Raw genomic sequence first — 144,179 nt, forward strand, 5'->3', positions numbered from 1 at the left:
TTATTTCATGTAGCATAATATCCTCCAGGTCCATCCATCTTGTCACAAATGTCAAGATTTCATTCTTTTTTATGGTTGAGTAATATTCTATTGTATTCCAGTGTAACGCATCTTCTTTATCCATTCATCTATTGATGGGCACTGTGGTTGATTTCATATCTTGGCTGTTATAAAGAATGTTGCAGTGAACATAGGGGTACATATATCTTTTGGAATTAGTGCTTTTGTTTTATTTGGATAAATATCCAGGAGTAGATATGTTGGATCATATGGTAGTTCTATTTTTAGTTTATTTTAATTAAATTTTTTTTGGCTGTGCCACTTGCTTGTGGAGTCTTAGTTCACCCACCAGGGATCGAACCCATGCCCCTTGCAGTGGAAGCATGGAGTCCTAACCACTGGAATGCCAGGGAATTCCCGCTTTTTAATTTTTTGAGATATCTCCATACTGTTTTCCATCGAGGCTGTATCAATTTACATTCCCACCAACAGTGCACAAGATATCCCTTTTCTCCACATTCTCTCCAACTCCGGCTATTTGTTGTCTTTTGGATAATGGCCATTCTTACAGGTGTGAGGTGATAGCTCATTGTGGTTTTGGTTTGCATTGCCCTGATGATTAGTGATTTTGAGCATCTTTGTGTGTGTGTGTTAGCCATCTCTGTGTCTTCCTTGGAAAAATATCGTTCAGATCCTCTGCACATTCTTTTTTTAATAAATTTATTTATTTATTTATTTTTGGCTATGTTGGGTCTTCGTTGCTGCACATGGGATTTCTCTAGTTGTGGCGAGTGGGGGCTACTCTTCGTTGTGGTGTGCGGGCTTCTCCTTGCGGTGGCTTCTTTTGTTGAGGAGCACGGGCTCTAGGCACATGGGCTTCAGTAGTTGTGGCACACGGGCTCAGTAGTTGTGGCTCACCAGCTCCAGAGCGCAGGCTCAGTAGTTGTGGCACATGGGCTTAGTTGCCCCGTGGCATGTGGGATCTTCCTGGACCAGGGCTTGAACCTGTGTCCCTTGCATTGGCAGGCGGATTCTTAACCACTGCGCCACCAGGGAAGTCCCTCTGCCCATTTTTTAATCAGGTTGTTTGTTTTTTTGATATTGCATTGTATGTGTTTGTATATTTTGAATACTATCAGATTTTCATTTGCGAATATATCAGATATATCATTTACAAATATCTTCTTCCATTCAGTAGGCTGTCTTTTTGTTTTGTTCATGGTTTCCTGTGCTGTGCAAAAACTTTTAATTCAAATAGGTCCCATTTGTTTATTTTTGCTTTTGTTTCATTTACCTTAGGAGACAGATCCAAAAAAATATTGCTACAATTTATGTCAAAGAGTGTTCTTCCTATGTTTTCTTCTAGGATTTTTATGGTTTCTGGTCTTACATTTAGGTCTTTAATCCATTTTGAGTTTATTTTTGTATATAGTGTTAGAAAATGTTCTAATTTCATTCTTTTACATGTAGCTGTCCAGTTTTCCCGGCACCACTTATTGAAGAGACTGTCTTTTCTCCATTGTATATTCTTGCCTCCTTTGTTGTAGATTAATTGACCATAAGTGTGGATTTATTTCTGGGCTCTCTATTCTACTCCATTGATTTATCTGTTTTCATCCCAGTACCATGCTGTTTTGATTACTGTAGCTTTGTAGTACAGTCTGAAGTCAGGGAGCATGACCCCTCCAGCTCTGTTCTTCTTCCTCAAGATTGCTTTGGCTATTACAGGTCTTTTTTGTTTCCACACAAATTTTAGAATTATTTGTTCTAGTTCTGTGAAAAATGCCATTAATATTTTGATAGGGATCGCATTTAATCTGTAAATTGCCTTGGGTAGTATAGTAATTTTAACAATATTAACTCTTCCAATCCATGGACACAGTAGAACTTTCCATTTGTTTGTGATGTCTTTCATTTGTTTCATCAATGTCTTATGGTTTTCTGAGTACAGGTCTTTTACCTCCTTAGTTCGATTTATTCTTAGGTATTTTATTCTTTTTGATGTGATGGTAAATGGGATTATTTTCTTAATTTCTCTTTCTGATAGTTCATTGTTAGTGTAGAAATGCAACAGATTTCTGTATATTAATTTTGTATCCTGCAGCTTTACCAAATTCATTGATGAGCTTGAGTAGTTTTTTGGTGGTGTCATTAGGATTTTCTATAGAATCATATCATCTGCAGGCAGTGACAGTTTTACTTCTTCCTTTTCATTTTGGATTCCTTTTATTTCTTTTTCTTCTCTGATTGCTGTGGCTAGGACTTCCAATACTAAGCTGAATAAAAGTGATGAGAGGGGGCATCCTTGTCCTGTTCCTGATCTTGGAGGAAAAGCTTTCAGCTTTTCACCATTAAGTATGTTGTTAGCTGTGGGCTTATCATATATGGCCTTTATTATGATGAGGTGAGTTCCCAACTCTTTGTTAAGAGTTTTTTTTATCATAAATGGATGTTGAATTTTGTCATAAGCTTTTTCTGCTCTGTGGAGATGATCATATGGTTTTTATTCTTCAGTTTGTTAATTTGATGTATCACATTGATTGATTTGCAGGTATTGAACCATCCTTATATCCCTGGGATAAATCCCATTTGATCATGGTGTATAATCCTTTTATTTTTATTTTATTTTATTTTGGCCGTGCTGCGTGGCTTGCAGGATCTTAGTTCCCTGACCAAGGATTGAACCTGGGCCACGACAGTGAAAATGCCAAGTCCTAAACACTGCACCGACAGGGAATTCCTATAATCCTTTTAATGTATTGTTTTTGTTGAAGATTTTTGCATCTAGGTTCATCAGTCATGTTGGCCTGTAATTTTCTTTTTTTGTGGTATCTTTGTCTGGTTTTGGTATCAGGGTGCTACTGGCCTCATAGCATGAGTTCAGAAGTATTGCTTCCTCTGCAATTTTTTGGAATAGTTTGAAAAGGGTAGGTGTTAACTCTTCTCTAAATGTTTGGTAGAATTCACCTGTGAGGGCATCTGGTCCTCGACTTTTGTTTGTTCGGAGTTTTTAAATTACTGATTCAATTGCATTGCTGGTAATTGGTCTTTTTATGCTTTCTATTTCTGCCTGGTTTGTTCTTGGGAGACTGTACATTTCTAGGAATTTGTCCATTTTTTCTAGGTTATCCATTTTATTGGCATATAATTGTTCATCATAATCTCTTATGATCCTTTCTATTTCTGTGATGTTGGTTGTAACTTCTCATTTTTCATTTGATTTTATTGAAATCCTTTTTTTTTTTGTGAGGATTCTGTCTAAAGGTTTATCAATTTTTTTTTATCTTTTAAAAGAACCAGTTCTTAGTTTCATTGACCTTTTCTAATTTTTTTTAAGTCTCTATTTCATTTATTTCTGCTCTGACCATTTTTTTAAAAAATATTTATTTATTTATTTATTTGGCTGCACTGGGTCTTAGGTGCAGCATGCGGGATCTTTAATGGTGGCATGCGGGATCTTAAATTGCGGCATGTGAGATCTTTTATTTTATTTTTTATTGGCATATGGTTGCTTTACAATGTTGTATTAGCCTCCAATGCACAACAAAATGAATCAGCCATACACATACAGATATCCCCTCCCTTTTGGACTTCCCTCCCATTTAGGTTACCATAGTGCATTAGGTAGAGTTCCCTGTGCTATGCAGTGTGTTCCCATCACTTGTCTATTTTATACATAGTATCAATAATGTATATGTGTCAATCCCTGTCTCCCAATTCCTCCCACCCCACCCCTTTCCCCCTTGGTATCCATACATTTGCTCTCTACAGTTGTGTCTCTATTTCTGCTTTACAAATAATATCATCTATACCATTTTTCTAGATTCCACATATATGTGTTATTATATGATATTTGCTTTTCTCTTTCTGACTTACTTCACTCTGTATGACAGTCTCTAGGTCCATCCACATCTCAACAAATGACCCAATTTCGTTCCTTTTTATGGCTGAGTAATATTCCATTGCATATATGTACCACATCTTCTTTACCCATTCCTAAATGTCAACGGACATTTAGGTTGCTTCCATGTCCTGGCTATTGTAAATAGTGCTGCTATTGGGGTGCATGTGTTCTTTTGGATTATGCTTTTCTCTGTGTATATGATCAGTAGTGGGGTTGTTGGGTCATATGGTAGTTCTATTTTTAGTGTTTTTAGGAACCTCCATACTGTTTTCCTTAGTGGCTGAATCAACTTACATTCCCACCAGCAGTGTATGAGGGTTCCCTTTTCTCCACACCCTCTCCAGCATTTATATTTTTTAATGATAGCCATTCTGACTGGTGTGAGGTGATACCTCATTGTAGTTTTGATTTTTGTTTCTCTAATAATTAGTGATGGTGAACATCTTTTCATGTGTTTGTTGGCCATCTGTATGTCTTCTTTGGAGAAATGTCTATTTAGGTCTTCCACCCATTTTTTGATTGGGTTGTTTGTTTTCTTGATATTGAGCTGTATGAGCTGCTTGTATATTTTGGAGATTAATCCTTTGTCAGTTGCTTCATTTGAAAATATTTTATCCCATTCTGAGGGTTGTCTTTTTGTCTTGTTTATGGTTTCCTTTGCTGTGCAAAAGCTTTTAAGTTTCAGTAGGTCCCATTTGTTTATTTATTTATTTATTTATTTTTATCTCATCAGAAAAATCTTTATTGAGAAGGTACCAAGCTTACAGTTTTTCCAATATTCTAATTTTTGCTTGAAACTCTAATTTTATCACTGATAACAAATACTGTCTGTGGTTTTCCCTGAAGTGACAGTCTCACTTTGTTTATTTTCAAGACAATATCTGCCAAAAGCCTGATTTTGAATAACCATGGTTTGTAAGTCAGTTCTTCTTTCAAGTAAAAATATTCCATGAATAAAGTAGTTAATTCAGTTTGCACATCGTACAGTTGCTTAATTGCTGTTCCTCAAGACAGTCTTCAAACTTGGGTATCCAAGAAACGTTTTTAATTGTACTTATTATTTTATGACACAGAATTTTTTTTTAAATTTACTTAAGGATAGAAACGTAAAACTTTATTACTTTTATTGCTTCATCAAAAACATAGTGATACAAACTAGTACAGTTGGGTATTATCGCCTTGATTTGTGATAAGGCAGCAGCAGTTTTACTCACCATTTTTTTAATCTTTTTTATTTTTTAACATCTTTATTGGAGTATAATTGCTTTACAATGCTGTGTTAGTTTCTGTTGTATAACAAAGTGAATCAGCTATATGTATACATATATCCCCATATCCCTTCCCTCTTGCGTCTCCCTCCCATCCTCCCTATCCCATCCCTCTAGCTGGTCACAGAGCACTGAGCTGATCTCCCCATGCGATGCAGCTGCTTCCCACTAGCTATCTATATTACATTTGGTACTGTATATATGTCAGTGCTACTCTCTTACTTTGTCCCAGCTTAAAAAATATGGAACGATTCATGAATTTGCATGTCATCCTTGTGCAGGGGCCATGCTAATCTTCTCTGTATCATTCCAATTTTAGTGTATGTGCTGCTGTAGTGAGCACCCATTTGTTTATTTTTATTTCCATTACTCTAGGAGGTGAGTCAAAAAAGATCTTGCTGTGATTTATGTCAAAGAGTGTTCTTCCTATGTTTTCCTCTAAGAGTTTTATAGTGTCTGGCCTTTCTTACATTTTGGTTTTTAATCCATTTTGAGTTTACTTTTGTATATGGTGTTAGGGAGTGTTCCAATTTCATTCTTTTACATGTAGCTGTTCAGTTTTCCCAGCACCACTTATTGAAGAGCCTGTCTTTTCTGCATTGTGTATTTTTGCCTCCTTTGTCATAGATTAGGTGACCATAGGTGCGTGAGTTTATCTCTGGGCTTTCTATCCTGTTCCATTGATCTATATTTCTGTTTTTGTGCCAGTACCATACTTCCTTGATTACTGTAGCTTTTTAGTATAGTCTGAGGTCTGTGAGCCTGATTCCTCCAGCTCCGTTTTTCTTTCTCAGGACTGCTTTGGCTATTCGGGGTTTTTTGTGTTTCCATACAAATTGTAAAAATTTTTTTCTAGTTCTATGAAAAATGCCATTGGTAATTTGATAGGGATTGCATTAAATCTGTAGATTGCTTTGTGTAGTATAGTCATTTTCACAATATTGATTCATCTTTGATTTCTTTCATCAGTGTTTTATAGTTTTCTGAGCACAGGTCTTTTGCCTCCTTTGGTAGGTTTATTGCTAGGTATTTTATTCTTTTAATTCTTTTAATTGTGGCATGTGGGACCTTTTAGTTGTGACATGTGGGATCTAGTTGCCTGACCAGGGATCGAACCTGGGCACCCTGCATTGGGAGCATGGAGTCTTAACCACAGGACCACCATGAAGTCCCTCTGCTCTGATCTTTATGATTTCTTTCCTTCTACTAACTTTGGGTTTTGTTTGTTCTTCTTTTTCTAATTCCTTTAGATGTAAGGTTAGGTTGTTTCTTTGGGATTTTTTTCTTGTTTCCTGAGGTAGGCTTATATCACTTTAAACTTTCCTCTTAGGACCGCTTTTGCTGCGTCCCATAGTTTTTGGATAATTGTGTATTTGTTTCCTTTTGTCTCCAGGTATTTTTAAGTTTTCTTCCTCGATTTCTTCAGTGATCCGTTGGTTGTTTAGTAGCTTCTTGCTTACCCTCCATGAGTTTGTGTTTTTTTCAGTTTTTTCCTAGTAGTTGATTTATAGTCTCATAATCTGTGGTCGGAAAAGGTGCTTGATATGATTTCAATTTCCTTAAATTTACCGAGACTTGTTTTATAGCCTAGTATGTGATCTATCCTGCAGAATGTTCCATGTGCTCTCGAAAAGAATGTGAATTCTGCTGTTTGTGGATGGAATGTTCTGTATGTCAATTAAGTCCATTTGGTTTAATGTGTCATTTAAGGCCTGTATTTCCTTATTGATTTTCTATCTGGAGGATATGTCCATTGATGTAAGTGGGGTATTAAAGTCCTGTACTATAATTGTGTTATTGTCAATTTTTCCTTTTATGTCTGTTAATATTTGCTTTATGAATTAAAGTGTTCCTATATTGGGTCCATATGTATTTACAATTGTTTTATCTTCTTCTTGGATTGATTCCTTGATCATTATATAATATCCTTCTTTGTCTTTTGTAACATTTGTTTTTAATTATTTATTTATTTATTTATTTATTTATGGCTGTGTTGGGTCTTCGTTTCTGTGTGAGGGCTTTCTCTAGTTGCGGCAAGCGGGGGCCACTCTTCATCGTGGTGCGCGGGCCTCTCACTGTCGCGGCCTCTCTTGTTGCGGAGCACAAGCTCCAGATGCGCAGGCTCAGTAATTGTGGCTCACGGGCCCAGTTGCTCCGCGGCATGTGGGATCTTCCCAGACCAGGGCTCGAGCCCGTGTCCCCTGCATTGGCAGGCTGATTCTCAACCACTGCGCCACCAGGGAAGCCCAACATTCTTTATTTTAAAGTCTGTTTTGTCTCATATAAGTATTGCTACCCTGGCTTTCTCTTTATTTCCATTTGCATAGACCTTTTTTCCAATCCCCTCACACTCAGTCTGTGTGTGTCTTTAGATCTGAAGTGAGTCTCCTGTGGGCAGCATAAATATGGGTCTTGTTTTTGTATCCATTCAGCCACTCTATGTCTTTTGATTGGAGCATTTAGTCCATTTACATTTAAAGTAATTGTTGATATGTGTGTACTTATTGGCATTTTGTTAATTGTTTTTGTAGTTCTTTTTTGCTCCTTTCTTCTTCTTTTTTTCTCTTCCCTTGTGATTTGATGATTATCTTCAGTGTTATGTTTGGATTCCTCTCTCTTTTTTTGTGTGTGTGTCTATTATAGATTTTTTTATTTTGTGGTTAAATTGTAATTTATATATATGTGATTATTAGTAATCTGTCTATATGTGATTATTTTAAGTTGCTGATATCTTAATTTCTAATTTTAAAAAACTTTTCATTTTTACTCTCCTTTCCTCATGATTACTGTTTCTGACATCATATTTTACTGAATTTCTATATTCTGATTTGACTTTTCCTGCATATTATAAACTAGTAATAGTTAAGGACACTAGTGTGAAAGAATTCTCATAAAACTTTCATGACACAATGATGAGCTCTCCTGATGAAATCTGTAATGGGAACAGCCTTCTATTTTGACTTGGATATATTACTTTATCTTTTCCTTCCAAACTCTCATTATTGACACAGGGCTGGAGGGAGTGGGAAGGAAGAAAATGTCTGAAAATGGAGTATTTACCTGAAAAGCAACATTTCAAACAAGAAGAGATGGAGATAGTTAAATGATAAACTTAAGATCACTGCCCACTCTGTAGCACAAAGGCTGGAGAATAAGTTTTTATAAGATCTAGAAAATAAATGTTTTTGTGTAGCCTGAGTTATTAAACCCTGACACCAGTGCCAACTTCATAATTTGTGGGGCCCAGTGCAAAATGAAAATTCACAGCCATTTGTTCAAAGACTAGGAAAAAAAGGTCAATTAAAGGTATAAAATATAATTTTTAAAAATTTTCTTCTACAATCTATTTTTTTCCCATCTTTTCCTTTCAAGGGTAAAAATTTTAATTTTTGAGGAGCTTCATACTGCTCATTTTCAGAGTCACCTTAGAAAGCAAAATATTGTTCTCCCTTCATCCTAGAACTTAATAAGAAGGGCATACGTTTTTTGAAAAAATATCACAACTCTTGGAAGTTTACCACCAGCATCTAAAATGAACAAAAGAGAGAAAAAACATTTGCTATATATTTCAGATTTCTTTGGTGGGGGAGGTCTTCCCATGTGGTATTAATACTTCTTTCAGTTCCTATTACCAAAATAGTAAAAGCAGGAAAAAATATAAACCTAGTGGTTTTTGCTGAAACTGACGAGGTAGCTCTCTTGTTCTGTGCAGACACTCCCAGTGTCTCAGCTTGATGGAAGAAATTTGCTGACATTTTCCTTTTGTAGTTGTTTGTTTGGTAAAGAATAATAGTAAACATTCTAACATCCACATCTTGGTGATTAGTCTTCCACTTTATTGCTTGGTTGTTTGTTTGGTGTTGGTGAGGTCATCTTCCACAGTCTTTTCCAATTTGTCATGGTGTTTTTATTTGCTTAATGTTATTCAAAAAAAAAAATATATATATATATATAATTTTAAATTATTAGCATGAATTCTACCGTTCATCTTTACATTGTGCAATACCAGTTTTAAATGCAAATATAAACATTTAACTTGTATGCAAAATCATAAAAATTATGCACTTTATATTTTGTAGCTCTTATTTACAAGTGTATTTCATCCTTATCAGAATAGTGGAAACAATGCCCCAAATTAACTCAACTGTTTTATTCCACTTCTTGATTCCCACGTGTTCTACCAACACTCTAATTTTGGCCTAATGATAAGGCAGGACAGGAAGGAAAAGGAATTATGGGTTGCCTTATCTTTTCTTTTCTTTCATAATTTAAACTCTTTATTAAATAATGCAATTTCGCTTTCCCCACATTAACTCTTTTCTTAATTTATTAGTTTCCCCAGTTACTTAGCTTTCAAGTGAACCCTCAAATCCCAGGGAAGAGTTTGTGAGCTGAAGTGTATCTAAATAAATTAGGGCTATAAATGAAAAAATTAGTCACTGAGAATCTCTAAAAATAATAGACTTCCTCCTCTGCCACTCTGAGACTAGACGGAAGCTTAACATATTCACAACTTAACCAGCTTAACAAAGTGACCCTCAAAATTATACAGGAAACCATTTTTTTTTAGTTTTGAAAGAATATAATATTTGATATTTCAGTGAAAGTATGAAAGTATCCATTATGGGGAAAATCAAAATTTTGTTGGACTTTTCACATTTTTTTAATAAAAAAAATTTGTTATTGAAGTATAATTGATTTACAGTATTGTGTTAATGTCAGGTTTACAGCACAGCGATTCAGTTATACATACATATATATGTGTATATATATATATATATACATATATTTTTTCAGAATATTTTCCCTTATAGAGTATTATAAAATATTGAATATAATTCCCTGTGCTATACAGTAGGTCCTTGTTGGTTATCTATTTTATATATAGTAGTATGTATATGTTAATCCCAAACTCCTGATTTATCCCTCTCCTCACACCCCTTTCCCCTTTAGTAACCAAAAGTTTGTTTTCTATGTCTGTGAGTCTCTTTCTGTTTTGGAAATAAGTTCATTTGTATGTTTTTTTTTTTTAGATTCCACACATAAGCAATATCATATAATATTTGTCTTTGTCTGGCTTACTTCACTTAATATGATAATCTCTAGATCCATCCATGTTGCTGCAAATGGCATTATTTCATTCTTTTTTATGGCTGAGTAATATTCCACTGTGTGTGTGTGTGTGTGTGTGTGTGTGTGTGTGTGTGTGTGTGTGTATAAAACATCTTCTTTATCCATTCCTCTGTTGATGGACATTTAGGTTGCTTCCATGTCTTGGCTATTGTAAACAGTGCTGCAGTGAACTCTGGGGTATACATGTACGTTTTCAAATTATGGTTTTCTCCAGATATATGCCCAGGAGTAGGATTGCAGGATCATATGGTAGCTCTATTTTTAGTTTTTTAAGGAACCTCCATACTGTTCTCCATAGTGACTCCTTTTCTTTCTATATCATCATTTTCAGCATAAGTGGTTGCCTAACACTGAGAACTAATGGGAGTAAGGAATGGTGTGGTCGGGTTTCTTGCTCCTTTGCGTTTCTTAGAATGCCATTGCCTTCCTTCTGTGTTGGAAGCCCAGTTCTTGTTCACACAGAAAGTGTGGCCTCTAGGGGCTATCAGTGTCCCTACTTATTACTCAGTTGTAGATGTAACCTGCTTACCTTATAGTAGGTTTGAGTCTCACTGAACTTCCACACATCATGGACCCACTGGGATTTTGTGCTCACGGGGCAACTTGAACACTATATGTGAACAGGGTGACAAGAAATAGCAGACATATTGCATTTATCTCCCCTGCTCACTTGCATACTCCAGTGTTACATCAGACTGCACTTGTAAAACACAAGTTCAAAGGTAAAGTTGTTAAAAATGTTAAGACAGAACATTAAACTAAGTGCAGGGCCTTTTGAGAGCAGGACCCTCTCAGTGTACAACACTGGTCACACACCCATGAAGCTGCCTTGTCTGCTGTGTATGTTTGGACCAAACATCTCAAATTCCTTGCTGGTTGTAGAGAGACTGCTCATTGCCACCTAATAATCCTCTCCTTCCTCCTTGGTAACAAAATGCCAATTTTCTTTGGAGTTGTAAGATGCTCAGCTAAAAACTACATTTTCCAGCATCTTATGCAGCTACTTATAAACAAGTTTTGGTTAATCAGATGTATGCAGAAGTGTTGCATGGGAATTCGGGGATAGCAGTCTCATTCCTCCTTTCCAGCTGCTTAGAATAGAGTTGTGATAGCTAGAACTCCAGCAGTCACCTTGGAACATGAGGCGACCTTGCAGGTGGAAGTTGGGTTCTCAGATAAAATGCGTAGAAGGTGCCTGAGTCCCTGAAAAACCATGGAGGTGCCCCAGGAGCCCTTGGCTGCTTATCTCAGGGCTTTTTATGTGTGAGAGAAATACACTTGTATCTTGTTAAATCACTGTTATTTGGCGTTTTAATTATATACAGGTGAAACTAATCCTAACTTACAAGGAAAGCTTCACTGGTTCACATAGGTTAACCAATTAAGTTAAGCAGTGTTTTGAAGACAAACCTTGGGCAGTCCTCAATTTGTTATTGCGTTAACATGTTTAGAATACCCTGGCTTGAGTGGCAACGATTTCTAGGATTCAGAGGCACTTTTCCTCTTTCTTCCCAGTTTAGGACTATGTTCTGGAGCTCTGAGATTGCAGATAGACTCCAGATAAACGCAGTGTTACAATGTAAGGCATTATGGCAGTGATATACGTGAGAGTAGGGTTTTGTAATTTTTTTTCTAAGTAATTTAAATACCAATACCTTACAATGAGCATGGGAAAGAAAATTATAAACATCCTTGTGGATATTTATAAGATTACCTATAGAAAAGAGATGTCAACCATTATTTATTTGTCAACCATAAAAAATAGATGAACTTGTTGCCTAAGAGTAAAGGATCGGGTTGGCTAATACTGCCACCTAGAGTTAAAATTCAAAACTACCACTTCTTATCTCTAAGGAGCCTGAAAGGTTAGGGTTTGAGCGGGCGGTTTCTTCTCCCACTGACTAGTACTGGCTCTCCTAATTGTCTTGTGCATTTGTGAAGAGTCACTGGATGACATTTTCCAGGGAGCCTTCCGGAGGTAGCTGGGATGGCAGCTAGAGTGTGATCCTAAACCAAGCTAATACATGGGGTGCGGTCCATTTTCCATTTATTTGTCCCGTCTAAGGGCTGTCCTGGCTAAGCAGCATGGAGACGGGCTTTGAACTCAGAAGCATTGGGGGTTAAGCAGAAGTGGGTCTAGGAAGAGGATGGCAGAGAAAAGCAATGGAAATGCAATACCCTTACCTCTTCTCAGATGTCCTTCCAGCTGATCCTCAAGGATTGACCTCAGGCCCATTTCCCCTACTCCTACCTGGTTTATTCTGCTTCCCTCAACCCCATGTGTTCCATGATGACCTTTTGTAAGCTCATCCTCTCTCTCATCCCCCTTCTAACATCCTTCTCACCTCACTTTGAGTCAGTGCTGTTTGGTGGAAAGAGGGTAGAGAAGGAGGCGTGGTTTGAATCTGGTCCCGCATTTATCTTACTCTTTATCTTGAGCAAGTCACCACAATTTCCTGAGACTGCAGTTATTCATATCTGTATGGGGTATAATACATGGGACCTTACAGGGTGGTTGCCAAGTCGAAATGGGGAAATGTATTGTGAGAGAAACTGGCATTTGGTGGGTAGTTAAGAAATTTTATTTTCTTTCCCATTTCTCATTCTCTTGTCCTCCATAAATCACGGTTAGGGAAAATTAGCAAAAAAAAAAAAAAAAGGAAAATAGGCTGTTGGTATGAGATATTAGGTATAAATAATCTTCAAAGTCTGATTTTAAAGATAGAACGACAATCAATGTCTGTTGCTTTTCTGTTTTTTACCTGTGTGTTCTCTGAGAAAGGGAAGCTCATCAGACATGGTTATAAAGTGGAAAGAAAACCCATGGGCTGTTCAGCTCACTGATCTGTAATTCAAGACCAATCACTTTGACTTCTCTGAGCCTAAGTTCTTTATCTGTGAAACAGGGACAATGTTCCCTCTCCTGCCTGCTTACTCGGTGCTTATGAGGACACAGCAAGTAAAACAGCTGGAAGGACTTTACAAAGTCTAAAGTAAATACTATTGTAAATAGTAATTATTATTATCTTTTCCCTCCTTGTTATACCCCTAGTAGACATTCAGTAAATATTAAAAAAAATTAACCATGAATTTTACCTAATTAGTTCACCTAATAGTCATTGAATGCCTGTTAAGTGCCAGGCACTATATTTAGCATGTATTGTGTAATAGACACTTTGCTAGGGTTTGGTGAGCCTGCAGAGATGATTAAGGTCCTTTCTGGAGTTGGTTGGGCAAAGGTGAAATAACATAGCCATACAGAGTGAAATCATGGGAATGTGTGTGTACTGAGGTCATCATGTGTTGTAGGAGCCCAGAAGGGAGTAACTGATATTGTGAAGTCCAAGAAGAACTTCACAGAGATGAAGCATTTAAGACATACTATTTCTGTAAACAAATGGAGAAGAGGAAATTCCTCTTCTCAAAGTGAACAAAGGGATGGGTTTGGAAAAAATCAGGAAGGAAAAGGCAAGTTGTTCGTTGTGACAGTAGACAGAGAGAGAGAACAAGATATGTCTGTAATTGTTGGTGGAATGCAGCTGGAAACATCAAACAAGCAGATCATGGAGGGCCTTAAATTATACGCAAAGGATTTTGTGTTTATTATTTCTGTAGCAATAGGCCAACAACCATTAGAACACAGTTAAGTGACATGATCAGAACTGTGTCTTCTGCAGATAACTCTTAGGAGAAAGTAAAAGATTGATTAGAGATGCCAGATATTAGAGATACAGACATGTGAGATGTTATTGCAAAAGAACTGAACCAGGGTAGGAGTGGTGGAGATATAAAGTGGATAGAAAATATGATGCTGATATGAGCCTACATCCTTCAGCAACTAATTGATTAGGGGAGGATTTTGCAGTGGGGAGAGAATATACGATGAATTGGAATTATCTAGAAGGAAGGGTTGTGAGGATGTACCATTAACCCAAAGGGGGCCCGAGAGGAGAGGTCAGGACTCAAAAGTGTGCAAAAATTATTATAACAGAAACCTCAATTAAATGGACTTGGGAGACCAGAAGGGGGAGCTCTCAGGCCCTGGACAATAGCAGAGCCCAACAGGAAGAAAAAGGACTTCCCTGGCGAGTCCTCAGCCAATGAAAAGCCAGGGACTCTTAGCTTACTACAGTCCTCCCAACTTCCTTTTCCCCTCTATAAAAGGGTTCTCCCTCTCTTGCCATGGGGGGATTTGCACACGGCTCACCATGATTGCAGACCCCAGATTGCAATTCTTCGCCGATCCCAAACAAACCCACCTTTGCTGGAGAAATATATGGCATTCTATTTGTTAGAGGTCAACAGGTATGTTACAGTAGAAATTAAATAGGCTTTCTAGTCAAATTAGTCAATGTTAAAATCCTGCCACTTATATGCACGTGTCGTCAAACAAGTTAGCAAAACTCTCTGAGCCTTGATTCCTTACCTACAAAATGGGAATGACAATACTGCTTAGGTTCCGTGATTGATGTAGAGGATCCTTGTTGCTTACCTCCTTGGCATCCATCCCCCACTTCTTCCAGCAACATGCCCAGCTTTCACTGGGGAATCTGCTTACTCCTCTCTCTCAGAACGCGTGCTCATGAGAGATTCTTGCAGGCAGATCTGATCAGCTCAGGAGAGGACATGTGACCCAAATTGGGCCACTGAGAGCATCATGGCTAAACACCACGGCTTTTGTTTGTGAGCAGATTCTCTGCAGGCTGTGAAGCTGAGAGCTGGATATAAAGTTTAGAGCTGCTGTAACCCTCTTGCCACTTCAGAGGAGATTCTGGAATTGTGCAGTTACACTGCTTGGAGCCTGAAGATGAAGTCCTGATAGCAAGAGGCAGAATGAAGAGATACAGAGAAATGGAGTCGCTCGGACACTGTATAAGCCCTTGTTGACAGCACTTCCCAAAATCAGCCATGACGATGGACTCTTCAGTTATGTGACTGTCAGAAGAGGCTAAGTTATGCTCTCTGTGTGATAACAAACACCCAAAAGCTCAGGGGCTTACAACAACAAAGATTTATTTCTCACTTAGTTACACAGAATGGCTGCAACTCTGCTAGATTTTGATCTGGGACCCAGAATGATTGGAGCAATCTCTGTTTGGAAAATCACCAGTTGTAATAGAGGGAAAAGAGAGTAGTAGGGAAAATAAGTACTAGCTCCTAAACCATCTGCCTGGAGGATGCTTCCTGCTTGCATGTCATTGGCCAGAACAAATTCACATACTCAACCTCGATGCCATAGGGTGGAGAGGGGCAGCAAATATTTCTGAATAATAATAATGCAATCTACCAGTAAATTTCCCTTTTGCTTAAGCGAGCTTAGGTCATATTTTATGTCACTTGCAGCCAAAAGAACCTTAACTGAGAAAAGCTGCTGAAAGAATTAAATTAGAAATTTTATATACAATAGTCAACACATGGTAAACATTCAGTAACTGGGAGCTACTATTTCCAAGCGCATGAACACAGATGAATTGAGGATTACATCTTTCTCAAATGTTCTCAATTTCTTTAATTTATTCACTATCTCACTAACATTTATTGAGTTCTTTTTATGTGACACTCTGTGCTAGGTGGTGGGGACACAAAATGATACAGTACATTTACAGTTTAGTTCTCCAGTAGATTTCATGTTAAAGAAATAATATGAGGGCTCAGTGTCTTATGCCTAAGGAAAGAGATAAACATTTAGGAAATTACTATTCAGAAAAAGGTTACATATGGTACATAATGAAATGGAACCAGAAGTATGACTGATACTCATTTACTCACCACTCATCAACCCATCTGTCCAATACATACTTATTAGCCTCTACCACGAGCTAGACCCTCTTGAGGTAGAAAAGCAAAGGACATTTATTCCTGTCTTTACTTAAAATGTAGTAGTAAGGAGAGGTGAGCTGAGAGTATATAAATGGATGCTATAGTAAGATAAATAAAACAATAATGCTGATGATGGCGAATGCTGTCACAGTCACCAATAACCTCCATTTGGCCAAACCTAAAGATCAACACTCCACCTTGCTCCACAAGCAATTGACAGAGTTAATCATTCCCTTATTCTTCACTTGCTTATGCACACTGCCCTTCCTGGTTTTCCTCCTAAGATCTGTTAAGCTCTGTTACATGCTTAACACACTTACCCCGTGGGTGATCTCATTCAGTCTTCTGGCTTTAAGTATCATCTCTACATTGATGATTCCCAGTTTGATGACCACCTCAACGCCTCTCCCCAACTCCAGAATGATTGAGCTTATTGCCTCCTTGTATAATAAGCGTCTCACAGTTATTACCAGACTGGACTCCTGACCCATCAGCCCCAAACTGGTGGCTCTCTCGGGATTCCCACTCCCGTAAAGGGTACCACCTTTCACCCCAGTTGCTCTGGCCAACCTCGGAGTAACCCTAATCCCTTTCCTTCTTTCCTCCCACTTCCAATTCATCAGCCAATCTGTGGCCTCTGACTTTTAAAACATGCTGAAAGTGATCATTTCTTCTCTCTTCCCCGCTAGGGTATCACCTCAGTCCTGGGCTCTCACAGCAGCTTCCCCTAACTGGCTTTTCTGCTTCTGTTTTTGTTCTGTGATTTTCTACATGGCAGCCGGAATAATTCTTTTAAAACTAACGTCAGATCACGTCACTTCTCTTTTCAAAAGCCTCCAAAGGCTCCACTTCACCCCGCACGCTTAGATATGAGAGTGACTCATTCCCTCCTTTCCCGGGTCCCACTGGCTCTCTGCTCAAATGTCACTTCATCAGAGAGGTCATCCCTGATATCTTATCAAAAAAGGCTAGTTCCTTCTGCCCTCGCCCTCCATTCCTTTACTGTTTTATTTTTCTTCACGTTGCCACTTGACATCATACAAAGTATTTATTTACCTGTTTATAAGTGGGAGGATGTAAAAGCTCCATGAGGATTTTGCCTTTCCAGTGCCAAACGCCGTCTAGAAGAGGGCTGGCACGCAGATGCTTTTATTAAGTACTCTAGGCATTATTCCACCACAGTTTATTATCAGTTGCATTATCCTAACACATTAGATTTGCTGTATTACTGTCCACGTTTCATAGACGTGGTAGCCGAGGCACAGAATCGGTAAGTAACTTGCCCAGCGTCACGGAGCTCTCAAGCGGCTTGGCCAGGATGCACATTCGGGCGCTCTTCCTCCGGAGTCCCTCTGCTTCTCAGCACTTGGCGCCCGGGTTCGACACCCGAAAGCCGTTCGCGGGGAGCGAGCTGGACATCAGGGGGCCGCCAGCGAGGGCGCGGCTCACCCAGCCTCCCGTTTCCTGGGACGTCGGCGAGCACCCCTCCCTAGCCTTTGGGTGCCGGAGCTGGCAGAGCGCGCGGATTCGGGCAGGCGGCTGGGCGCGGGAGCGGCCCGTACTTCTGGCGGGTCGCGGACCGCCGGAGACGGCGGCGGGGGGCCCGCGGCAACGCGCCGCTGCGGGCGGCCGGCGGGGAGCGTGGCTCGCTGCTGCGGCCGCCGAGCGACGGCGCCGCCCGGCCGTGCGGGGCCGACAGCCGGGGCCAGCTGGGCTGGAAGGGCGCGGGGCGCGGGAAGCGGGGCGGGGCGCGGGGCGGGGCGGGGCGGGGCGGGGCGTCGTGGGGCGGCCGGCCCGCCGGAGACCGGGAAACGGAGCCCCGCGCAGCCTGAGCGCAACGCCTCCCGTTTCGTTTTCCGGACGCGCCTCGGCTTTGTTTCGGTTTCCAGTAGTTCCGTCTTCAAAACGAAACTGAAAGTTGCGCTGAACTGCACAGCGTTGCTTTGAACAGAGATGCCTTTTGGGACCAGCCCTTACGTCTGCGAATCTGCCTGGAACAGAGTGACCTTGCAAACGTGGTTTGTGGTTTGGGCACCTGAAACTCCCTCAGAAATACCCTAGGGCGTCTTTTTTCTTCAGATTAGAAACATGTATAATAGCATTTTGCTATTATTATTGTATCAATAGAGACACAGGGAAAGAAATCGCTTATTATTCTAACACCCAAAGACAACTCCTAATATTTTGATGCATTTTTTTTACCTTTTTTTCCTATTATATATTTAATCTTTATAAAATCATGTCATTATACAGTTTTATGTACGCAGAATTTAACTGTAAATTGCGTTTTCGTCAAACATAATATCATGAACATATTGCCCTTTTATTATGTATTTTTTAAAATAAATTTTAAATTGTTGCATAACGTTCCAGGTTCTGACAGTACAATTCAGTTATTCTCCTCTTGTGGAAGTCTGTTTTTTTCTCATCAAGGCCTTTTATAAATAATAGTATGATTGACATTATTGTAAGTAAATATTTGACCAAATTTCTGATTACTTACTTAAATTCCAAAAGATGTGTCTGGAGGAAAAACTTTTCCTCTACCCTCTTAGTTCTTATACTGAGGGCCTGTGAACTAAACTGACAAAGACAGATTAACGAGAAAAAAACCTTACAACTTTATGAATATTTTATGTGCACAGGAGTTCACAGAGAAGAAGTGAAACTCAAGAAGCGGTTTGACCTAGGAGCTTATATGCCATTTAACAAAGAACAGGGGGTTTGGGTTTTGAGGGATGATCAATTGTGGGGAAATGTCTTTGAAATATATTAGGGAGGGCTTCCCTGGTGGCGCAGTGGTTGAGAATCCGCCTGCCAGTGTAGGGGATGCGGGTTCGAGCCCTGGTCCGGGAAGATCCCACATGCTGCGGAGCAGCTAAGCCCGTGAGCCACAACTACTGAGCCTGCACTCTAGAGCCCACGAGCCGCAACTACTGAAGCCTGTGCACCTAGAGCCCGTGCTCCGCAGCAAGAGAAGCCACCGCAATGAGAAGCCCACGCGGCAATGAAGAGTAGCCCCCACTCACTGCAACTAGAGAAAGCCCTTGTGCAGCAATGAAGACCCAACGCAGCCAAAAATAAAACAAATTTAAAAAAAAAAAGATAAAAATAATGAACATCTTAAAAAAAAAAAACTATATGAGGGAAACTAATGGAAGATAAGGGTTACTTTACTAAGGGCTGTTTATGCAGACTCATCTCAGTGCCAGCTCTGGTGATAAGAGTCATTCTTTTCTTCCTGGTATGGAAGGGGGGTGCACCTTCACAGGAGAAATTCATGCCAGCTTCACAAATTTATGCTTTTAAGTTGATAAGGGGAAGGCAGAGAACTCTTCCTGCATCTGTTGATTCTCAATTGCCTTCAGCTCAAAGTCATCCTTATGCCAAAGTGGCATATTTTGGGGTGGCATAGTCTGACCCCCTTCAGGTGGAAATTAGGGGACAGCGTGATACTTAAAGCCAAATTCTTCTCCAGGAAGAAGGTACCAGTTTCCACCTCCATGAGTGTATGAATCTTTGGGCATTTTTTTATTGTTGCATAGTTTGCAAAGTGAATCATTGTAAAGGATAAGATCACAAGATTAAAAAAGAAAAAGAAAACTTAAGTGTTAACAAAAACTTTACCGGTAATGATGTGCTTAACTTCAAACCTCTAATAATTCAGAGACAAACGCTTTGGGAGAACAGTTCGGACTGTCTCGTAGGGAAATGTGCTCAGGTTTTCATTTGTGGGTACATCTGGCCCATTGGGAGGCAAGTTACTGCACTCTTCACTGTTAGTGCCTCTGGCAACTGCCTCTCACACGCAGGCAGGCTCCCTGCCCTTAGCAAAGGATTCACTATTCTCCCTCTTCAGGGCTGGAAAGTCAGAGGAATGGAGGAGGGGTGATCCCATCTTCTCTCCTTTATCTGGCTGGGTTTTGACTCCACCCTCATAGAGCAATGTTAGGGCAAGCAACAGGTCCTCACAGGTTCCCCTCCTCCACATGCCCACCCTTTTAAATAGCAGCCATATTCCCATAAGGACAGTGCCACACATTGAGCCTATTTCCTTCACACCTTTAAGGTGGACTTTAGGCCTTGATTTAAAAGTCATTGGAAGAGATGGGAAATCCCAGTGACCCTTCCTTTTGAAGGAAAGTCCTTTCTTAAACTTGGTATTAAATTAACAATCTGGTGGGAGGTTTGGTTTTGTTTTCGTTCCTAAAGAACGAATTCCGGCATTGGAAACTCTACATGTTGGTCCGGTGAGCTGTGGAAAGCAGCACTCCCTGGCCGGCTGTCACAAAGGAAGGGTCTTCACGTGGGGATCTGGTTCTGAAGGACAGCTGGGAACTGGAGAATTTAAGGAAATAAATTTTGCGCCTAAGTACGTATTTTAATTCATTCATTTATTCATTCAGTATTTTTGAGTTTCATGTGCCAGGTACCATGCAAGATGCCAGGGTCCAAAGATGACAGTAACAAACACGGTCCCTAACCTCACGGGTTACAGTGTAGTGAGGGAAGGAGGCGGGAAAACAAGGTATAACACCAGTTATTATTTAATTAGAGTCTGTGAAAGAGCAGGGCAGCATGAAGTGAGAACCTGTGACCCTGTGATCTTAATCTTAGGTACTGGAAATAACTGTGGGACCCACTTGAACCTCCAGAGTTGGTGTAAAGATTATTTTAAAGCGAAAATATTTGAGCTACAGAAAATTCACAGGGAGACATCTTACCTGACTAAAACAGGGTCTCCTGAAAATACAACTGCCATTAACTCTCCTTTGAGGGAGTTTCCTATGAATTCAGCTGTTGTAAAGACAAACCGCCCAATCAGCATCAAAAAACCCAATTGAACCTTCGATCCTCTCCCACTGAAGCCCTAAAAAAAACCCTTTTGCTAAGTTAATATATGTACACCTCTACTCAGGCTATTGTACAAATTTTCCATTACTGGGAGCTCCTGTCTGTACGTGTAGATAAACTTTGCCTTTTTTTCCTGTTAATCTGTATATACTCAGTTAATTTGCAGGTCCCCAGTCATGGGACACAAGTTGGAAGAGGAAAGGTTTTCCTCCCAACATAACCTTTTGGCTCGTCATAAGCCACTGGATCCTAATATTTTACTTAGTAAAATCAGGGAAAAAAATCACATCCTCACACACAGCTTCCTAGGCCAAAGGATATGACAAGCAGTCTGAACTGTGTGTTCATGAATTACGTGCATTGGAAATTTTCAAAAGCATGTTTTTTAATGCTAGGAGGTTACCTTTTGTCACTTTCTCTGCTCATTAAATTGTGTAAGAGATTGCTGTGGCTTGGGGGGAATGAGCACCGAACTTGGAATGAAAAGCCCGAGGTTTGAGTCTGTTCTACAACTGATAGCAGTTCACCTCTCCGAGTTTTCCTAGGTTGAACCGTATGAAATTGCTCATAGTTATGTTTTTGATCCAGAAAAATGGCAATTTAATAGGAATCAACCTAGTGGTATCTTTATCTCACAGGGTGAGATAGGTGTTGTAGGTGACAGTACTCTATAAATTCTAAAGCCATGGACTATATGTGTGTGAAGAAATTTATTTTTCTTTTAGGCTGATAAGTATAGCATAAAAGTACATTATACAATGTGTTAAAAGCCCAATAATTCAAAAGCCCAATTCACTTTTTTTTAAAATTTTTATTAATTAATTTATTTATTCATTTACTTTTGGCTGCATTGGGTCTTCATTGCTGGGCGCACGCGGGCTTTCTCTAGTTGCAGAGAGCGGGGGCTACTCTTCGTTGGGGTGCGCGGGCTTCTCATTGTGGTCGCTTCTCTTGTTGCAGAGCACGGGCCCTAGACACGCAGGCTTCAGTAGTTGTGGCGCACGGGCTTAGTTGCTCCGCGGCATGTGGGATCTTCCTGGACCAGGGCTCGAACCCGTGTCCCCTGCATTGGCAGGCGGATTCTTAACCACTGCGCCACCAGGGAATCCCCACTTTTATATATTTAATCAAACCTCTACTAAAGCACATCAGCCTGGTTTCATTATGCAAGTACATGAAAAATTAAATTTTAAGCTAAGTGAATATACAACATGTAATCTGATCAAAATGATTGTTTTATACTGTTTGTAGTCAAAATCCATTTAGAAGCCAATAAATAAGTAAATTTAGCTTGGTAATACATTAGATTTTTTTAAAGACTATTTTTTAGAGCAGTTTTATAAATTTATTTATTTATTTATATATTTATGGCGGTGTTGGGTCTTCGTTTCTATGCGAGGGCTTTCTCCAGTTGCGGCAAGCGGAGGCTCTTCTTCATCGCGGTGCGTGGGCCTCTCACTATCGCGGCCTCTCTTGTTGCGGAGCACAGGCTCCAGACGTGCAGGCTCAGTAGTTGTGGCTCACGAGCCCAGTTGCTCCGCGGCATGTGGGATCCTCCCAGACCAGGGCTCGAACCCATGTCCCCTGCATTGGCAGGCGGATTCTCAACCACTGCACCACCAGGGAAGCCCTAGAGCAGTTTTAGGTTTACAACAAAAGATTTATTTTTTACTTCTAAAAACAATACTCATGGATTTATGACTTTCTTATAGACCTTGCGGATGTTCAAGTCAACCACATTTTTGCTGGAACGTATGCCAACTTTGTGACAACTTACCAGGTATCTATTACACTTTCTGTTTCTTTTAAAAACCATTTTTTTCTCTGAGGAAGTGACCAAACCTGACACATACTGATCCAGTAAGACAAGCACAGAGTTTGTTTTTGCTTTGTCAAGACTGAGTCATCTCAGGGGAAAGAGGATGAAACCTAACTGAGCGGGATGGGCAGAGAATAAAGGGGAATAAGTGGGGAACAATGACTGTGACAGTTCTGAGAAGTTTTGTCGTGAAAGGGAGTAGACCACCGTGAGAGGGTTTTGTTGCTGTTCGGAGGGGTGATATTAAGGTATGTTTGTATGATATTTAGGTATGTTTGTATGATATTAAGGTATGCCAGTGAGAATGATCCAGTTCAGGAGGAGAAAGTGATAATGCATGAGAAAGAGGGAATAATTGTAGAGGTAATGTCCCAGAATAGGAGCAAGGAAGCAGGGTCAAGGGTCCAGTGTGGCAAGTATAGGGCTTTGGGCAGAAATTTTTATTCCGTTCTGATGAGGAACAGTGGAGGTGAGGGTAGGTTGCTTGTGGGAAGGTGATTAGTTCTTCCCTGAGTGTTTCAGTTTTCTCAGTGATGCACAAGGCACAGTCCTTATTTGAAACTTAGTGAAGCAGAGGAGGATCGCTACAGGTTTAGGAATAAAAGGAAAGTGTGCAGTAGTGACTCAGAGTGAGACAGTGAACATCGTGGGAGATTACTAGACAGTATAGAGTAACCATTTGAAATCTGTGGTTGTAGGGCATAAGGTGAAATCAGTCAGCACAGTTGTTTGTTTTTCTCCATTGATGTTAAGCTGCTTGGATTCCTTTGGAGTAATTCAGATTGAAGGTTAACTACAGGTGGACTTGTGCTAGGTAAGTACAATAGGAGAGGGACAGAAGACTTGGAGGTATTTGCAAAGGACTGATTACACTGCTGACCATAGAATCTAAGCTGGGTAAGAAAGACATGAAGAGGAGGATGGATAATGAACAAACAATAGGGTTGATGGATTGGAGAGCCCAGTGGCCTCAAAGAATGTTGGAGTGGATTCCACTCTAAAGTGTCTTTGTCTGTTCGGGCTGCTATAACAAAATACCATAGATTGAGTGGTTTATAAACAGAAATTTGTTTCTCACAGTTTTGGAGGCTGTGAAGTCTGGGATTAAGATGACAGCACATTTGGGAATTCCCTGGCGGTCCAGTGTTTAGGACTCAACACTTTCACTGCTGTGGCCCGAGGTTTGATCCCTGGTCTGGTCCGGGAACTAAGATCCTCCGAGCTGCACAGTGCGGCCAAAAAAAAAAAAAAAAAAGAGATGATGGCATATTTGATGTCTGGTGAGGGCCTGCTTCCTGGTTTACAGATGGCTGTCTTCTCACTGTATCCTCATGTGGCAGAAGGAGCAGGGGTGAAAGAGCTCTCTGGGGTCTGTTATAAAGGGCACTAGTCCCATTCCTGAGGGCTCCACCCTCATGACCCAATCACTTTCCAAAGGCCCTACCTCCTAATACCATCACAGTGGGGGTTAGGATTCCAATATATGAATCTGGGGGGAGAACACTCAGTCCATAACGTTCTGCCACTGCCCCCCTCAAATTCATGTCCTTCTTGCATGCAGACTACATTCATTTCATCCCAACAGCCCCCAAGTCTTAACTCATTCCAGCATCAAAGAATGTTAGCCTGGGAGTTCCACTCTGAAGTCAGTGAATTAGAAGGATGGTGTATGATGATCAGAGAGGAGAATGTTTCTGATGGAAATTTAGAAGGTGGAACAATTTTTGTTTGTTGGTTTGTTTGGCTGCGTTGGGTCTTTGTTGCTGCGTGTGGGCTTTCTCTACGGGGTTCTTACTGCGGTGGCTTCTCTTGCTGCGGAGCACGAGCTCTAGACGCACCAGCTCAGTAGTTGTGGTGCACGGGCTCAGTAGTTGTGGCTCACGGGCTCAGTAGTTGTGGCTCGTGGGCTCTAGAGCGCAGGCCCAGCAGTTGTGGCGCACGGGCTTAGTTGCTCCGCGGCATGTGGGATCTTCCCGGACCAGGGCTTGAACCCATGTCCCCTGCATTGGCAGGCAGATTCTTAACCACTGCACCACCAGGGAAGCCCCTGGAACAATTACTGGTGATTATAAAGTACAGAACATCACCTTTATCTAGGGCAATAGTTCTCAACTAGGAGCGGTTTTGCGCCCCTGGAACATCTGGCAGCGTCCGTACTCAGCTGAGGTTGTCCCGAGGGCGGGGCGTGCATGTCGGGGCGGCTGCTGCCGGCATCTCATGGGTAGAGGCCAGGGCCGCTGCTGAACATCCTGCAACGCACAAGGCAGCCGCTCACGACAGAGAATTGTCTGACGCGAAATGCCAGTCGGGTCAGTGTAGAAGCCCCGACCCGGGGCCTGGGCGGCTGCAGGGGAGCAGAGGGAGAGCGGAGACAAGATAAAGAACTGAGAGGTCAAGTGGGGAAATAAACCGCGTCCATTAAGTGTGAAGTTGCCGAGAAGGACAGGAGAATGATGTCAGGCGCGGACGTGCGAGGAAGACAGTCAGCAGCGTGCTGAAGTTTTCAGTGATTGAAGGCTCGTGACTAGGACTTCGGCAGGTGATACAGTCTGATGTTACGTGCGTCAGAGGAGCCGGGATTTTGAAGAAGAAAGTAGAAGCAATGGTCTGCAAATGCCAATAGTGAGCGCCTCATTGTCCTAAGGTCCCTGGGATGGTGGAGGGAAAAAAGCTTCCCCATGGTTGAACTCCAGGGAACACCCAGGACTCAGATCAAGACGGTGAAGGGAGCTTTGGGAGTCACGGTAATACATCTTTTTCAGAAGGTCTTTAGCTAAGCATTAAACAAAAGTGAGGCAGAATTCCCTGATTTACTATAAGTCAGTGGAAGCAGAGGTATCTTACGGAGCAGAGCACTAACGTCCTCGGAAGAACGTATTAAAAGACAGGTGTTTCTCTCCAGGCGGTGATTTCTGACACCTCTGGTTGAGCCATTTGGTTTCAAATATGATATAGAACCATGGTTCTCAGAAATGTGGTCCCCAATCGGCAGCCTCAGCCTCACCTGGGAATGTGCTAGACGCAGATTCTTGAGCTCCACTCCTGACCTGTTGAATCGGAAACTGTGGAGATGGGCCCAGCAGCCTACGCTTTAACAAGATCACTAGGTGATTCTGTTATCAGTTTGAAAACCACTGATATAAAAGCAAAAACCTGTGGATGATTAAAGGGCAGAAAGAGACTAGTATTTACTGAGTACTTACTATAATCCAGAGGCTTTGTATACCTAATATCTTTTATAAAATCTTAACAGGAGCCCAGAGACGTAGGTATCGTTATCTCATTTTTTAATTGTGGTAAAACATATATAACATAAAATTTGCTATTTCAACCATTTTAAAAGGTACAATTCAGTGACATTACTTGCATTCACAGTGTTGTGCAACCACCACCGCTATCTACCTCTAAAACGTTTTTCATTACCCCAGCAGAAACTCTTTTTCTCCCCAAGCAGAAACTTTTAACCATTAAATAATAACCCCCCCTTCCCCACTACCCGTAACCCCAGGTATCCTCTAATACCCTTTCTGTCTATGAATTAGCCTGTTTCATACAAGTGGAATCGTACAATATTTGTCCTTTTGTGTCAGGCTTATTTCACTCAGCATAGTGTTTTCACAGTTCATCCATGTTGCAGCATGTGTCAGAACGGCCTTCCTTTTCATGGCTGAGTAATATTCCATTGTATGGGTGTACCATATTCATCTGTCGGTGCTGTTGCTGGACGTGGGTTGTTCCCATCTTTTTGGCTATTGTGAATGATGCTGCAATGAATATTGACATACAGTATCTGTTTGAGTCCCTGTTTTCAATTCTTTTGTGTTCTCTCATTTTTTAAATAACAGAACTAAGGCTTGGACCAAGCAAAGTGGCCAAGGCTAGGAAATGGAAGAGCCAGGCCAGTCTGATGCCATGGCTCCTCCCACCAAACCCCACTGTCTGTCTGAGAGGATGGGGGCCTACCTCCCACCTGTGTTTTACTCACTACTTAGTGTGTGTGTGTGTGTGTGTGTGTGTGTGTGTATTTTCCTGATCATTCTTTTCTTTCCTCCTAGAAGGATACTAGTTCCACCAGTGTTTCCAGGAAAACCCTGCCAGAAATAAGCCGAATTAACCAGTCGCCGACAGAAAACTGGATGGCAGTGGCAAGAGGAAGTGCAGAGCATGAAGTGGCTGAGAGGTGGCTCTGTCCGACAAAGTAGAAACTGGGAATCTCCTGGTGGTCCAGTGGTTAGGCCTCTGCGCTTTCACTGCTGGAGGCCCAGGTTCGATCCCTGTTTGGGGACCTAAGACCCTGCAAGCCGCGTGGCACGGCCAAGAAAAAAAGGAGAAACCACTTTTATTTGGTTCTGAAGCCTTGGTCATTTTATCGTAGACATAAGAGAGAGGATTTGGCTTTGTCATGAAGGCATTTGCATTTTAACCATGATTCTCTTCTACCATCTCTTAGTTTGAAGAAGTCATTGATGTCTTCATTCATTCATCATTTCTTTAACAGAGGTATATTGAGGATGTACAATATGCCAGGCACTTTGATAGGTGAGGAAGATGCAGGAGTGAATCAAAAATGCTTTCTGTCCCACAAAGCCTTCCCCAGGGCAGACTGTTTTTATAGCTTCATAATTTATTCTCTGGAGCTCCAGAAGCTTCTGTTTTCAGAAGGATGAATTTTATTTAAATCTAGATGAGTTGATCAAATCAACTATGAAGGGTTTTGGTGAGATTAGCAGTCACATGCATAAAGTATACCCAGAATTTGGAAGACTCTTAAGAGAGCAGTTATTTTCGTTAATGATGATTCCACGTCATCAGTTACATACAGTATTCGGTAAGATAAAAGGAACATGCTTATAGTACGTTGTGACTTAACCTTGTCTTATTATGTTTGCAGGGAAATTGGAGTGATATTTTCATCTCCTGCTTGTCTGACTGCAAGTTTTTAAAGAAAAGGTAACATTTACATGAGACTTACCTTTATTTAAAACACTGGGGGATATTTAAAATGAAATGTTTCGACTCAGTCATTTTAATATGTGAATTTTGTTATCTATGAACAAAAAAAATCCAACGTTGAAAACTCCATAGGTTGTTACAGAATTTTCCCACTTTTGTAAAGTAATTTCCTATTGGACCACTGCAAGTTGTAATTTGTAATTTACATTGTTCACTTCCTTTGCCCTGCCCTCCTCTGGTGTCTGATTGGCAGGAATGGTGTTTTTTTCAGAATCTTTGTATCTAGGAGCGATCAGTTCATTCGAACATTGCTTTTGTACTTAGAGGCCAGGGCTCTGCTCTGAAGCTCTTATTTTGAGATCAGTAAGGAAAACAGATTCTATTTATTTTATCTTTAACTAGTCTTACTACCACAGAGGAGAATCTAACTTCTCTCCTGCTTGGTTTGACACTTGGTCTGATTCAGTAGTTTAAACAGTTCCTCTCTTAAATTGCTCAGTGTTTGGTCTTCTGTTTCTTCCCCTCCCTCTGTGCGCTCCAATACTGTACCTGGGAACTACTGAAAGATAAAGTGAGGTATATTAAAAATTGTAAGTTTATTTGAGCGAACATCAGTTTGAATCACGCAGCACCAATTCAGAATTGCTTAAGTGCTCCAGCGAGAGGAGCTCAGGGAGAGACATATAGAGAAGGTACAGAAACAAAGAAAGGAAATTATTCGATTGGCTATAACTTAAAGCCTAGTGGGCTTTTGGTGACTGGTTGCCCTTAGCTTTTGATTCATAACTTTGAGGCATTTACAGGCTTAGATTTTGGTTTGCTTTTACAGGCCACCATGGCACTAGAGCCACTGCAGTGTAATGGCCTCCTTGTTTAATTGCTTTGGCAGTAGCAAGGGAGGGGAGGGGGAATAGCAGCATAAAGGGGCCCTTAGGCTGCCCTCTGTCTTCTCTGGAGGCCGGTGCCCTGCAGGTCTTTCCCCAGCTGGTGTCACTCATCCCGGTCCTCCTTCGCTAGGTCAGGCCCTGTCCCTCCCTCGTTGACTTGGCCTCAGGTTGGCTCACTGGTTCGGAAGATAGCTGTACACATCCGCCGCTAGGCGGTACTCACTATTCGCTTAATCCCTGTTGCAGGTACTTCTAGCCTCTAAGTAACCTGCCCTCCCCTCCCCGCCCCCGCTCATTGTCCCTTTGGTTCTTAACCCCGCTGCGTTCCCAGCCACTCCTCAGGGACACTGGAGGAACTCTTGGGTCCAGCAGCTTCACCTGGGAACCAGAGAAGCCCGGGGAAGATGAGCGTCATGCCTGCCGCCCGCAGCTCACGAGGCAGTTATCCTTCTAGGGTCCCCAAAGGCACCCCTATTCATCCCTGCGTATCCCGGCCAAAGGCAGGAGGTGAGAGGTCAAGACACGGCTTCCCTCTGCCGGCTTCCTCTCCCATTTGCCTTCCTCCTCTTGCCATCCTTCTAGCCTAGGAAGGAGGGGACTCTACCATGCAATGTGTCCTGTTTCTTCCCCACTGCAGCCTCAAGCTAATTCTCATTACCTAGAGGAGGATCTTTTCTACACTAAGAATATTATCTTTCTAAAGTGTCAGTGTATCCACGTCCCCTTCCCAGGAGTGATAAACCTCAAGGTTTGATCTGAAGACGCCAAAGGCTGCAAAGGAGAATTTAGTTTACAGGGAAATTTACAGTACTCTGTTTTGGTACTTGCATAAATGTTTTAGGCCTAGTATTACAGTTGATTGGTTAATCTAGCGAGCATGAAATATTTAATAGTACATTATAAAGACAAACCGTCCTTCAGAGTGCAGGTTCCTGAAATATTACCAACACAGCCCAGGGAGATGCCACACCTAGACAGAGCCTTGGCAGTATTTCTGAGGGGAATGGCCAGGTCTGAATTTTTTTAAATCAGCAGTTTGGATTAAGGCAGGTCTCTCAGTGTGGGAGGGGAGGACTGGGGACTTCATCAGGATAGAGGAAAGATACCACAATCCGGGACGGTTGGAAATGGCAAGGCAAGGATTTTGACAAGAGATGCAAAGAATTTTAGGGTGTAAACTGTTGATTGCTTCCCGTGGTAGAGTTAATGGGTCTTTTCAGGAAGTTCCTAAAATGAACAATCAAGCCATTTGCTTGGGCAAGGGTGTCTTGGAATAGTAAAGTCATGCTAATGAAACAGTGGAATCCCAAAGTAATGTAAATATAGATGGTAAGATAGGTGGGGTTAGGGAGTTTCAGTTCTCAGTGCACAGGCTGAGTGTGAGGGTAAATGGTTTCAGCTTTCAGATGCAGCATGTGAACTTTTGCTATTATTGCAGCCCAAACTTGAGATAATAAATTGTTACCTATCCTTTTTTAGGAGGACATAGATTTTATAATTTTTTTGTGTGCCAAGTAAATAGATTATTTTGAAAGAATGCAAGCTTTAAGAAAAAAGATAATATATGATATGTAGTAAAATAAAATTATACATAATGATATATGAAGTTAGAAATATTCCTTTACATCTGTTTATGTGGTTTTTTTGCATGTCTTGCATCCAAAGAGAATCTGGAGAAACTATTTCCATTGATGTGGACTTAGAAATGGCGAGCAGTTAACAAAAAAAGAATGGATTTCTTCTATGGTAATAACCAATATTCACTTGAGAAAGAGATCAATAGAATTTCTTTACAGGAACCAATATGATTACAGTTTACTTTTGTTAGGAGTTGAGTGAAATGGAAGTGTGATAGGGGAGGGGCTAGTGTTTATTATGAGGTTACTATATGCCAGACGCTGTATTAGGCGCTGGCATTTATTTTCTTACTGCATGCTTAAATGTACAGTAGATACAGTATTTTTATTTTCAATATGAGAAAAACAATGCTTGAGAGGTATAACTTATGAAAAGAGTACTAGTTTGGGATTCATATGTTTTGGGACCTACCGATTAAGAATAGACAGATTAACAGAAAAGTTCTACTCGTGAAGAGCAGCTAGGGATGAGGGTTTATATACCAAGGTTAGGGAAGGGGGAGAAATAAATGAAACAATTTCCATTGGGAGACAGATGGGCTTTTAGGGGGACACATGGAAGATAGGATAGCTTGTGATAATGTTTGTTTCTGCAATTTCTCATCCAAGTGCAAGTGCGGGGTCTTTTTCCTGGCAGTGAAGCTCGCTTGCCTGCCCACCCAGGAGAGGATTTATAGCTGCTTCACTCTTCGAAGCCTCTGCCTTTAGTGAGATGAGGAAAGCTCTGAAGGCTTCTTTCCACAACAGCTCTATCTCTGACGTCTTCAGTTGAAAATCATGTTTATACCGTTTTGGGTCCCTACATTTGGAAGGGAAAGGGAGAGAGTGTTCCTTAATATGCAGTAGAAACTATTTTTATTTATTTACTTTTTAAAATATTTATGTATTTATTTATATTTTATTTGGCTGCGTCGGGTCTTAGTTGCGGCATGTGGGATCCAGTTCCCTGAACAGGGATCAAACCTGGGCCCCCTGCATTGGGAGCGCTTAGTCTTACCCACGGGACTACCAGGGAAGTCCCTATTTTTATTTTCAAGATGAAAAAGTAAGAATAGTAAATGTGATCAGGTATATTTTTAAAATAAATATTTAGGTTATGTGGGAGATCACTTGGGGTGCTATTCCCAGTGTGAATTCTAAGAAACATTAGTTTCACAGAATGCTCTATGAAGAGGGGTTCTTAGTGAAGCAGCTTTAGGAACACTGCATACTGTTATGGAGTCGTGATGCACATAAGTAAAGCAAAGATGATGTCATATACTGAAAGAAATCTAGCTTCTTTGACCCTATTTTTCTCAAAGTTATTTGACTTTGTGGCACTGTTTTCCCATGTACACCTACTAGCATTCCACAGAAGTCATGTTCTTCTGGATATATGAAAAAACAAATTGTAAGAACATCAATGTAATAATGTTATACAGTACTTCACAGTTTATTGTTGCATGAATCATCTTACTTAACCCTCAGGACATGTAGAGGCAGATACTCACAGCTAAGAGTATCTAAGATCTGTCAGAGAGAATACATAAGCTGTTGGTTCAGAAACCGGCCCCTGTGCTCAGAGGACAAGGAGAGACTGAAGAAAGAGGCAGCCCCTCCAGATTGGAAGGTAGCAGGTTTAATAAACAAGGGAACTTGCAAGGCTTGTCTTGGGTGGCCGCAAGATGAGTAGATCTGCACCCGCCCGCCAGAATCCTGAAGTTCACATAGAGGCATTAACTGCTGGGTTGGGTCACGTAGACTGTCCAGATGGTCTCAGCAGCACCTTACCCTCTCGAGGCTGCATCCTTGGGACAGCTCCCAGTATGGGCACAGGGGGCGGGGCATGCACCCCAAACACACGGGAGTGGGTGAGGAGCATGTGAGTGCCCAGGTCCAGCTTGAGGGTCAGTGTCCTCTTGATCACCGCCTCCAGACATAAGCTCCTCCAGACAACTTCCAGATCTCAACGGCCTATTCACACAGTGAAGATTTTTTTTTTTTTCTCACACCAAAGTCCAAAGCGGGTTGAGATAGGAGGCACCTGTAGGGAAGGAAAAAAATTACTTTTCCTCTCCTTATCTTAGTTTCATTGGCTGGGGCCTCACAGATCACACTGAGAAAAGACAGATGAACAAGAGAAAAACAGGTTTATTCACACGTGCATCCCACTTACACACGGAAATACTCAGCGATGAGTAACTTTAAGGAGGGGTTAGAATTTGGGCTTCTAAAGCATCTTAGCGAAGAACAGTAATTTTGTAGAGAAGCGAGAAGACAAAAGATATGGACTTGGAGCTTCTGGGTTGGCAAATGGTGGGAAGGAAAATACACGAAGCAAGCAATGGTGGGTAAGGGCTAGTGAGTAAGGTGTGCGGTGTAGAGTCTCCCTCAGCGCCGGCTATCTCTGCTAGTCAGGTTATTCCCTTCCTGGTATGGGAAGCTGGGGACAGGAGGTCGCCTTCACAAGGGGAATTTATGTTCTGTTTTCAGGTAGATGGGAGAGGCCAGAGAGCTCATTCTGTGTCTGCTTTTTTTCACTTGCCTTCAGCTTAAAATAACCCTCATGTTGGAGTGGCATATTTGGGGGTGGCAAATTCTACTACCCTTCCCCCCCTCTGCCCAGGTTCATTCAGGGGTGACTCAGGCTCCTTTCTGTCATTCTAGGCCTCAGGGCCATGAAATTCTCCAGTAGGTCTTTTGTGTTGTTGGCAGATGGGGAAAAGAGGGTATGAAAGGTCACATGGGAGGCTTTAGGGTCCAAGCCTGGGAGTGTCACACGTCGCCTTCCCTCACATTCTGTTAGCTAGAACCCGGTCACATGGGCCCACCTAACTGCAGGGGAGGCTGGGCCATGCCATCTGCCTGCGATCCCCGGAGGAAGATGACATAGGATTGGCGAGGTGAACATACGGCGTTTTCTCTGCCGCGGTAGAATTTTAGGTCAGATAGATCTGGATATGGATCCCTTCTAATTGAGCAACCGTTCGTTGTGATTCATTCAGTATGTCCAGGCATGTGATTTCACTTTATTTCTTTCATTCACCCCAGTATAAAATAGGGTGGATGGTTCTCACATACTACTTCAGGGGCATTTGGGATACAAGGAGTGATGGAGTTTGAATAGTAGGTTTCGGGGAAAACTAAATGATTATTCCATTTGGAACATAGTGGCCATGAAACCTCTGGTCCCATAGCTTCTTTCTTATAATACTCTGTGTCTAATATATCCTGGGCCTCTCCCTGATCCCGTTTCGACCACAGATGACAACACGTCTCAGGGATCCTCCGCTCAGAGCTCTTCCGTATCGTTCTCCACGCCAAGAAGCTTTATCAGTCTTGCTTCTGCCCCCGGAGTGTCCTGTCATGCATGATCCTAAGAACTGGATGACTCTGGTGGTTCCGTTTGCAGAGGCCGTTCATCACATGACTGGCCGATCTTCACAAGTCCTGAGTAAGTGTGATTACCTTTATGTCACTTTATCTGTATCCTCAATAGAGAGTCACTGTCTGAAGTAGAAGTTGTAGCAAATTTTAGATAGATTGCAAAATACTACACAAATGTTTGAATATGTGGTATGTGCATTATTGAAAACAGTAACCTAAAGCTACTGTCAAATCCAAGTTTGTGTGCCTGATGCACAGTGAGGCCAGACAAACCGAAGCATTGGAGTTTGGAGCAGAGAAAGGTTTATTTCAAGTGCCAAGCAAGGAGAACGGGCAGTTTATGCTCAGAAGACCTAAACTCCCTGATGGGTCTCAGGGAAGAGTTTTTAAAGGCAAATTTTCAGGGAGGGCTGCAGAGTGTGTGACTTTCTCCTGACTGGTTGGTGGTGAGGTAACAGGATGGTACTCTAGGAACCTCAGTCATCAGCTTTCTGGTTGTAACCAGTCTGGGGTTCAAGTGCTTATGGTCAGCCTGAAGTTACCATCTTCCACCTGGGTTGGGGTCTTAGTTCCTGTAGAAGCACTCAGAGATATGTGTCAGACTGTCTTGTATATCCCTTGGGGAGGAACCAGGACCCTGCCCCATCTCTGCACTATTGTTTCCTGACTGGCTTTCCTTCCTTTCTGCATTCCCTCACTTCCTAGTTAGTAACAGTTTGAATCTGCCCTTTGGAACTCAGGGAAGGTCTCGGAGGTTGAAGCCTTTTTTCCTGCAATCAAGAAGCAGGAAGCACGGAAAGCCTTTTGTACCTGGGAGTGCCCCACATGGTCCCGCACGGTTTCGAAGCTATTATAATCATTACTCCGTCATCACAAAGCATGTGTCGTTCTTAGACTTGGTCATCTCCTTGACATCAGAATTTAATAACCATAGAGTATCCAGTCAAGATAAATCCATACTTTGAAACTTTATGTTGTTTTAAAACTTTAGACGTTTTGACCAGAGGTGAGGAAAAAAATGTTTAACTTTGTGTTCTTGTTTTATATTTTATTCAATGCCACGGGATATCCTTTTACAACTTTGAGCTAATGTTCAAGGTCCAAAGCTTAAAAGGTATGAAGGTGAAATGTACAGTGAATTATAAGCTACCTAGTTTCCCTCCCAGAAAGCAGTTACAGAGTAGAGTTTCTTGTGTAACCTTTGAAAGATATTCCCTCTATATAAAAACATATAGAAATAATAAATCTTTTTAAAAATGGTAGCATACATTCTTTGGCAACTTGCTTTTTTCCACTAAATAGTATATCTTGGAGATCATTATGTTACAGCACCTATACGACTGCCTCATTCCATTTAATGGCTGAGTAGTATTCTATTGGGAGGATATACATAAATTTTTGCTATTATAACAGTTGTAACATGCATTTCTTTGTACGTACATAAATTCACATGGGCAGGGAAATGTCCAGAAAGCAAAATTACTGGGTCAAATTGTATGTGCGTTTTAAATCTTGAGAGATTTTGCCAAATGACCCTCCACAGAAGTCAGGGCCACCGTGTTGTCCAACTTCAAGTGGTTACCATTCACATTGTCACCCTTGGAATTGGGCAAACGTAGCTCTGACAGAAGATGTACCAGTTTACACTTAATAAATATGAGAGCATCAGCCCACACACTTTGCCACAGTGTGAACCAAACTTTGGTCTATACCATTCTGAAAAGAAGAATCTCTCTTTTTTTTTTTTTTTTTTGGGCAGGCCACGCTGCTTGTGGGGTCTTAGTTCTCTGACCAGGGAACAAACCTGGGCCCCCTGCAGTGGAAGCGTGGAGTCCTAACCACTGGACAGCCAGGGAATTCCCAAGAATCTCTCTCTTTTTTTTTTTTTAATTTATTTTCTTTTGCTGCACTGGGTCTTCGTTGCTGCCCGCGGGCTTTCTCTAGTTGCGGTGAGCGGGGGCTACTCTTCGTTGCGGTGCGTGGGCTTCTCATGGTGGTGGCTTCTCTTGTTGCAGAGCACGGGCCCTAGGCATGTGGGCTTCAGTAGCTGTGGCACGCGGGCTCAGTAGTTGTGGCTCATGGGCTTAGTTGCTCCTCAGCATATGGGATCTTCCCGGACCAGGGATAAAACCTGTGTCCCCTGCATTGGCAGGTGGATTCTTAACCACTGCGCCACCAGGGAAGTCCCCAAGAATCTCTTAATTTGAATTTGAATTTTCTCATTATGAATGAAGTTGTGCTGGTTTTCCTATATTCAGTTCCATTTGTACATCATATTCTAGAAACTATCAGTTATCCCCCTTACCTATTTTTCCATTTGTTGTTAGTATCTTTCTTTTTTATTTAGAAGCTTTTAAACTACTAAGACAATTCTTTTTTTTTTTTTTTGGCAGCATCTTCCCATATCACTTATTTATTTTATTTTTTTAAATTAATTTTTATTGGAGTATAGTTGCTTTACAATGTTGTGTTAGTTTCTGCTGTACAGCACAATGAATCAGCTATACATATACGACAATTCTTTATCCACAGTATGAGTTGCAATTTTTTTCTTTAGGTTACTAAAATTTTTTTTACTTTGTGGTATTTTTGCCATGCATAATTATTTTTAAACATTTTTATGCAGCCTACTATATTAACATTTTCTTTTATGGTTTCTAAATTTGGGTCATACCTCAAAAAGTTTACCTCATGATGAAATTTAAAGATTTCCTGTGCTCCTATTAGAATTTTTATTGTTTCATTTTTTAAGTTGATTTTTATAGGATTATAGCTGATTTATAATGTTGTGTTAGTTTCTGCTGTACAGCAAAGTGAATCAGTTATATATATACATATATCCACTCTTTTTTAGATTCTTTTCCAATACAGGTCATTCAGAGTACTGAGTACAGTTCCCTGTGCTATACAGCAGGTTCTTATTATTTATCTAATTTATATATAGTAGTGTGTATATGTCAATCCCAATCTCCCAACTTATCCCTCCCCCACATTGTTTCATTTTTATGTTTAAATCTTTGAACTATATGGAGTTTATCTTGATTAAACTTCATTTTTTTTCTGGATCAATTTCCAGTTGTCACACATTTATTAAATGATCTGTTTCATTCCCCACTAATATGCAATGCCACCTTCATCATATACTGAAGTCTCATGTGTATTTGGGTCCATTTGTGAAGTCTCTGCTAAATTAATCTGCCTTTCATGCATCTGGGTCATACTATTTTAGTTACATTAGTTTGAAAATATATTTTAACACTTGATATGTTTGTTTTTGAGAATTGTCTTTTAAAGGTACAAAAATTCAGTTTGTAACCTCAGTGATATTAAAATATTGTTACTGAGCTAATTTAAAAATATATCCATCTATACAAGGTGTTCATAAAGTCTGAAAACATAGATAATGTTATTTTATTTTTTACAGATTAAAAATGTCCTTGATGACATTATATGTCATGTGTGTATGTTTGTGCATTTGTATTTGTTTATTCACCTATGTATGGTTTCAGACTTTATAGATACCCTGTGGAAGTTTCAGTTTGAAAATCATGAAGTCAATCAAGTAATCAAGCATAAATATGAACTATCAACAAATTTTTTCAGAAACCTGAATTTGAGCTTTTAATTCCAAAGATACTTTATCAGGGAAAAAAATTTTTTTTCCAGATCTGTGAGTAATAAATGTTGTCCAGGATGTTATCCTTCGAAAAGATATTTTATGGGTTATGCCATCAGAAATGGAAAATACGATCTATTTCTTACATTAAAGAACTTAGAAGCTGAGGGAGTTTTTTGGGGGGTGCATATATATCATGGCTGATTTTACACCCCTCAGGGCAGTGTTGGGCATCTTTGCAAGAATCCTCTCTCAACACACTGGTCCAGATGCTTAAAACTGCCATCGTCTCTCAACTGTTTTGTTGGACTGAAACCATTCAGTCACCACAATGTTAAAGCTTTTCTAGAAGTGATGAAAGAAGTGTATAAGGTAAGGGTTCATTTAAAGGAATGTATATACCATTTTACTAAATCAAGATCTCTTAGTTCTTAGTCATTTGGAGGCTTGTTTTGTTTTATTTTCCACATCAAGAATGAAAATATTTTATTTAGCCCTTAATAATTCAGAATTTTGCTTGTTTTGCTAACTGGATAAACGCTGGTGGAATATGTTACATATTATCTATAATATATTAGAGGCACAAATACTCAGATAGGAGAATGATTCAGCATTTTCATAATAAAACATAATCCAGAAGTAACCTAAAGCTACTAATAAACCTAATGATTATTGGAGGATAGGGAAGAGCCAGAGCATTTTAAATACAATAATTAAATTGATATTGTTCAGTTGAAAAATAATTAGCTAAAGTAAGATGATTTTATAAATATAAATTGCTCAATTGGCAATCAAAGCAAATTTCACCACAAAATATCAATCTCAATAGGAGAAAATATTATGTACAAAAGTTAGTGCTGGGACTTCCCTGGTGGCGCAGTGGTTTAGAATCTGCCTGCCAATGCAGAGGACACGGGTTTGATCCCTGATCCGGGAAGATCCCACATGCCACGGAGCAACTAAGCCCGTGCGCCACAACTACTGAAGCCTGTGTGCCTAGAGCTTGTGCTCTGCAACAAGAGAAGCCACCTCAATGAGGAGCCCATGCACCGCAATGAAGAGTAGCCCCTGCTCGCCACAACTAGAGAAAAGCCCGTGCGCAGCAATGAAGACCCAACACAGCCCAAAATAAATAAATAAATAAATAAATAAATTTATTAAAAAAAAAACTTAGTGCTTTTCAGAAGTAATAATGCACTGGTATTTATAAAGTAGTGTATTTCTTCCCATCTTTATTGAGATATAACTGATATAGAACATTGTGTTAGTTTAAGGTGTACAACGTGTTGATTTGCTACACTTATGTATTGTAAAACGCTTATACATTACAAAATGATTACCACCATAGCTTTAGCTAATACCTCCATCACCTCATATAGTTACCATTTTTTACTGTGGTGAGAACACTTAAGATCTACTCTCCTAGCAACTTTCAACTATATAGTACAGTATTGTTAACTACAATATAATCACCATGCTGTACATTAGCTCCACAGACCTTATTCATCTTTTTTTTTTCACCCCCCCCCCCAGAACTTATTCATCTTATAACTAGAAGTTTGCACCCTTTGACTAACATTTCTCCATTTCCCCCACCCCCCCAACTATGGAAACTACCAATCTACTCTGTTTCTATGAGCTTAGCTTTTTTAGATTCCATGTATAAGTGATAACCTACTGTATTTGTCTTTCTCTGTTTGACTTATTTCATTTAGTATAATGTCCTCACGGTCCGTCCATATTGTTGCAAATGGCAGGATTTCCTTGTTTCTCATGGCTGAATAATATTCCTGTGTGTGTGTGTGTGTGTGTGTGTGTGTGTGTGTGTGTGTGTATACACCATATCTTCTTTATCCATTCATCTGTCCGTGGACACTTAGGTTGTTTCCCTGTCTTGGTTATTCTAAATAATGCTACAACGAACATGGGGCTGTAGATATCTCTTTGAGATTGTAATTTCATTTCCTTTGGATATATACTCAAAAGTGGGATTGCTGGATCATATGGTAGTTCTAGCTTTAATTTTTAAAGGAAGCTCCATACTGTTTTCCATAGTGGCTGCACCAATTTACATTCCCACTAACAGTGCACAAAGGTTCCCTTTTCTCCACATCCTCACCAGCACTTATCTTTTGTCTTTTTAATGATAGCCATTCTAACAGGTATGAGGTGATACCATACTGTGGATTTGATTTGCACTTCCCTGATGATTCGTGATGTTGAGCACCTTTTCATGTACTTGTTAGCCATCTGTATGTCTTCTTTGAAAAAATATCACTTCCTCTACCCATTTTTTAATTGGATTGTTTGATTTTTTTTTCTCTGTTATATGACTTCTGTATATTTTCTGTATATATTTTGGATATCAATCCTTTATCAGATATATGGTTTGAAAATTTTTTCTCCCATTCCATAGGTTGCCTTTTCATTTTGTTGATTGTTTCTTTTGCTGTGCAGAAGCTTTTCAGTTTGATGTAGTCTCATTTATTAATTATTGTTTTTGTTGCTTGTGCTTTTGGTGTCATATCCAAAAAATCATTGCCAAGACCAATGTCAAGGAACTTTTCCCCTAATGTTTTCTTCTAGGAGTTTTATGGATTTAGGTCTTCTGCTTAAGTCTTTAATATATTTCAAGATAATTTTTCTGAGTGGTGTAAGATTGGGGTTCAATTTCATTCTTCTGAATGTGGTTATCCAGTTATCCCAGTTGCATTTATGGAGGAGATTATTCTTTCCCCAGAGAGTATTCTTGGCTCCATTGTCAAATACTAGTCAATCAAATATGTGAGAGTTTATTTCTGGGCTCTTGTTTCTGTTCCATAGGTCTATTCATCTGTTTTTCTGCCAGTACCATACCGTTTTTATTACTATAGCTTTGTAGTATAGCTGTAAATCAGGACATGTGATACCTCCAGCTTTGTTCTTCTTTTCAGGATTGATTTGTTTATTCAGGGTCTGAATTGCATTGTCTGATTGCATTGCGTTTATAGATGCCTTTAGGTAGTATGGACATTTTAACAGTACTCTCCCAATCCATGAACACTGGATATCTTTTCATTTATTTGTGTTTTCTTCAATTTCTTTCATCATAATCTTATAGCTTTCAGTGTACAGATCTTTCACCTCCTTGGTTAAATTTATTCTTAAGTATTTTATTGTTTTTGTTGCTTTTGTGAATGGCCAGTTAGAGTTTTAAGAAGACAAATAAGAATCCTGAGGAGTCAAATATTTTTAAAAGTAAAAGGGAAATGTTTGACATAAAATAATTGGAGATTTAAAAAGTAAGAAACTTTATGAAGACTTAAAAAGATGTTTGGTAATGGACTCCTTTTGTTTAGAAAAAGTGGACATTACAATTTGTAGTTTCATCATATTTTTCATTCTTGATATTAGTTATTTACCTCTTTATTTTTTTTTTTTCATTCAGTCTTACCAGGAAGGTTTTTTTGTAAGACCCAACCTGTTAATTTGTTGATCTTCTCTCCTATACATCTGCTTTTTATTTCCTTAATTTATGTTTGTAGATTTCTTATTTCCTGCCTTCTATCTCTTGGATTAATTTGGATTAATTGGATGTGATGGAGGCTTATTTATAACATTGATTTTCTAGCATTGCTTCTTCTGGGAAGCCTTCTCCAACCCCTAAAGTCCTTCTCCAATAAAAACTGTATCCTAGGTGCCTGATTACTTGTTTTTACCTACTAGATCATGGTTTGGCAATCTATGCCCATAGGCAGCCTCCTTTTTTTTATAAAGAAAATTTTATTGAGGCACATCCATACTCACTTATTTACTTATTGTCTAAAGGTGTTTCATGCTACAAAATGGCAGGGTTGAATAGTTGCACCAGAAACTGTATGATCCGAAGCTCAAAATATTTACTATCTGGTTTTAAGAGTTTGCTGACTACTCTTCTAGACAGTAAGTGATGTATAAACCAGGACAATTTTTAGCGTATGTTTTGTCTCATGCCTGATAAGTAGTGTGTGCTAAATTAATATTCACTAATTCATAGAGAAAGGGATGAATTTGTCAAAAGTACCTTAGATTGTTTTGTGCTTTTATCCTCAAGATCTAGAAACTGTTTCCAGTGAACCTGTGCCCTAGGAATTGGTTTACTAATCTCCACTGGCAATGTTTTATATCTTTTACAATATTTGTAAAAATTGGAGAAATTATGGATCAAAAAATGGAAGTTTTCTAGAACTCTACTTCATCATTGACCAATGCATTGGGTTTATAGAGCTCTATTCTAATTATCTATATGCTAGCCATATATAAAAATAGATGAAATCACTTATTGATTGAAAATGAAAATCACAGGTCATATTCTCTTTAAGGTAAACAAAGCTAATTGTCAACTACCAGAAATACTTTCAACATAAATGAACTATCCACTTTGTTGAACTTCTATGAAGAGAGAAGAAGAGTGATCTGTAGGGATAAAAACCTGGTAAGAATATCATTTTTACTTTCTGAAGTTTTTCATACTTTAAAGGGGGAACACATTAGTAGCTAGGTAGGTATCTTTTTTGATAAATTAAGATTTGAAAATTTCCTCATTGCAGTGCTGAATTTGCTAAAATAGATGATCATGGAAAACTTAAACACCTTTCAGTCACAAAACAAAGGCATTTTCCTAGAAATTTGTTTCTAGTTAATATAGATTCTTACAAATTCTAAAAAGTGTGGAAGTAAATAATTTAAGGTGGTGAGGTAAAGGAATGAATGAAGTTTTCCTTTTCTTTTGATTATCAAAACTGTTATCTCTTTTTAATTATTAGATACCTGCAGAAAACCTCAGTCCCATTATTTTCAGTGATTTTCCATTTGTCTTTAATTTGCTCTCCAAAATTAAATTATTGCAAGCTAATTCCCATATAAAAATGCTGATATGTATGTCTTACTTTTTTATTATGTAAAATGTTCAAACATATACAAAATAGAGATAATGCTGTATTAAACCACAGCACACATTTTCAGCCATCATTAACATTTTGCCATACTTTCTTCATTTATCATTTTTGTTATTTTTGTAATTGTTACTATTTTTGCTGAAGTATAATATTTTAAAGCAAATCCCAGGCCCAATTTCTTTTCACCTTGCCATACTTCAGTACATTATTTCTGGTTGCTTCACTTTTGTTCATGCTGAGATTAATCAGTGGGTTCAGGTGGTGAACACATTCTTCCATTGTAATATTTCCCATCAACCTTTTTAAAAATAATTAAATCACAGTTGGTGTACAATATTATATAAGTTACAGGCGTACAATATAATGATTCACAATTTTTAAAGGTTATACTTCATTTATAGTTATTATAAACTATTGACTATATTCCCCATGTTGTACAGTATATGCTTGTAGCTTATTTTATATCTAATGATTTGTGCCCCTTACTCCCCTACCCCTATATTGCCCCTCCCTGCTTCCCTCTCGCCACTGGTAACCACTGGTTTGTTCTCTCTATCTGTGAGTCTGCTTCTTTTTTGTTTTATTCACTAGTTTGTTGTATTTTTTAGATTCCACATATAAGTGATATCATTCAGTATTTGTCTTTCTCTGTCTGACTTCCTTCACTTAGCATAATGCCCTCCAAGTCCATCCATGTTGCTGCAAATGGCAAGATTTCATTCTTTTTTATGGCTGAACAGTACTCCTTTGTATATATATACCACATCTTTCTTATCCATTCATCCATTGATGGACACAGGTTGCTTTCATATATTGGCAATTGTAAATAATGCTGCTATGAGAAGAGTTAACACCTGTCCTTCTCAAACTACTCCAAAAAATTGCAGAGTAAGGAACACTTCTGAACTTATTCTATGAAGCCAGCATCACCTTGATACCAAAACCAGACAAAGATATCACAAAAAAAGAAAATTACAGGCCAATATCACTGATGAATATGCATGCAAAAATCCTCAACAAAATACTAGCAAACCAAATCCAACAATACATTAAAAGGATCATACACCACGATCAAGCGGGATTTATCCCAGGGATGCAAGGATTTTTCAGTATCCACAAATTAATCAATGTGATATACCACATTAACAAATTGAAGAATAAAAGCCATCCAGTCATCTCAATAGATGCAGAAAGAGCTTTTGATAAAATTCGACATCCGTTTATGATAAAAACTCTCCAGAAAGTGGGCATAGAGGGAACCCACCTCAACTTAATAAAGGCCATATATGACAAACCCACAGCTAACATCATACCCAATGGTGAAAAGCTGAATGCATTCTCTTTAAGAACAGGAACAAGGCAAGGATGCCCACTCTCACTACTTTTATTCAATATCGTTTTGGAAGTCCTAGCAACAGTACAGAGAAGAAAAAGAAATAAAAGGAATCCAAATTGGAAAGGAAGAAGTAAAACTGTCACTGTTCACACATGACATGATGCTATACATAGAAAATCCTAAAGATGCCACCAAAAAACTATTAGAGCTCATCAATGAATTCGGTAAAGTTGCAGGATACAAAATTAATATACAGTAATCTGTTGCATTTTTATACACTAACAATGAACTACCAGAAAGAGAAATTAAGGGAACAATCCCATTTACATCAAAAAGAATAAAAAGCTAGGAATAAACCTACCTAAGGAAGCAAAATACCTGTACTCTGAAAACTGTAAGACGTTGATGAAAGAAATCAAAGATGTCACAAACAGATGGAAAGATACACTGTGTTCTTGGATTGGAAGAATCAATATTGTTAAAATGACCATACTAACCAAGGCAATCTACAGATTCAATGCAGCCCTTATCAAAATACCAATGGCATTTTTCACAGAACTAAAACAAGTAATTTTAAAATTTGTATGGAAACACAAAAGACCCCTAATAGCCCAAACAATCTTGAGAAAGAAGAACAGAGCTGGAGGAATCATGCTCCCTGACTTCAGACTATTCTACAAAGCTACAGTAATCAAACCAGTGTGGTGCTGGCACAAAAACAGACACATAGATCAATGGAACCAAATAGAGAGCTCAGAAATAAACCCACACACTTACGGTCAGTTAGTCTATGACAAAGGAGGCAAGAGTATACAATGGAGAAAAGACAGCCTCTTCAATAAGTGGTGCTGGGAAAACTGGACAGCTATATGTAAAAGAATGAAATTAGAACACTCCCTAACACCATACACAAAAATAAACTCAAAGATTAAAGACCTAATTTGAGCCCAGATACTATAAAACTCTTAGAGGAAAACATAGGAAGAACACTCTTTGACATAAATCACAGCAAGATATTTTTTGACCCACCTCCTAGAGTAATGAGAATAAAAACAAAAATAAATAAATGGGACCTAATTAAACTTAAAAGCTTTTGCACAGCAAAGGAAACCAGAAACAAGACGAAAAGACAGCCCTCAGAATGGGAGAAAATATTTGCAAACAAAGCAACTGACAAAGGATTAATCTCCAAAATATACAAACAGCTCATGCAGCTCAATATCAAAAAAAAACCAAACAACCCAGTCTAAAAGTGGGCGGAAGACCTAAATAGACATTTCTCCAAAGAAGACATACAGATGGCTGACAAACACATGAAAAGATGCTCAACATCGCTAATTATTAGAGAAATGCAAATCAAAACTACAATGAGGTATCATCTCACACCAGTCAGAATGACCATCATCAAAAAAATTTACAAACAGGGGCTTCCCTGGTGGCGCAGTGGTTGAGAATCTGCCTGCCAATGCAGGGGACACGGGTTCGAGCCCTGGTCTGGGAAGATCCCACATGCCGCGGAGCAACTGGGCCCGTGAGCCACAACTACTGAGCCTGCGCGTCTGGAGCCTGTGCTCCGCAACAAGAGAGGCCGCGATAGTGAGAGGCCCGTGCACCGCGATGAAGAGTGGCCCCTGCTTGCCACAACTAGAGCAAGCCCTCGCACAGAAACGAAGACCCAACACAGCTATAAATAAATAAATAAACAAACAAATAAATAAATTTTAAAAAAAAATTTACAAACAGTAAATGCTGGAGAGGGTGTGGAGAAAAGGGAACCCTCTTGCACTGTTGGTGGGAATATAAATTGATACAGCTACTATGGAGAACAGTATGGAGGTTCCTTAAAAAACTAAAAATAGAACTACCATATGACCCAGCAGTCCCACTACTGGGCATATATCCAGAAAAAACCAGAATTCAAAAAGACACATGCACCCCAGTGTTCATTGCAGCACTATTTACAGTAGCCAGGGCATGGAAGCAACGTAAATGTCAATCAACAGAGGAATGGGTGAAGAAGATGTGGTACATATGTACAATGGAGTATTACTCAGCCATAAAAAGGAATGAAACTGGGTCATTTGTAGAGACATGGATGGACCTAGACACTGTCATACAGCGTGAAGTAAGTCAGAAAGAGAAAAACAAATATTGTATATTAATGCATATATGTGGAATCTGAAAAAAGTGCTATAGACAATCTTATTTACAAGGCAGAAATAGAGACACAGACGTAGAGAACAAACATATGGATACCAAGGGGGAAAGGAGGGGGTGGGATGAATTGGGAGATTGGGAGTGACATATAAACACTATTGATACTATGTATAAAATAGGTAACTAATGAGAACCTACTATATAGCACAGGGAACTCTACTCAGTGCTCTGTGGTGACCTAAATGGGAAGGAAATCCAAAAAAGAGGGGATATATGTATATATATATCTGATTCACTTTACTGTACAGTATAAACTAACACAATATTATAAAGCAACTATACTCCAATTAAAAAAAAATAAGAAACAGTATGGTACTGGCACAAAAACAGACACATAGATGAATGGAACTGAATAGAGAGCTCAGAAATAAACCCACACACTACGGTCAACTAATCTATGACAAAGGAGGCAAGAGTATACAATGGAGAAAACACAGTCTCTTCAGTAAGTGGTGCTGGGAAAACTGGACAGCTACATGGAAAAGAATGAAATTAGAACATTCTGTAACACCATATACAAAAATGAACTCAAAGTGGATTAAAGACCTAAATGTAAGACCACATACTATAAAACTCTTAGAGGAAAACATAGGCAGAACACTGTTTGACATAAATAACAGCAATATTTTTTTTCGATCCGTCTCCTGGAGTAAGTAAATAAAAGCAAAAATGAACAAATGGACCTAGTTAAACTTAAGAGCTTTTGCACAGCAAAGGAAACCATTGACAAAACGAAAAGACAACCTACCGAATGGGAGAAAAATATTTGCAAATTATATGACTGATAAGGGATTAATATCCAACATATATAAACAGGTCATACAACTTAGCATCAAAAAAACAAACCACCCAATTAAGAAATGGGCAGAAGAGCTGAGCAGACATTTTTCCAAAGAGGAAATGCATTTGGCCGACAGGCACATGAAAAGATGCTCAACATGGCTGATCATCAGGGAAACGCAAACCAAAACCACAATGAGTTGTCCCCTCACACCTGTCAGAATGGCCATCATCAAAAAGAACACAAATAACAAATGTTGGTGAGAATGTGGAGAAAAGAGAACCCTCCTTCTGGGGTAATGAGTATCCCAGAAGGAGAAGGGAAGGAGAAGGGAGCACAGAGCTTATTTAAAAAAATAATAGCTGAGGACTACCCAAAGCTGGGAAAGGAACTGGATATACAAGTGCGTGAAGCTAATAGAACACCTTATTATCTCAATGCAAAAAGACCTTCTCCAAGGCACATTATATTAAAACTGGCAAAAGTCAGTGATAAAGAATTTTAAAGACAGCCGGGGAACAAAAGACAGCAACCTACAAAGATAGCCCCACTAAACTATCAGCAGATTTCTCAGCAGAAACTCTACAGACTCGGAGAGAGTGGAATGACATACTCAAAATATTGAAAGATAAAACCTGTCACCCAGTGTGGAGGAAAGGGAACCCTTGCACACTGTTGGTGGGAATGTAAATTGGTGTAGCACTGTGGTAAATAGTATGGAGGTTTCTCAAAAAACTAAAAATAGAACTGCCATATGACCCAGAAATTCCACTCCTGTGTATATAGTTGAATTTGGAAAGATACATGCATTCCATCAACCTTTAATGAATAACTTCATCCATTGCATTGTTAAAGTTTGAAAAATGGTGATATTTCTGATCTTATCATTCCTTCCAAAATTATTAACTGGAATTCTGTAAAGAACTTTTCCCTGTCAATCAGGGCCATTTGGTTACCCTGAAAAATATCAGTCATATATGAAGGTAGAATGATGCTTAATCTTTTTCCTTTCATAATTAAGTGTTGCCAAATTACTGTACTTAGTGGTTGTACCAACTTATGTTGCTACCAGCAACGTATGAAAAGCCTCTTTCACACACTCTCACTGATGCAGTGTTAACAAGCTTTGTGATCTTTTCCAGATGTGATGGCTTAATCATGACATTTCAGTTTAATTTTAATTGTGTTTCTTATTATTACATAGTGCCTGAATCCTATACTCTTTTTATTTATTTATTTATTTATGGCCGGGTCAGGTCTTAGTTGCGGCGTGCGGGCTCTTCGTTGCAGCACGTGGGCTTCTGTCTAGTTGTGGCGTGTGGGCTTCTCTCAAGTTGTGGCGTGCAGGCTGCAGAGCAGGTGGGCTCTGTAGTTGTGGCGCGGGCTCCAGAGTGCGTGGGCTCTCTAGTTGTGGTGCATGGGCTCAGTAGTTGCAGCACGCAGGCTTAGATGTCCCGCGGCATGTAGGAATCCCAGTTCCCCGAAGAGGGCTCGAACCCGTGTCCCCTGCATTGGAAGGTGGATTCTTAACCGCTGGGCCACCAGGGAAGTCCCTGAATCCTTATATTCTTCAGTTAATATTCATTGTTCTTCTACTATGAGGAATACTGAAATTATCTCGTAACTGTTCTTTCCCACTCCCTTCATTCTCTTCCTCAATCCAGTTTTAGTTACTAACTATGTTCTTAGTGTTAGTCTTTAGATTTTCTTATTTGCTTAAGAGTCTTGGAGCTTGATTTGTAAGCCACAAGTGATATCTTTTCTTCCCGGATAGTGCCTGTGAGTCATTCAGTGAGTTTATTCTGCTTTCCACTTACTCTCCCCTCTGCTTCTTCTCTCGTAGTTGTATTGTTCCCACACAACATTTACATGCTGTTTTGTGTCTCTTATCGCCATCAGCCTGAGCTTTTAGTTATGTATCTATAATCCTCATCCCAGCCCCTACCCCCAGACATTATGCTGAAGGTTTCCCAAACATTTTCTTGACTGCTGAGGCTTGTTTTCTAGGCCATTCCTCAGGAAAGGTTTGTATCTGTTTATCTATGATACTTGTACTTTAAAGACTCACATGGTGAGACGTGGAGAATTCTGGGACATCACATGCACAAAATGAGCCATTTCAGTTATCAAACATTTCCTTTATATACCCTATTAATTATATAGCTTACATGACAGTTTCCAGTGAGCCATGCCCCATAAATCTATAAATTCCATGTTTCTTTATAATAAGCAACCTAGATAGACAAGGTACATCCTGCTAAAAGCATTCTGTAGATAAGGACTCTTCCTTTAGTTGCGGTTATTAGTGTCTGTCATCAGCATGTTTACAAGGAGATTTGACTGAATCATCTCCTCTTTTGTTTCCCAGCTACCCCTTTTAAAAATTTTCCTAACATCCCTGGTAATGAGAGAAAATAGATTGTCTTTCCTTGCGAAGCCTAACTGCCCCTTAAGTGTCCTTTAAACAAGTCCTTCCCTACGTGGTACTTTCTTCTACAGCAGCGCTCTATCTAACCTATCTACTGTGTTAGTGAGGGTTGAGTGGACAGTGGACCCAGGCAGGTTGCATATTATGAAGCATTAGGGAAGATTCGAGGACGAGAAAACTCTAGTTGTAGTTGTCAAGGGTGAAGTTAGAAAGCAGACGCCAGAGTCCTGTCTTCCAAGGGAGAGATGATGGATGTAGTCAAGATTGTAAGCTCCGAACTGTATTACCAATTCAAATGCATCAGTGTAGAGAGGGGAAACCAGTACATGGAGAATGGGTGTAGAGGAGCTGGAAAATAAGTTAAGCTGCAGGTTTCCAGTCCAGTTCTTGGCTAGGTGACAGGAGGGGGGCCTGCAACAGGCCACATACAGCTCTCCCTGCTGTAGTCAGTGGAGGGCTTTGCTGGACACTCCCTGTCACTCAGAGCCGCAGGACACGTTGCTCGGCCATCAGAATCGCGACGCAGCCCAGAGCTGCAGACTCCTGGACCACAGGAAGAGAAGACCCACCACCAGGAAGGACCAGAAATGGCACTTTTCCATTTCCCTGCAAACCTGGAATTTCTTTACAACAAACATCTTAAGGAACAACCAGAAGAATCTAGGAGCATCATATATCAAATTCCCAGTACTTAGTGGTGGCAGAGATCTGGGACAGGGCTTTCCCAAGCCTAGGGCCACAGGCACACTTGTCTCAGATGCTTGTGGAGGGCTTATATGGGCAACCACACTCAGCCTGGAAACCTGGGATGGCATAGCTGTTATCCATCTGTCCTGCTGTCACTATTGCAGGACAGGCCCCAAGAGGGTTGCATTGGTTTATAAATCCTAAATACTCCTTTACTGTCCTTGGGATAAAGCAGAAGCCTTAGAGGGGTGTTGAGGTCAAAGCAAGGATAGCAAGTCCAACACTTGATTTCTAATCCAAGGGAGTTCAGCAGAATCAAGATTGTGGGACTAAATTGGTAAAGAAATGTTGAGAATTCAGAGAAGCTACATGGAAGTACTGTATTGGGGGGCTAAGAAGAATGCTAGCTACAAAATGAGGCCACCAGTGACATCTTTTTAGGGAGTTCCCATGCAAATTCAGTAGATGGATCACATAGATCCATCACACAGATCACAGATCTATGATCACAGATCACAGATCATAGATCATAGATCACATAGTAGAGGAGGAGTGGGTTTTCTCTGGGAAAGCCTCTCCTCTAGTCTTCTTCCTACATCTGACACGTCTGGGCTCCGCCACTGCCCTTATATTTTTGAGGATTATGGTGGCAAGACTGCGAAGTGGATAACACTGGATGTAATGCTTCCGCATGTTTAATACCACTGTCGCCTGTAAGGATTATGTTTCCTATGATAAGTGATCTGAGATACTTTTAATAATTTAGCTGTACATCCATGGTGAGTAATCCCCAACATATAGTTCCTAGATGCCACAGATCCTGCGATCTCTTTATCTCCCGTTATATAGATACGATGCTCTTTTCCTTAAATAATTACAATATGAGTGTATATAGCAATGGTAGGCATACATGTGCGCTAAATAAAATATGTTTATTTGAAATATTAAACAATTCCTAGTATTCCTATGAGGATTCCTAAACTATTTCTTTTTCTAGGAATCCGAAGGGAAAGAGTGCATGGATTTTGGGCAAATAATTCTGCAAGGAAAGGGTGAATCCCCTCCATTTACACTTAGAGTCAGACAGTCACCTAGTTGAAGACGCTCTGCGTCAGTTAAGCCAAGCTGAAGTCACTGACTTCCGGAAAATACTAGTGGTACAGTAAAAAGCCTCACTGGATGTTTTTACTAACGTGGGAGGGAAACATTTATATAGTGTAGCACAGGAAGAGCCTGTGTTTGCAACTATAGGTATCAGCCTAATGGTTTCCAGGATTCCTTGCTTACCCTTCAGAGAAAAGCTATGGGGTGTTTAATTGAACGCTGGGGTTATGAGTTAACTATTAGTTACCTATGGCTACAGAAATGCTGCTTAATGAACCATCCCAAAGCACAGTGACTTAAAATAATAATTTTACAGATCTGCAATTCAGCTGAGGGTCTGCTAATCTAAGTTGAACTCATCTGGGTGGCTTTGCAGATTTTTGTCTATACTTGTTTACGTGTTTGCGAGTTGGCTGGGGATTGGCTGATCTAGGCTAGGCCTGGCTGGGGTAGTTTGGCCCCGGGCCCTGGTTCCTATGTTTTCCATCTTCTTCCTGGGACCCGCAAACGTGTTCTCACAACATTGTCAGAGGTACAAGACAGGAAGCCCAGTCACACGACAAACATTGCTTTAGTCAAAGCGGGTCACGTGGCTGAACTCAAGTCAAGGGCTGGCAAAATACACTCAGCCTCTTTAATGAGAGGAACTGCAGAGTCACACGCAAAAGACCTGGGTCAAGGCGGGGTGAAGAACTGGGGCTGTGAATGCAATCAGCAAGCAGCAGGTACAACAGATACTTATCCTGCATTTTGGCTCTAGTTTTAGTCGTAGACTTTCCAGTATATTGGTTCCAATTCTCGGCATCCTTCACTTCACCCTCTGTGGGCACCTGTAGGGTTTTCACTGTGTGGTACCTCAGATCATTTGCTCACAGAATAATGACTAACTTTGTAGGTGAGGGCTGGCATCTGTCCAGAAGGGAGTGAATTTTCCTGCTATCAGCCATGAGGGGAAGAGTTAAGTTCTCAGAGAAGAAGTCAGAACCTGAGGGTGGGCCTCAGGAGAGGTATGCCCCCCAGCATGGGACTCTAATGGAAAACATAGAAACGGTTTTATAAGCCAGACTCTCTAGTTGTTGCCTCCCTCTGTACCTATTTTCCTTCAAATCTTGATTATGAGGAAATCAATAGAAAATGATTCTGCTTACAGGAGATGACAAAGAGGTAAGAAGACAAACTTCAAGACAAATCCAATCAAAATATAGACTCTGAACAAGGCAAGGTTGTCAAGGCCCTTTATGAGCAGGTCCTGACTGTGGCAAAGGCAGACTTGCTAGTGTAAATGAGCAGAAATAGGAAAATCAGAAGCAAGCTTAATTTATTATTGGGCTTTCTGGATGGAATGTGAGGCAGGCCCTTGGAGATGATGGACAGTGGCCAAGGAGTTGGTTGATCAAAGTGCCAGTAAGTAAGATCTTCTAGGCAAACAGAAGAGAAAGAGAACTCTTAGTGAAGCTTGCTGATACTTGTATTAAAAAGATAAAAAGAAACAGACAGATAGGGAAGGATAGAAGGAGTAGTTAGAGAGGTAGTAGGAAACCCAGGATAGTACTCAACTACAAAGCCCAGAGGTAGACTTTAGAAAAGACAGACCTGTTCTTATTGATGCCCACATGAGCATTCTGGCCAGTCAGCTCTGAAGGTTCCTACAAAGGTGTCATGCCCAGGCTGATGGGGAGGGCTGTTTATCTGAAGTCCTAATGAGGGGAGAGGCAGGAGAAACCAAACAATTGTTGACTGGAGCCCAAGTTTTAAAGCCTGAATGATGAGAGGAAGATAAACAAGATAGAAGAATTGAGGAACTTAGTGGCCCAGGGGTTTGAAGCACATCAAAATTTGGTTCAAGACACTGGTCAACATAATTGGAGAATTCTGAGTCTTGCTAGAATCCCGCTTCACTTCGTTCACGTAGCCGTGGAAGGGACCCATGCCCTCACTATACAGTAATCTGACAGGTTCATAAATAGGTTCATGACATCCACTGCTCAGAAGCAGATTGAGGTAGAACAGAGTACAGTTAGGTAAGGAGAGCGGATTCTGGGAATCCTGGTGATGGCAGGAGGTTTGAAACTTTTGCGTAAAGGTCAAGGCATTATATTTTAAATCTGGACCTGGGACTGTGTTCTCTTTCCTCAGGCTGAATTTATTAAAGAAATTCATTCTGTGGGAGAAGGCGTGAAGTCCGAGTTCTTCCACTGTATATTTGAAGATATGACCAAGAAAGAATATGGGATGTTCATATATCCTGAAAAGGGTTCCTACGTGCGGTTTCCTGTCAATGTAAGTTTTTTATTTCTTTTCTTATGGTTTTTCAGAACAGAAAAAGTATACCATATACTGTAACATGAACACAATATATACTAATGTGAAATTAGGTCACATAAAGCCTTGCTACTCAAAACATGCTCCACAGCGCAGAAGCTCCAGCGTTACCTGGAGCTGTTAGAAAAGCAGAATCTCAGGCCCAGATCAGAACATGTATTGTTTAATAAGATCCCCAGGTGATTCATATGAACATTAAATTTTTAAACAGCTTGAATACAGTATACTTGAGATATGATAAACGGCACATAAAGTGTCCAATTTGATAAATGTTGATGTACATCTATAGCCATGGAAACTCAAGACAATGAACATATCCATCATCCCCCAGAGATCCTCAGATCCCCTTCTGATCTTTCTCCTCCCTGCTTCTACTCCTTGCCCCAGGAGTAGTGGTTGCACAGGCAACCACTGGTCGGATTTCTGTCACTATAGCATAGTTTGAATTTCCTAGACGTTTACATACATGGAATCATAAGTAGTCTTCGTGTCTGTCCTCTTTCATTCAGCATAATTATACTGAGACTTGTGCATGTTGTTGTATGTATCATAGTTTATTCCCTTTTATTGCTGAGCAGTATTCCGTAGTTTAGATGTACCACACTTTGTTAATCTAGTCTCCTGTTGATGGATATTTGGGTGGTTTCCTAAATTTTAAGAGGCAGTAATCTAGAGTTTCAAATTAAGAGAGAAATTGTTAATAGAAGCCTAGAGATAATTGCTAATTCTAATAAGGTGATTCCTTTATGCAATGATTATATTTTTACAAAGATCCTCAATATGTAAACATTTTCTTAAAGGAACAAAAAAACTTCCTTTCTGTATGAGTAACACAGAGCAAATAATTCTAAAAAGAATCACATGCTGAGCTTCAATTCATTGATCTCCTTTCCTGTAAACTTCCAGAATGTTCTTCAGATGACATGGTGGAGTTTGGAACCCAGAAAGGACAGGGACAGGAGGAGAAGATGAATGGGAGTGAAAAAGTACTGAAAGGTGTTTTGTATCTTTTTGAGAAAGAATGAATCTCTAAAAGATAGGAATGGCCAAGGTGTGCCAGTGGTAGGATTTTTATCAATCAACAAGCTTTTGCTGGCTCTTTCTTGAGGTTCCCACATTGTATTAAATATCGTAGAAGATTCAAATTAGTGTGTAACACAATCTCTTTCCTCTTGAAACTTTTTGTATATGTAGATGGAGCGATAAGACTAAAACACCAGGAACTTTAGCAATTTTTTGAAATTATAGGCTGCTGATTTTAAGTGTTGCAATAGTTGTTGAGAAACACGGTAGGATAGGGAAGGAAGCAACCATGTGGGATTAGAAGCCCAGAGTTCTAGTCTTGAGTGCTGATGGCTGTGTAATTTAGCCTCTCTGAGTTTTCAGTTTCCTCACCTATAAAACAGCTGTCATAATTTCTGTTCTGCCTGCTTTACAGAGCTGTTGTGAGATTAAAACAAGGTATATCAAAGCGTGAAGCACCATGAAAACTTCAGGGCACTATACACATTTAAGAGATTTCATCAGGACTTTTTCCTTCCTCCTTCCACAGACCCTCACAGTCAACGGCATCGGTCACCTTCCCTGACCCATATGCTTATCCCTGTAAGCACATCTAGGTCAAGACTGCATCACAGGGGAACACTCCTCTGACACACACCTGACATGCCTGGTGCCCACTGCAGGTGTAGATAAAGTGTACCCTTCCTTCCTGGTGTCATTTTTGTACATGAGTTTGAAGACAAAGACTGTAAAATTAAATAGTGAAAACCTTGGTTTATAAGGCTATCTGAGCATGTTTTTTCATATTCCAGATGTGCTATTAGTAACAAAATGCAAATTCACTTATTCAGTATTCTGAACTGTTAAAATTTGTATTTTAACTTATGGAAGAAATTTACTTTGTGTTTATAGCCTGTGTAAGAACCTCAAATTTTGATTTTCCTGAAGCCCATTTTGTTTCTAATTTCTGACTTTTAGAAAAGGGAACCAAGCCTTTTTTTACTAATCTAATTATCCCTTTGGATTATTGATTATTTATAATACATTAAGGATTTTTTTCCTTCTCCTTTTCCCCCCTAAATTTGAGAAGAAGAGATATTTCCTCTTTGGGATGCTGTGTGGACTCTCCCTGTACAATTTTAATGTCGTCGACCTCCCTTTCCCACTGGCTCTGTTTAAGAAACTTCTGGACCAAGAGCCATCATTAGATTTAAAAGAACTCAGTCCTCTTTTGGGGAAGTAAGTAAATATAATTGCTTTTCTAGGACTATATATGGAGTCAGTCTCAGTAGTTTAAATATAAATAATGTTATACACACAGACAAGGTCTTCAGTTTCAATAAATGTGCATGCTCTTTAGATGAATTTGAATTTTGGCATGACTTATAATCAAGTAAACGTTTAAAAATGGAGAAAAGCCAAATGCTCCTTAATTATCAACCAGCACAATACACGGAGCTCTGGCCTGGTCTCTTGAATTTATCCAGATGGAAACAGTTGCTTTGGATAGTACATGATATTCTTTTTTTTTAAATTATTGGTTTTTGGGTTTTTAAAAAATTTTTATTTATTTATATTTATTTTTGGCTGTGTTGGGTCTTCGTTTCTGTGCGAGGGCTTTCTCTAGTTGTGGCAAGCGGGGGCCACTCTTCATCGCGGTGCGCGGGCCTCTCACTATCGCGGCCTCTCTTGTTGCGGAGCACAGGCTCCAGACGCGCAGGCTCAGTAATTGTGGCTCACGGGCCCAGTTGCTCCGTGGCATGCGGGATCTTCCCAGACCAGGGCTCGAACCCGTGTCCCCTGCATTGGCAGGCAGATTCTCAACCACTGCGCCACCAGGGAAGCCCAGTACATGATATTCTTAATGAGAATCATGCATGCTATATTTGTTTTAAATAAATCCTATTTAATCATTTCATTTATTTTAATAAATCAGCATGTCATCAACTTTATTTTTTAAGGTTTGAAAAATACTTGTTCTAAGTTAAAAGGCAAACTATATCCTGTGAGGAAAATATTGGCAACACATATGACAGACAAAGGATTAATATCTCTGATGCATAAACATAGATATTCATATAGATATGGCTATGTGTGTGTGTATATATAATAATAAAACGAAAATATGCTCAACCTTACTAGTAGTCAAGAAAATGCAAATGCAAATGAGATATTTTTCTGCTTACGGATTGACAACTGTTAAAAGTTTCTTATAAAATGTAGACTTGCCAGCAGATGGGGCGGGAAGTATTCTCTTCTCACGTACTGTTAGTGGAAGAATAAACGGCTAGATTTACACCATGTGCTCTGACAGTGTAGAGCAGGGTTTTTCAACCTTGGCAATACTGACATTCTGGGCTGGATAATTCTTTGTTGTGGAGCACTGACCTGGACATCGTAGGAATGTTTAGCAGCATCTGGGGTTGCTACCCACCGGATGCCAGTAGCAAAACTCCCTTCAGTCGTAACAACCAAAGATGTCTCCAGATTTTGCCAGATGTTCCCTGGGGGACAAAACCACCCCTGGTTGAGAATCACTGGTCTAGAGGAAGGGGCTCCTTTTTATAATTTCCACCAAGACGCAGCAGTGTCTGTGTTAGCAGTGGGTCTACCAATCAAACCGTAAATAGAGGTTAATTCCAGGAAGAGGGAGTGGGTAGGTGGAGGAGAAGAAATTCACGTGGCATTTTATACATTTCTACATTGTCCACAGCTTTTTCCACTGAACATTTATTTCTTTTGAAATTTTACAAGAATAATAAATATAATGTTTTAAACCAAATTTTTCATTAGGAATTTGCAGGGAGTTCTAAATGATGAAGCTGGTGACATTAAAGAAGCACTTGGCATACGTTTTTCTGTGAGTACTAATGAAAGCCAGACTGTAGTTTAGATTTAACGTTTTTTAAAAATATTTTTATTATAGTGTCTTAAATACGGGATGTGTCTTTTGAAGGGTGTTTTACGTCTGTAAAACTGTAGGACTTTTCCCCCACTTGCTCCTCATTTGATACGTTATGTCTATATACTCTCAAATAAAGTGAAAAGACAGCAATTATTCAATGTGAACGATATAAAAAACTAAATGGAATGATGTATGCTTAAAGCAATATACAGCATATACTAGGGTATGTCTCTATTTATATATATATATTTAGAAGACCGAACTACATAAGTAATTAACTAACGCCTAGTTATTTAAAATTGTATAGGGAAGAATGTACTAGCATGTTTTGGTGGGAATAACCTCAAGCACACCTGCCATCAGGAAACTCATCACGTAGTGGAGAAGACAACCTTTGCAGAAATAATTTTCACATAGTGATGTATTGTGAGAGGGGAGAGAGGAACAGAGGACCAACCCTGAGAAAGTCATGCTCATTTTAAATTCTGATGAGTGATGGAAGTTGCTGGGTGAAAAGGAAGCCCCGCCTGCCGTGGCCTAACCGTAAGAGAGACAGTGAGGCCAGTGAACTGAGGGTCAGCGCGGCCGGAGGTTCCAGCAGAAGCGGGAAGAGGCTCCTGAGTCGGGCAGGGGTCACATCATGGAGGCCTTTTTGATCCTGCTAAAGAGGTTTGAAATTTACCCTAAAGGCAATGAGAAGCCTTTGAAAGATTTTAAGCAGAATGACATATTCAGATTAGTGTTTTTAAAATATTGTCCTGTCTGCAGCTGGGGAAATGGGAGCAAAACAAAGCCTTCATCCTTTTGCCATATTCTCCAAGTTTCCTTCTTCTATCTGACCAGGTGTTTCATCCCCCTGTGTCATACAGGGTTGTGTGCAATGCAGACGTAATTTCCTTTTCTTTCTCAATAGAAATGGTAAAAAGGGCAAAGTAGAGAATAGTTTAGTCACTGGTAAAGTATATTATTGGCCTTTTTTTTTTTTGCTTCCCTCAAGGAAAGACTATGTTTCTAAGTGTGTTGATTACATTTTCAACACCTCTGTCATGGCAGTTTATAAGGAATTTCAGAGAGGATTTCATAAAGTCTTTGACAAAGAGATACTTAAACATTTCCAGCCTGAAGAACTAATAACAGCAATAGTTGGAAATACTGATTATGACTGGAAACAATTTGAAAAGGTAGGTGATAACTAAAGTGCCTCCAATTCTTCCAAACAAGAATTCCCCCTAAAAACCATTTTTCTCCTTTTTTTTTTTTTCAAGAATTCAAGGTATGGTCCAGGATACTGTAAACCACATCCTACGATACTGATGTTTTGGAATGCTTTCCATAAATTAACTTTGGATGAAAAGAGAAAATTCCTCTGTAAGTATTGTAGTAATAGATGGATCTATAATTATATATCTTTTAAAATATCTTATTTGAGATAAAGTCATTATTAATGGTGTGTCACAAATGTTAATGGCAAAGCAAGGGTTAGAATCCAGGTTTCCTGCCTTCTAGACCACTGTTCTCTCTCTTACATAAGCCTGTTCCCCATTTTTAAAAAAATGATAGTAATAAAGATATTGCTATTTTACTACCTTGTCTGCACTGACTCTAATACCACCTCCAATTTCAGTTTGTGTCCTCTTTCTTCACTCTAGTTGGCTCCTAATTGAGCCTTTTATCTCACATTCCTACCTTTATTTAATTACCTAAAGTCCTATGGAATTAGGACAATGTCAACTGTCTCAAATGCTATTCTAGAAGTAATAATAATAATAGCAATGACCACTGATGGTGATAATAATAATAACTGCCTTTCTATCATGTGCCTCCTCTACACCAGGCATTGTACTGATCACTTTATATCTATTACACCCCTTTATCCTAATAGCGACCTCATGAAGCAGGCACTTTTATTTTTCCCCATTTCAGATACAAGGAAAAAGAGGTTTGAGGCATTTAGTGTCTCGCCTATGTTCAAACAGCTGGTGAGTGTCAGAATGAGAATTTGAACCCAGCAGGCTAATTCAAAGCCCAGGCTCAAGACCACTAAGCTCCGTGTGGTATAAGTACTTCTCTTGGTGGGAACCCTAAGGTTTCCACAGGACAGACTTAATGACTTATTCTCTTACCTTTTCATCCCATTTCTCAGTTTTTCCTGAGATACGCATCTTCTTGCTATTTTTGTTGCTACTGAGGATGTTTGAGGACAACTTTCCCATAAACCTAACCTACTTCTCCACAAGCCCAAACTACCTTTCCAATCTTCTCTCTTTTTTTTTTTTTAATTATTTATTTATTTATGGCTGTGTTGGGTCCTCGTTTCTGTGCGAGGGCTTCCTCTAGCTGCGGCAAGTGGGGGCCACTCCTCATCGTGGTGCGCGGGCCTCTCACTATCGCGGCCTCTCTTGTTGCGGAGCACAGGCTCCAGACGCGCAGGCTCAGTAGTTGTGGCACACGGGCTTAGTTGCTCCGCGGCATGTGGGATCTTCCCAGACCAGGGCTTGAACCCATGTCCCCTGCATTGGCAGGCGGATTCCCGACCACTGCGCCACCAGGGAAGCCCTCCAATCTTCTCTCTTAATGGGAAACTTCTGCTTCAGTCCAGTGGTTCATGTTTTTTTTTCATTTATTTTATTTTTTTATTTTTGGCTGCGTTGGGTCTTCGTTGCTGTGCACAGGCTTTCTCTAGCTGCGGCAAGCGGGGGCTACTCTTTGTTGCAGTGCACGGGCTTCTCATTGTGGTGGCTTATCTTGTTGTGGAGCATGGGCTCTAGGCGTGTGGGCTTCAGTAGTTGTGGCACACAGGCTCAGTAGTTGTGGCTCACGGCCTCTAGAGTGCAGGCTCAGTAGTTGTGGTGCACGGGCTTAGTTGCTCCGCAGCATGTGGGATCTTCCCGGACCAGGGCTCGAACCTGTGTCCTTTGCATTGGCAGGTGGATTCTTAACCACTGCGCCACCAGGGAAGCCCAGTCCAGTGGTTCTGTTGGCTGTACGTTCAGTGAGTTCACTTACATTTTCCTACCCCTGGCTTTTTCTTGGGCTTTTCCCCCTGCCTAGAATGGTCACCCAGCTCATCTCCTTGAGAACTGACTAGCCAGCTGTGACCTCTGAAGCTTCCCTGTCAACCCAGCCTGGTGCCTGTCTCCCTGCCTTGAGTCTCAGGGCCTTCATTAGCTCCTCATACTTCCTAGTTGAGCTAAACTAAACTTCCTTGTATCTTGCTGTTATATTTTCACGTATATAATTTCCCCTCAACTAGATCATGAACTCACTAGATCAAGGACCAAGACCAAATGTCATGATTTTTTTTCACTCCACATGGTCCCATGTAGTTAGTTCTCTTTGCACAAGGGGACCCAATAAATATTTGTTGAGTGAAGTGACTGATTTCTTCCTTTTCATTTTAAGTTTTGCTCTTCCTATGAATTCTCTTAACCAAAGTTTATTTCTTTTTAGTTTTTCTTACAGGAAATGAAAGGCTGCATGTAAAAGGCGTACGGAAAGTGGGAATCCTATTTCGCTGTCCTGAAACTTTCAGTGAAAGAGATTTCTCAAGATCACTGACATGTCATAATATTCTGGACCTCCCTAAATATTCTACAATGGAAAGAATGGAGGAAGCACTTCAAGTAGCCATCAACAGCAACAAAGGATTTATCTCACCCACGGTCACAGAGTGATAGTGGCCTTTGAGAGGCTCAGATCTCAGGTTCTCTCACCCTCCGATCCTTCTGTTCTTCTTAGTACAAAGTGTTGGCGGATTTTAGTTAGAATTAGTTGACAAATGCTGGGATAAACAATAGCATGATGAGTCAAGGATAACATTTTTAATGAATCAACATTTCCTGATCCTTAAACTTGCTATGAGAATGCTTGCTTTTTACTGAATTATTTCCTGAACAATAATTATCATTTAAAAATATACTAAATGTTAAAAGCTAACAGATATTTTTTAAAAATTGTACATCTAGTAAACACTGTCTGCAAATATGAAAGACATGCTGAAGTTCAAAAAAATAAAACTGTAAACTAATTCAACATGTTTTTGAGGCACGTGGATATATATTTTTATATTCTGGAATGTCTCCAGAGTTTTGATTTTAGCCAGACAATCTATTTGAAAAATCTAAATGTTAAGGGATGTATTAATTTAATGAATAATGACTTATGCTCATTGCTGTGTTCCAAGAAGCATTCTAAATGCAGATATCATTAATTTGGTTAAGGGCTAAGCCCAACCAGGAACTCCCATCTAATTACAGTTGGAAAAAAATGAAGAACATGAAATATCTTTTCAGCATCATGGTATAGAATGAATTAAAGGAGAGATATAAGTATGGTAGAAATGGATTTTGTGGGCCATTTCTATCTCATATTAAATTTTAAACTGTAAGCTATTCTATAAATGCCTATTGTCATCCCAAACCATACACAGAAGCCTTGTGTCAGTGGTACTTTGGGAAAGGAAACTATGGGGTGAAGTTCATACTGGGGTGCTGATGTGGAAAGAGGGCAGGCATCTGAGGATAGACAGAACAGACACAGAGAATTCACCAAGGACACTAGAATGTGAGGTGGTTAGTAGAAACATAAGCCCCCAGCAAATCCTCATAGTTATTTTGGATATATCTGGTTTCTACAATAAATGGAATGAAGGCCCAGATGTATTCTATTTGAATTTTAAGGGAAAAGGTAACCTCTAAATCTTAGCGATCCTTAGGCACCTGACTTTTGGGTTGTGTTTTTCAGGCCTTTCAACTCCAACATTACTTTTTCTATGCAAATGGGTGAACTGTACTAGACATTTTAAGAAGAGATAGTACCAATTCTTTATGTACTCTTTCAGAAAATAAAGGTAGAGAGAACACTTCCCAATTAATTCTCTGTTGCCAGCATTACCCTGATACCAAAACCAGATAAAGACATTACAGGAAAAGAAAACTACATGTATCTCTCATATGAACAGATACAAAAATCTTCTACAAAGTTTTAACATGTCAAACACCCAATAAAATATAAAAAGGATAATACCTTGTGACCAACTGGGATTTAGTCCAGAAATGCATTTGAAAATCCATTATATTTCACTATAATAGAAAAAAAAAATCACATCATTACCTCAATAGAGGTAGAAAAAAACTGATAAAATTCAACAGCCACTCATGCAGGATGAATACTCTTGGAAAACTAGGAACTTCCTCAACCTGATTACTTCATACTTAATGGTGAAAGACCAAATGCTTTCCTACTAAAATTGGGAACAAGGCCAAGATGTCTGTCATCGCTTCTGTTCAACATTGTACTAGATGTACTAGTCCACACAATAAGGCAAACTAAAAAAAAGAAAGGGCATAATGATTAGAAAGGAAACAGTAAAGCTATCTTATTTATAAATTACATGGGTATCTGTAGGATATTCAAAGGGATCCATACAAAAAAACTACTAGAACTATTAAGTAAATATAGAAAAGTGTCAGGATTCAAGGTCAATATATAAAAATTAATTACATTTATATATACTCACAATCATACACTGAATTTTTTTAAAGTACCATTTGCAATATCATCAAAAAATAAGAAATACTTAAGGATAAATTTAACAAAATATGTTCAACTGTTCCCTGAAAACTTGAAAATATTGCTGAAAGAGATTAAAGAGGCTTTAAATTAATGGAGAGAGACATGCTCATGGACAGAAGAATCAATATTATCAGCATGTCAGTTCTTCTGAAACTGATCTAATTTAGTGCAGTTTCAAAATCCTTGCAGTCTGTTTTGTAGAAATTGATAAACTGATCTTAAAATGTATATGGAAATGCAAAGGACCTAAAATAGCCAAAACAACATTGAAGAAGGACCATGGTGGAACAGTTGAGTGAACTGATTTTGAGACTTATTTAGAATCTACAGTAATCAAGGCAGTGTGGTACTGGAGTAAAAATGGACATACAGGACTTCCCTGGTGGCGCAGTGGTTAAGAATCCACCTGCCAATGCAGAGGACATGGGTTAGAGCCCTGGTCTAGTAAGATCCCACATGCCGTGGAGCAACTAAGCCCGTGCACCACAACTACTGAGCCTCTGCTCTAGAGCCCGCGAACCACAACTACTGAAGCCCGTGCACCTAGAGCCCATGCTCCTCAACAAGAGAAGCCACCATAATGAGAAGCCCGTGCACCACAACGAAGAGTAGCCCCCGCTCGCCACAACGAGAGAAAGGCCGCGCGCAGCAACGAAGACCCAACGCAACCAAAGATAAATAAAGAAATAAATTTATAAAAAAAATGGACATACAGATAGTGGAACACAATAAAAAGTCCAGAAGTAAATCGAATCACATATAGCCAACAGTTTTGACAAAGACGCCAAGGCAATTCAGTGAGTAAACGCAAACTGGAACAGTTGGAAATCAATAAGAAAAAGAAAATGGACCTCTTCCCTTACCTCACATCATAAAGAATAATTCATTTGAAATGTAACAAAGACCTAAAGCTATAAAACTTCTAGAAGATAACATATAAGAAAATCTTTGTTACCTTGGGTCAAGCAAAGATTTCTTAAGTAAGACAAAAAAGGCATGAACTATGTAAGAGAAAAAAATGGATAAAGAAGAAAAAATAAACTGCATCAAAATTAAAACTTAAGCTCTTCAAATGACATTTTTTCATGTAATTTTATTTATTTTTTTGTTTTAGTTTTATCATAGCTTTTTTTTTAATTGAAGTATAGTTGCATTACAATATTGTGTTAGTTCAAATGACATTTTTAATGAAATTAAAAGGCAAGCCACAGACTGGTAGGAAACATTTCAAAACATATGTCTAACAAAGGACTTTATATGTAACATAAGGAGTTCTATTATAGGGACTTCCGTGATGGTCCAGTGGTTAAGACTCCCCACTCCCAATGCAGGGGGCCCTGGTTTGATCCCTGGTCAGGGAACTAGATCCCACATGCTGCAACTAAAGATCCTGCAAGCTGCAAGGAAGATCCCATGTGCAGCAACTAAGACCCAGCACAGCCAAATAAAATAAATAAATAAATATTTAAAAAGAACTCTGTTATATATTAAAAAACCCTTAGTAATAAGCAATCGAATTAATAAATGGGCAAAAGATGTGAACAGACCACAGAGGAGAGACAGAGATCAGCACTAATAAGCACCTGAAAAAATGCTAAACGTCATGAATCGTTAGGGAAATGGAAATGAAAACTGCGATAAGATAGTACTCTAGACCACCGGGATTGCTAAAATTAAAAAGACTGACCAAACCAAATGTCAGCAAGGATACAGAGGGACAGGAACTCCCAAAAACTGCTGGACGGAATGCAAAATAATATAGCACTTTAGAAGAGTCTGGTAGTTTCTTAAAATGATATTCATATGACACAGCAGTTCCATTTTTAGGTATTTACTCCAAAGAAATGAAAACATTTATCCACTCAAAGACTCGTTCACAGTATTCACAGCACTTCTGTTCTTTGTGGCCACAAACCGGAAAGGACTGAAAAGCCTGCCTATTGGTAAATGGATAAAGAAATTGTGGTATATCCATATAATAGAATACCACTCAATAACAAAGAGGGAACCACTGATGAAACACTACAGGATGAATCTCAAAAGCCTTATGTTAAGTGAAAAAAGTCAGACACAAAAGACTGCACAAGTTTGAGTCCATTCCTAAGATACTCTAGAAAAGGCAAAGATTTATTGACAGACAGCAGATCAGTGGTTGCAGACACCGCAGCGTGGGCCGTGGGACCGCACGAGTTTCACCACGAGGCTGCGGCAGAGCCCCCAACAGAATGCTTAACAAATTTCAGCTCTCCGGGCCACCATAGTTTCTGGAAATTCTGCACGTCCGCCTGTGTCAGGGCTCCTCCTAGTGGAATTGCAGTGTTTCTTCGAAGGCCACCTGGTCCAGTTCAGGTGGCCACTGCCCGCCCGGGGACACCTTCTCAGCCCTGCCCACCCACCTCTTCACCGGCCAGCGTCCTGTTTACTCTGGCCACCGTCCAAGCCAGTCGTGAGTCATCGAGTTTCCCTTTAACCTTTCCTTTTCGATTCCGCCCCTTTAAAAAAAAAAAAAAACAGTTTCGATTCTCTCTGAAACTGCCGGCTCCGCCCCCCAAACAGCGCATTGGAAGCCCGGCGTCGGGGCAGGGGCGGGGCAGGGAGGCTGCGGTTCCTCGACGCCGCCGCGCGTTCCGCTCGTTCCGCCTCCGCACCGCGACGCTGGGGGTCCCGTGGGCGCTCTCGGGGCGGCCATCCCACCCTCTCCTTGCGTCGCCACAGCTCGGTCTCTTCCGAAGGTCCGGAGAGCGGAGGCACGGCCGTGGAGCCCGGGAAGACGGTGATGGAGCGGAGGCCACGGAGGAAGTCGCGGGGCGGCGGCGGCGGCGCGCGCTTGGTGTCCGGGCAGGTCCCCGCGTCCCGGCCCGCGGAGCCGCGGGGTGCGAAGCTCTGGCTCTTCCCCAGCGCCGCCCCGCTCTGCGGCGCGCTGTCCCGAAGGACCGAGGCGACGCGCCAGATGTGCTGCACGCGCGAACGCCTGGCGGTGCTGGAGCGCGGCGGGGCCGGCGTCGACGTCCACCAGCTGCCGGCGGGGAGCGACGGCGCCAGGAAGCCGAGTGAGTGGGGCCGCGCAGCGCCCGCTCGGCCCTCCCGCCGCGGGCTGGGGGTGTGAGTGCGGTGGGCTGCCGGGGTCGGCGCCTGCGGGGTCGCGGTCGCGGTCGGGGCGAGCAGGGACGCTTCTCTGCAGAGTGGCCCGACTTGTGGGCGTGCGGTCCTTCTCTCCTCGCGAAGGGGATTCAGACGGGGACCCGACGCCGCAGCGGTCCGCGGGGGCCGCAGCCGCGCGCCGGCCCGGGGGCTCTTCGCGCTTGGCTCGCGCAGCATCCCTGAGCTCTCGCAGCCGCGATGCCGGTGGGCGTGGAGTTTGGCGGGGTGGTGGCGAGGAGTAGACCGCTCCGTCCGCCGAGCGCACGGACGGAGTGCACCGGCAGCATCGTATCTCCGCCAGCCCTCCTCTGTCGTTGGTTTCTGTTCAGAGTGTGTTTCTCTCTGACCCCTTTTTCGGTCCGCTCCTAGTTGGAGTCTTTGGAGAACCTCGCTCGCGTTATCTTGTTCTCAGTGACGATGTTTGCAGGCGTTTTAAAGAGTGCGTTCAGTTGCGCTTCTCCGTGGTAATCTCTGCAGAGATTAGGTCCGGTGTCCGTAGCTCCGATTCTACAGGTGGGCGGGAGAGCAAATGGCCACACACTCAACTGAAAAATTTGCCCTTCTGTTGAGTGAAGAAAACGCTATTTTACTTTGGTTCGTTTTACTTTTAACTTGAGCGAAGTCGAGGATCTTTTTTCTGTGGGTCATTTGCATTTCTTTTTGGTGAACTGCCTGTTCATTCGTATCTTTGTCTGGCTTTTTAAAAAATTGAGTTGTTCATCTTTTTCGTATTTATTTGGAAGAGTTTTTGAATACTGAGTTAGAGTAGCCTTTTGTCGGTCATATACGTTGTAAAATTTTCCCCGACTTGCCTTTAGCTAAGGTTATTTTATAGTCTATTTCATCAATCTTTTAAGGAGGCTTACGGATTTTGTGTTACGTTAGAAAGCTATTCACAATCCAATTTCTTTTTTTAATGTACTCATCTTTATACTAATTTTAAGATTTTATTTTTAAACCTAAAATTTTTGATACACTTGGAAATTATTTTGACTTAAGGAATGAAGTAGGGGGATCTAGATTGATTTGTTTCTCCAAAATGGCTAGCCGGATGTCCCAATACCTTTTTTTGAATAAACCCTCCTTTTTTTCAACTGATTTGAAATGCTGGGTCTCTAAAAAACATTGTTGGGCCATTTCTTCTTTATTACCAAACTGTTTTGGTTCTCTTAGCATTTTTATTATGAAGTCGTTTGTGCTTTGATATTTTTACATGGATAGATTTTTTTTCGTTAGAACTGAAAACAAACAAAGTCCCAAATCTATCCTACTTTTTGTGAACAAATTTAGAGTAAATGGCATAGTGGACAATTTTAAATCTTTAACTTTTAGAAAGGGCTAAATGTGCACTAATGCCAATAACAATTCTTTTAACAACATCCTTTTTAAAAATCGTCCCCCCAAATCAAATGTCTCCTTTTAAGAATATAGGCCTTGGCTTCTAGATGGAGCATTACGAGGGCTTTATTATTGTTATTTGTTTTGTTTTGGGAAAGAGTGTATCTCAGAATACACAATATATTTGCTCTTAAAATGAGTGGTGTTGTCCAAAAATTAAGATACATTTTCTTGCAGCCTTTTTCATTTCTAGCTCTTCAAATTTAGTTTCTCTTTCTGAACTTCTTAAACAGGAATCTAAAAGCAAACTTCTTCCAGGTGTTTTAAGTGTATTATAATGCAATGAATAATAATAGTGGGTAACAGAATGGTGATAGCTCCTGGTTGGATTTGCTCTGCAGAGTGCATTAAGTTAGGGAAAAAAATGAAGATACATTCCATGGACCAAGGAGCAGAGCACCTGCTGGTTCTCTCCTCAGATGGAAAACCATTTGAGTACAACTATAGCGTAGAGCACGCAAGGTAAGGAAGGTTTTTTCTTTTATTAAAAATCATTTAAATTTTGCTCAAAAGGCAATCATAATTTTTGTAGGAAAATGTTCCTTTACGTGATCCTTGTTGCTTGCTTTATACAGTGACATCTTAAGTAAATGATGAATTCTGGATAAGTGAATTCTATCAATGAACTCTAAATCAATTTTTGTCTCCCATCGCATGTACCATGTGTTGCTTTGGCATTTAAAGGAAATGATTGGTTAGTCCACGTAGCCCCAGACTGGACTTTCACATTCATTAACTCATTTAACCCTCATAATAATACTGTAAGTTCTATTTACAGAAATAGTTTTCAACCTTGGGAGAAAATGAATTATCTTGGAATGATTTGTGAGACTTTTTACTAGTAGATCATGTGAATTAGAAGTTATTTTCATCTCGTATTATTCCTGCATCATAAAATTATTCTTTGCAAAAGAGTCTTAGAATCACCTTACCTCAGTTTTGTAATGCACATTATTTTCCTTTTAAACCACTAATTAAAGCATGTTATTATTACAATGATTTTAGATGTGCTGAATGTGAAGCAGTAAATTTAATGTTTTGAGCTTCAATCATAATTAAATACAGTTAATAATTCTTACATCAATGTTGTGACTTCCATTATGGGATCAACATAAAATATATTTTCTTTCATCAGGTTTCAGTGCATTTTACAAGAAAAAAATAATATAATTCAGATCACATGTGGAGATTATCATTCGCTTGCCCTCTCAAAAGGTACTTTTCTGGAATATTACTTGTTTCTTAGAGGGAGCAAATGTGTGTGTGTATAGAACTAGTAGAATGTATGTGCTTCACTTTGTCACAGGACAGAAGTATGGTTTTGAATGTGATATGGTCTAGAGCACTACTAAAGGAGATACAAAATTAGAATTCTTGGACCTATAAAATCTTCAGGTTTTCATAATTACTATTCCTACCTTTTGTTCTGTCAGATGACAACACTAAAGCAGTTTGGTATAACGAGTTTGATGTTCTTTATTTCAGGGAAAAGAGCCCATGGATTGAGAGTGTCTAGGGCCTCACGAGCACTGGAACACTCTTCCCTGGAACACTCTTCCCGAGGGGTTTCGGGCAAGGGCGAGTTTAGTAGAGTGTTAGAAGCCTCAACGCGGAAACAGGGCATGATTGGCTAAGGTTGCATGGCTGACATTTAGAAAGATCAAGGAACAAGGAGATAAGTGTAGAGCGCAGAGTAGACTTGGTGGTTGGGGATTGGCTGACTGCATGTGCTGTGTTTCTGGTCAAGCGGAGCACTTACGGGGCGTGAAACTTCGGTTTGGTGACGTGGCACCTGGGCTAGAGCTTTATTTCAAAAGTTCCATGTTTTTTTATTTTTCAAATATGAAACAGTGAAAATATTTTGAATCATCAAAATCTCCTCTCTGGAAGCAGGACCAGGCATGGTCCACCCTTTTCCAGAACTTTCTTCCCTTTTCCTAGTGCTTTTCCAGCTCCCATGACAGGAGCTCAGAATCCCTTGGGTCTGCTTTTATGGCCAGTTTGCAGGCCTCTGACGTGTTTTAACATTACCTTTTGAATTCAGAGATTCTCCCCAGCCCTTTATTACTTCCTGTTTCTTATCAGATACCGTAATGGTAGGGAAGGGAAGTACTGAATATGGAGTATTTCCTGAAGAAACTTGACCTAATTAAGACAGGAAGGCGATGGAGGGGAATTCAGGATCAAGGAAATTTTTTAAATACGTAGGACGGATATAAGCATAAACTGAATGAAAGCTGGAATTGAAGGGAAGTAAGTAATCAAGTATTTGACCTGTACTGAAGGCCCTGTTAAGGTTTGAGTGTATAAAACTTGTATTGGAAAAAACTAGTTGTTTGAGTTCATCCATTTATGAACAGATCTTTCATTTTGAGTAAGTACCATGTTGAGGTTGTGAAGGTGAGACAGACACACTGTGCCTTCAAGAAGCCCAGGATCTAGGGATGTGGGGCGAAGGGGTTGTTCAGGGTTTATTATTGGTAAATCACAATCTAGAAGAATGAAAGTTGGGAAAGCAAGAAAGGGAACTCTACTGATCGTTCTCAGTAGTATCATGATATTCCTGGTGGCTGATAGGCATGTGATAATTACGTTTGAAGGAAAACCTCTGTCTCCCACCAGGTCCTGCTCAGTAAACATTAAATCTCCGATATATTTTTTTAGATACTCCATTAGATACTGTCATCTCTATTAGATAATATCTAAGAACTTTTCTTTAAAAATATGATCCAGTATGTGTAGGTATGACTGATTCACTTTGCTGTACACCTGAAACTAACACAACATTGTAAATCAACTATGCTCCAATAAAAATTTTAAAAATAAGTAAGTAAAATAAAAATATGTTCCATATATTCAATTAATGGAAGAAGATGCTCACTCTTTCCAAATGCTGTGCTGCAGTTTTCAGTGTCTCTTTAAGGTGTTTATTTAGCATCTTAAGGCACTTGGGAGAGAGAAAGAAAGAAAAGTAGTTTTAGGTTTTATTTTCCCAAATGTAGAATATTTCTATCTTTCATGGGCCCATCCTGTGGGATTTTTAACATACGTGTTTCTTGAATTTGATTATAATATATTCAGATAACTTTATTCTTCGTCCGTTCGGGCTGCTATAACAAAAGTAGACTGGGTGGCTTAAACAGCAGAAATTCATTTCTCACGGTTCTGGAGGTAGAAGTCCAAAGTCAGGGTTGCAGCAGGTTCGGTGTCTAGTGAGGGCCAGTTTTCTCACAGGTGGAGAGGGCGAGGGAGCTCTATTTATAAGGGCGTTAACCCCATTCGTGAGTGCCCCCCACCTCGCGATCTCATTTAATTCTAGTCACCGCCCAAAGGCCTCGCCTCCTGATACCGTCACACTGAGGGTTAGGATTTCAACGTAGGAGTTTTGGGGGGGGACACAGACATTCAGTTCATAGCACTACCCTTGGAGGTAAGAGGTAAGGAATTGTAACTGTCATTGCTAAACAAAGGTTCTTCTGGTTTTTCTGACCGAGACATGAGAGGATCTGAGCAGTCTTGTCAGTTTGAATGGAGGAGATCACGATGGTACAGTATGGATAGCACATAATGTCCTAGGGTGATGTCTGCTGCATTTTAAACTTACTAAGACAGCGTTTTCTCTGTTTACATCGAGGTGGTGAGCTTTTTGCGTGGGGAAGGAACTTAGACGGCCAGCTTGGAGTTGGAAGAAAGTTTGCCTCGAACCCTACACCACAGATCGTGGAGCACCTCTCAGGAGTCCCCTTGGTTCAGATTTCTGCAGGAGAAGCCCACAGCATGGCCTTATCCCTGTCGGGAAACGTTTACTCGTGGGGAAGAAACGATTGTGGGCAGCTGGGCCTGGGCCACACTGACAGTATGGAAACATATTTTCAAATTCATATTCTAAACAAATATATATTTGTCATATAAGAGATGAATGTACCACAGACTTCCCTGGCAAAAAATGGTTCAGATCCCCACTTTCATTAGCACTGACCTCCCCGGTTCTCTCTCTGTCTTCAGGGCAGAATCGGTCTAAACGACGTGCATGCACAGTGTGGAGGTCATGGCTGTGATTGAGACGTGTGTCCGGGCCGAGTGGGAAAAAGGGAAAGAGCATTGGACTGGGGATCAGAATACCTGGGCTGTGATTCCCACTTCAAGTTAACTAATTTCAGGGCCTGCCCAAGTCACTTACTTTTCTCTAGGTCTTATTTTCTTTTTCTGTAAAGTGATGAGTTTGGATGAAGTGACCTTCAAGGTACTTGTGCACTTAAATGTCTATTATTACAATTACATTAGGACAAAAGGATACTAAAATTCTATTTAGAAACTCACCTATCCTAGTCTCATAAGGTATTCATTACATCTGTAAACACCCACGAAAACAACAATTCGCATTATTGAGCTACGTCTACAAAGCAGATGGCAATATTTCTCTTTTTAAAAAAAAAAAAATTTTAATTTATTTATTTTTTATGGCTGTGTTGGGTCTTCGTTTCTGTGCGAGGGCTTTCTGCAGTTGCGGCAAGTGGGGGCCACTCTTCATCGTGGTGCGCGGGCCTCTCACTATTGCGGCCTCTCTTGTTGCGGAGCACAGGCTCCAGACGCGCAGGCTCAGTAGTTGTGGCTCACGGGCCCAATTGCTCCACGGCATGTGGGATCCTCCCAGACCAGGGCTCGAACCCGTGTCCCCTGCATTGGCAGGCAGATTCTCAACCACTGCGCCACCAGGGAAGCCGCTGGCGATATTTCTGATGACCCCAAACACCTTGTTAGAGATTTCAGGTGTGGCAGACTCTGCTGCTCTATTAGCTGTGGTAATGTACACGTTCCCCCCAGAGTTACTGATCAGATACTGCATTTCTGCCTCACATGGTCCAATGCTAGTTACTCAGGAGAACCTGTAAGTCAGTGTTAGAAAAATACTCAGAGGAGGAAAAGGAATAAAGGACAGTTGAACTTATTTTTGCTGAATCTCTAAGTGCTTGGACAAGAAAATAATCGTGAAAGAGAGAAGAGGTGGTGTAAGGCAAGGACAGTGTAGTAGAGACTTTGAAAGAAAAAAAGAAGCTTTATGTTCATTAAAAGGGTAATGCTAGATGGGACTTGGAAATATCAGGTATGCTTCAATGAAGGCTACTCAGGTCGGGTTAAAAAGAGAAGAATGGGCTCTGGGAAGTGAAAGTGACACTTTCACAGGTGAGTGCCCGCGAGTGCGGCCCTTTGACCACTGCCCGCCTCTGCTTTTAGACCTAAATGTGCCAACACAGAGCCTTTCTTGCCAGAGTGTGTTAGGAGCTGTTGTGATGGGCCTAGAGGAAGCGGTCTGGGTATTTTATCAGTAGACTGGAACTCTAGTGTGAAATTCACCATTTCCTTTGGGTCACTTGAACTCTTCTTTCCCTTGCATAGGTAAAGATTCTCCTTCCCTTGTTGAAGTGCTGGACAATCAGACAGTTGAGTTTCTCGCTTGTGGTGGCTCTCACACTGCCCTGCTTACAAAGGTGCGTGTACCCTTGTCTCTCTGACTGTAATTCCAGGAGAGCACTTTGTAGTGCAGAAAGCACTAGAACCTGGAGATGTGGGCAGCTAGCGTTTCCCAGGGAAGAAAGGTCACCACTTCCCACATGCAGGACTGTCTGATCACTGGGGGGCTTTGCTTTGATGGTGATTCTATTGATTTTTCACTGACGCCTTTGCATCAGTGAGTGTTTACTTCTGTGTCCTATTTCTCTAGAAACTGATACGAAGTTCCCTTTCTTTAGGATGGGCTGGTGTTTACTTTTGGTGCTGGAAAATATGGGCAACTCGGTCACAATTCAACACAGAATGAGTTAAGACCCTGTTTGGTAACTGGACTCGCTGGGAATAGAGTGACCCAGATAGCATGTGGAAGGTAAGTTGTGAAGTGTCAGTGAGAATTGGTAAGATATGCACGGTAAATTTAGATAGGTAGTTTAATAAAATTTCCATCAGGTTTCTTTGATTGAAATAAAGGTATCAAACATTTTCAGATAGGTGATGATGCTTAATTTTACATTATTAGACAATCATAATAAATATTTTACTATACATATTTACTTCCATTGACTTTTTTTTTTAATGTGTAAATATATTTACTTTCTGTTGGTCCTTTAGTGAAATACCTTTGTAACTGTTCGAATGCACTTTTATCTTAAAAAAAAGTTATCATTTATTTGGAAAAAAATGAACAGACATGAGTTAGAAAGGTTCATTCATTGATATCATCACTCCATCTCTGCATTAACCAAAGGAACATTGTCACCACTTTGGATTTTTCGTAACATATGTTCCTCCGAGTAATACGTGTTACAGAAGGAGTCCTCACCTTAGAAATGTCTTACTGCAAACCAGGCGGCAGTACCCCTACTAACACAGGAGAATTCACTGGAAAGACACGAGACTCACTGAGAGCTATTACACTGACGGTCACTTTTATTACAAGAGGAGGATACAAGTTAGAACCAGTCAAAGGAAGAGATGCATAAGACAGAGTCTAGAAGGGGTCCAAATGAGGAGCTTCTGGTGTCCACTCCCCTTGGAGCCATGGGCCGTGTTACCTTCTCCCAGCCTGATACATGACTGAAGAATACTGCCAACCAGGGAAGCTCACCCAAGTCCAGGGTTGATTTTGGGGTTTCATTGCTTAGTCATGATTGATTGAATTATTGCCCATGTGGTTGAACTCAGCCTCCAGCCTCTGTGTACCGGAGAGGCTGGGCTTACATACAGCTGGAGGGGCTTCCAGGAGCCACCTGGATAAACTATTAGGTGTGGTCTTAGGGGCGGGCCTACCGTGAATAACAGAGACACTCCTGTCGCTTGGAAACTTCTGAGGGTTTAGACATTACCTCCCAGGCAGTGAGGACAAAGGGCAGACCTCGGAGTAAGGCCAAATTCTTTCCTTATACATCTGTATAGTAGGAGAGGCCATCAAGCAAATCAGTAAGAAAATCAGCATGATAAAGGTCTTTGGGAAATAGAGCTCCGGGAGGATCACCTAATGCTACCTCCTAGGATGGGGAGGGGAGGGACTCAGAGATGGCTTCCAGAAGGTGGTGACTCAAGCCAAGGCCTAAAAAAGGAGTAGAAGGCAAGAGGTGGTGCTTGTTCTGACGAAGGGAACGTCATTTGCCAGGGTGCAGCGTCATGGCCTTCAGCACACTTAGCGGTTCCAGAATCATCTCAGCCACACATTAGTGGCGTCTTACTTTCTAGACGGCTAAGTCGTACATTGGAAATTGCTTAGCTGGTTTCACTGACTGAGTAGCGTAATTTCTTCAGTTTACCAGATTGCTGCATACTCTAATCATTGTGGATAATTGAGAATTGACCGTATGTGCTTTCATTTAATAGGCAGCACACACTTGCGTATGTTTCTGATTTGGGGAAGGTCTTTTCTTTCGGTTCTGGAAAAGAAGGACAACTGGGAAACGGTGGAACACACAATCAACTGATACCACATCCCATGAAATCGCCATCAAATGAAGAACTCACATTTGGTAAATTCTTTAGGAGCACAGGATTTGACATGAATACCTTGGTTGAGAGACTGATTGTTGTAAGCGTGTAATGTGGGCAAGAAATGTATGACTGTGAAGGGAGGTTTTCTAAACATTGCTTTCATTTGTTTACTTGTAAACAGCGTAACACAGCCAATCTAATTTATCAAGTCGAAATAACCATTAGTTGTCCCTTAGCACTTCAAGTTAAGATTAATGTGGATTTAACATGATACAACGTAAAATAGACTATATGGGTTCAGAGGCCTATGCAGCCTCTGATTCCAGGTTTCAAGGGACCTACTAATTCCATAGTGATTGTTTTTCTTACCTGATTAAAATGACTCATAATCATATAAAACCCTCAGAATGATGAGCAGCTGACATATGCCAGGCACTGTAAACTGTGCTTAACTCACCGGTCCTTAAACAGTTCCAGGAGATGTGTACTCTCAGTCCTCTTTTGCTGGAGGGTGCAGAGACTTGGCAGAAGGTTGTTAGCCTGTGAAGGGTTGTGGCTGGACACGTGAACTGTGCCCTGTGGAACTTTAGAGCCTTAGCTCTGAAACGTTCCACCGTAGAAGTGCCTCGGAGCCCTTGGGTCACTTGTTTCTGAAAGCTTAGTGGTGACCGGAAGTACCAAAATTCTCTCAGTTCTTCTGGGGAAATGAACAGTCGGGTTATTTCCTTAAGCAGATCAAGTATTATATCTGATTTCTTATAACCCCTTGCATAGGCTTTTGAAGTACTTACATTCTTCACAGCCAGTAGTCGTTGATTAAATCTTGAGTTGTAGAATCATATGGGTTTTAGTAAGAGGTGCTGAATTAAACCAGGGAACAGTTAACTAATCAGATATTTGTTTGACTGTGTTGTATATATAAGCATTTATGTTAATTATGTGTATCAAACTGATACCACGTTGCCGACCTTGTGAATCATCTATGTTTGCTAACTAGACTTTACCCTGAAGTAGATACGTATTTCTGCTTTATCGGTAGGAAATGTACTGAGTCTTTGTCAGAAAGATAAAAGGACTCAGTTTAAGAAGAATCTAAAATTATTTAGGCTGAGTGTATATATTTGTATCAAATGAGTTTCTAAACTCTTATTTTTTGTAAATCCCTTTCAGAAAGCCGTACCTCGGAAAAGGAGTTAATAATGATTGCTGGAGGAGATCAAAGCATTTTGCTTTGGGTGGAAAAAACGGTAAAAATAGATCTCTAGAAGTTTTGTAACTTGGTATTTTAAGCAAAACAGAAGGTTCTAGAATCTAGATTTGGTGAATTCCAAAATCATCAGGTTACTAGGCTGAGTTTGGGGAATGGTTAGGCGTTATTGATCCTTTATTGTCTAAACTACATACGTATTTACTCACAAAAGTCAGCAGATTTGCCCTTAGTGTACGTCAAATATGTGTGATTTCCTTAGACTCTGCTGACCTTTCGGGAGGCTCCTTGCCAAGGGCATTTTGGTCAGGGTGCTAGTGAACCAACAGGTTGATATTCTGAAGTGACTTTGCCAGCCAATCCTAAAAAAGACCCGAGGTTTATAGTCTTATGAATAATCGGCCCGTAACCCCCGTACCCTACTGCACCAAGGCAGACTGAGTCCCTGCCACTTCTGTACCCAGTCCTTTTAGGATCTCTCCACTCAAAGCTGTCTGATGTTCAGTTTAATCTGACCATACCCGTATAAAGCGTTCGGCGTTGGGGCATTCAGAGAAACTTACTTTGGATCTAAGCACCCTTAGACAAGAAATTGGCAACCAGGCAAATGATTGATTGTTCCTTGGTAGAATCTTACTTTATGATTTTTGCAGAGCTGTGTTATCCATGCTTAGTATTACTCTATCCTTAGAACGTGCCTAAGAGTTGGATACCTATTTCTGTGGTGTCTGAGTTACTATATTTTACTATTTTGTTTGTTTACAGAATTCCTATGTTAATCTGAGGAGGAAAATTCCTACCTTGAATAAAGGCACTGTAAAGAGATGGATTGCTGACGTGGGGACTAAACAGTGGCAGAATACAAAGAGGTACACCCTAAGGGTCTGTCTGCTCATATAGCTCTCTAAAGCAGTGTTTCCCCAACTGGCTCTGCACAATACAGAGATGTGAGATTTTGTGGTCCGCTAGTGGTCCATTAGTCAGAGATCTGCAGAGAAACAGAACCAATAGGGTGTGTTTGAGGGTGGTGGGGAGAGATTTTAAGGAATTGGCTCATGCAGTTGTAGGGGATGGCAAGTACAAAATCTGTGAGGCAGGACAGCAGGCTGGAGACCCAGGGAAGAGTTGATATTGCAGCTTGAGTCTCAAGGCAGTCTGGAGGCAGAATTCCCTCTTCCTCGGGAGACCTTAGACTTTTTCTCTTAAGGCCTTTAACTGATTGATTGAGGCCCACCCACATTATGGAGGGTAATCTGCTTTTCTCACAGTCTACTGATTTGAATGTTAATCTCCTCTAAAAAATACCTTCACAGCAACATCTAGATTGGTGTCTGATCAAATCTCTGGGTACCATGGCCCAGCCAAGTTGACACATACAATTTAGCATGTAAGCTCCATGGGGGCGTCTTTCTTTACTGCAGGACTTCTCTGGGCCTTTGATGTGTTTAATTGTGACACTGAGCAGGAAATATAGTCTACAGTTTCTCAACCCTCGTTGACTTGAGAGCCTCTTGTTTGTTGAGCTGTTATTCACAGCTGAACAGCTTAGGCAACCTTACTCTCAATGTTAGGACTCCTACCACCTGTACAAATTATACTCATTTATACAGGCATTTCCTTTTAGAGACATTTTTAGGTATGGCTTCCTAATTCTGGAAAGTAGTTATACCAAATAGCTGCATCATGCAGAGCACAAATGGTCAAGAACTATTTGTGCAAGTACTTCTATGACAAAACTGAGCATACGTCCCCACCTTTAATTTCTGGTAATTTTTTTTTGTTTCTACTCCAGTGGAATAGAAATAAGTAGGGCTTGGAAAGCTGGGTGGGTTGGGAGTGTTTTATTTGTCCAAGAAAATACCCTAGGTCAAGCCTTATCCTCTTCCCCTCTGGCTTCTCTGAGTACATATCTTTTTATTTCCCGTGTTTGCCTCTGAAATTTTGAGATTTCGCATATGAGACTTTCAGATGCCCATGGCAATATGCAGATAAATTGGAGATGGAGGGAGGAGTTTGAAGGACAATTGATCATGTCTCCTGCTCCAAGGAGGCATATTCTGATTTGTTTTAACCACCATCTTATTCCTAATATAGGGAAATCAGAGAGATATTTTCGTCTCCTGCATGTCTGGCTGGAAGTTTTTTAAGGGAAAGGTAATATATATAATAAATTTAAAATTCTGTTGAAAACACTACGTATAGATAGCATGGTGACTATGTTAATAATACTGTATTTTACATTTGAAAGTTGCTAAGAGAATAGATCTTACAAGTTCTCATCACAAGAAAAAAAATTTGTAAGTATGTGTGGTGATGAATATTAACTAGACTTGTGGTGATCGTTTCACAATATATGCTATACATATATCAGTGCATTATGTTGTACATACCTGAAACTAATATAATGTTATGTGTCAATTATACCTCAATTTAAAAAACTGTGAAAGGTGGTAAAGAAAATGGTTTGAGGGTAAAATAATTACCTATGTCTTTATCTCTTTTTAAAATTTACCTTTTTTTTCCTACAAAAGCACATATATGCTTGCTGTAGAAAATGTCAAAAAAAAAAGACATGAAACAAAAAGAAAATGAAAATCAGAATTCACCACTTAAGTGTAATAGCTAGTGTTTGTATAAATGTCTTTTTTATGCAAATCTGTTGTTTTACAAAAAATGGGATTATATTGTTTTATACATTTCTTCACACTTAATACATTTGCCCATTTTTCCATTTTATTCAATTTTTATATTATTCAGTATTTCCCCATAATATCATTTTAATGGTTGCATGGTATTCCATGGGAAGGACATACCTTAATTTATTTGATTACTTCCTTATTGCTAGATACTAAGGTTTCTTTGAATTTTTAAGTATTATGAAAGAATGACTTTGTACTTCTTTTCCTAAATATTGATATAATACTTATTTAAAAGAACTTCTTCTGTTTTCAGACACTAAATATATGTGTTATTTCACAAAGAATGGGTCTGTTTTTAGACAATATATTCAGTCCAGTATAAATGTAATTCTTGAGTTAAGATAGACATTTCATTAGTAATTTCCTCTTTGATTACTAAAAATTTACTGCTCTGGAACCCCTTTTTTTGGTCCCTGCTTATAGTTCATGTAGCTGGAAAACAAGAAAAACCTTTACCTTTTTTCTGTGGCTATTTTTTTTTTTTGTACTGGAAAATAAATATTTATTGATTACTCATTTAAGATAAGACAATATCTGATGTAAAGTCTGATAGCATATGTATTGTTAATGCAGCCTGGATATTTTTTGACATTTCAGAAATAATCATATTTTGTCAGCTATATTTTCAATTGTATTCAGCCACATTTTTATAGTTATTGAAAAGGTGAGAAAAAAGTAATTTTATTAAAATGAAGCAAGCTTGAGAAGAAACTCAAATAAATAATAATCTAATAAAATTAGATAAATAATCTAATAAAATATTTAATCTTGAAGTGTCCTTTTTCATTTACTTATTCACCCAGTTTTCATTTACCTTCCTTCCACAGAAGCGCTGGAGAAATGACGTCTATTCATTTGGACTTAAATACAGCAAGGGAGACCTTTAAAGAGTTAACCCAGAAGGACTGGATTACTAACATGGTGGTATTCTTCAGATTGTTACTTGGAAAAAGAAAATACACTGAAACATTTTTATAAGAGCTCAAAATTTCAGAAGAAATATCTTGTTTTCAGATACTCTGTGAGACCCTGTGGCATATACAGATTAAGTTAAACTCAGCTACCATTCAGGAGTGTCCCCACTTAGGGTGAAATAGGTGGTATAATAGGCACTTAGGTTACAAATAATTCTAACTAGTTCATCGGTGCCCACACACGCATACACGTATATGTACAGGCACTCCCCTAGAGGGAATGTCTTCAATTTAGGGCTTTAGGAAGATGATTAAAATATTTGTTGAGACTGGTAACGCTAGAATAAGAACAACATTTTATTTGCAGTTATTTTAAACATAAAAATGTTAGAAATGTATAGAAATGAGAACACTTTTTCTGATATGAGTGTCCCCCTCACCAAGGACTGCCTGGTCTGCACTTCCTTTTCTGTAGGTTCTGGAATGTTCTTGTTCTTTCTGGGATTGTTGCTTCTTCGTTTCAGCACTGTTACTACTATCTTTAGGCTTCCCACTTGGAGATGCTTCAAGCATGCTTCCTTTATTAATGTAGCCTTTCCTAATGTAGCTTTTATTAATTTATTTCCCTGTTCTACTGTACTGATTGATCTAGGGGTGGTACTGTCTATGTTGTTCTCTCAGTCTGTTTCTTTCTGGGTCTCTGGCTCGTTTTTGCATGCTGTCTCTCTCTGTCTCTCTCTCTGTCTCTCTGTCTCTCTCTCTCTCTCTCCCCCCCTCCCTCTCCCCCTCTCTCCCTCTCCCCCTCTTCTTCACTTCTCTTGGCTCCCTCCGCCCCCATTTGGTCTTTCCTTCTGCCTCTGTGGCTCTAATTCTTTCCCTCTATCTGTCTCATGCTTGTTCTCTTCCTGCTCTCAGCTCCCTCACCTGGTCTCTCGCTCTGTCTGTCACACTCAGCATTCTGTGTCTTAGCTGCAGGTTGTGTCTCGCACACTCTTTTCTCAAGGGAAGATGGAAAATTTAATTATGTTAACTTTGGCAGAACCATTGCCCAATTAGGAGTCTGATGTAAAATGGATCCCTAATTATGCACCTTTATCAGGACTCTGCAGCAGTTAGTAGAAAGATCACCAAAAATAGAAAGCCATTTCTGCATCTGTGAAGGGAAGAGGTTGGACCAGTTTATCACTAAGGCTAATTATACCTTAGTTGTGCCAGAACAATATCGTATACAGTGCAAGCGACGTAATCATAGAGCAGTCAGTCTCCCATTGTTTCTGATGGGACAGTTGGATCAGAAGACCTGTCATGTTTCTGTTTTGAGATTTCTGTGATACGGACGCACAGACGTGGCCTGCCTTCATTCATTCAGCAGATATTCGAATACTGCGATGTGTAGGGAGCTGTGGTGAGAGCCCTGTCTTCAGAGGGTCCTGGTTAGTGAAGGAGACGGATGCCGACGGGCAGGTGGCAGTTGTCTCCCCTAGTTCCCAGCTTGGAACATACTGGGTGTATGATAAATATTTTTAGATGAATGAATTCATTCATCACCTGGGCAGTGAAGGGTCAGCTCTATTTAGAGTGCTCAAAACAAGGTGCCCAGGGGGAGGGGAGTTTACCGGCTACCTACAGGGGAAGCACATTCCAGGCAGTCAGGAAGGTGTGCACCAAGGTACAAGATGTGAAACAGTGTGACTGGCTTGAGAGCGGTACAGTGGTTCTAAAGGGCTGGGAGGTTTGGGGCTGTGGATGATGAAGAGCCCAGAGGAAGGAGGGGGGCACGTGCAGCAGTCAGGTGTGTGTGACTCTGAAGCCTGAACCTCGTGGTGGGAGCCCAATAGAATGTTTTGATGTGAAAATAGATCATTGTAAGATTTTGTACATGTAGAGATATCATGTAGCTAGTATCTCATAATTTAGTGATTGAGTTTGAGCTTTGGAGTCAGAAAGATCCAGGAGAGATTCCCACTTAGCTCTGTGACCTTCAGCAGGTTAATTTCCCTAACATGCAGAGTTCTCATTTATGAATCAGGGTTAATAATACCATCTATGTTATAGAGAAACGACAAGGATAAATGAACTTATATATGTGAATTACTTAGCACAGTATCTGACAAATAATAAGAACCCTGTAAACACTAGCTTATCTTCTTAACGGGGTTTTAGGCAAATTACTACCATTATCTGAGCCCACAGAACACATAAACATTCAGAATTCCATTTGAATTTTTCTTCAACACTTGCATTCTGAATTGGGGAAACTATAAGAAGATTGGAAGGGCTAGAAACTAGAGTTTGGTGGAGAGAGTTTGTGATGAGACAGGTGATTCTGTGAGAAGGTAACAGGAAACCATGCTGATTTTCGTTGTTGCAGTTGTTGCTTTTTGTTTGTTTTTGTTTTTTATTTTTGCTTTGCTTTGGGAGATTCTGACACATTCTTCCTCTTTAGAAAATGAGGTGTGCTAGTGGAACTGGAGGGAAGAATGTGGACCTTATCATTGGGAGGGCTGCCTTTTTTAATTTTATTTATTTATTTTTGGCTGCGTTGGATCTTCATTTCTGTGCGAGGGCTTTCTCTAGTTGCGGCAAGTGGGGGCCACTCTTCATCGCGGTGCGCGGGCCTCTCTCTATCGTGGCCTCTCTTGTTGCGGAGCACAAGCTCCAGACGCGCAGGCTCAGTAATTGTGGCTCACGGGCCCAGCTGCTCCGCGGCATGTGGGATCTTCCCAGACCAGGGCTCGAACCCGTGTCCCCTGCATTGGTAGGCAGATTCTCAGCCACTGCGCCACCAGGGAAGCCCGGGAGGGCTGCCTTTTAGTTCTGAGTCCATCGTTCATCCAGTATAATCTTGCACATGTGATTTCTTCTTGATCTCCTTCATGAACCCCAACAATTGGATGGAGAGGACACTTGTCACACATTTACACACCTAGGTATTTGGGAAGCTAGATGAGATGGATTGTGAACAGGGGTTTTAGAGAGACCAAGTGATTGCTCCAAATTCATGGTGGGATGAAACTCCGGGTTCCACACTTTATTTTATTACAGTAATTGCACCCAGTTCCCACTGTGTTCTGAGTGTCTTTTCCTGGATCCTTTCTGACCACAGATAACCACATGTCTGAGGGATACTCTGTTCAAAAATCTTCCATTTCATTCTCCACATCAAGAAGCTTTAGAAGTTTTCTTCCTTCTCCCAGAGTGTTCTGTGATGCATGACCCTAACAACTGGGAGAGCCTGGTGGTCCCGTTTGCAGAGGCTGTTTATAAAATGCACGCCCAGTCATCAGAGGTTCTGGGTAAGATCGATGGTTTGCATTTGAAAATACATGACTGTCTTCTCAGTGGAAACACATGCCTAGTGAAGTTACGGCAAAACTTAGGTGATTGTGAACACATTCATGGTGTTTAGTTCCTAGTCTTAGTGTATTCTAACATGCTATAATAATTACTGTGTTCATCCAAGATGGATTTTTCTAGTCCCTTTTTAGCGTTCTTTTCATGATACCTGTGTGGCTTGGTCATGAGGTCCTTTGCCCCCTACTTGTCATTATGAAGAACTTCATACACAGATGTTGAAAGACTAGTACAGTGAATCCCAGATACTCTCTACCTGAGAGTCAACAGCAGTTAACATGTTGCCGTGTGTGTACAGATTACATTTGATGTACAGATGGCATTTTATTTTTGCTGAACTATTTGAAAGTGAGTTGGAGATATCAGGGCATTTTACCCATAATATTTCAGCATGCATCTCCAAAGGATATGGAATCCTGTATTACCTCAACATTGTTACCACAGCTAATAAGATTAGCCGTGATTGCATAATATTACCTCACATCTAGGCCGTATTCAAATTTCTGTGCTTGTCCCGAAAAGTATTTTACAGGCTTTTTTTTTTTTTTCAAAGAGTGTGGGTCAGTAGTCCTGTACAGTGTCTCACATCTAGATTTGTCTGATCGTTTCCTCCTGTCCCTGCATTTCCAGTACACTGGAAATTAGGTCTAGGGGCTTGATTATATTCTAATGAGGTTTTTGACACAAATAGCACATTCAGCCCAAGGAAGTCCATTCGTTCTTATGTTTTGTCACATTGTAAACGATGAAAAGCTGGTTTAAAACATTTTTCTTTTATACAATGCCAAAAGATGGTTTTTAAGAGTTAAAAACTCGTGCTGAGAGCGCAAAAGAGAGTCATGTAATCACAAATCGTTCTTAATCTGGTTTTTAATACTGTATGCTATTTCATCTGGGTAAAAAATGTGACTAATTAATTTTGTCTAGTTTTTTTTCCCCCCAACAAATTAATTAGATCAAATGTGTGGTTCTCTTAGTGTCAAGGCATTTTTTTGAGAACATTAAATTCTACCCTTTCAATTCCGATTGTATTTACTGAAAAATTTATTACAAGTGTGTCTTTATAACTACAATATATATGAAAATATTCTGCCAGTTTCAGAAAATATTGACTACTTCTTACCTTTAAGAATCCAAGAAATATTACACGCTGACAGTTACTTACCTTCGTATCCCTCAGAGGAATATTGGGCATCTCTGCAAGAATCTGCTTTCATCGGGCTGGTCCAGATGTTTAAAGCAGCCGTCATTGCTCAGCTGAATTATTGGGCTGGAACTGCCGAGAATAACTATCACATTAAAACTCTCCTAGAAATGTTGAAAAAGCTGCACAGGGTAAGTGCTGTTTTAGAAACCCATGTATCTTTATTTTGCAATAAAAATTCCCTTGGTTTCACCTGCCTTGAAACTTAAGCAGACTCTTATGAAACATGAGGTTGATACTGCTATTTTTAAAATGTTTTTTTGTGAATTAAGTCATGCATATAAAGGAGTGTGTCTAGTATCCACGTACAGTTTAAAGAAAAGTAGTAAAACAGACATCAGTGCAACTACCACCCGTGTTAAAAAAGAAGACATTTCTAGTGCATTAGAAATGCCTGTGTGTCTCTCACAGATTACACCCCCTCACCTCCCGAAGGTGGCCAGGATCCTGGATTTTCAGTTAATCATTCACTTATTCTTCTTTATTGTTTTATAACCATAAGTATCTCTTGACACTATGCTGTTTAATTTTGCCGTTTCCAAAATTTCATATGAATCGAATACATGCTGCTTACACAACGTTCTGTTTTTTTAGACTCATCCAGATTAATACTTATGTCTGTACTTCATTCATTTTCACTTCTGTTTCATAGTGCATAGTGTGACTCTACCAGAATTATCCATTCCAGTATTGATGGATATACAGTATGTGCTGTTTGCAGTTCTTTTTAAGGGGGAGGGTTCCTCTATGAGAAAACATGCTACTGTCAACATTTTTGTACTTATCTCTTGGTGTCCATGTGTCAAGAGTTAGTTTTTAGTTTCCATCCCTAGTTCTGGAATTGATAGGTTGGAGGATATGCCTGTGTTGTTCTTTATGGGTAGTGACAAACTGTCTTCCAAAGTGGTTGGACCAATTTAAATCTTCTCCAGGAAATGATGAGAATTCTGTTGTCCCATGTCTGACTTTAAAATTTGGAAAATATTTTTAGTGCCATATGGAAATCGTGCCAAATTATGACTTTATTGATTGATTGACTGTTGCCGAGTTGGGTCTTTGTTGCTGCGCGCTGGCTTTCTCTAGTCGCAGCGAGCAGGGGCTACTCTTCGCCGCGGTGCATGGGCTTCTCACTGCGGTGGCTTCTCTTGTTGCGGAGCACGGGCTCTAGGCACGCGGGCTCAGTAGTTGTGGCTCGTGGGCTCAGTAGTTGTGTCTCACAGGCTCTAGAGCGCAGGCTCAGTAGTTGTGGTGCACAGGCTTAGCTGCTCCGCGGCATGTGGGATCTTCCTGGACCAGGGATCAAACCCGTGTCCCCTGCATTGGCAGGCGGATTCTTAACCACTGCGCCACCAGGGAAGCCCCAAATTATGATTTTAATTGTATTTCCCTGGTTCTAATGCATTAGAGCATATTTTCATGTTTATAATTGCAGTACTTGTTTCCTCTTCTATAAAATACCTGTCCTTTTGCTCAATTTAAATGTATTGTTTAATTTTTTCTTATTGATTATAGGAGTACTTTTTAGTTTGGATACTAGTCCTTTGTCAATTTTATGTGTTGCAAATATCAGGTCCCAGTTTGTAGCTTGTCTTGGTGCTTTCTGATGAACTCACTTTTTTTTTTTTTTTTAAACTTGTTGGCCACACCCCTCAGCATGTGGGATCTTAGTGCCCTGACCAGGGATTGAACTTGCACCCCCTGCATTGGAAGCGGGAAGTCTTAACCCCTGGACCGCCAGGGAAGTCTGAAACTCATGTCCTTAATTTTAATGTAGATAAAATTTGGGGACTTCCCTGGCGGTCCAGGGGTTAAGACTCGCCGCTGCTGATCGCGCATGCCACACGGTGTGGCTGGAAAAAAAAAAAAAATTTGTCAGTCTATTCCTTTATGATCTTTACTCCATGTGTTTTGTTTTAAACTTTTTTTTCCTTCAAGGTTTTAAATTATTACCCGTATCAGGGATCAGGAGGGCTTTTTTTGGGAAAGGACCAGATGGTAAATATTTTAGGCATTTGTGAGACTTTACAGAAGAAGCAGAGGGCCTGATTTGGCATCGAGGGCTGCTCTAGATAGTCTTCTAACACAGATGAGAGCTGGGACCAGAGGAGGAGTACAAACAGAGGCTCATATACCATATGTCTAATGTTTAAAAGCTTAGAAATCTAGCTAACAACGTGTTGAATGAAATAAAATACACTCTGTCTTCCCACCTTGACAAACAAACCTTCCTAATGACAGGGGAAGCCGGGTTTGAATTTCGAAAGCTTGGCTCCTTACAGAGTTCTGCAGCGAAAGGGGCGGCTCCGACGGGCCCTCCCCGCTCCCACCGCAGGTCCTCTGCGCTTCTCTTCCCTCCTTGGTTTTCTCCCACACCAGGGCTGGCACGTGGCCGTGTGTGGACACCTCAGCCCATGTCTCTGTGTTCCATCCCACCTCCCACAATAGCCATTCCTTACCCAACCCTGGGGCCCTGGAGCCTTGGGGTGTGTCACCTGTGACACTTCCACTCCCCAGAGAGCAAGTGGAGGGAGAAACCTGTGTAGCTCCTGGGGCTGGCTTGGAGCCGTTTGGGCAGGGACTTGCGGGTCTTGGGTTCTGGAGCTCAGTCTAGATGGGGGTGTGTGATGAGTGGACTGCATATAGACAGGCCCCGTTGACCCTGCAGACCCCTTGTGGGAAGGGGCTTGGCTGGAGGAAGCCCAGAGCAAAGACCTTTAAATCAGAGGCCCAGGGCAGAGGTCACTCCTGCCAGGGTCTAAAGGGAGTATTGAGGTTAGCTTTGCCTTTCACACTTTGGTGTTTAATCCAACTGAAAATTTATTTTTATTATTTTCCATATGAAAACAATTACCTAGCACCACTTAACTGAAATTCTGTCCTTTCTGCACTGATAGGTAATGGGAACTGTCATAAAACAAGTTTCTGTGTGCGGGGTTCATGTACAGGCTCTCTTCTGTACTGTTAGTCATTGTATGTGGCTCTATATTGTTTATACTTGCTAAAAGAAATACTCCTGTCTTGTTCTTAAAGTGAATCTTGGATATTTTTGGCATTTGGTTCTTCCCTGTAAATTTTGGAATTGGCTTTTCAGGTTCTACACACACATACACAGATCTTACTGGGAATTTGATTGAAATTGCATTTAATATGTATTTCACTTTGGGGAGAATTGACACCTTTACTGTTGTGAATCTTCATGGTATCTATTTCTTCTACTTATTAGATTATCTTTTAAGTTTTTCAGTGAGTTTTTGTTATTTTACTATGAAAGTCTTGGATATCTTTAGTCAAATCTATTCCAGGGTATTTAACTGTTTTTAAGTTTTTGTAAATGGTATCTTTTAAAAGCTATATTATCTGTTGTTGGTTTAACAGCAGATAAATGCATTGATTATAGGAATGCATCGTAGGAATGCATTGATTTTTGAATATTGATTTTTTTTTTCTTTTTTTGGCTGCACTGTGCAGCATGTGGGATCTTAGTTCCCCACCCAGGGATCGAACCCGGGCCCCATGCAGTGGAAGCTCGGAGTCTTAAACCACTGGACCGCCAGGAGAGTCCCTGAAAATTGATTTTTTAATAGCTAGTGAGTTTGCTAAATTCTTGCATTATATCTAGTAATTTAACCGTAGATACTTTTGCATGTTCTGTGCAGACAATCGTATCTTTGAAAAAAATAATGTTTTTTTCTTCGCAATTCTTATGCATTTTATTATTTTCCTTTGCCTTGTTGCACTGGCTAAGCCTTCCTATCCCTAGTTGTTCAACAGGAAGGTTGAATAGAAGTCGTAGTGATAGTAGGTGCCTAATCTTGTTGGTGATTTTAAAGGAAAATTCTTAATATCACTATTAAATAACATTTTTACTATGGGGTTTTGGAAAATTACCTTTCCAGGTAAAAGGATGTTCCCTCCATTTCTAAGTTGTTACACGTTTTAATTCAAAACAAGTATTGACTCTCTCCTCCTGAAATTCTACTTATTTTGTATGTTAGTTCTTCTTGCTCTGTCATCCATGTCTCTTAATCGTCCTGTCATAATTTCCATCTGTTTGTCTCTTTGTACCCCATTCTGGATGATTTCTTCAGCCCTATCTTCCTGTTCATGAATTCGCTTTTCAGTGATTTTTGTCTGCTATTAAAACTGTCTTTTGAGTTTTATTTCTAGTAGTATGTTTTTCACTTCTGGAAGTTTTCTTTGGTTCTTTAATTTTTTTTCTTGGTTATTATTTATAATTTCTGGGTATCTGAAGTCTTTGCAGGTCAGTTTTTGCTGTCTTTAGTTTCTGCTGAATTTTCCTCGTGACTCCTTCATTATCATGTATTTTGTGACTGTGTGTGTGTGTATATGTGTGTGTGTGTATGTGTGTGTGTGCGCACATTTCCCTTGGAACTTTTATCTTTTGGAATTCTTTGAGGGCTGGGTCTTTTCAGGGAGAATTTGCTTCTGCCAGGCTCCTGGTGACACCAGCAGTTTGGTACTATTAAATTAGTCTTTAAGGATTAGCATTTAATATAAAGATTAAAATTTTGGCTTGAGGCTTTTTAGATCTCCAGGTGGTATGAATCTGGTGTGTGAATTTTCGGGAGAGTGCTTTTGTAATGACAAATTCTGTAGGCGACCTTCTTCCCCCAATGCCAGCACCATTTTTTTTTTTTTTAACACTTTTATTATTTATTTATTTATTTATATTTTGGCTGTGTTGGGTCCTCGTCTCTGTGCGAGGGCTTTCTCTAGTTGCAGCAAGCGGGGGCCACTCTTCATCGCGGTGCGTGGGCCTCTCACTATCGCGGCCTCTCCCGTTGCGGAGCACAGGCTCCAGACGCGCAGGCTCAGTAGTTGTGGCTCACGGGCTTTGTTGCTCCGCGGCATGTGGGATCTTCCCAGACCAGGGCTTGAACCCGTGTCCCCTGCATTGGCAGGCGGATTCTCAACCACTGCGCCACCAGGGAAGCCCCATTTTTTTTTTTTAATTAAAAAATTTTAAATTTATTTATTGAAGTATAGTTGACTTATATTAGTTTCAGGTGTACAGCATAGTGATTTGATACCTCTATAGATTACACGCCATACAAAGTTATTATAAAATATTGACTATTTTCCCTGTCTACGTTACACTCCTGTGACTTATGTTATTTTATTTATTTTATTATTTTTTTAATGGAAGTATAGTTGACTTATATTAGTTTCAGGTGTACAGCATAGTGATTTGATATCTCTATAGATTACGCACCATACAAAGTTACTATAAAATATTGACTATTTTCCCTGTGTACCTTACACCCCTGTGACTTATGCATCTTATTTTATTATTTTTTTTAATTGAAGTATAGTTGATTCACAACGTTGTGCCAGTCTCAAATGACCTTATCTACAGAACAGAAACAGACTCACAGACGTAGAGGACAGACTTGTGGTTGCTGAGGGGGAGGGGGAGGGGAGAGGGACGGACTGGGAGTTCAGGTTGGTAGATGCAAACTATTAACATCCAGCACCATTTAAACTACAGTCTGCCTCATGGTCTTGGAGTCAAGGTGGGGATGGGTTGATGCAGGAGTGGAGGAAACAGCTTTTTCATGTCTAGGTTACCCTGGTTCACTCTAATGGTAGCCCTTTTGGGTCCCAGATTTATGAAGCAAGGTTCCCTAATTTGAACAGAGTCTGGGCTTTGTCTCCTTTTCTCAAAGTCTCAGCCACTGAAACTGAAGTTCAGGTTCACCAGGTTTGGCAGATACTCTCAAGGGAAATGCCACCTTCCCTTAGTTTTTGACCTGATTATTCCATATCTGCTGACAAAATCAGTAATGCATCCAAAAATGTTGGTTTACAGTTTATCCTGTATTTATGGTTGTTTTCAGTGAATCAAAGTGCCTAATCTATCAAACTGCTTAAAAAAAAAAAAAGTCTGCCCTACTGCTGAAAAGTGATGCCTGTTCTTGGCTATTTTTAAAGGTTTTATATAAAAGTGAAAGATCAATCAAAAAAATAATTCCAGGTCTTGAAAAATTGAGCAGTTTACTGAAGAGCTCAGGGAAAGTGTATTGTAATGAGCTTGCCATTTACAAAGAGAATTCTTAGAAACACTGAAGCAGCAACAGAAGAAATCTTGAAGGGATCCTGCCGTGTCCTTTGACTCTTAACAGGCAACGTCAGAATGTCTGTCAAGCTCCCCCCGCACACACACCTCCAGAAGAATCCACCAAGACGACGCACCCTCTTTCTCCGTGACGCTGAGGCTGTCGACAGGGCAAGGCTGAGATCAGCAGGGTCCTGAGGATCCCAGTCACGGGGACGAGACAGCATCCCCGCGCGGTGGCGCTGGTCGGGGCACTAAGATCCCGCAAGCCGTGCAGTGCGGCGCCCGCCCCCCGCAAAAAAAAGAACGAACGAACGTGACATGAAGTATTGGGCCCCAGAGTAGTTTGGATTCATATTACACTGTACTTTTCTTTGCACTTGAGTTTCTTTAAAACTTTTCTGTGGATTAAAAGTAACTAGAAGTTTTTCATCACACCATCAATTTCTACTATTAAATCTTAGGTATTCTTTACGCTCCTGAACGTTTGGGGCTTTGGCAATGGGGGAACTGGATAGAACTTAATTCTGGTCGTTCAGAGTATGTTTAACTTGCTGTTTATTCTGATAATCTCATTTATAGCCATTAAGCAAAATTGTCTTTATATAAAGAACTTTCTCACAGGTGGTATTTTATTTAAGGTAAACCAGACTGCATATCAGCTGCCTGAAAATATCTTCGAAGTAAATGAACTCACACACTGGCTTGATTTTTACGAAGATGCATCCAAAAGAACCGCCTCGATAATGAACGCAGTAAGTACGGCATATTTAAAGAGGGATTGATCGTCGGTAAGTTAATACAGGCACTCGTTGTATAACTTTGTACGAATTTCCAAAACTTCCTGTACTCTGCAAAATTGCCCAATAGAAATAGCAGGGCTTATGGGAAAAGCAAGGCAGACCCCTCAAAACCAATGCAGTTTTGTAGCCAGAACACTGACAGAAAAGTGCTTTTCCTACCTGGGGAGATAGCTCAGATCAACCAGGCAAGCAGCTTGTGGACAGTGCCGTGAGAAGATGAAAAATGCACAAAAACCGAAGGGTAGAAATCTCTCCCCACCCTTATTAGAGGACCGGTGGCATTGAGGTAACACCTATGGGAGTGGAGCTTTGCTCTTAAGGTAGGTATAGGAGGCTCAGTGACTCACCAGGAGCCAGCAGGATAGGGCTGTAACTTTGGGGAGGGTTCCCTGGGTGTAAGTACTCCTTTTTCATTTTCTTAAAATAAAGCTAAAGGGCTCTTGCTGCCAGTTCAGCAGCTAATCTGAGACTTTTTCCTCCTTTTCTCTGAAGGTTCTAATTCTACTCCTAGCACATCGTCCTTTGCCTGGGAAAGAGCTAACCAGCTCTCTACATTCTGTCACTCCCCTGCTTACCAAATGCATCTGAACTAATTTCACATTTCAGAAGTGCAGGTAGCAGCAGAATAGACTCTTTGGGAAAATGTCCAGAGTTTATAATTAATGGTGAAATTAAATGAGTACTGAAAATACTAGGTCTATATACCTTTCATTGATATATATAGAACATTTTCTTAGAATTTTATATATCTGAGCACTACTGACGAGCATTTTGGATTGCTTTGGCTCTAAGTACTGAGACCTGAAACCGTCAGGGCTTTAAGGCTAAGAAGTAAGGCGTAAGATTTCTCTGTCCTTTCATTTATCAAAATTGTTGTCATTTCCTTTTTTAGGACACTTCAATGGACATCCGCTATCCTGTCATATTCAGTCATTTTCCATTTATCTTTAATATTCTGTCGAAAATTAAACTACTGTATGCAGACTCGCTTTTAAAAATACAGGTATGCATGCCTATTTCTTTGTTTTCATTAGCAAATCAAATGACGAGTACCTTTTCCAGTGTATAATAGAGGAGTGATAAGGGAGCCGCCCCCTGGTGAAGCCAGTGGTGGTCATAGCATTCAAGAAGCTTATACGCTAATGAAGAAGGCTAGAGAGACTGTCACAATTTGAGTTGGGTTGGCCTTGAGGCATAGTAGGGCCTCAGTAGCAAAGGACAGAGCTTGGGCCTAGCTGTAGGGCTTTTGCCTTGAGGTTGGCGCCGGTAGTCTTCTGAATGGTACTCAAAGACGCGTGGCAGACGTGGGCTTGATTGGGATTAGCACCAGTACATAAGAAGGTCCAATCTAATGGGAAAACATAGTAGTGGGAATAGAGGTGACAGAGGATTCTTGAAATTCAGACCCAAAGAAATGGCTGGTACTCTGTGATCATGCCATAATAAAGGTTTGTGAAAAGTATTTCCCTTCCAGATGTACTTACTGTCATCAGCTGACTTGGTTCTGTTTGTCCGCGTATCCAGCAAGGGGTTTTGAACTTAAAATTGTACACTTGAAAATGCCTCAGAAAATGTACCTCATTGCATTTTTATAAGGATTAAATTTGTTAATATAGGTAAAGCATTTAGAACAGTGCCTCTCACAAAGTGCCCAAAAGTGTTAGCGCTTGTTGTCACTTTTGTGCTTATATATGCATCTGTATATCTCTATGCATGAATAATATTCAAATCTATGTCATAAAAGTAGATACCTTTACATAATGCAGTTGCCATAATAAAACAAAATAGGAAATTGATTTATAAGTTCCAAGTAAGACCATTAATGAAATATTTAACAAAGGAAAATGGAAAGAAAAAAGATACGAGAACTTTATTTTGCTTCAACTCTGTAACTATTCTCTCTTGATTTTAAACAAGCTTCCGGTAATTATTTTATAGAACTGTCATTTGACTTCTCTCTGTTTTGCTAGGAGACATAGACGTTAATGATCCCAAATTGCCATTTGGTTCCAGATGGACGGTCTGTGTGTCTGTTTGTCAGTCTGTGGGTCTGTCTCTCTCATGGTAACTTCGTAGATTATCTGTCCCCTAAAATCTCTTGTCTGAGTTTTCCTCCTAGAAAAGGATATCTCTAGAGAGGTCTTTCATCCTGCACTTTTCCTGCAGCAGGCTTCTTTTCTAAACGTCTGAACTTCTCTTCCTGATGAGAACACTAGGTTTCAGCTCACTGCTTCGGGCTCACTAGTCAGTCTCTTAGCCTGTTGACGATCGTCAGTCGGTCACTGAAGTGCTCGTAATTGTGTTTACGGGATACAGTGGTCCAGAGGAGCCCGCGGTTGGTCACGTTCCTGCGCACCCAGATCAGCCCCGCAGAGCTTTTCATTTCCTGTGTCTCATGTATCTTCTGCTCACTGGGGGTGAACACTGAATATGTAGCCTGTCTCCAGGGGTGAATATAGGGCTCGTTTCATAAATGTTTGTGACACGCGCGTATAATACACTGAACCGGTTTATTCTACTTCGTAAATATCTACTTGGAGCAAACGGTGAAATGGAGTGAAACATTTTTCTTTTCCCAGGAGAAGAGATTGCGAGCTTTTATGAGGTTGGTTGGCGTTGTGGAACAAGAAGGGTCTGAATTTGCTTTACTGCCCACCTTTAATCTAACAGTCAGAAGGGGTCACTTGATTGAGGATGTTTTGAATCAGCTAAATCAGTTTGAGAATGAAGATCTGAGGAGGGAGTTACTGGTAAAGTATAATTCTTACCTAATGTTTTTGCTGCTAAGACAGAAAACATAAAAGAATGTAATGACGGGCCTTACAAAGAGGGAATTATCTCCCTTTTTCCGCTGGGGTTATCTGTATTGGAGTTCCCCTGGTTTCCCCCAGTTACCTGTGAATTCCAGGTGAGTGCTGTCAGTACACTTTGGCTGAGGAGCGGCAGGTGAAATGGTCGTCCTCCCCACAACCTGGTCAGGTAGATAGCCCGGTACTAGCCCTAAGAGGTCCATTCCCTCGTGAGGCTCGAGCAAGCCTGGCTGGTCATCACCTTGTGAAGGTTCCGGTGAGATGGGGTGACCCAGAGGAGAACTGAGAGTTTGTTTCTGCTCTCCTGCAGGAACCCAGGTTGCTTTGTTGAAGAGAGAGCATTCTCTTTATTGACTACGTAGTTTTTTGAGGGTATAATTGTAGATATCACCATGTCCTGAATATTCATGAATCACGATCTTTGGTTTAGCTACTATATAACTTGTCTTACCTGTGTTATCCCATTTAATCTTTCTGATGCTCTCGTGGGAAAACACGCTTTGTGAGGTTAAGGAGCTCGCCCCTATAAAGGGGCAGGGTAGGAGAGAGGACACAAGTGCCAGCACAGAGCCGCAGGAATTTCCGGTGTTAAAGCAGCATGAAAAAGAAGGGAGGAATGAAAGCTTAAATAGTGCTTCATAAGCGAAAGCAAGGGAGAAAAGAGTGTGAAGAAAGAGGTGGCGGCCAGAAGTGTAAAATGAGTGGGTGAAATCAAGATGAGACATGAGAAACTCAAGTCCTTGGAATTGGGGATTCACAGATTCTTGGTCCTCTTGGAGAGAAGCATTTAAGTAGAGAAACGGGTTTAGAAGTCGGTGTACATTAATCTCCAAAATTTGGCAACCTACAGTAGAGGAAGCCAGTATTGTCTGTACTGGAAACAATGGTGTTGAGATTTTTTTTTTTCTTTTAAGCATAAGGGAGACCTTAACATATTTGTAAACTGAAGTGAAGGATTCCAAGAAGGAAAGGCAGAAAGGAACAGAGCAAGTAATTGAAGGAGCAAAGATGGGTTATAATAGAATCATCCTGAGGAGGGCTTGGTGTCAGCAGGTGCAACGCTGCCTCCTTATGGAATCAACAGCCAAGCCAGTAAATACGTGTGCTCTGGTTTTTCAGTTTTTTTGAAAATTCTGATATTTATGACTTCTTTATGTTTATTTTCATTATACTTAATGTACCTGATAATTATAAAAATGATGCCAGTTGAGGTCAGTTTAGTGGTAAAGACTTCAGGCTCTCAGGTTTGTCACCCGTAGGATTCAGTCTCAGTAGCTGGGGACTTCCCTGGTGGCGCAGTGGTTAAGAATCTGCCTGCCGGGGCTTCCCTGGTGGCGCAGTGGTTGACAATCCGCCTGCCAATGCAGGGGACACGGGTTCGAGCCCTGGTCTGGGAAGATCCCACATGCCGCGGAGCAACTAGGCCCGTGAGCCGCAATTGCTGAGCCTGTGCGTCTGGAGCCTGTGCTCCGCAACAAGAGAGGCCGCGATAGTGAGAGGTCCGTGCACCGCGATGAAGAGGGGCCCCCACTTGCCGCAACTGGAGAAAGCCCTCGCACAGAAACGAAGACCCAAAACAGCCATAAATAAAAAAAAAAAAAAAAAAAAAAAAGAACATCTTTGAAAAAAGCTACCTTTGCCAAGTAGTTCAACAGTTACTCAGTTCAGTAAAAATTTATTAAAAAAAAAAAAAAAATCCGCCTGCCGATGCAGGGGACACGGGTTCGAGCCCTGGTCTGGGATGATCCCATATGCCGCGGAGCAACTAAGCCCGTGTGCCACAGCTACTGAGCCTGCACTCTAGAGCCCGTGCTCCGCAACAAGAGAAGCCACTGCAATGAGAAGCCCACGCACCGCAACGAAGAGTAGCCCCCGCTCGCCGCAACTAGAGAAAGCCCACGCACAGCAGCGAAGACCCAACACAGCCAAAAATAAAAATAAATAAAATAAATAAATTTATTTAAAAAAAAAGTCTTAGCAGCTGTATAACCTTGGGAAAGTTATTTAAATTCTTGAAGCCTCATTGGCCTCCTAGAATTAGTAAGAAAATTCAATACGCTAACACAAGTAATTTGCTTACCCCACCCAGTACCTCCCAAATACTTGGGTCCACAAATAGTTATTAAACGAGATTTAATACATAGCAATACAGAGCTCTGGAAGTGATGCATTATTTGCTCTGTTTCTTTAGGTTTCATTTAGTGGAGAAATTGGATATGACTTTGGAGGAGTCAGAGCAGAGTTTTTCCATTGTCTCTTTGAAGAAATGACCCGGCCAGAATATGGGATGTTCACATATCCTGAAGAGGCTTCCTACATGTGGTTTCCTGTCAAGGTAAGTCCTCTTTTCTTGGTGTAGGTATTTCCTGAGAGAAAAGGTATGGGGATATACCATAGAAAATTAGGTTGTCTAGACTGTTATATTTTAGGAGAGGAATTATTGATGTAATTATGGAGATAACTTTTAATTCTAAAAAGGTGATTATTTTCTCTAAAATGGGGGTCCTCTTTCCCTGGGTTTCCAAGTCCACACAAGAGAATTTAAGCAATATATATGTATTGACCATTTCTAGAATGTATAGGTAAAAATGAACCCTTCCTTTCTTAGGCACTCATTCTTTGTTCTGTTTTCCCAATGAACTTGAAGGTAAAGCCTATGAAAAGAAATTGCAAAAACTTTGTTTATAAGGATTACTGAGCCTCATGTGTTTCTATTCCTGTTAATACTTTTATTTTTTATTGAAATATATTTGACATATAACATTGTATAAATTTAAGGTGTACCACATGTTGATTTGATATATTTATATTATAGTATGATTGCCATTGTAGTGGTAATTAGCACCTTTATCACATCTCATAATTATTTCTTTTTAGTGGTGGAGAATTAAGATCTAGTACCATAGCACATTTGATGATTATAATACAGTATTGTTATCCATACTCACTGTACTGTGCATTTGAACTCTAGGATTAATTTGCTACTCATTGCAGCTTTTCCGCCTAAACAACATCTCTCCTATCTCCTCACCCCCATCCTATTAATGTTTTCAGTAACCAAAACTGTGGCAGGAATTTAAATTGACTTAATAATTGAATACAAACCCTAAATATTCTTATCTCAAGATTTTTGGTTGTAATTTGTGATTCGATTTTGTGAAAGGGGAAAAATGGTTTACCTAATATAAATATTCCATTGTACTGGTAAAAATTCATAATACGTTAAGGTTTTTTTTTTTTCTCTTTTCAGCCTAAATTTGAGAAGAAGAATTATTTCTTCTTTGGGGTTCTGTGTGGACTCTGCCTCTTCAGTTGCAATGTCGCCAACATCCCTTTCCCACTGGCTCTGTTTAAGAAACTTTTGGACCAAGCGCCATCATTAGAAGACTTGAAAGAACTCAGTCCTGTTTTGGGAAAGTAAGTTAACATAGTTCCTTTTACAGAACCTTGTCTAACATATATTTAGATAAATATTTAAACACACACATTCCAGTAGTATTTTCATGTTCAATAGTAGCATTCTGGGTATTTTAAACTGATTCTAACTTTGTCAAATTGTTAGATAATAATTTAACTTTCTAAAATTAAGAAAAGTTGGTTTTTCGTATAGTCAGTCCTCACTGTTTGCATTAACCTTTGGTTTATTTGAGCAGAGACAGTCATGACAGAGCACAGGTTACACCTTGGTGCAAAACCTGCAAGTGATGCTTATTTTATTTCATTTTATTTATTTACTTATTTATTTTAAAGAGACATGTTTTCCAAAGTTGTTTTTTTGTTTTGTTTTTTTAAAAATTTATTTCTTTATTTTTGGCTGTGTTGGGTCTTCGTTGCTGCGCGCGGGCTTTCTCTAGTTGCGGCGAGCGGGGGCTACTCTTCTCTGCGGTGCGCGGGCTTCTCATTGCGGTGGCGTCTCTTGTTGCAGAGCACGGGCTCTAGGCACACGGGCTTCAGTAGTTGTGGCGTGCGGGCTCAGTAGTTGTGGCTCGTGGGCTCTAGAGCGCAGGCTCAGTAGTTGTGGCGCACGGGCTTAGTTGCTCCACGGCATGTGGGATCTTCCCAGACCAGGGCTCGAACCCGTGTCCCCTGCATTGGCAGGCGGATTCTTAACCTCTGTGCCACCAGCGAAGTCCTGATGTTTATTTTAAAAGTTGTTTCATGTCATCATCTTTAAAATGAAAACTTATTTCTAAGTTAAAAGACAAGCCACCACCTCACAAAACGTATTGGTAACATATAATAGAAAGGGTTACTATCCCTGCTGAATAAAGTGTTCCTGCACATCCATAAGAAAAATTGACAGAGTCTACAAGAAGGTAACCTACAAAAGAAGCAATAGAAATGGTTCATAAATAAAGATGATCGTGGATAATCATAAATTAAGTGATCATGGAATGCATATTAAAGTGAGAGGCTAACATGGACCTCAAATTGACAGTGGTTGGAAATACTGACGCTGTGTAGTGTCAGCAGGGATTTGGGAAAAGGTTCACTCTGATTTCAAGAATTGTGCGTGGAATTGTAAATTGGTAACTCCTTGTCAGAGAGCAGTATGGCAGTACAGTAGCCCCCCTTATCTGCAGGAGGTGCGTTCCAGGCCCTCCAGTGGACGCCTGAAACCATGGATAGTACCGAATGCTATATACACCATGTCTTTTCCTATACGTACATACTTAGAATAAAACTTTATTTACAAATTTGGCACACTATGAGATTAACAATAACTAATAATAAAATAGGACAATTATAATAATACACTGTAATAAAAGTTATGTGAATGTGGTTTCCTTCTCTCAGAATGTCTTACTCAGGAAATCTAATGCCTTTTCCATCCTGACTAAGCACTTACCATGCCCTGTGGCCGTAACTTCTGCAGTTTGAGGTGCAAGAGCAAACCAGTATGAATTTCTTTTTTCTTCTTCACAGTTTCCCAGGTAGAAGATTCTTTCATACTGTAGATCCTAGCAACCTCGGCATCTGAGTTTTTCTTTCCTTACTAAGTTGAGAACTTTCACCTTTTCACTGAAAACATACAGTTTATGGCTTCTCTTGGGCCCGTCCGAATTGCCAGCGTCCCTCCTCTTGCTTTTGGGGGCCGTCATTAAGTAAAATAAGGGTTGCGTGGATGCAAGCCCTGTGATACCACAGTGGTCATGAGGCAGCTACTGAATGACCAACAGGTGGGATACGCTGGACAAAGGGATGATTTACGTACCGCACAAAGAGGGCTGGTGTGAGATTGCATCATACTACTCAGTACGGCCTGCAGTTTAACACTGATGAGTTATTCTGCAGTTTTCCATTTCATATTTTCAAATTGCAGTAGACCACAGATAACTGAAACTTTGGAATGCAAAAACCATGGCTAAGAGGGGACTACTGTGCTTGGAATAAAAAAAAAAATGTTTGCTGCTTTGACCCAGCAATTCTACCTCTAGACGTTTCACATTCAGAAATAGGCAATCGGGCTTCCCTGGTGGCGCAGTGGTTGAGAGTCTGCCTGCTAATGCAGGGGACACGGGTTCGAGCCCTGGTCTGGGAGGATCCCACATGCCGCGGAGCAGCTGGGCCCGTGAGCCACAATTGCTGAGCCTGCGCGTCTGGAGCCTGTGCCCCGCGACGGGAGGGGCCGCGATAGAGAGAGGCCCGCGCACCGCGATGAAGAGCGGTCCCCGCACCGCGATGAAGAGTGGCCCCCGCTTGCCGCAACTGGAGAAAGCCCTCGCACGAACCGAAGACCCAACACAGCCAAAAATAAATAAATAAATAAATAAATAAAAATAAGAAAATCCTTAAAAAAAAAAAAAAAAAAGAAATAGGCAATCATGCGAATATGTCTGCTAGTGCACGTTGTATTAGATAGTTTATAATATGTAGACTACCTAAATGCTCTTCAGCGAGGGAATTAATGTTTTTGGTATATTTATGCAATGGAATACTATGGGGATTTCTAAAAGAATGAGAACGGTAGTATGATTCTATTATTATTATTATCCCTATTTTACAGATGAGGAAACTGAAAGGGAAGAAAGTTAGGTAACTTGCCCCAGATCCCACAGTGACAGATCTATGGTTGGAACACAGACACTGGCTCCAGAATCCAACTATTAATCGTTATACTTATTATACTAATAAGATAAGGAAAAAAATATTGAAAGTACCAAATTTGGAAAGGAGTAGATAAATTGGTTGTTAATTTTTACGGAAAACATTGAAAATGACATAAATAATGCTTATGCCTAAGAAGACTTAATAAACTAAATAACTTAATATACATAAACTGAATAAAGACCACTAAACCCATATTAGCATTTCTCAAACTTTTAGGTCTTAAGACTCTCTTAAAAATTAAGAGAGGCCCCCAAAGAGCTTTTACTTATGTCGGTTACATTTGTCAGTATTTATAATATTAGAAATTAAAAGTGATAAATGTTTTAAATACAGGAATACACGCTCATTCTGTTAGCTGTCATATAGCCTCTGGAAAACTCTGTTCTCTACTCATGACAGAATGTGAAGGAGGCCAGTAACATCTTAGTAGTATTATGAAACTAGTTTTGACCTTGTGGACCCCCCTGTAAAGGCCTCAGGGATTCCCAGAAGTTGTTGGTCTTGGTTATGCTTTGAGAATCCCTGATCTCTATATTCAATAAAACTCCTATTTTAATCCCAGCAGGCTTAAAAAAAAAAAAAAAAAAAAAGGCTGATTTAAAATTTATATGGATGAATAAGGGGCCAGGAATAGCCAAAAATAATTTGCAAGGTGAATAAAGATGGGGAACTTGGCCTACCAGATATCAAGAGTCATTAGAAAGCTGTATTAATTAGGGCAGTATGATATTGGTGCAAGCTTTCCAATGGTACAGGAGAGCATAGAACCTGACCCCTATGCACATGGCACTTTGTTAGAGGTAGTATGCTAGATCAGTGGGAACAGAAGTACTGTTCAATTAATGCACCTGGGAAGAAAATGAGAACAGATACCTTACATCACGTAATAGAATCAACTCTGTGTGGATAAGGGACTTAAATATTGAATGCAATGATGATGAAAATATGGACAGTTACCTTTCTCACCAATGGGATTTCTCAAGCAAGGCATAAAAATACCAACATTAAAGGAAAGATTGATAAATTTAACTGCAATAAGATGAAAGAAGTTCTCTGTTCATCAAGAGATACCTTAGCAAAGAGAAAAGATACTCTTCAAACTGTAGATATATGTATAATATTTTGGGGGTGGTAGAAAAATGGGATAAGGGGAGGTACCCCCTATAGGTAGGTATAAGATACTGGCAATGTTTTAGTTCTTGTTTGGGGAGTCAGGTTCACAGGTGTTCTTCATAAACATACCCATAAATAAGCAAATGAGCCGTACAGGGACATATAAAGACAGAGTATCATGAACCAAGTTTATGATGAATCCAGTTTTGTCAGCTGAGTTCCCATAACTTTCCCTCAACCCCCCAAAGTACAATAAAACATGGTCTGTTTTTATCATGATACCATAATAAAAGATCCAGCATTTTAGAGAATTCCTTGGCGGTCCAGTGGTAAGGACTTGGCACTTTCACCGCCGTGGCCTGGGTTCAATCCCTGGTCGGGCAACTGAGATCTCACGAGCCATTTGGCACGTGGCATGGCCAAAAAAAAGAAAAAAAGGATCCAACATTTTGGCACAATACGGTAATAAAAAATCCAGCAGGGAAAAGAAATCAACTTGGATTCCACCTTCTCCCAGAGGTCTTCCCCGATGACACGCATCCCTTCAGAAGGAGTTAACCAAGCTCTCCCAAGTTGTACCTGAACCATTTACATCGTTCCTAGCTGCACATATCTGACAGCACTGTAGTAAGATTTTTATCAGCATATCTTAGCTATAAGTCTCAGGATTTAATCAATAATAACGTCTTACTCTCAGCTTTACATCCCTTATCCCTGCCGTACCAGATACTTAATAAATGTTTGTTGAATGAATAAATGAGTGAGGGAGCACATAATATAGTATGCCGTGTATTACTTTACAAGTATTTATAGGGACTTCTCTGGCGGTCCAGTGGCTAAGACTCCACACTTCCAGTGCAGGGCATGCAGGTTCGACCCCTGGTCGGGGAAACTAAGATCCCGCATGCCGCGTGGCCTGGCCAAAAAATAAAAAATTAAAAAAAAAAGTATTTATAAAGGTGGAAATATAAAGACAGGCTGCTCTCCATTCGGATATAACCTCTGTTCTCACAGATGCCTTGAAACAATTCAGGTGGTCAAATTTCAGGTCTGTCTTAAGCTTGAAGATACTGGGACAGGAGGTATAGAGAAGGTCCTTTGACCCACCCACTCCTAAAAATGTCAAGTGATACCTGATAATTAAAAGGAAATCTATTATTCTGTAAGTAATGTTTATTAAAAGCTTAAAGGTAACACCAGTGTGATGAGTTTCAGAATCAGTAGGCGTGTTAGTGATCCTTTTCTGAATAGGAACCTCCTGCCACTGGGTAAGGCAGACAGGGTGGAGGGAAGAGAGCTGGGAATTGTGTGAGGAGCCCGCAGAATTGCAAATAATCCTCCAAATCTCACAATTCCGGTTGAGGTCTGGCCCTCGTTAGACTATCAGTACACAGAAACAGGTTCTGTGAACTGAACCTGACCCTCCCACCTTGGGAGTAAGCGTGCCCTTGACATTTATTTTATTTTATTTTTTAAATTTTTTTTAAACTTTTTTTTTTTTAATTTTTAAAAATTTTTATTTATTTATTTTTTATTTATTTATGGCTGTGTTGGGTCTTCGTTTCTGTGCGAGGGCTTTCTCTAGTTGCAGCAAGCGGGGGCCATTCTTCATCGCGGTGCGCGGGCTTCTCACTATCACGGCCTCTCTTGTTGCGGAGCACAGGCTCCAGACGCGCAGGCTCAGTAGTTGTGGCTCACGGGCCTAGTTGCTCCGCGGCATGTGGGATCTTCCCAGACCAGGGCTCGAACCCGTGTCCCCTGCATTAGCAGGCAGATTCTCAACCACTGCGCCACCAGGGAAGCCCGACATTTATTTTAGATGATGTTTCTAGCCATCATGATTATTGACATCTGAAGAATAAAATCATGTGTTCTTTAGGAGTTTGCAGACACTTCTGGATGACGAAGGCGATGACTTTAGAGAAGTATTTCACATCCATTTTAATGTGAGTAACAGTAAAAATCAAATTACAGCTCATATTTAATCTGATTAACCATTTCTATATTTACTTTCCTTTAATAAAAAACCACACTGAATTAAGCTAGTACAAAAGGTGTTCTTTCTCATTTTTCATGAGCTGGGGTGTATCAGTTAGATTTTACTAAGTAACAGACGACACCTAAACTGAGTGGCTTAGAACAGGAGACACGACTCTGGGGGTGTCTGGACTGGGCCAACTTGGCGGGCCGCCTGGCCCACAGTGGCCTTGCTTACACACCTGGTGGCCAGCGGGCTGGTTGGCTGAGGGGGTGTCGGCTGGAACAGCTCTCTCTGTTCTAGTGCCCTTTTATCCTCCAGTAGGCTAGCTGTGGCTTCTTCACGAGTGGTCGCAGGGTTACGGCGAGTAGGAGATGGCAAGCCCCGGCACACAGGCTGCTTTTCAAGCTTTTGCTCCTGTCAGGTCCCTTTGGCTAAAGTACTTCACGTGGCCACACCCAGACTCAGGAGCTGAAGAAATAGACTCGCCCTCTTGATGGGAGGTGTTGCAAAATCACATAGCGTAAATACCAGGATGGGAGGAATTTATGGCCATTTTTTGCAAATCTACCATACTAGGTCTGTAGTGTGTAAAGTGAATAGTGAGATATGGCAATTGTCCAATTAATTTATTCAATATGATCAGTTAAAATAGATAATTCAAGTTCCTTTAAAAACTTACTTTTTGTTCTGCATGATAAAGGTGGTAATTTTTTACCACCTTGCTGGTTTGAGGAAAAGAGGTATGCTCCAAAGTGTTTTTGTTGATAATAGATTGTTCGGGATTCTCTTGGAGATACTGAGTTCATTTGTGGTTACAGGTGCATTGGGACAAAAATGATGTAGACTTAATTCCTAATGGAAGTCACATAGCTGTCGACCAGACTAACAAGTAGGTACAAAGAAATGAAGTATTTGTTTTGTTTATACACTGTATTTATTTCACTGGGCTCTAAAAATTCCTTGTAGTTATAATTTTCCTTTCTTAATTAATCATTTTCCAAAAAGGCAGAGAGTCAGTTCACGTTGTGTGTGTGTGTGTGTGCGCCTCCTAGGGTTTGTATGCTGGCTGGGAAGGAAATGGCTTTCTTGGAGAGGCCTTCCCTCATCTTCCTGTCTAGGATTATACCACGGACCTCTCTCTCTTTATCCCCTTACCCAGCTTTACTTTTTCTTTTCACGTCACACGTTACGTACCTTTAGGATTTTTTGCTTGTTCACTTATCAGTGTTTCCCGTAGCTCTGAGGAGCTGCATGATGGCAGGATCTTGGTCTGTCTCGCTCACCGTTGTTTATCCAGTACCCTGCAGTTGTCCACAGTGGTGTCTGGTCCATAGCAGGCACTTAGTTTTGTTAATATTATTAGATGTTACTGTGGTATCTTGACTTCCCAGTACTTTATGGGATGCCATTTAAAGCCATAGAGTTTGCGATTATAGAACGCTCCCGATAGTTGGTCAGAGTGGCAGAGAAATATCTAGTGAGCATTCTTTATTTTAAAAAACTTTTTTATTATAATATAACATACAGAAAAGTTCAAAATTATAAGCATGCAGATCAAGAAATAGAACATTTCTAGCTCTGTGGTATATTTTATGAATACACCCCAATTTGTCCATAGTATTATTGATTGCCTGGCCCCTTCCCCTGAAAGAATTGGCAAATGTGCCCAAAGGCAGAAACTGCAAGTTAAGTGCTGGGCTCACCTCAGGGAGGGAGCTTCCCTTCTGTCTTAGTCCAAAGGCCTCTTGAGTCTTGACTTAGATTTGGAAACCTGGAGCTAGATGTGCTTTTGTTATATTACCTGGGTTTTTCTAGTTCTTATCACTGGGAACATTTGCTACGAGCTACTCCATCAGAGCTAGATGTATAAATCCCCTCTTTATTTGTGTTTAAGCGCAAATAATTACTCTGACAAATTCAGACAATACAAAAGAGTATAAAAAAGGAATTTTCCCCTGTCTCCCAAGCCCATTCTCCAGAGAGAACAGGGACGGTTTTATTCTTCCAAAATTTTTCTCTTCTAATCTGTCAGTTCTCTTAACTGTGTGACCTTGAGCAATCTCGTACCTTCACTGTGTCTCAGTTTCTTTTCCTCTTTACCAAAATGCCGTAAGAACCTGCCTTGCAGAGTTTTATGAAGATTAAATTAGACAGTACATGAAAAAAACAGCTCTAACAGTTCCGAGGCACATGGTAAGCACCCAGTTATTAGATGTTCTAGCTCTTCCTTTTTTTTTTTTTTTTCTGCTTTAAAATATTTTATTGGTATCCTTTTGATAAGACCAAGTAAAGGCCGCCTAATTCATTTTGGCCCCCAAATTTCTAGGCAGTCCCCTCCCCCCATCCCCCGGAGGTTGACAGCTGCTCACATGGGTTAATGCAGGAAAGATGTGCAGTTCCTAGGATCTGTCCAACACCGGGTGGAGGACAGCCTTTGTGTCAGCAAAATTCACAGTACCCGGGTAGAAGGCACGCTGCTCTCCACTTCTTGTCCCAGCCTGTTGTTGCAGTGGCAGGAACCATTACCTGGGCAGACCAGCCATCCCAACAGCACTTCTCCAAGAGGAGAATTCCAAACCTTAGGCCTTCAGTCACCAGGCTAGCTGGCCCTGAATCTCTGTGAAGGGGCACTGCCCCAGCTGGACTTCCAAAGCTCTCGTGCTTTATTCAAGAGTAACACACCGGTGGATGTCTCAAGCCCCCTCGTGGCACTGCAGACCCTCCTTCGAGAATCGGGGGGCTGCACACCGGCAACCGTGCAAAGATGGCGCAGGTGCCCGCCTTCCCCTTGTTTGGGGAACGTTCTGCAGCAGCTGCCAGGCGGACCCCAAGGCCACTGTCTCTCACTGTATTTTTATCGTCCTTTTCACCCCCTCCCCCAGTTTTGTTCACGGTATTGCAGTAAGCTGAAATCATTTTCTGTTTCATTAAAGGAGAGACTACGTTTCTAAGTATGTCGATTACATCTTCAACATCTCTGTAAAGGCATTTTATGAAGAGTTTCAAAGAGGATTTTACAAATTGTGTGACAAGGAGATTATTGAATTTTTCCATCCTGAAGAACTCAGGGATGTGATTATTGGAAATACAGATTACGACTGGGAAACATTTGAAAAGGTACATCATAAAGGCCAAGTGGTTGGAATTAAAATTTTGTTTGTTTGTTTCCTGAATATTTTTTTTTGCATTTTTCTCTAGAATGCATGTTACGAACAAGGATATGACAGTTCACATCCCACCATAGTGATGTTTTGGAAGGCTTTACACAAGTTGACTTTGGAGGAAAAGAAAAAATTCCTTGGTGAGTATTGCATCAGGAGGAGATCTATAATCTCAAGTCTTTTCTGTGACGTAAGGAAATCTTGTGTCTCATGGGTACCATTTGCAACAAATCATACTGTCAGAGCCACTCCTAGCCCAGTGGAGTGTCCTTTATGCCAGGTTGTCCCAACACCAACAAATAAATGTTAATATAGGTCTTTCTCCTGTCATTTTCAATTCTGCCTTGCTTCTAAATTTTTCTTCGTTTCTTTGAGCTAAATATTGAGGCTTCTCCTGTAGTTGTGTCGCCATTCGGTTAGCCAGGCCTTGTGGGATGAGCCAGGCTGTGTGTCGTCATTTGTCTCCGCTACTTTACCTCACCTTCAGACTTTGAGCTCAGCTTTATGCCTGCTCGGTGCTTTTCCTGAGACCTGTCTAATGACTTCCTCTCTCATTTTCTTACTCAACTTCCTTAGCTTATTTTTGAGAAACGTTTATCTTCTTATTCTTTTTTCTGTGGATAACATGGGTGTTGGAAGGTATTCAGACTTCTCCAGAAGCCCAGCCTAACTCTCCAGTCTTAACGCTTATAGGAAATCTTTGTTCCAGCCAAACAGTCCCCTTGTCTGTACATTCTAGAGCCCACTCTGCGCCTCCCACCTCCAGCTTTCTCCTTCCGTTCCTTGAACCTTCCCCTGCCTCCTTGTGGCCTCTCTAAACCTTGCCCTCCTTAAAGGTTCAACTTCATTCCGAACTCTCGGACGTCTTCCCGGTCATCCCAGCCTGCTTCTCTCTCCCTGCTCTGAACCACAGCATTCACGCTCAGGACGTACTTAACTCCACGGCACCTTGTTTGCTGTCTTACACCCTTTTTTCTCCTGCCGTTTGTCTTTTCCTGCTCAAGAATCTAATATTCCCAGCCAGACTGTAAGCTACTTGAGGGCAGTGACTGTGTCAGACTTTGTGCCAACAGTGGTCCCCAATGCAGTCCAATGTAGGACTCTGCACAGGGGCCCTCAGCTAGTGTCTTTGAATAAACACATTTCCTCTCTGTAAATTTTGGTCTCTGTGAAGCAGATCACTCATTTTGATTCTTCTTTTTTTTAGCGTTTCTTACAGGAACGGACAGAATTCAAGTAAAAGGCTTAAAGAACATGAAAATAACATTTTGCTGTCCTGAATATTTGAATGAAAAAGATCCCATGAGGGCACAGACGTGTTTTAGTGTCCTCTACCTCCCTAAATACTCTACAATGGAAAGAGTAGAAGAAGCGCTTCAAGTAGCCATCAACAGCAGCAGAGGGTTTGGCTGACTCTACCTCACGCTCTTTACCGCTTTCGGGAAATGTTTTCAGAAATAAAATTAACGCCAAAATTAACGTAAAAGTCTTGCTGACTGTTCAGTGTGTTTACCTGCTTTTTTAGAATGGCTGTTTTTGCATGTAAGATGTATTCGTAATGATACAGATTAGGCTGTTAAAAAACAAGGTGACCCTGAAACCCAGTGCATCAAGCGAGACAGAAGGGATTTTTTTACTTCATAAACGTCTGGGTAGTTTGTCCAGGGCTGAAGTGGTTCTTCTCCCTCTCAAACTGCTCTAGTAAAAGTCACAAATGACTTTCTTGTTGCAGATTTCAGTGGAAGCTTGCCCATTTCCATCTTAAAGGTATTTATTGCATTGGAAACTGTTGACGACTTTCTCCTCAAAACTCTCATGAACTGCTAGGCTGTCTTTTTTCCTCGGCTGCTCCCTCACGTCCTTTGCGTGCTTCTCTTACACCCCCGCGACCTAAGCGCCCGCCCGTGCAGGCGTCTTTTCCCACTCTGCATGTGCCGCTCGTCGCCATGGAGTCAGTTACGACCTACACGCTGGTGGTACCCAGATCTCTCTCTTTGCCTGACAGGAGCTGATAGAGTCCAGCACTACAGCCATCTCTCTGCGTAGCCTGCGTCTACCTGCATGCCTCTCAGCTCCTTCATCACAACATGTTCAAGAAGAAGATGGCCATTTTCCTGTACTCAGCTTGGAATGGTACCACCAATACCTCCTACAGCCGTCTTCCCTTCCTCCCTCTTCTTCACTCCCTACGTTGAAAAAAATCAGTCAGGTTTTGACAATTCTAGTTCTCATCTCCCTCTAAGCCCACTGCCAGCGCTTTAGTTCAGGCTGTCACCATCTGTCCCATCGCTGCAGTTGTCTCTCAACTGGTCTCCTTGTATCTAGACCAACACCGTCCAGTAGAACTTTCCGTGAGGCTAGAAATCTAGATCTGCGCCGTTGAATAAGATGGACCCCTGCTGTAGATAAGGTTTAGCTGTTGAAGAATTTTGGAGAGAGAAAACTTCCGTTGGTAGTGGTGGCAGAAAAAGTGTAGAACTGTGCTGTCCAATGTATGGCTATTTAGCTAAAATGAGATTTACAATTCAACTCCTCAGTCATGCGAGCCACGTTTCAAGTGCTCAGTATCTACACGTGACTGCTGGCTACTGTATTGGTGCAGATTTGAGCACGTGTCACCCCAGGGGTCCATGACACACGAAACCTCTGCAAGTTTGCACGTGCTTTTTTTTTTTCCTTTTTCTGGGAAGGAGAGCCATAGTGTTTATCAGCCGCATATATCAAAACAATTTTAAAATCAAGCAATAACATCCAATCTCGTTAACACTGTCATTCTAGTTCCCAAATCCATCCCGACGGGCCTCCTGGTCTCCCACCCCTGCCCTGCATACGCAGTGTACCACATTCTGGTCATTTGTAACTAGCTCAGTTTCCTGAACCGGCTGCAGTCTCTGCCCTGTGCTTTTTCACACATGGTTTTTCTTCTGCCTGGAACCCTCTGCTCATCCCACCCCTACCCCTCCTGCTTCCTCACCTCCTCGGGCTTCGGTTCCACCTCCTCCTCTGTCTGGGTTATTCCCAGGCGTTTCTCAGGATTCACTGCAGCTGTCAGGGCTGTCTAGTAGATGCCATGAGAGTGAATAAGTTTGTGGAATATGGCTACCTAGGTCAGAATTCCCCAACTACTGTCTTTCAGTTTCCTTCCAAGAGCGTAGCTGCCCGTGGTCCCAGGAGTTAGCTGAAAGTGCCACCTAGTGGCTAATGCGGAAGATAGCAGTCACTTCCAAATGGAGCATTTCATTAAGTGGCACAAAACTTGTCCCCTTTCCACACATAATAGAATCTACTATGGCTCTTGGTTGTACTATGTAATTTCTTATTTCCTGCCTCACTTAAAACTCCCACCAGGTCTGTGACAACTTCCATGTCACAGATGCAGCGTCTGAAGTTCAAAGAGCCTTCCTTAAAAGCCCACTCTGCAGGAATGGAAGAAACTGAAGAGGAAAAGTAGGTCATGACGAGTCCTTTCTTGCTCCCTCAGGGTGGAAAATCCCCACTTAGAAAGCTGGTGGGAAGGAGTTTATTCGCAAGGTGGTTAAAGATGATCCCCGATAGGGACACGGTGAGGACGGTAGGGAAGAGAGTCTTGCTAAGAGGCTCTGAGGAGGCAAGAGGTCCCTGCCATTGTGGACTCAGCTGATTATTGGGGGGGGGGGGGGGAAGAGGCCCAGTTAGTTAGTGAAAGAATCAGGCGGTATTTCTCATGGTGGGTTTACAGCGCGACAGTCAGAGGTGGTGAGGTCAGCGTCATGACATGCATGGCATTCTGTAGCCGGAAGCTGGTGCAGGAATCCCCGCAACGGACAGAAAGCAAGGATGACGCGCTTGTGAGGGACTCAGGGACATGAGAAAGCTGCTGGAGAATTTCCAAGAAAGCGTGTCACATCTTAGAGGGTCGCTAGAAGTAGCATAACGTGGTGGGCAAAATTGAGCAGGCTTAAGACCTATATTCCACTACTGTCCGTGTCTCTAACTAGCATTTGACTCCAGCAAGTAAGTGACTTGGAACCACTGAGCCTTATGCTGAACATATAGATATTGTTTTTCTGGGTTTTTTTGGTAACAGCTTTATTGATATACAAGTCGCACAGCGTATAATTCAGCCATGTACATTGTACAACTCAGTGGATTTAGTATAGTCACAGAATCGTGCAATCATTGCCACAGTTGATTTCAGAATACAGTGCTTGTTTTATCAGCAAAATTCTTTCATTTACACTGACAATAGTGAGATTTAGGGCACATTAAAAAAAAATAATGCCATTTCAGGAAATGATAGGTACCTCTATTGTCTTCCATGTTATTTGTATATTGCCATAGAGGAGGGTTTTTTTGGGTTTTTTTTGCTGCATTGGGTCTTCGTTGCTGCACACGGGCCTTCTCTAGTTGCTGCGAGCAGGGGCTACTCTTCGTTGCAGTGCGCAGGCTTCTCATTGCGCTGGCTTCTCTTGTTGCAGAGCACGGGCTCTAGGCGCGCGGGCTTCAGTAGTTGCAGCTCGTGGGCTCAGTAGTTGTGGCACGCAGGCCCTAGAGTGGGTGGGCTTCAGTAGTTGTGGCTCACGGGCTTTGTTGCCCCGCGGCATGTGGGATCTTCCCGGACCAGGGCTCGAACCCGTGTCCCCTTCATTGGCAGGCGGATTCTTAACCACTGTGCCACCAGGGAAGCCCTTGCCATAGAGTAGTTTTTAAAACATGACTTGTACTACAGTATATACATTGAATTAATGCAACAGAAAACACATCCAACCTCGTTTTAATTGTCTTTTGAAGGGGAAGAATCACTATCTAAAGGTTCTGTTAGACTACTTTAAGGTTCTATTAAGAATCAGTTAAGGTTATATTCAGTTCTTAGGTTTCTTTAGGGTAACTACTGTGAAATATTTATGTTACACTTCTGAAAGAGTTATTGTACTCATCAATCTTGTTGAAAGTTCTGGAAAATCAGGAACTATTAATGTGTAAAATGCTCATGCCCTTAGTAGTGCTATTTAAATAGGTCTCCTGTGGCAGGAAAATAAACTGAAATGTGCCTCAAAACGTAGCCCTCAACTCAATAGGACACAATCAGCTATTTGCAAACCTTTCAACCCCACCTCTACCTCCAGAGGCACATACTTTCCTGGGAAATTATTCTATTTCGGCTATTATGTGTCTCTCTAAATATTCTAAGTTTAAAATTTAGAATATTTTACATTTTCTCTTCCTTAGAATCACACTCTAGTGACCAAAGGGGGATAAAAACCCCACAAAACTACAAATTGTTTTATGGAAAATGTCAATATCTTATTATTAATGTAAATGTGATGCCAAAGAAATGAAGGTAATTTTACAAACTCAGAATTTTGGCAAATACATGAAGTTTCCATTTTATTACAGTTTTATACCACATTAATTCAAATCCATTTCTCTACAACTACTCCAACAGAGCTCCTCTGGAATTATTTCAGTCATCCTTAACATATGACTTTACCAGACTCTGAATGTAAAATAAACATAAAAGATTTCAAATTAGTAACTTTTAATTATGAATGGGATAAGACATAAAGTCATCAGATGATGGCTGGGGCTATTAATTTCCAACAAGACACTCTTGAAATGTTTCTCCTGATACCCCAGGTATAAATAAGAACCTTCAAAAAACAAGGGCAGAACCAAAGTACAATAAAGAAGCCTCTGCAGCTTAAGCCTCCCCTAATCCTAAACCTCTAACAGAAGCTAGGCAAAGCATCTTTCTTGCACGTTAAGTGGGTGTCCAGTATTTCCATGTAGTTGAACTTTCAGAGGCAGACACTCAAGCCTATCCTTAGGATATACCGTCTTGGCTCTGGTTGTATTAATTATGCCTGAAGAGTTTAATACCCATCCAAGTCCAAAGGTGGAAGAACACATACACGGGTATGGTGACCGGCAAGAGCAGACTGTAAAAGCACAGGCTGCTTGTGCTAGTGCAGCCCTGCGGGAAGTTTTCTTCCACGGAGGCCGAGTATAACAGCCCTGCTAACGAGACCAGCGGAATAAGGACAGTCAACGTAGGAAGAGACAGAAACATTCTTCCCCTCCACTGATTACCCGCCACTCTGACTTTTTAAAAGGCGGATGGTATTTAGAAAATTCAGTTGTGTGTGTGGTCGTTTTCACGTATGATCTAATGCTGCTCCGTTTCTTCTTGCTTCTTATTTTGATGTGTCATCCTAGCTGCCTGTGGTATCATATTAGGAATCCCATCAGTAATTGGATAGGCTATTCCTAACTCTTCGTTAATCAGTTCATTTGTCGATGCTTCATATCTGAGGGGGAGAAAGAAAAACAAAATGAATCGTGGAGAACAAAATGCTTGGAAGAGCTTGATGTTCAATAAAACAGTAACGTTTATCCAGTCCTTAACGTTAAGAGTTAATCCCAGAAAAGCAGAATTAGACTGCTTTTCATTCTAAAAGCAGGAATAGCCCATCGAACCACTTCTCTTAGAAAATGAATCTCTTTAATTGTTCCCATTTTAGTCAGTTTCTCTCATTTTCTTTTTCACTTTATTCCCAAGCCATGCCTCAGTTTTTTAAAATACCAGTCAGAAAAGATTTGCCCTTTTCATCCAAATCTTCCTTCACTACTTTTTTCAACCCCCAAACAACCCCCCTTCATTTACTACTGGAACAGACCCTAGAGGAAATTTCAACTTCTTCGTTTTAGAATACATGCTTAATAGAGCAGCCTTATTGACCCATTAAAAGGAAACCACTGAAAAATCGAGACACACAAAAGTTTGAGAGAGATGAGAGTGCAGAAATGAGTACACTTCGGAACACAGCGTGTCTGCAAGTGAGCTGTTTACACAATTAGCTAAGAGGGAGATCAAATGGTAATTTCAAGGTTTAAGAAAACTGAGTGAGTCACATGTTCGTTATGAGAAAAACCCTGAAAGAGACATGAAAAAGATGAAGATGACTAGCAATCCGCCACCCCAAGACCACCGCTGACGCCATGTGGGTGTTTCCTGGTGTCGGGGTTCCGAGTCGGCGGCCTGCAACGGTAGTGTCCCCCCACAACGACTCTACGTTAAAGGTTAAGCAGGCCTTTACAAAAGCCAAAAGCCGAAACAAGGCGGCACCCCGCGCTTCCATGCCTAAGGCCGTACACGGCGTCTGCGCAAGACTCTGGAGGCCACTGCATCTTTCATCGTCTTGGCTGAAAAATCGGAACGCCGTGGACTGGTCTTGAGTCCTACGAGCTCCTAAACCGGGCTCTCCAGGTGAGAAACCCTTCGGGTCCTTTTAAGAAAATGCGCCATTGCTCAAGCCCCGCCCGCGGGCCTTCCGAACCATTCGGCCCGCCCCGGGGTGCCTGGAAGTCTGCATTTCTAAAAAGGTGCCCTGGCGATGCTCAGGCGCGGCCACGGGAGAACCGACACGCGCTCCGGCCCGCGCCGGCGAGCGGGCGGTGCGGTTCGGGAGGAGGCCTGGGGCTCGGCGCGCCGCCGGCCTCCCGCCTCCCCTCCCCGCGCCGCGGAAGGCCCCGGGGCCAAGGAATGGCAGCCAAGAGCATGCCCGGAGTGAGCTGCCAGGGCTGCTCGGCGGCGGTCCACGGCCATGCGGTCCACCCGCTCCCCTCCCCGCGACGGAACACCCGCCGCGGGCGAACCTCACCGGAGCGGCTTCTTGGAGAGCGGGCACACCAGGAACTCCAGCAGCGCTGGGTCGAAGGCGCGGGGCGGTTCCCGCGTCCGCTCGCTCTGCTCTGGGGACGGCCGCGACACCGACGCGTGCACACACCTCTGGGCGACCGCGGGCGGCCGTGCGCGTGTCCCCCGCAGCGCTGAGGCGAGCCGGCCGCAGACTCCGCGCGGCATGGCCTGGCAGCCCGCGACCGGGCCCCTGCGCGCCCGTGACCGCGCCCGTGACCACCCGCGCCGCCGCAGGCGCTGCCCGGGAGTCCAGCCCCCGCGGCCAGGCCCCGCCCCCCGGTGCTCGGGAAACGCTGCCCCCGACAGGTGGCGGCTAGCGCTTTGGTTCCGAGGACGCCCCGGACCCGACTGCTTTCGCCGCGACACCGCTCGGTAGTCGAGAGCGCGGCGTGCAGCCCGGGCCCCTTGCGGCTTCTCCTGCGCGTTTGCAGGTTACAAACAAAACCGACGCTTTAAGGCGGGGAGGGGGGGCAGGGTGTCTTGAGTTTTCACCAGAGCCTGTCGCAGGGTTGCCAGGAAGCCAGTGGCCGACTTCAGAGTCACACAGTGTTTCACTTGGACCTACGTGGTTATCACCAACATGAGGTTTCAAACACACTGTCCTGTTGGGTATGTTAAAAACATTACTTTGTTTTATGTAAATCTTTACTATACCACAGTTCCTGTAGCATCGTTTGGCCTTTTTCTTTTTTTCTTCTCCTTTCATTTAAAAACATTTAAGGACCTGAAAAGAATGACTTAGTCCCTCTTCACCTCTAAGATGTCCAGATTCTTACCCTGTGGGACTCATCGGGAACTCAATGGCGTAATAATAATAGCACACCTAATTTGCTTTTATAAATGAGCTTGGAAACAGCAAGGACTCTAAATAACTGCGTCTGTTAGTGAAATGGGTGATCCATTCAATGGGTTTTTCGCCCCCGGTTTGCCTCTGACTCTCCAAGAAAATGATGCACGTTTTATCTCTTTCTTATAGTGTAGTAGATAAGTGCTTGGGCTCTGGGGTGCGTAGTTTACTAGTTCCATAACTCCAGCAAATGACCTAACTACTCAGTTTCCTTATCTGTGTAATAAGATTAATAATTGTACCTACCTCATGAAATTCCCTCCTGGGGATTAAAATGTGCTAATGCATGCAAAGAACATTTAGAACATTTGTGCCTGGGACAAATTAATGCTCAGTTAATGTTATCTACTTTTATTTTCTCTATTCTTCCTAGTACAGAATACTAGGAGATTCTTTGTTAGTCATCATTCTTTTCTCTTTGTTTCACTAAATATTGAACCTTTTCTCGCGTCATTGGTCTTTATCATTTCACACTTTGTGTTCCTCGGAGATAGGGATGGGAGTGAGGAATATAGAGGTACAAGTACAAGATTATATTTTCAAATTTCTCTTGCACTCAGCGGTGTAAAAGTAGAGAAACTTTTATTTTGTTTGTTCACTCTATTAAAAAAAAATCCACTACGTTATTTGGTGCTTTTTGTTTACTAATGCTCAAAAGATTTCAGCATAGGCAGTTGTCAGGGATGTAGCCTCAAGAGGGCCTATTGTAAAGTTCCTATGTTACTTTCACATTATTTCCTACTAGGGCAGTAGTAGGAATCAATTTTTCAGGTGTAGTTAGTTGATACCTAGGGAAGGAGTGAACTGTAGGAAAGGTAAGTTTCAGCGAGGTATGGGGACACAGAGCTGAACTTCTGCTGGCACTGAGTGGGCCCAGGCCAGGCTGGGCAGGCCAGAACCTTGGACCCCTGTGGGGTAGGGCCAGACACCCATGCTTAAGACAAGCTTCATTAGCTTCATCTCACCTCACCTGGCTGATAGATGCGTATCAACTGGGTTTTCTAACAAGTTATAAATAAATTAGTTTCAGTTTGCATCCACATAGAAGGTTTGAAGCAGATCAGTTAAATTTATATTAGTATTGGGGGAAAATGGAGACTAACAGCAAAATATGGAAAATATCTTCAAATTTGTAGCACCCCAATCAACATCCAAGTTTTAAGGAACATGTGAGTGTGTGAAGTATTAGTCCAAACCATATAAGCATTACGTTGCAAAATGTCCCTACACAGCCCTCGCTAATTAAGAAATCTAGCTCATTTCTGCGTGTAGTATACTAAGCTGAATGTAGGTGACAGGGTAGAATTGTAAAACCGTTAGTCCTTTTTTGACTGTTGGCACGGCTGTGATCTTTCCCATCACAGAGCTCTGGGCTCACACCATATTAGCTCTGTGACCTTGGGAAACTCTCTGCCTCAATCTTCTCATTGGTAAAATGGTATAATAATAGTACCTACCTTGTTAGAGTTGTTGAAGGGATTAAATCAAATAATACAAGTAAAGCAGTTAGCCTAGGGGCTGGCACAGAGTACACATTTAAAGAATGTTATCAGAGCAGCAAAATTCCTTATTGTGGTGAAGCTGTAGAAAATTCTGATGAAAAAGGAAAGCACAATGTACCACTGGAAACCTTAATTTTAACTGACATGGAATTTTTAGAGTTTCCAATGTGGATAATATTGAAACACAACTCTTGGGTTATTATACACATTAAGTGAGTTAGAAATCTCCAGGTAGAGGAGAGGCTAGAATATATATTTTAATAAAGTCCCATGAATACCAAATTTGGGGCATTGGAATTTGGGAATCTCTGATTCAGTGAGAGAAATTAAAATCACTTTTCCACTAGATGGCGTCATCAAATATTTGAACTAACATTTATTCCTGCTTGTACTTTTCTTTCTGTGATTACAAAGATTTGCTTTTATTTTGCCAGTTGTTTCCTTAATTTGATGACATCTATTTTAGGAACAGAAGTCACAAAAATTTTATTAATAAATTAAAGTTGTGATGAGTTCCTTAAAATCAAGGGTGCAAAGGATAAATGCACAAAATGTATGAAAAAAATCACAAAAGAGAAAATACAGTTGATCAGTGAACACATAAAAATACTCATCCTCCATAGTAAAGTAATGCAAATTTCAAACATCAAAGAACTTTCCATTTCTCACCTATAAAAATTGTAAATATCTTAGAAGTGTAATTCTTAATATTTGCCATTCATTTATTAATTTATTGAATGCCCACTATGTGGCAGGAACTGTCTAGGTTAGTCAGAGTTCTCCAGCGAAACAATTAATTGTGTGTGTATACGTATATATATCTGTATATAGGGTTTATTATGAGGAATTGGCTCACATGATTATGGAAGCTGAGAAGTCCTAAGATCTGCTGTCTGAAAGCTGGAGACCCAGGAAAGCCAGTGGTGAAGTCCAATCTGAATCCCCGAAGGCCTGAGGGCCAGAGGAGTGCATGGTGTAAACCCCTGTCCAAGGGCAGGAGGAGGCAGATGTCCCAGCTCGAGCAGTCAGGTAGGAAGCAAAAGGCATGAATTTCTCCTTCCTCCACTTCTTTGTTTTATTTAGACTTTCAGTGGGTTGGATGATGCCTGTCAACGTTGCGTGAGCTGTTTTACTGAGTCCACTGATTCAGACGCTGATCTCATCTGTCCCTCACAGACATACCCAGCAATAATGTTGAATCTGGGCACCCCTTGGCCCAGTCTAGTTGACACAAAAAGTTAACATCACAGTATCCTAGCGGCTGGAGCTATGTCCTCTGGACACACCATTACACAGTGTGAAAAATAAAAACTCATCACAACAATACCAAAATGGTTATTACATATAAGAAGTGAAAAAAAGCAGGACACAAATTTTATGCATGAGTACAATTATTTTTTAAAGCAAAACTTAGGAATAGGAAAAAAAAAAAGAATAAAAACCAAGTATTGCACAATTTCTCCATCACTTACGGCTGGGTAACAAAGTGAGTCACCATGTGAGAGGTCCTGATTCCAGAGGATCTGAAATGTTATCTTTTTTTAAAAATAAATTTATTTAGTTATTTATTTTTGGCTGCGTTGGGTTTTCGTTGCTGTGTGAGGGCTTTCTCTCGTTGCGGCGAGCAGGGACTACTCTTCATGGCGGTGCGTGGGCTTCTCATTGTGGTGGCTTCTCTTGCTGCAGAGCACGGGCTCTAGGCACGCGGGCTTTAGTAGTTGCAGCACGCGGGCTCAGTAGTTGTGGCTCGCGGGCTCCAGAGCGCAGCCTCAGTAGTTGTGGCGCATGGGCTTAGTTGCTCCACGGCATGTGGGATCTTCCCGGACCAGGGCTCGAACCCACGCCCCCTGTGTTGGCAGGCAGATTCTTAACGACTGTACCACCAGGGAAGTCCCTGAAATGTTATCTTTGATACACATAATAAAGGTAAAGAAATGGACATGCAATTTTTAATAATGGATACTTTGTTTCTTTCCATGTCCACTAAATAGATGTGTCCATTTAAAAAGTATTAGTATTAGTTTGAAGTGGTGCTGCTTTGTCATACTGCCCCAGGCACCAATGTCACTGGCTAGCCCTGCTGTACAGTGTGAGCTGTGGAGCTCTCTTTCCTTCTCATCAACCCTGCTTGGTCTAGGGCACCAGCACATCTCCCCTGTTGTATCCCAGTAGCCTCCAGCCTGACCTTCCTGCCTCCAGACTCATCCCTTCCATTCATTACCCCCTATTGTTTTCCAGTGTGATTTTTCTGAAAATCAAATCTGCTCAGACCATTCCCTGGCCTAAAGTCAATACAGCAGTCATCCCCTTAGGCTTGGGAGATCCATTCCAAGAACGCAGTGGAGGCCTGAACCACTGCATAGTACCGAATCCTATATATACTATGCTTTTTCCTATACATACATGCCTATGATAAAGTTTAATGTACAAATTAAGGCACAGTAAGAGATTAATAAGAATAATAATAAAATAGAATAATTATTGCAATGTACTGTAATAAAAGTTATGTAAATGTGGCCTCTCAAAAAAAGAAACCAAGTATTGGTTGTCTTTAGGTGGTTGGAATATTACTGACTTGTTCCTTAATTGTTTCTCTCTCTTAAATTTTTTCTTTAATAAAATAGTTTTAAAATATAAATATGACTGGTTAATATTTGAGGTTAATCATCGATAGATGTGTATTTTATTTCAAAACTATTGATTCAGTTAAATTAATATTTATTGAGCACTTTCTATGTTCTCAATAGGAGGTAAAAAGAAAGGTATAAAAGCGTAAAAGATATGATCCTGATTTTCAAGAAGTTCATAATCTTAAGTGGAGTAAACAGCCTAGGATAAAGTTATCTAAAAATCCTGGTTTATATATGATGCATTTTTTGTGTATTTATTCAACATTTGTTGAATTTATATTGTACATCAGGTACACAAAGGAGGGAGTGTTACCTGTGCCTGATGGAAGGGTTGGGGGAGTATCAGTTAAGTATGGGTCATGTATCACTGTCAAATTATTTACTTAGGTCCCAGGAGACACTCACTTAATCCCCTTTTATAAGCTCTTTTAATCCATGAAAACAAATTTAAATTTTGCAATGAGGATATAGAAGTTTGCTGGCAGAGATGATGAGCCATCAAGACTATATAAATGTCAGATTTCAAATCTGATTACAGAAATGGCCAGGTTTGGAAAAGTCCCTGGAGGTCCATTGGTTAGGACTCTGCGCTTCCGGTGCAGGGGGCACGGGTTCGATCCCTGGTCAGGGAACTAAGATCCTGCAAGCCATGCGGCGCAGCCGGAAAAAAAAAGGCCAGGTTTGATCTTCAGCTTAAAAATTCAGCATAATTAGGATGTGAACATACGAAATGAGGAATAGTATTTCTTTTTTTTAAATTAATTTTTACTGGAGTATAGTTGCTTTACAATGTTGTGTTAGTTTCTGCTGTACAGCAAAGTGAATCGGCTATACGTATACATATATCCCCTCTTTTTTGGATTTCCTTCCCATTTAGGTCACCACAGAGCACTGAGTAGAGTTCCCTGTGCTGTACCGTAGGTTCTCATTAGTTATCTATTTTATACACAGTATCAATAGTGTATATATGTCAATCCCAATCTCCCAATTCGTCCCACCCCCCCTTCCCCCTCGGTATCCATATGTTTGTTCTCCGTGTCTGTGCCTCTATCCATATGTTTGTTCTCTGTGTCTGTGCCTCTATTTCTGCTTTGCAAATAAGACCATCTATACCATTTTTCTAGGTTCCACATATATGCGTTAATATACGATATTTGTTTTTCTCTTTCTGACTTCACTCTGTATGACAGTCTCTAGGTCCATCCAAGTTTCTACAAATGATCCAATTTCGTTCCTTTTTATGGCTGAGTAATATTCCATTGTATATATGTACTACATCTTTATCTACGGAATAGTATTTCTTGAAGAGACTCATCACCACTGTTTTGTTCTTTAAAATGTTCTATTTATACATATTTCAAAAATAAGAAGTCATTAAAACTATGTGTATCAGAAAGGAAGTGTCCAGATAAGCAACTCCCCATAATATTAATTTGTCTATTTAGAATAAAGGAAATCAAGGAGAAGTGGCAGGAAGTTCTTTCCAACTTGGCTTTAAATAGGAATGGTAGTAGTACCCATCTGTGCTGGCTACTTTGGCCCTCTCAGCCACCATTTCACCCGCCTATATGTGTGGAGAAGTTGGAAAGCTGAAAGTACATTTTCCAGACTCTCTTGCAGCTAGGGTTGTAGATATGCAGGAAGTTCTGCACACACATGAGAATTGAAAGGGAGACAGAAACAAGCTTCCTGCGGCAGGGAGAGCTGAGAAGCAGGCTCTGACAGACGCAAGATTTGCATGGGTTGGACCTATGTTGCCGTCTGGACACATCTTCTCGAACGTGAGGCAGCTGTACCAGCAACAGCAGTGGTAGCAGCAGAGCGTCCTGCCCAGTGGATCACAGCTGTGAGGGCGCGACCTTAACACCAAAACTCCAGAGCAAGCTCCCTATTTCTGCTGTTCCAACTCTTCCAATGAACTTATAAGCATGTACTTCCCTGTATTAAATTCCTTTATACTAGAAATGACTAAAATAATTTATTTTTCCTATCCTGAACCCTGAGTGATAAATTATCCTAGAGTGTCGATGAGAATAAAATATAAAAATATATGTAAATCACTTAGAATAGTACCTGACAGTTTGTACTCAATACGTGCTAGTTATTTAAAGTTTTATTAGGGAGATGAGTTCAGGCTGAAAAGAACAATCTAGGCCCCAGGTTGAAAACTATGGTTCGAAGGCCAAATCGAGCCCACCACCTGTTTTCATAAATAAAGTTTTATTGGAACACAGCCGCTATCAGTTGTTTACATGTTGTCTGTGGCTGCTGTTACTCTTCAAGGTCACAGTTGCAACAGAAACTGAATAGACCACAAAGCCTACAATATTTACCATCTGACCCTTTACAGAAAAGATTTGCGTACGTCTGATCTGAACCATCAAAAAGAATGAGGAGTACAAGGACTGGGAGACATTCATGAAAACAATCATCCTCTTGACACAGAGTGGTCATTTCTGGGGAAAATAGTTTGGGAAGTTTTCTTTCTGCAAGGGTTCAAAGTAGAGCATTGAGGAGGGGGTTGAAGATACTTATTATACGTGCAAAACTCTGATTTTATCAGTAAAATTGGAGGGATAAAAGGAGGCAAAACCGATGTCACCTGAGGCCTCAGCAAGTAATTTGGTAGTGCTCGCAGTACGACCCCTGCCATTTCCCAGGGTTTTCCTCTGGATCATGCAGCCCAGCTTGGAAAGTGACCACGTGAGAAGCCGCGTAATAAAAGTCTATGTTACCTCTTTCACACCCAGCCGGTTGTGAGTTCTTACAGTCTGTTTCTTCATAAATACTCTGGCATTCACCCACTTTGACCGTCATAGCCACTGTTCTAATCTAGGCCTCAGTAAATTTAAAACTGTGGTTAGGGGCTTCCCTGGTGGCGCAGTGGTTGAGAATCTGCCTGCCAATGCAGGGGACACGGGTTCGAGCCCTGGTCTGGGAAGATCCCACATGCCACGGAGCAACTAGGCCCGTGAGCCACAACTACTGAGCCTGCGCGTCTGGAGCCTGTGCTCTGCAACAAGAGAGGCCACGACAGTGAGAGGCCCGCGCACCGCGATGAAGAGTGGCCCCTGCTCGCCGCAACTAGAGAAAGCCCTCGCACAGAAACGAAGACCCAACACAGCCAAAAATAAATAAATAAATAAAATTAAAAAAAAACAAAAACTGGTTAACTGAATTTAGTCCTAAATTCCTTGTTTTTAAATTTTTTCTCGTTTAAAATTCCAATTTGAAAAGTTTCTCCTTTTCTTTCTCACTGGCAACTTTGCCAAAAATTTCACAAAAATAAAAATTATTTACGCTTGATTTATATTTATTATTTTTCAAAAGGCTCATTAACACATCATAGTCACCCAAAGTCCACAGTTTACCTTAGGGTTCACTCTTGGTGTTGTACAGTCTGTGGATTTGGACAAATGTATAATGGCAGGTAACCACCATTATGGTATCATGTGGAGTATTTTTACTGCCCTAAAATTCCTCTGTGCTCCACCTACTTTTATGTTTGATTTTAAAATTCTGTGTGTTTTCAGTTTTAACTAAGTTTCTTAGCTTTTCTCTCTTTTATTTTTTTTACTCCTTTTCTCTCTCTCTCTACATCCCTCCCGCCTCCCTCCGCCTCCCCACACTTCTTTCTTCCTCACTTCCTTCCTGCTGCTGGATAAACAGGATCCGTATGATCCGACAGTGCTTTTCTAACGTGAATGTGCATATGAGCCACGTGGGAATCTTGTTAAAATGCAAATTCTAATTCAGTATGACTGAGATCATGCTGAAGAGGCAGCTTGTAATCCTCGTTTCTTAAAAGCTTCCAGGTGACGCTGCTGAGCTTCGGACCACACTGAGCAGCGAGACGCTAGGACAGCGATTCTCAAACAGGTGATTTTGGCCTCCAGGGGACACTTGGCAACGTTGCGGAGACATCTTTGACTGTTACAGCTGGGGTGGTGCTACTGCGTGGAGACCAGAGACGCTGCTAAACGTCTTACTATGCACAGGACGGCCCTCAGAACAAAGAAGGATCTTGCCGCAAAGGTCCACAGTGCCAAGGCTGAGAGCCCTGCTCTAGAACGATCTTCGAATTTGTAAGTACCCGATGTGTATCTTCTAGGACTCTAACAGGTGTTTTTGAATTTTGGGGTCAGGGGGTTGGTGGGATAAAGCTTTCCAGGTTGCTCCCAGTGAGGCCTGGTAAGTTCCCTCTTCTTAGCCAGATCCTGTGACTGAAAGGGTTTCTTACATAACATCAGGAAGAATTTTTTCTTTCAGAAGTCTACTAGCCCTCTGGTCGTATCTCCTTCCAATTTATTAAGGGGAAATGATGAATGGAATTTTTCATGGCATTAGCATGATTTTGAAAAGGCCCACGATCCGAAAAGGATAAAAAATATATGAAGGCAGCAAGTTTATAGGCTTGAAATGTGTGATCTTATATGGCTTTTGTGTTATCTGTATTTAGGCTAGTACTTTATGGGGTTTTAGAAAACAACTGAAGCGATTCCCAAAATGATAATCAATAGATGTTTTACTCTGTATATGTTTCCAATGAATCTTCAGATTGCATCAATCAAATAGTACGAGGTGTAAAAGAAAACGAACCTTAAAAGAAGCCTTTCGCTGTATTTAGATGAGGAAGATGGGGACTAGCTCTAGAGTTCTTCCCTCTGACCGTAGGAAGCTGTGTTTTCCATGGTTGAAGAGATTGGGGAATTTCGTAAACTCTAACTTGATTTGGCTCTTCAGCAGCCCAGCCCACACAGAAGAATTATTGCCTATGAAAACTATGATGACTTTACCAGAATCACGATTAAATGAAAGTAAAAATGAAAGATTTGTGCTTAAACTGTGGTCACAATTCCAAGTTTTTGGAAGTCTGCTTTTCCTGATTTTTCTCAGCCTGTCAGGCATCTCTGGCTGACTCACAGCCCGACGTTGAACTTCCTACCAAGCACTTACTACCTGGCCTGCCAGCACCTGGGGCACAGCCCTGGGATTCATTCTGCCCTGGTTTCTTCTTGCTTTCCTTCCACAGGAAGATAATGCCACATTTTCAAACAGTGTTTGGACTTGTCACTGAGGATATTTTCTTTTAATGTAATGATCTCACTGAAACATAATTTATTCGCCAACTTATAGAATTCATGAACTGAAAAATGTTATATAAGGTGATTACATCAGACAGCATGATCCTCCTAAACTTATTATCTCACTCCCCACACAGCTCTCCCTCCTCTTTACTCAGCTTAGTAAATGATGCCACCGTCCATTGACTCACCTGGGCCCCAGAACTGAAGTCTTGCTCTACTCCCTTCCTCTCAGCTCCCACATGCAATCAGTCACCAGGTCCTGTCATTTGCATCCCTTAGTCTAGGTCCTCCTGACTTCCGTCCTGTTTTTCAACGATAGTCTTAGTTTTTTTAAATTAATTTATTTATTATTTATGGCTGTGTTGGGTCTTCGTCTCCACGCGAGGGGCCCCCCCCCAGCTGCGGCAAGTGGGGGCCACTCCTCATCACGGTGCGCGGGCCTCTCACTATTGCGGCCGTGGAGCACAGGCTCCAGACGCGCAGGCTCAGCAATTGTGGCTCACGGGCCTAGTTGCTCCGCGGCATGTGGGATCTTCCCAGACCAGGGCTCGAACCCGTGTGCCCTGCATCGGCAGGCAGATTCTCAACCACTGCGCCACCAGGGAAGCCCTCAACGATAGTCTTTTAACAGGTCCTGCCCCCAGTCTTTTTTCAATTCATCCCCCCCACTGTTGCCAAAATATTCTTTTTTTTTTTTTTTTTTTTTAAATTTATTTATTTAATTAATTTATTTATTTATTTTTGGCTGTGCTGGGTCTTCGGTTCGTGCGAGGGCTTTCTCTAGTTGCGGCAAGCGGGGGCCACGCTTCATCGCGGTGCGGGGACCGCTCTTCATCGCGGTGCGCGGGCCTTTCACTATCGCGGCCCCTCCCGTTGCGGGGCACAGGCTCCAGACGCGCAGGCTCAGCAGCTGTGGCTCACGGGCCCAGCTGCTCCGCGGCATGTGGGATCTTCCCAGACCAGGGCTCGAACCCGTGTCCCCTGCATTAGCAGGCAGATTCTCAACCACTGCGCCACCAGGGAAGCCCCAAAATATTCTTTTAATGTAAAAAGTAGTCACAAAACTTAACAAGTAAAAGCCTTTGCTTAAAATATAATTTCCAAACTCCTGAATGTGACCGCTTTAGGGGAATTTTCAGCTTTAATCCTCCTGGTGGTCTCTGAATTTTTATGTATATAATCTATATATTCATTACATAATTAATATGTCATTACATAATCAATATGTCATTAATTAATTAATATGTATAATTAATTATATATCGATTATATGTATATATATGTATAATATATATGTATATGTATATATAATAATATGTATAATTAATTAATTATATATAGATTATATAATCTATATATTCATTACATAATTAATATTTCATTAATTAATTAATTAATATGCCATTACATAATTAATATGTCATAATCATTACATAATTAATATGTATATTTAATTAATAGATTAATTTTTAGAGCAATTTCAGGTTCACAGCCAACCTGAGTGGTAAGGACAGAGTTCCTGTATATCCCCTCCTCCACAAACACACACAAACTCCTCCGCCATCAATATCCGCCCCCCCGAGCAGTACATTTGTTGGAATCAGTGAACCTACACTGACACACAATTTTCACCCCAAATCCATAGTTTATATTAGGACTCACTGTTTGTGTGGTACATTGGATAGGTTTGGACAAAGGTATAATGAGAAGTGTCTACCATTATATATAGTATCATACAAAGTATTTTCACTGCCCTGAAGATCACCTGTGTTTCACTTGCTCACTTTTCACTTTTGGGGCAGGGGCCCCAAACCCCTGGCAACCACTGATTTTTATCTTAACGTCTCCACAGTTTGTCTTTTCCTGAAGGTCATATAGCTGGAATCATACTGTATGTAGCCTTTTCAGATTGGCTTCTTTCACTTGGCAATATGCATTTAAGGTTCCGTTTTCATGAGTTGATAACTCATTTCTTTTTACTGTTGAGTAATATTTCATTGTCTGGATGTACCACAGTTTGTTTATTCAGTCACCTATTGAAGATCATCTTGGTCGCTTCCAAGTTTTGGCAGTTATGAATAAAGCTGCTATAAACATTCTTGTACAAGTTCCTATGTGGACATAAGTTTTTAACTCATTTGGGTAAATACCAAGGAATGTGATTGCTGGATCATATGGTAAGAGTATATTTAGTTTTGTAAGAAACTGCCAAACTGTCTTCCAAAGTGGCTGTACCATTTTGCATTCCCACCAGCAATGAATGAGTGTTCCCATTATTTTACATCCTTGTCAGCATCTGGTGGTGTTGATGTATTTGATTTTTGCCATTCTTATAGGTGTGTAGTGGTATCTCCTCATTATTTTAATTTGCAATTCCCTAATGATGAATGAAATTGAGCATCTTTTCATATGCCTTTTTGCCATCTGTATATCACCTTTGGTGAGGTATCGATTCAGATCTTTTGCTCATTTTTTAAATTGGGTTGTTCATTTTGTTGTTGAGCTCTAAGAGTTCTTTTAACATTTTATAATAGATAACAGTCCCCTATCAGATATGTCTTCTGTAAATTTTTCCTCCCAGTCTGTGGCTCATCTTCTCATTCTTTTCATATGTATTTTTTTATATGGGAGTAAATAAAAGTTCAAAATCCTGAGACAGATATAAATTAGAAATATTTTTTCTTTGAAGACCTTTTATTTTTACTCAGAATAATCTTCAGTATCCAACATCTATTTCCTGTACTCGTTCCCTAATTTTCTGATTGCAGTTTCTCTCGTTCATTGTTAAACTCTTTCAAAGATGTGAGCAGAGATTTTTGACCACTTGTCACCCTGATTTATGAGAAGCAAACAAAAAAGAGGTGCACCCGAGGTCAAGCGCTGTCCTCTTGACTGAGCCACTATTTTTGTCAAGATAATTGACGCAGTGATGACCTTCAATTACAACTTAAACTTTCTCATTTGGCATATTGAAAGTGAATCCCCACCAATCTCTTACAGAGGTTGATATTGCAAAGGAGAAGGAATGCACATTTTTCTCATGTCACAGTGTAAGATATAAAGAGAGCAGAACATCCCGTTCTCAGTTCCATTCCCTTGTTATAATTAACACAGTCATCTTACGGGAATGGAATGACCTACTTCAATGTACCTCGCTTTGTATGTGATAGTTCAGCAAGTTAGATATTCACAGATGCAGACAGATGCCAAGAACTCACAACCCCACTTCCGTAGGATTGTGCGAAGTTTCCTGGCACAATGGCTTATGCTGTCCTCAGGGAACTGGGCCCTGCCTCTCTGTAGCATCTTTTCTCACTGTGGCCACTCCTCATCCTGGATTCAGCCGTTCTGAATTATTTGCTGTCTCACTAATACTCTCGGCTGTTTTATAGCTTCATGTCCTTTGCTCGTGTCCCAAATACTCTTCCCTCTATTTGTCCATCTAAACCACTATTCATCTTTTAAGACCCAATTTTAACACAACCTCTCTTGTGAAGATTGTTCTAACCCTCTTCTTTTTTTGGCTCCCTGGGAATTGAACAATCCCAGTGTACAACGGTGGATTACACACACACACACACACACACACACACACCACTTACACTACTTCACTGCAATCATTCATTTATATGTCTGTCTCGCCTGCTGATCCATAAGATCCTGTAGGTCACATGCCATGTATATTTTTTCTTTATCCCTGCATCTAGCATAGTGACTGGCATATAGCAGGTGTAAATCAGTGCTCGTAAAATGAATGTAGCATGTCCAGTACCAAATGTTTTGTTGTTCCTCTTAACTTGCCAGCAGGAAAAATTATTGTGCAGTCATAAAACATGCCAGGAAGATTGCTACCAGCAAAAAGCACAGCATAATTAACTTTTCTTTTTCAATTTAGAGAAATTCTAAGCACGTAACGTAAAAGACTCTTTGCCAGTTTTTTATAGTTTTGAGCAACATACGTTAGGGCGGTCATACTAGAAGGAGTGCTGTATGATATCTGTCTTTTAAATTCTTTTTTGTTTGAGGTTATATGTATATTTTAAACTTATATGAAAGTTACAAAAACAGAACAAAGAATTCTTAATACTCTCATCTAGATTTCCTAAGTTAATATGTTTCAATAGCTAGATTTAAAAGAACTGAGAGTAACTTGCAGACCTAAGGCTTAAACACTTCAAACCAAAAACAAAACAAAAGACATTATCTTATATCACCACAGTGTAATTATCAAAACCAGGAAATTAGTATTGATATAATATTATTGTATAATGTATGGATTTCATACCATTTTTGCCAGTTGTTCCATTATAGCAAAAGAAAAAACATTTCTGTTCCAGGATCCAATCGAGGATCAAACATTACTTTTAGTTGTCATGTCTCATGAAGTATTTTCTTGATTCTTTTTTTTTTTTTTTGTCTTTCACGATCTTGACATTTTGAATCATTCAGACCAGTTAATTCACAGCAAGTCTATTCCTCGATTTGACTTGCCTAATATTTCCTCATGATTAGATTCGGGTTTTACATTTTGCCAGGAATACCACAGAGTGATACTGTGTCCTTCTCAGTGCGTCAGCCAAGAAGCATTACCGGTGATGTTAACTCTAAACATTATTAAGGTGGCGCCTGCCAGTCGTCTCTGCTGTAAATAACTGTTTTTCGCTACGTAATTAATACGTATTGTATAAGGATGAGATTATATTTAAGGCTAAATAAAAGAGAACGCAATTTTTCCCAAGTGATCTGATGGGAAATTATTTAGCTCTGTTATTTGACTTCCCTAGAGACTACATGTAAAAACTAGAAGACTATTTAAAATGGCAATCTTCTGACACTTTTAGTACTTTAGCAAAATTATTTACGGAAACAAGATGTAGCTCGGATTTCTGCAGGGCTGAATGTTAAAGCCTTAAGTAAACGGGAGTTCTGCATTCAGCAGCTCCTCAAGGGGATAAAGCTTGAATAGCAGCAGAACTGTTCTTTCTATATTGCTGTATGCATTTTTTCACTGTTGGATCACCCTTTAAAAACCTCTGACAGGAAGATAATGTCCTAGGCTATTAGTCATAATTTACAATCAAAAGAACAGATTTATGTTGGTGTCAAAGCGATAAGTCCTAACTTTCAGTCTCTTTGTTCAACCCACATATTCTTTAAGAGAGAACTCTGCTGAAACTGTACAGGTAATTTGATCCATTTATTCTTTAAATGTTTACTTGTTTTCCAGAGTTATAAATCTAGCATAATAAATAGAATGCTTTTAAACTACTCTTTCAAATGGTTCATGTATATATATATATATATATATATATATATATATATATATATATATATGACTTCCAGTCTTAATGTTGAATAAAATTGGTGAAAGTAGGCATCCTTGTCTTAATCCTGATCTTAAAGGAAACGGTTTCAGCTTTTCACCATTAAGTATGATGCTAGCTGTGGGCCTGTCATATACGGCCTTATTATTGGGTTGGCCAAAAAGTTCTTTCGGGGTTTTACCATAACATCTTACAGAAAACCCTGAATGCACTTTTTGGCCAACCCAATATGTTGAAGTACTACATTTCTTCTATACCAAATTTGTTGAGTTTTTTTTTTTAATCATGAAAGGATGTTGAATTTTGTCAAATGCTTTTTCTTCATCTATTGAGATGATCATATGATTTTTATCCTTCATTCTATTAATATATCACATTTATTGATTTGCATATATTGCATCATCTTTGTATCTAAGGGTAAGTCTCACTTGATCATGGTATATGATCCTTTTAATATGTTGCTGAATTGGGTTTGCTGGTATTTTTTTTTTTTTTTTCAAATTTTATAATCTCTAGTCCTGGCATATTCTGGGCTTTCCAGGACTATTTTTTAAAAATTTATTTTACTTTTATTTATTTTTGGCTGCGTTGGGTCTTTGTTGCTGTGTGCAGGCTTTCTCTAGTTGCAGAGAGCGGGGGCTACTCTTCATTGCAGTGCGCGGGCTTCTCATTGTGGTGGCTTCTCTTGTTGTGGAGCATGGGCTCTAGTCATGCAAGCTTCAATAGTTGTGGCACCCGGGCTCAGTAGATGTGTCTCACGAGCTTAGTTGCTCTGCGGCATCTGGGATCTTCCTGGACCAGGGCTCGAACCCATATCCCCTGCATTGGCAGGTGGATTCTTAACCACTGCGCTACCAGGGAAGCCCTGCTGGTATTTTGTTGAGGTCTTTTACATCTGTGTTCACCGGGGATATTGGCCTGTAATTTTGTTTTCTTGCCGTATCCTTATCTGGCTTTGATGTCAGAGTAATGCTGGCCTCATAAAATGAGTTTGGAAGTGTTCCCATCTCTTCAATTTTTTTGGAAAAGTTTGAGAATGATTGGCATTTATTCTTTAAATATTTGTAGAATTCACCAGTAAAACATAAGGTCCTGGGCTTTTCTTTGTTGGGGGGTTTGATTATGGATTTAATCTTTTTTGTTGTTACTGGTCTATTTGTAAATTAATTTTATTTATTTTTGGCTGCGTTGGGTCTTCGTTGCTGCGCACGGGCTTTCTCTAGTTGCCGCTAGAGGGGTCTACTTTTCGTTGCGGTGCGCGGGCTTCTCATTGCGGTGGCTTCTCTTGTCGCGGAGCACGGGCTCTAGGTTCATGGGCTTCATTAGTTGTGGCTCGCAGGCTCAGCAGTTGTGGCTTGCGGGCTCTAGAGCGCAGGCTGAGTACTTGTGGCGCACGTGTTTAGTTGCTCCATGGCATGTGGGATCCTCCCGGACCAGGGCTTAAACCCGTGTCCCCTGCATTGGCAGGCGGATTCTTAACCACTGTGCCACCAGGGAAGCCCATTACTGGTCTATTTATATTTTTTAGCTCTTCATAATTCAGTCTCGTTAAGTTCTATGTTTCTAGGAATTTATCCATTTCTTGTAGGTTATCTAATCTGTTGGCATATAATTGTACATAGTAGTCTCATGATCCTTTGTGTTTCTGTGGTATCAGTTGTAATGTTTCTCATTATAATTTTATTTATTTAAGTCTTCTCTTTTTTCTTAGTCTAACTAAAGTTCTGTCAATTTTGTTTATCTTTCTGAAAAACCAACTCCTGTTTTCATTGATCTTTTCTATTGTTTTTATAGTCTCTATTTCATTTATTTCTGCTTTGATCTCTATTATTTTCTTGTTTTGCTAATTTTAGGCTTAGTTTTTTTTCTTTTTCTAGCCTTGAGGTGTAAGTTAGATTGTTATTTTGAGATTTTTCTTTTTTTTTTTTTTTAACATAGGCATTTATCACTATAAATTTCCCTTTTAGACCTGCTTTGCTGTCTCTGATAGGTTTTGGTATACTGTATTCCCATTTTTGTTTGTCTAGGAAAGGACTTTTTAAAAGCCCTATCTCCAAATATATAGTCATATTCTGAGGTATTGGGGGCTAGGACTTCAGCATATAAATTTGGAGGAAACACAATTCAGCCTGTAACATTGCTCTTCCAGTTCCACTGTTTTGGCACAAAAAGTTCTTAGTTATTCTACCAACTCTACAGGGTTTAAAGGATGGTATCAAACATCCTAAAGTCCCTTAATAGACTTTACAATACACATTCAAATTTGTTTTTTAAATTTTTGTTTTTTAAAGGAAGTCATTTGCAGAATTCTCAACGATTAGGGAATTATGCATGAGAAAGATTAATTTTTAAAGTAATGACAGTTCCAAGGGAAATATTTGTTTTCTCTTTTTATATGCTTGAAGGTAACTTGACTATAAAGAGCTTTTACAATCTAAGCTAAAAAACAATTTTCTTTTTCAGGAAAAATTCTAAACTAAAACCCAGTGTAAGGTTCTCCCAATGTAAAGATGTAATAATTCAAGTGATCTTCATATCTTATTCCCCTTTAATAGTGGTATAAGTGTGAATAAGAACCAAATATTTTAGAAAGGACTTCCTTGCCCTTTGGGGAAATCAATTAGGATAGGCTAGATATGGTACAGTGAAAACAACCCCCAAGTCTCAGTGGCCTAAAATAATGAGTTTATTTTGTGTTCATGTTGTTAGGTTAAATCACATGAAATTACCAGTATTTTTTTTTTTGAACTAGAGATACTGCAAGTTTGTGTGGATAAACATAGTCCATATCAGTCACAGATGGATTGGGATCTCTCTTTCTTGCTGTCTTTACTGAGGGGTACAGTCTTTGAGAGGTTTCACCAGCTAGGATGTTGCTGGTTACCTTGGCAGAAGGAAAGGAACCTTAAAATTATGTACATTCCACTTACATTCAAATATTATTTATCAAAAAAGTCATAAGGTTATGTTTAACTTCAATGGGATGGGAAATACTATCCATACAGAAAAAGGAAAACCTAAAATATTGGCGACTACCAAATCTGGTAATATTTAGGTCAATGTCAGTTAGTAATAATGATTCTTTTATATACTTTTCTAGTCCTTTCAAGCACTAGAGAACCTGTTTTTTAAAAAATCACATGGCTTAATTATGCAATTATGATTGTTTTTGGTTTTTTGCCTCATAAAAATTGAAACACCCTGGACATTGCTAATCTCAGATGAATCTGATGTTATTTAAGTAAGTTTTGTCACAGAGTTTTAGAATAGTTTTTGGACCTTGCTATTGTTATAGTAGTAGTCTCCCAGTAATTCTTTAATACTGTGTCATGTTCTTCTGTAATGTGTAATATAATTCCTGTGCTAGGGTTATTTTTTCCAATTTTTTCTGGATCTAGAACTGGAATTTCACAACAGGTACTGAAGAAACCATGTTTCAATAGTTTTATTTACCTTTCTTCTTTCTTATCCCAAACTTGTCATATAATATTTATAATATTTCAGATATTTAATGTTTAACAATGAAAGAGCTGACGTCTTTATTAAACTGGTTGGTCTTATTAACCAGATAAGAGATTACTGGCCTAGTGAAATACCAGTTCTAATTTTGTATTCTTTGCTAAAATAGTGGTGTAAGAATTGTTTTATAATTTTTTGATTAGAAAGCATAACAACAATAGTAATCTTAGTGGATGTGATGTATTTCCATGTAGTTTTTTTTTTTAATATTTATTTATTTATTTTGGCTGTGCTGGGTCTTAGTTGAGGCATAGGAAATCTTAGATGCAGCATGCGGGATCTACCCACTGGACCACCGGGGAAGTTCCCTCCATGTAGTTTTTTTTTTTAACATCTTTATTGGTGTATAATTGCTTGACAATGGTGTGTTAGTTTCTGCTGTATCACAAAGTGAATCAGCTATACATATACATATATCCCCATATCCCCTCCCTCTTGCGTCTCCCTTCCACACTCCCTCTCTCACCCCTCTAGGTGGTCACAAAGCACCGAGCTGATCTCCCTGTGCTCTGCGGCTGCTTCCCACTAGCTATCTATTTTACGTTTGGTAGTGTATATATGTCCATGCCACTCTCTCACTTCGTCCCAGCTTACCCTTCCCCCTCCCTGTGTCCTCAAGTTCATTCTCTATGTCTGTGTCTTTATTCCTGTCCTGCTTCTAGGTTCTTCAGAACCATTTTTTTTTTTAGATCCATATATATGTGTTAGCATACTGTATTTGTTTTTCTCTTTCTGACTTACTTCACTCTGTATGACAGACTCTAACTCCATCCACCTCACTACAAATACCTCCATTTCGTTTCTTTTTATGGCTGAGTAATATTCCATGGTGTACATGTGCCACGTCTTCTTTATCCATTCATCTGTTGATGGACACTTAGGTTGCTTCCATGTCCTGGCTATTGTAAACAGAGCTGCAATGAACATTGTGGTACATGACTCTTTTTGAATTATGGTTTTCTCAGGGTATATGCCCAGTAGTGGGATTGCTGGGTCATGTGGCAGTTCTATTTGTAGTTTCTTAAGGAATCTCCATACTGTTCTCCATAGTGGCTGTATCAATTTACATTCCCACCAACAGTGCAAGAGGGTTCCCTTTTCTCCACACCCTCTCCAGCATTGACTGTTTGTAGACTTTTTGTAGATGGCCATTCTGACTGGTGTGAGGTGATACCTCATTGTAGTTTTGATTTGCATTTCTCTAATGCTTAGTGATGTTGAGCATCCTTTCACGTGTTTGTTGGCAATCTGTATATCTTCTTTGGAGAAATGTCTATTTAGGTCTTCTGCCCATTTTTGGATTGGGTTGTTTGTTTTTTTGATATTGAGCTGCATGAGCTGCTTGTATATTTTGGAGATATGAATCCTTTGTCAGTTGCTTCGTTTGCAAATATTTTCTCCCATTCTGAGGGTTGTCTTTTCGTCTTGTTTATGGTTTCCTTTGCTGGGCAAAAGCTTTTAAGTTTCATTAGGTCCCATTTGTTTACTTTTGTTTTTATTTCCATTTCTCTAGGAGGTGGGTCAAAAAGGATCTTGCTGTGATTTATGTCATAGTGTGTTCTACCTATGTTTTCCTCTAAGAGTTTTATAGTGTCTGGCCTTACATTTAGGTCTTTAATCCATTTTGAGTTTATTTTTGTGTATGGTGTTAGGAAGAGTTCTAATTTCATTCTTTTCCATGTAGCTGTCCAGTTTTCCCAGCACCACTTATTGAAGAGACTGTCTTTTCTCCATTGTATATTCTTGCTTCCTTTATCAAAGATAAGGTGAGCATATGTGCGTGGGTTTATCTATGGGCTTTCTATCCTGTTCCATTGATCTGTATTTCTGTTTTTGTGCCAGTACCACACTGTCTTGATTACTGTAACTTTATAGTATAGTTTGAAGTCAGGGAGCCTGATTCCTCCAGCTCCGTTTTTCTTTCCCAAGATTGCTTTGGCTATTTGGGGTCTTTTGTGTTTCCATACAAATTGTGAAATTTTTTGTTCTAGTTCTGTGAAAAATGCCATTGGTAGTTTGATAGGGATTGCATTGAATCTGTAGATTGCTTTGGGTAGTATAGTCATTTTCACAATGTTGATTCTTCCAATCCAAGAGCATGGTATATCTCTCCATCTGTTCGTATCATCTTTAATTTCTTTCATCAGTGTCTTTTGGCTTCCTGCATACAGGTCTTTTGTCTCCTTAGGTAGGTTTATTCCTAGGTATTTTATTCTTTTTGTTGCAATGGTAAATGGGAGTGTTTTCTTAATTTTGCTTTCAGATTTTTCATCATTAGTGTATAGGAATGCAAGAGATTTCTGTGCATTAATTTTGTATCCTGCTACTTTACCAAATTCTAGTAGTTTTCTGGTAGCATCTTTAGGATTCTCTATGTATAGTATCATGTCATCTGCAAACAGTGACTGTTTTACTTCTTCTTTTCCAATTTGGATTCCTTTTCTTTCTTTCTCGTCTCTGATTGCTGTGGCTAAAACTGCCAAAACAGTGTTGAATAATAGTGGTGAGAGTGGGCAACCTTGTCTTGTTCCTGATCTTAGTGGAAATGGTTTCAGTTTTTCACAATTGAGAATGATGTTGGCTGTGGGTTTGTCATATATGGCCTTTATTATGTTTAGGTAAGTTCTCTCTATGCCTACTTTCTGGAGGTTTTTTATCATAAATCGGTGTTGAATTTTGTCGAAAGCTTTTTCTGCATCTATTGAGATGATCATATGGTTTTTATTCTTCAGTTTGTTAATATGGTGTATCACATTGCTTGATTTGCATACATTGAAGAATTCTTGCATTCCTGGGATAAACCCCACTTGATCATGGTGTATGATCCTTTTAATGTGCTGTTGGATTCTGTTTGCTAGTATTTTGTTGAGGATTTTTGCATCTATGTTAATCAGTGATACTGTCCTGTAGTTCTCTTTCTTTGTGACATTTTTGTCTGGTTTTGGTATCAGGGTGATGGTGGCCTCGTAGACTGAGTTTGGGAGTGTTCCTCCCTTTGCTATATTTTGGAAGAGTTTGAGAAGGATAGGTGTTAGCTCTTCTCTAAATGTTTGATAGAATTCGCCTGTGAAGCCATCTGGCCCTGGGCTTTTGTTTGTTGGAAGATTTTTAATCACAGTTTCAATTTCAGTGCTTGTAATTAGTCTATGTATATTTTCTATTTCTTCCTGGTTCACTTCTTGGAAGGTTGTGCTTTTCTAAGAATTTGTCCATTTCTTCCAGTTTTTCCATTTTATTGGCATATAGTTGCTTGTAGTAATCCCTCATGATCCTTTGCATTTCTGCAGTGTCAGTTGTTACTTCTTTTTCATTTCTAATTCTATTGATTTGAGTCTTTTCCCTTTTTTTCTTGATGAGGCTGGCTAATGGTTTATCAATTTTGTTTATCTCCTCAAAGAACCACCTTTTGGTTTTATTGATATTTGCTATCATTTCCTTCATTTCTTTTTCATTTCTGATCTGAATGTTTTGATTTCTTTCCTTCTGCTAACTTTGGGGTTTTTTTGTTCTTCTTCTCTAATTGCTTTAGGTGTCAGGTTAGGTTGTTTATTTGAGATGTTTCTTGTTTCTTGAGGTAGGATTGTATTGCTATAAACTTCCATCTTAGAACTGTTTTTGCTGCATCTCGTAGGTTTTGGGTCGTCGTGTTTTCATTGTCATTTATTTCTAGGTATTTTTTGATTTCCTCTTTGATTTCTTCAGTGATCTCTTGGTTACTTACTAGCGTATTGTTTAGCCTCCATGTGTTTGTATTTTTTACAGTTTTTTTCCTGTAATTTATATCTAGTCTTACAGCGTTGTGGTCAGAAAAGATACCTATACGATTTCAATTTTGTTAAATTTACCAAGGCTTGATTTGTGACCCAAGATATGATCTATCCTGGAGAATGTTCCATGAGCACTTGAGAAAAATGTGTATTCTGTTGTTTTTGGGTGGAATGTCCTATAAATATCAATTAAGTCCATCTTCTTTAATGTGTCATTTAAAGCTTGTGTTTCTTTATTTATTTTCATTTTGGATGATCTGTCCATTGGTGAAAGTGGGGTGTTAAAGTCCCCTACTATGACTGTGTTACTGTCAATTTCCTCTCTTATGGCTGTTAGCATTTGCCTTATGTATTGAGATGCTCCTACGTTAGGTGCATAAATATTTACAATTGTTATATCTTCTTCTTGGATTGATCCCTTGATCATTATGTAGTGTCCTTCTTTGTCTCTTGTAATAGTCTTTATTTTAAAGTCTATTTTGTCTGATATGAGAATTGCTACTCCAGCTTTCTTTTGATTTCCATTTGCATGGAATATCTTTTTCCATCCCCTCACTTTCAGTCTGTATGTGTCCCTACGTCTGAAGTGGGTCTCTTGTAGACAGCCTATATACGGGTCTTCTTTTTGTATCCATTCAGCCGGTCTATGTCTTTTGGTTGGAGCATTTAATCCATTTACATTTAAGGTAATTATCAACATGTATCTTCCTATTACCATTTTCTTAATTGTTCTGGGTTTGTTATCGTAGGTCTTTTCCTTCTCTTGTGTTTCCTGCCTAGAGAAGTTCCTTTAGCATTTGTTGTAAAGCTGGTTTGGTACTGTTCAATTCTCTTAGCTTTTGCTTGTCTGTAAAGGTTTTAATTTCTCCATCGAATCTGAATGAGATCCTTGCTGGGTAGAGTAATCTTTGTTGTAGGTTTTTCCCTTTCATCACTTTAAATATGTCCTGCCACACCCTTCTGGCCTGCAGAGTTTCTGCTGAAAGATCTGCTGTTAGCCTTATGGGGATTCCCTTGTGTGTTATATTTCCCTTGCGGCTTTTAATATTTTTTCTTTGTATTTAATTTTTGATGGTTTGATTAATATGTGTCTTGTTGTGTTTCTCCTTGGATTTGTCCTGTATGGGACTCTCTGCATTTCCTGGACTTGATTGACTGTTTCCTTTCCCATATTAGGGAAGTTTTCAACTATAATCTCTTCAAATATTTTCTCAGTCCCTTTCTTTTTCTCTTCTTCTTTTGAGACCCCTATAATTTGAATGTTGGTGCGTTTAATGTTGTCCCAGAGGTCTCTGAGACTGTCCTCAATTCTTTTCATTCTTTTTTCTTTATTCTGCTCTATTGTAGTTATTTCCACTATTTTGTCTTCCAGGTCACTTATCCGTTCTTCTGCCTCAGTTATTCTGCTATTGATTCCTTCTAGAGAATTTTTAATTTCATTTGTTGTGTTGTTCATTATTGTTTGTTAGCTCTTCAGTTCTTCTAGGTCCTTGTTAAACGTTTCTTGTATTTTCTCCATTTTATCTCCAAGATTTTGGATACCTTTACTATCATTACTCTGAATTCTTTTTCAAGTAGACTGCCTATTTCCTCTTCATTTGTTTGGTCTGGTAGGTTTTTACCTTGCTCTTTCATCTGCTGTGTGTTTCTCTGTCTTCTCATTTTGCTTATCTTACTGTGTTTGGGATCTCCTTTTTGCAGGCTGCAGGTTCATAGCTCCTGTTGTTTGTGGTGTCTGCCCCCAGTGGCTAAGGTTGGTTCAATGGGTTGTGTAGGCTTCCTGGTGGAGGGGACTGGCACCTGTGTTCTGATGGATGAGCCTGATCTTGTCTTTCTGGTGGGCAGGACTGCCTCTGGTGGTGTGTTTTGGGGTGTCTGTGAAGTTATTATGATTTTAGGTAGACTCTCTGCTAATGGGTGGGGTTGTGTTCCTGTCTTGCTAGTTGTTTGGCATAGGCGTCTAGCACTGTAGCTTGCTGGTCATTGAGTGGAGCTGAGTCTTAGCGTTGAGATGGAGATCTCTGGGAGAGCCCTCGCCGATTAATATTACAGGGGGCCGGGAGGTCTGGTGGACCAATGTCCTGAACTCGGCTGTTCCATCTCAGAGGCTCAGGCCTGACACCTGGCTGGAGAAACCAAGACCTTGTCAGCCACATGGCTCAGACGAAAAGGGAGAAAAGAAAAAAGAAAGAAAGAAAATAAGTACATAAAAGTTATTAAAGTAAAAAATTAAAAAAAAATTATTAAAATAAAGCAATTAAAAAGTAGTTAAAAAAAAAAAGAAGAGAGCAACCAAACCAGTAAACAAATCCACTAATGATAACAAGCGCTAGAAACTATACTAACAAAACCCGACAGACAGAACCCTAAGACAAATGGTAAAAGCAAAGCTATACAGACAAAATCACACAAAGAAGCATACACATACACACTCACAAAAAGAGAAAAAGAAAAAATAATATATAAAAGGAAGAGAGCTACAAAACCAATAAAGAAATCTACCAGTGATAATAAGCTCTAAATACTAAACTAAGATAAACATAAAACTAGAAACAAATTAGACCCAGAAGACAAACCCCAAGTCTACAGTTGCTCCCAAAGTCCACCACCTCAGTTTTGGGCTGATCCGTTGTCTATTCAGGTATTCCACAGATGCAGGTACATCAAGTTGTTTGTGGAGCTTTAATCCGCTGCTTCTGAGGCTGCTGGGAGAGATTTCCCCTTCTCTTCTCTGTTCGCACAGCTCCTGGGGTTCAGCTTTGGATTTGGACCCGCCTCTGCGTGTAGGTCGCCTGAGGGCGTGTGTTCCCCGCCCAGACAGGACGGGGTTAAAGGAGCAGCTGCTTCGGGGGCTCTGGCTCTCCCAGGCGGGGGGAGGGAGCGGTACGGAGGAGGCGGGGCGAGCCTGCGGCATCAGAGGCGTCGTGACGTTGCAGCAGCCCGAGGCGCGCCGTGCGTTCTCCCGGGGAAGTTGTCCCCGGTCACGGGACCCTGGCAGTGGCGGGCTGCACAGGCTCCCGGGAGGGCCGGTGTGGAGAGTGACCTGTGCTCGCACACAGGCTTCCTGGTGGCGGCAGCAGCCTTAGCGTCTCATGCCCGTCTCTGGGGTCCGTGCTGATAGCCGCGGCTCGCGCCCGTCTCTGGAGCTCGTTTAGGTGGTGCTCTGAATCCCCTCTCCTCGCGCACCAGGAAACAAAGAGGTAAGAAAAAGTCTCTTGTCTCTTCGGCAGCTGTAGACCTTTACCCGGACTCCCTCCTGGCTAGCCGTGGTGCACTAGCCCCTTCAGGCTGTGTTCACGCCACCAACTCCAGTCCTCTCCCTGCGATCCGACCTCAGCCCGAGCCTCAGCTCCCAGCCCCGCCCGTCCCGGCGGGTGAGCAGACAAGCCTCTCGGGCTGGTGAGTGCTGCTCGGCACCGATCCTCTGTGCAGGAATCTCTCCGCTTTGCCCTCTGCACCCCTGTGGCTGCGCTCTCCTCCGTGGCTCCGAAGCTTAACCCCTCCGCCACCCACCGTCTCCACCCACAAGGGGCTCCTAGTGTGTGGACACCTTTCCTCCTTCACGGCTCCCTCCCACTGGTGCAGGTCCCGTCCCTATTCTTTTGTCTCTGTTTTTTCTTTTTTCTTTTGCCCTCCCCAGGTACGTGGGGAGTTTCTTGCCTTTTGGGAGGTCTGAGGTCCTCTGCCAGCGTTCAGTAGGTGTTCTGTAGGAGTTGTTCCACATGTAGATGTATTTTTGATGTATTTGTGGGAGGAAGGTGATCTCCATGTCTTACTCCTCCACCATCTTGAAGGTCCTCCCTCCTTGTATTGATTTTTATTTCCATGATGGTTAATGATGTTGGGCATCTTTTCTCATGTGTTTATTGGTGTATCTTTTTTGGAGGAATGTCTGTTCAGATCCTTTGGACTTTTTTCAATTGGGTAGTCTTTTTATTATTGTGCCGTAAGTGTTCTATGTATATTCTGGATACAAGTCCCTTATCAGATATATGATTTGCAAATATTTTCTGTCATCGGGTTGATTGTCTTTTCACTCTTTGGTGATGTGCTTTGAAGCACAAAATTTCACATCTTCTTTATCCATTCATGTGTTGATGGACCCTGAGCTTGCTTCCATATGTTAGCAATTGTAAATAATGCTGCTGTGAGCATTGGGGTGCATGTATCTTTTTGAATTAATGTTTTTGTTTTCTTTAGCTATATGCCCAGGAGTGGAATTGCTGGGTCATACAGTAGTTCTACTTTTGGTTTTTTGAGGAACCTGCATAATGTTTTCCACTGTGGCTGCACCAATTTACATTCCCACCAACAACGTATAAGTTCCCTTTTGTCCACATCCTCGCCAACATTTATTATTTGTGTTCCTTTTGATGATAGCCATTCTGAGAGATGTGAGATAAAATCACATTGTGGTTTTAATTTACATTTCTCTGATGGCTAATGATGCTGAGCATCTTTTCATGTGCTTGCTTATTAGTTTTGTTTGTTTTTTGCTAGATTCCTTAGGATTTTCTATATACAATATCATTTCCATATACAATATCATAACTGCCATAGAGATCATTTTAATTCTTCATGTACAATCTAGATGCCTTTATTTTATTACCTAATTGCCCTTCTAGAACCTCCAGCTTGACGTTGAACAGAAATGACAAGAGCAGACATCCTTGCCTTGTTTCTGGTCTTAGGAGGAAAACATTCAGTCTTTCACCATTAAGTATTATGTTAACTAAGGGTTTTTTGTAGGTGCTGTAATGATCTTTTAAAGTATTTATAATTGTTACATTTCTCTTACATGGTCGCATTACCTAAATAAAATGGCATAAGAGAATTTGACAAAATTGAGACTCAATTGAGATAAATGTTATGAGAAAAGGACTACATCGATAAATATTGTGAGAATAGGGCTACATCTTGTTTTATCCGTAACTACTGGCCATCTTCATTTTTGTGCTTGTCCTGTCCACAACCTCCACCAAGGAAACTGATCCACCATTGGACCCTGCTGTCTCAGGAGTCATATATGGTATTATGGTGATGTCTTCCTCCTTTCCCCGTCCTTCAACTCTGTTTATTGGACTGGAATAACCGTCTGACCCAAGAACAGCTAATCCTCAGGTGAGGCAGTAATCTTCACTCTCTAAGGCCAGATTGAAAAAGATTAATTTAACCAAGTGAGAATTGGACCTAAGGAACAAAGAAAGAATTTTTCAGTTACTGGTGGAAGCTTTAGCTGAAAGTTTGTGAGAAGAATCAGGACTTGGGAGGCTATAATGGACCACATATAAGCTAAAATTATAGGGAAGTAGAAATTATATAAATAAGCAGAAACAGTTATTAAAGCAAGATAGAAAGAAGTATATACATAGAATAGAACTGAGTAACACAAACAGTAGAATAGTAGAGGAAAGATTCTGGAACTTCTGCATCTAAGGTTTCTAGAATGACCTTGAATCCAAACCCAATTTCCTGCTTCAGTTCTTGGATTTCCATGAAATCCTGATTTCCTTGTTCCTCCACATGAGCTAATTTGAAAGGGTCTTTGTTCCCTGTAAATAAGTGAAATAACTAAAAACATTCAGGATAAACTCATCACATTTGACAATATTTTTGTTTCTCAAGTGTCCTGAACTCTAAAGAGAAAGACATGGGAAAAGAGAATGGAAATTATTGATATTTTGGGGGGTAGTAAAGGATAAAGCCCACGTTGCTTAATATTGTTGCTATTAGTTGTTAGAAACATGATTAGTATTGACTAAATAATTCCTATTTAGGAGAAATATTTGGTAAGGTGCTAATAATGATACTGTTAAAATGACAGTACTGTGCCTGATAAATTGTTCAAGGATAAGGCATTTGGGAAGAAACCTTGTTAATGGGGAATATCCCCTAAGGATGTAAAATGGTATGATGGTAATACCAATTATAGATGATATGAATGGCAAAAGGCTGTGTCTTGGCAGCTGGCACATGACTTCAGATGAAGAAAAAAGTAATTTTGAAGATGAGGTAAATAAAATGATTGAGATTAGAGTTGGGCTTTATACAATAATGACTGCTATTTAGTGAAGTGTAGGCTATAATTTTTCCCAGCTGAATTTGATTAAGCCTGCTCAGCTGCCAATAAGGACTTTATTAATGGAAGACAGGAAGAGCTAATGACGGGAAGAGTCAGTATGTAACTGAGATTGGGAGCGATTTTTGACATGTAAGAGGAACATATGAAGTTAATGGGATACCTTGGCATTTCATTGGGAAAGAGATAAGGCCTAGCTCCATGGATAGAGTCAGAATTATGTTGACTGAGGTTAGTACATTCATTTATTGGTTAGTAGTCATGCCTTGTTATAACAAATACGTATACTAAAACATGCTGCTGCTTTTGTTGATTTTGGATAATGATTTTGGGTAGGGTGTTAATTTCCAGGCTTACTCAAGCTAATGTTCATGGAGAGCCAAACATAGGATGTAGAATTAAGCTAAATAAAACAATTATCACACAGGCAAACTTTAGTATAGAAATGATATGGTATAAACCATTTTAAGAGTAGGGATTCTACAGATTAATTAATTGACTTTACTTACATATAGTGTAGTATAAGAGCATGGAAGTTTTGCGTTCTCTCATTCAGGTTGGAGCCCTTAAATTTATTCCTTCAAAACATCTCGTACTCATTTTCATGATTGCATATTATATTAATCAGGATTCTCCAAAGAAACAGAATCAACGCGATATATACAGATATATAAGAGGAGACGTATTGTAGATATTGGCTCATGTGAATATGGAGGCCAAGAAGTCCCATGATCTATAAGCTAGAGAACCAGGAGAACTGGTGGTATAATTCAGTGTAAGTCCGAAGGCCTGAGAACCTGGAGCAGGGGTACCCAGCTCAAGCAGGGAGCACATTCTCCCTTCCTCCACCTTTATGTTCTATTCAGTTCCTCAGTGGATTGGATGATTCCCACCCACATTGATGATGGGGCTCTTCTTTACTCCTGATTTACTACCTATTGAAATGCTAATCTCTTTTGGAGACACCCTTACAGACACACCCAGAAATAATGTTTTACCAGCTTTCTGGGCATCTCCTAGCCTAGTCAAGTGGACAGATAAAATTCACTGTCATACATATGCATGTTATTATGAGGCAGTTTTATATTTGTTTCAAGCACATGATGGTTTAAGGTAGAGAAATTTTGTTCACAAGTGGCTATTTGGTATGCCACAAGTAGAGATTTAATGAAACTCATGGAATTATGGTATATTTTTTATATGGCTAATTATTGGTAATTATGATAGAGTTTGATATAAAAATGCTCTTGAAAATTATATTTAGCATATTTACTGACAATTATATTGCCATATTCTACTAAAAAAATATTTCAGGTGGATATGAAGAACTTTTATATAACTTGAAATAATTTTAATTTACTTACAGTTCTGGTATGATTATGGTTGCTTAAACAAGGTTGCATCAGAGATTGAGCAGGAATATTTTATTCCTTAGTTAAGTTTGGTGTGGTGATGGCAATGAAAAAAATTAGTCAATGGTCAAAGAAAGAAAGAACTGGAAATTTCATTGAGCCAACCTGAGGATTATAACTCGGGAGACTGTCTCTCAGAGAGCTCTGAGAACTATTCTGAAGAACATTTTTATGTTTAAATTTTTCTTGTCTCGCCTTAAAATCTGAATTTTACTTCATCAATGAGCATAAGGAGAGAGGAGAATTCTAGTAAATGTTACTCTATAGGAAATTGGTGACCTGTTAAGCTCCAGTGAGACACCTCCTAGTTTGGTAAACTTATCTAGATGAGAAAATAAAGTAGGCTGACAAATTAGATGTAGT

General features: G+C 40.5%; 4 protein-coding genes, 1 long non-coding RNA gene and 1 other non-coding gene across 10 annotated transcripts in view; 3 read left to right on the forward strand and 3 right to left on the reverse strand.

Moving 5' to 3' along the window:
- Positions 1 to 5,408: 5,408 nt before the first annotated feature.
- LOC130708290 (U6 spliceosomal RNA) lies at positions 5,409 to 5,515 on the reverse strand. The gene has a single exon (XR_009008488.1). It is a non-coding gene; the product is annotated as a U6 spliceosomal RNA (small nuclear RNA).
- Positions 5,516 to 12,833: 7,318 nt separating this feature from the next.
- LOC103002662 (probable E3 ubiquitin-protein ligase HERC6) lies at positions 12,834 to 60,919 on the forward strand. The gene is given in 20 exon segments (XM_057547150.1): positions 12,834 to 12,848; positions 17,380 to 17,395; positions 22,692 to 22,759; positions 26,854 to 26,978; positions 27,690 to 27,748; positions 30,306 to 30,344; positions 30,347 to 30,384; positions 33,519 to 33,708; positions 37,477 to 37,579; positions 37,581 to 37,629; positions 41,598 to 41,622; positions 41,625 to 41,710; positions 42,042 to 42,148; positions 50,619 to 50,705; positions 50,707 to 50,779; positions 52,863 to 53,006; positions 55,141 to 55,289; positions 56,844 to 56,910; positions 58,221 to 58,323; positions 60,406 to 60,919. Coding segments are annotated over 20 exon segments (1,767 nt in total). The 3' UTR covers positions 60,630 to 60,919.
- A 4,190-nt stretch (positions 60,920 to 65,109) lies between these two features.
- On the forward strand, positions 65,110 to 107,451 carry LOC103002581 (E3 ISG15--protein ligase HERC5). Of its 3 annotated transcripts, none has more exons than XM_057546401.1 (23): positions 65,110 to 65,579; positions 67,410 to 67,530; positions 68,204 to 68,283; positions 70,703 to 70,924; positions 72,466 to 72,557; positions 72,819 to 72,949; positions 74,431 to 74,576; positions 75,709 to 75,785; positions 76,511 to 76,614; positions 77,840 to 77,899; positions 79,272 to 79,368; positions 82,465 to 82,654; positions 83,893 to 84,047; positions 90,634 to 90,747; positions 91,688 to 91,798; positions 93,375 to 93,545; positions 95,797 to 95,940; positions 96,856 to 97,022; positions 102,709 to 102,775; positions 103,629 to 103,699; positions 105,744 to 105,927; positions 106,009 to 106,111; positions 107,179 to 107,451. In XM_057546401.1, exons 1-23 carry the CDS (start codon positions 65,306 to 65,308, stop codon positions 107,382 to 107,384), a joined length of 3,087 nt encoding a protein of 1,028 aa, XP_057402384.1. In that variant the 5' UTR covers positions 65,110 to 65,305; the 3' UTR covers positions 107,385 to 107,451. The 3 variants fall into 3 exon arrangements, with proteins under 3 accessions (XP_057402384.1, XP_057402385.1, XP_057402386.1); XM_057546402.1 differs by having other exon boundaries at positions 79,272 to 79,365; XM_057546403.1 differs by lacking the exon at positions 67,410 to 67,530 and having other exon boundaries at positions 65,450 to 65,579.
- A 3,870-nt stretch (positions 107,452 to 111,321) lies between these two features.
- Positions 111,322 to 112,020, reverse strand: PIGY (phosphatidylinositol glycan anchor biosynthesis class Y). Its single transcript, XM_007184107.3, has one exon. It carries the CDS (start codon positions 112,018 to 112,020, stop codon positions 111,805 to 111,807), a length of 216 nt encoding a protein of 71 aa, XP_007184169.2. The 3' UTR covers positions 111,322 to 111,804.
- A 96-nt stretch (positions 112,021 to 112,116) lies between these two features.
- On the reverse strand, positions 112,117 to 113,921 carry PYURF (PIGY upstream open reading frame). The gene is made up of 2 exons (XM_057546406.1): positions 113,612 to 113,921; positions 112,117 to 112,258 (listed from the first exon to the last, which is right to left on the reverse strand). The coding sequence occupies exons 1-2, from the start codon at positions 113,812 to 113,814 to the stop codon at positions 112,117 to 112,119; spliced, it is 345 nt and encodes a 114-aa protein (XP_057402389.1). The 5' UTR covers positions 113,815 to 113,921.
- A 140-nt stretch (positions 113,922 to 114,061) lies between these two features.
- Positions 114,062 to 144,179, forward strand: part of LOC103002317 (uncharacterized) — a 53,928-nt gene continuing 23,810 nt past the window's right edge. For 2 of the 3 annotated variants that reach the window (XR_009008311.1, XR_009008309.1), the window contains exons 1-3: positions 114,064 to 114,258; positions 116,830 to 117,027; positions 122,437 to 122,713. This is a non-coding gene — a long non-coding RNA (uncharacterized LOC103002317). Of the gene's footprint in view, positions 114,259 to 116,829; positions 117,028 to 122,436; positions 122,714 to 144,179 lie in introns of all 3 variants that reach the window. The other variant, XR_009008310.1, reaches the window with a different exon arrangement.

This window comes from Balaenoptera acutorostrata, chromosome 5, assembly GCF_949987535.1.
Source record: "Balaenoptera acutorostrata chromosome 5, mBalAcu1.1, whole genome shotgun sequence".
NCBI classification, from domain to species: Eukaryota; Metazoa; Chordata; class Mammalia; order Artiodactyla; family Balaenopteridae; genus Balaenoptera; species Balaenoptera acutorostrata.

Bases quoted from the DNA above. Each gene is read 5' to 3' on its own strand.
- LOC103002581 (XM_057546401.1), top strand. From the start codon at position 65,306: ATGGAGCGGAGGCCACGGAGGAAGTCGCGGGGCGGCGGCGGCGGCGCG. The intron at 84,048-90,633 runs GTAAGTGCTGTT...ATTTTATTTAAG, and splicing joins TGTTGAAAAAGCTGCACAGG to GTAAACCAGACTGCATATCA. The intron at 102,776-103,628 runs GTGAGTAACAGT...TTGTGGTTACAG, and splicing joins TATTTCACATCCATTTTAAT to GTGCATTGGGACAAAAATGA.
- PIGY (XM_007184107.3), bottom strand. From the start codon at position 112,020: ATGTTTCTGTCTCTTCCTACGTTGACTGTCCTTATTCCGCTGGTCTCG.
- PYURF (XM_057546406.1), bottom strand. From the start codon at position 113,814: ATGCCGCGCGGAGTCTGCGGCCGGCTCGCCTCAGCGCTGCGGGGGACA. The intron at 112,259-113,611 runs GTGAGGTTCGCC...TCTCCCCCTCAG, and splicing joins CTCTCCAAGAAGCCGCTCCG to ATATGAAGCATCGACAAATG.